The sequence below is a fragment of the Anopheles coustani genome, chromosome 3, assembly GCF_943734705.1.
Source record: "Anopheles coustani chromosome 3, idAnoCousDA_361_x.2, whole genome shotgun sequence".
NCBI lineage: Eukaryota > Metazoa > Arthropoda > Insecta > Diptera > Culicidae > Anopheles > Anopheles coustani.
This window is the reverse complement of record NC_071288.1, coordinates 4,670,467-4,800,133: the sequence shown is the minus strand read 5'-3', so window position 1 is coordinate 4,800,133 and position 129,667 is coordinate 4,670,467. Positions and strand designations below refer to the sequence as shown.

Here is a 129,667-nt window from a genome sequence, read left to right as displayed (position 1 = left end):
AACAGAGCTTTCCGCCATTTTTCGAATAGCAACGTGTAGATGACGCACTAAATACATGAAAGCTTTGCTATCGGAAGCTCCAAGATTTGAATTTCGTAGTACATAACGGTCGTAGAATGCACGAAATATTCAAAACAACTTTAACCGATTTAAATCACACCTTTGGTGTTTCATCAAAGTATGCTTACGGTTTATCCTTTTTTGTTGAGTGCACTTCATGAAGTCACACTACATCTAATAAACAAGCACAAAATTTATGTAACCATTCGGCGCAATCTGACGAATGTAATGAAAGTAATGGTGTCACGGTTCAAAGTAACTTATGTATGAAAATGTAATGTTAGTGAGTGAATTTCTCATAACTCGTTAAATTATTCATTCGGGAAAGTATTTCCCTCGAAATACCATTCCAGGCAACACTACTCAGGTAACAGCCCGGACGGGATAAGTTTACATGAGCCAAGATTGCAGCGGATGATTGACGATCGTGGTCGTGGGAAGGGCTCACCGTTTTCGCATCACGTCCCCAAGGATAGGGAGGAACGAGTTTGCGATTCAATTATAGTCGCAGAATTCTGGCACACGTTCGCTGGAGCTTTGATTGAATGGTTAATTGAGAACTTGCGTCAATTTTCTCGCGAAATCAGGAACCCGGGACTCCCGGCCAGGGGGGTTCCGACTTTCTCCGGTATGAAGCGCATTGCGATTCGCGTAATATGTATCTTTTCCTCCGAAAACTCGTTAGTGCGACGTGCCGGTAGTAGTTCGCGAGGCGGAAACAAGCACGAAACAAGGCCGTCAGCCCGCTGTCACAAGTGTCGCCCGGATAAAGTTCGGAATCGAATTAACGATATTCATGCAATGCGGCCATGTCAGCTCCTGTGTGTGTGTGTGTGTGTCGCAAAGACGTTTGGCCGGAGGTCGAAAACCGCAGCAGGCTCGGGGGTCGCTTTATTGGGAAATTCCTGGCGCTCGTAAGCCCACGCTCGACACCCCCTTTTCGATGGACCGGTGTCACCTGATTACGCACTGCTGGTCGTGGTGGTGGGCAACATTTTCCCCGAGATGGCCGGTACCAACGTCGTCTGCGGATGGAATGTAATTTAATTTATCCAAGAAAACTCACCAAGCCAAAGACTGGAGTACAGCTGGGGCTGGAAGTAAGAGGCGGTGGCTCTATTTTGCATTCGTCGTAGCCTGCTGCGAACGCAATTCCTTTTCTCGAAAGGAAGAATCTTTACCGCCTCGTCGATGCTCGTTTGAAATGTCATTTGACGCAAGCATGAAGTAGTGAAGGCTGTTGGTGATCGGCAAGAAACGTTTGAGAATACATTTCCCTATGCAATTGGTTCCAGTGTCGGTGGATCTCCGATGGATCGATGTGGTTGGATCAGTGGGCATATACGGCTGAATAATAATAATAAATAACCAATCGAGGCGTGGAAGACACAAATAGGAAATAATCATCCATCTCGACACGAAGAGTTGGTGCAAGAGATGCCAAACATCGAATCGAGTGATAGCGATGGCAAGGAGAGAATTTGAATAAACGGACGGCCACTATCGTCCAACTTCATGCAGGGAGAAATATTGAAACAACGGCTCATGTTACTACCTGGTTCCATTTTCACACTTTCAAACATTGACCATGCCGTGTCGAATGCACTGGTCACGTTGCAATGAATGTTGTTGTGGCCGGAAACAAACCTATAAAAAATTGGAATTATGAATCAATATGTAAACGAAACGTATTCCAATCGATACTGATGATTGTTTTATTCCACACCCAACTTTCACACATCTATTTGGTATGGTAATATCTTTATTAAATTCATGCTGGTTTTGTTTTTTCAATTTCTTTAATGGGTAATAATCAAGCTGATGCAATTGAAAAGGAAAACTAATAAAACACCCGAGGCATCCCTTCGATGCAATTAGGTGCCGATTCTGGATGGGGAACGGTCCTCTATGAATTTCACTCCGTTTTCGTATTCGTGGTGTCGAACGGAAATGAATGTTATTAATTTTAAATGCGATAACACTCATCCAAAAACGAGTGGATGAATCAACTGAATGAACAAAGCTCGATTTAATTGAAGTGAATCCCGTCCCTGCTGGGAAGGTCCGGAGACTAGATATCGGACCTAGTGTACCAATTGGACAATCGGAAGTTTGCGTATAATTTCATCTGGAACTTATTAGAATCTTTGCCTGTGAATCTGGGCCGGTTCTCCTGAGAACCTCCCGCGGGGGCTTTCAGCTTTCTTTCCAGGTGTTGGAAATCTCTCTGTGAGTGAAAGACTGTAGCAAGAAATACAGTCAGCCTCAGCCTGTGAAATCTATGATCCCCAGATTCCTAGGGTCGTCTCAGCAGGGGAATGGCAAAGACGATGATGCATTTGTGCATGTTCGGTTGAAAATGAAATCAATAATTATTGTTCATGCAAAAGGTAGGCAGACTCGTGCAGGTGTACGTCTGCGAGATACCGGCCAAGGCCTGCTGCCCAACGTGTTCGCCATTAGTCATTCGTCATTGTCGGGGTCGTTCTTCGGTAGGCAAAACTTCCTCCAGGGTTTCAACATGCCGAAGAATTGGGGATCCAAAAGGCGTGGGAATCCTCTAACGGCAATGCGGAAGTCAGCTTCAGTTTCCGTAATTTCCTTTTCCCTTCATGCACGAGTCTATGCCATTTCTTGGGACTATGTGCTGCAGCATAGACTAGATGCAGTATTCGTGTGGTTGCGGTGCGGGATTCTGTTTGCCAAAGATATTTGTGGCCGAATCCGTCGAAGTCGTAGTCTGTCAGTGGTCTCGGCCCGGAGCAGACATTGGGGGAACTCCTGACGGGAGGGTACTACTGGTGCATCGGTCGGTTCGGCATCGATAACCTCAAAACCCGTACTATACGGGAGGCCCATTATTTATGTTTATTCAATAACCAATTTATTTCCGTTGCCCCGGCACAATCAACACTACAACAGTACGAAAGGGGGATGTTTGGGATGTTTTGCGAAGCCGTAAACACCGAACTAGGAACGTTCCCGAGACCCTCCATCTCCCCCCGGGGAAACGTCGGTCGATAAACATTGGATTTATCCCACCCCATAATCGTCTCCATGATACGTTTGTCAACTCCATCTACGGTTGCATGATGGAGGGAGGGTTGAAGAATTAGTGCACAAGTGCCAGTGTCGTTTGTTGGCCGCGTGGAGTCGGTTTTTCGGGTCAATATTTTTAACCACCGGCGCCGAAACCATTTCTCCCAATAGGCTAGAAGTTACATGTCCCCCATGCTCCACCAACTCCCCATCTACAAACGGTTGCCGTCGCCATAATTTCCCAGGAAAATCCCATAATGGATTGAACATCGCAGGAACTGGTTGTTTATGGTTATAGCCCATGCACTGTCTAGTGTTTCCACTTAGTAGAGCGCGCGTTGGGATAGGTCGAACTAGCTTCCATGTCCTTCTGAATGCGTTCTCGTCCGATGTCGAGGCACAACAAAAAGGATATTCACCGAATTGCCAATAACCTGATAGGGGTTGCTCGGTCGCCTGAACGAGCATTTTTTTACCATGAGGACCAGGTTTACGGTTCGCACTCGTACCATAACTCTCCCAAGAAACATGGCATAACGTCGTCCAGGCAGAAATCTAAAATTTGCTACCCGCTGGCCAAAAGGAAAAACGAAAGCGGCCCGAAGTCGTTGCACAAAAGTGGGAAGGAAATTAAACCATTCACTCGGTCGCTTTTCCACTTTGGCCACATCGATCGAAAATGGCTCACATCGGGCGCTCCATCCAACGGATGGAATGGATGAACGGATGAAAAATGCACCAGATTAATCAGTGGATCACCGTACGCCAATCATCGAGCCGGAATGGGGACAGAGCATGGTCAAAACCGCCATCGGTTGTTGCTTCAGGAAAAGGTTCGCTTAAAGTCTCGGTTTAGGTGGTTTTAAGTGAGGGTTTTCTTCTGTATCGATTTTACGAGCTCATCTATGGCGTGTAATGTAAACTCCTCCATCGATTCTGAACAGATAAAAGATTGAAATAAGTCTTATAAAACCGTTCAGTTAGCTTTTATTTCTTTCTTTTGCATTTTTCTTTTGTTTGAATACTATGTTATCATGGAGAAAATTCATTCAGTTGCGGAACCCTGTTGTTTTAATCGATAAATAATTTAATTGATAAATAATTTCTGATAAAATAATTTCATTCTGATGATGGTTATGTCGGCAGAACTTACGAAAGAACTTTTTCAAGAAAATCGTTTAACACGAGAAGTGCCGGAGATTGGTGATTTTGGAGATGCGAGTTTTGAAGAGCTGGTTTATGTTTTAACAATTTATTTGCATTAAATATCTTAACTCATGTTTGACTACTTTATTGAGTTTTTGAAGAGTTTGATAAGGTCCAATACTGACTGGTTCTAGTGTTAAGAGACAACTTTATTAGAATTAAGTCAACTTGTTTCAGATATGGATATTTTTAAAGCTTTCTACACTATTTTCCTGTTTTTAATTTCACCACAAAACATCCTTTTCCTTTTGAATGTTCTTCACACATCTGCCTTTTTTTAAATGATATTACATCTACGATCGTTCTCCTGGAAAATATTAGATTTAATTTTCTAAGAATCTGCTGAAAATTAATTAAACAACAGCAACAAGCAAAATGAAATCAAAACGTCCAACAAAAGAACACAAGTAGAAAAGTAATTGAATCTAACCGCAAGCAGATTGACAAAGTTTTGACAATTTGTGGAAAAAAACATTACCGTGCCCAAAACACTGTACCAATGAAGAAGGCCAATGGACACCGACTCCCGGATCGGAGCGGAACGGACCGGAGGCCGGGATAATCAGAGACGGGATGGAACGCGCACGGCTTCTGGATTTGTAATGAACAGAAGTTTCATCAAGTCACGCCCGAGCAAGTCGCTTCTGTCCGCTTCCATGTGCCGGTGTGTGCGAATGCCGCCAGATGCGACCAGAATCACGGCCAGTCCGATTTTTCAACTATACGAAAACCATCCCGGAGCCTGCAAGGTCCTGTGCTCTTGTGTTTGCCATACCGATTCGCCGAATCTATTCAACATCCCCGAGGCTCGATTTTGGTGCATCGTCGTCGTCGTCGTCGTCGTCATCCGGCGTTGGTTGATGTTGCTTTGTGAAATAAATTGTCAACTCACGACCAGGGCCGGTGCGGGGACACAGGTAAGGGGGGGATCTTAGGGCATGACAACGTTTCCCGGGACCACCACTTGCCCAAGTCGACTAAGACTAACATCACATGCTGCTGTTTTCATCATGCCTTCGGCCATGGTTCGAACCCATCTTCATCCGGGACGTTCCTGTTTCTTGAAGAATAGCTCCTCACACCCGAGGTATGTCCCTCTCATCGCTCCTTTTCGCTGCCCGAATTCGAATTCGCTTGTCGGAAGCCCCAGCGTCTAATTGTACCGTTTGTCATATACCGCCTTTTGCGTGTCGTCTTCCCTCTCCCTCCCCCTTCCTCCGGGTTGGACACGACATTCTTCTTCCTTTTTCATGCGTGTTCCAGGCACAAACTGTCCATTCTTTCCCAGCACGCTCGTCATCGATCCAGCGCATCCGTCATGGTCCGATGAGAAGTCTTCCAAGAACTCGCCAGGCTCTGGTGGACAAAATGTTTGCCGGCCCGAAACTAATTGGACTCCTTCCACTTCGTCGACAGGACGGCGTGTCCCAGGAAAACGGGTCTTCAACTGAAGACGTGTTCTTGTGAAGGTCGATGACAACTCTCGGGAGCTCACTTCTTTCACACTTCTCGATTTTGAATCTTTTTGAATCAAAGTTTCGATACGAAGTAAGATATGAATATATGACTTAAAACTGACCGCAGCGAAATCCTGAATATTTTCAATCAATATCTTAAAGGTAGAATTTATGCTCTGATTATGAAATACGCGCTCTTCGAATGCATGAGAAAGAATTGTTCATCTACCATCAACCACGTGTACGCCATGGCCAAGACCTTACAGGATGGTGGTGCCGAAAAGGTTCCAATCCCAAAGCAAATGACAGCTTTCAGGAAGTGTTAGGATCTTTCTTAACATTCCCCCCCGACAGGTGCTGTCAATTTCAGAACTCCTACGCAAGCGGATGGTAGAAATGTCCATCATTTGCCGCACGATAAGCTATCAGTGGCTGAAATTAGAACCGACCGATCCCGGTAGTCCTTTCCCTTTCCCACGCGTGAAGGGATCCTGTTATCCATCCAGGAGTAGTTTGTGGACTTCATTGGCTTCATAGAACGTCCCAGGAATTTGCGCACCGGGTGAGGACATTTTTACGCCCTCAAACCCTCCCCTCCCCGGCTCGGCATGCCATTGGAGCCATGCGACGGCGATAAGTCATCGTCGGCCGTCGTCGGTGGTTGCCATGGTCCATGTCCTGTCGACAGCTTCATCTATGAGGATGCCGTCCCCGAGTCGGAACCGGACAATAATACGGACGGATGGAAGTACATAAATAGAGATTTTCTCGCCTGATTTGATTTGGCCTGTGTTTGCCGGCGGGTACCGTTTGTTCCATTATTTCCTCCCCCCCCCCTCCCCCATTCCTTTCCACCACACCCTACGTTTCGTTTTGACTTTTTGGCAGGCTCGTCGATCATTTCGACTCCGGCAAAGTTTTTCGCCATTTGTTCGTTGGCGGGCATTTCTTCTGGCTTCTGTTACTGTCCATTCTTCGACAACCGGTTCCTTCGCTTTGTCCGGTCGACATGAAACGGTTGGTCGGTTCGGTCGGATTTGGATGGGCGGTGTTTGAAGATATTTGGCAGCAAAATTCTATTCCTCTGGCTTCCACATTCCGCGCCGAACTCGAAGGAAGATACATCAGCGCCGACATCCTACCCGGAAAGAACAAATCACACCATCGTCTCCGGAGGCGTTGGATCATCAACCTCCTCCTAACTCGGGAGGTCCTCCTCCCAAAAGCGTCCGGCATTTGATTGGCCGGCAATGGGCAGAGAATGGGCCGAAATTGAATTGGAAAACTTTACGCTTACGCGTTGCGGATCGTTGTTTTGTTCCACTCTGTTTCTTCATTCTTTTGGACAGTGAGTCTTAAAAAATAGTGACATCTTTGTATGCTGGAAAAACAAATGATAAAGAATCCTCCCTAGAGGACGGTTTTGGTGCTCATATTGAGAAAATTGACAGACAATAATTTTATTGCGTTGGTAAATCTGATAACTTTTATTAAAACTACCGATACTCCGGAATACGTCCTATCATAACTTCCCGGAACACAAACCAAACAAAATCTAAAAGTCTGATTGATTATAGACTCTTCAAACGTCTCACATGCTTTCGGCTGTCAATTTTGTAATTAAATTTGGTCGTGAAATCACTGGATAAAATTGTTATGTTGCCCGTTCGGGGGCGTTGCAGAAAACCCGAAATGGAAGTGATATTTCTCTCCAGAGTCCACACACGATCCGGATATGAGCGATGTCTGTTTACCGGCATCATTTCTCGTCCACCGGGAGCAAACTTTGGCCAAGTTTTTACGGTGGAGAAATGTCGGAGAAAAGTGGAATAACCCTATGACGGGTGGAAAATGGAGGCGCCTGGTCGCTGGTGGGAAAATAAAATTCTCCCACACAACACCAAAGCAGGAACTTTCTCACAAACTTCCGATAATGTATGGGTTTGGATTCGAACGGGCTTAGCTCGCCGATCGGCGTGATTCGTTATTTACCGAGAACTGCGGGAGCGCGTGGCAAGTTCAACTCCCTCTTGTGGCCAACGGAACTTTTCCCCAGAATGGTTCAAAGGCGTTTTCTCGTGTGAAGCGGCTAACAGTAAAAGCTAAAGAAAACGGCGAAACTAAATGCCGGTAGGGGATGTGAATTGTATTTCTCACCCTCCTGAAGATGGTTCGAGTGCGGTTTGGGGTGAAGGTGAATGATGCTGAAGTTTGATTAGTTAGGCAATGGGTGAGGAATTGAATTTTTCTCATTATGAAGTCGAGTGGAGTTGTGTGATCGTGTTTGAGGGGTTTCGAGCCCATTGTAAACGATTCCGGGGTTTCGTAGAAAGCTCAGCCAAACTTACCAATGAAATCTAAAAGTATGGCTATAAATAGCTTCTGCGGAGTCAACTTGTAAGAACATGGAACCTGGAAAGGGGTTATTTGTGCTGAATCCTTCCCTATTTCATTATTAACGCGTCACTCGTCAGGACGGGGATGAGTAAGGATTATCGCTTACGTAGTACAACGTCATTCGGAGCCGCTATACACATCGTCGAAGATTGATTACAGCTCATCGGAAAGAAGCTGTAGCACAAAAGAGCAAACGCACCCTCATGTTAGGTGCGTTTGTTTGCCTTTCTGTTGATGTCTCCCGAAGGATAACACCCGCTCGAATTAATACCGTAATGTATGATCACTATTCCGACTGAGCCGGAACAGATGTTGGAGACGAGCACGCGGGAGCAAATAGTTGTTTGCGCACCGGAAAGAAGCCGTACGAAACGACGATGCCGATGTGGTTGGCAGAAACCCTAATCGGGATCGTCGGAAATCTTCCAAGTTCTTGTGGAAGGCGCATCACAACATGCTGCGGTTGTTTGCGGCGGTGGTTTGGGGAAAAGGTGTTTCCCTTTTTTTTCCACACACACCGTGGCAATATTTGTTCAAAGCCCAAGCTTTGATTGCGGCCGCTAGACACATAGTGTCGGCTATGATTAATGTTGTTTTAAAATTTACTTTACGGTAATGATTATTAAGCATCAGTTGTTTTAGAGACCTTGGTGAGTTTCACAAACCAAGCGTTTGTTTACCTTTTCTGGAGCTTAAATTATTCCCAACCGAGAATATTTAAGCGAGCGGTGTGTATTGTTAGTTCACGAGAAAAACGTTGGCAGGTCCGAGACGAAAACTTGTTTCATTATTTATTTACAATCCATGGACTGTGCCGAGATGGACTCGGGATTAAAGGTGGCGAAACAAAGGCGTACTTGGGAAGAAGAAGAAATCCGACGGAGCCGGATCACAAACCGGGCGACAAAATGAATTTTTCCTATTTCCACCATCCACCGTTGCAACCTTTCATCCACGCCGTGGTTTGTGTCCTGTTTGCAGCTGACCAGTGGAACTTCTACATCGGTTCCCAGCCGGCAGCTAGCGCCAGTACCAACATCATCATCATCATTCCCATCAGTGATGAGAACATGGCAACCGCCCCATCCCGGAAGTGGACACCTTTGATGCAATGGAAGGCGATGGATGAGTCTTTGTCTCTATCTAGGGGAGGGAGAAGTGTCGGTAACCACAAAACTGACACCCGTACACCCGTCGTTGTGTGGGATCGGGAAAGCTCGGGGAGAAGATTGGTAAGATTTATGCAGTGGACATAATTCCCAACATGTGTCGTTTGTTACGCTGGCTGCATCGAGCTGGTCTTCGGTGATCTTTGGGGGGGAAGATGGACATTGCCAGCAATGGAAGCATTACAAGATTTTCATGAACAAAGGAAAGAAAAGTACCTTATTCGACGATCCTTTCCAAGTTCCCGATAAAAGCAGTAACCGAGCGGCTCGAGAAAAATTTGACATTGAGCAATTTTTCCTTTTCTCAAACCAAGCAAACACCTGGCATGAACTCTGCATGAATAAATCAATATGTAAACTTACCACATTTATTCATTGCTTAACGAACAAATCGAAAGGAGTTACACGAGTGCGGGTCGGCAGCTTCCCGGAACTGGTTGTTTGACTATTGAGTTTTTCCATTTTCCGCACGTCAGAGGATTTGTCAATTGGAAGGTTTGTATTTGACTTCCCGGCCACTTTATTTCGCTTTTCCGCAACAAACACTCCAGCTTGGAACTTCCACTTAGACTTTCTGACCTTTCGAAATCTGCCGGAAAATGGCGCAAGACCGAAGGATAGGCGAGCAGAAGGCTTCCTGTTCCTTTTGCGGCCAAACGCTGCAAGTTGGCATTTCGTTTGACCGTTTTGATTTATTTCGTGTCGTTTGGCCTGTCGTAAGTTTCGAATCCAATTTCCCGTCGAATGTTGGCCTCCGTGTGCTCCTCGGAGGCATCGGACGGACGCAGCAAATTGATTTTCACGAGCGTTATAAATCATCAGGCCCGTGGCCTGAAGGCGGCGAGATTGTGGCTGGCCTTAGCGTGGTATGTGTCCTGTTGCCGGCAGATGGCACCGAAGGACGTCCGTCAGTTTCTTCGATTGGAGGCAATGTCTTTGGTTTCGGGATTACATTGAAGTTTAGCAATTTCTGATCGTTTAATGATAACTAGTAGCCTGTTTAACCGTAAGAGATTTTTACGGTCTAAACGACGGGTATTATTTTGTCCAAATAAAGCATGACCATAACTAAATTGAACCAAAGAAAGCGCGCTACTGTGGCGCCTCTAGTGGTGTCAGCCGGAAACTAACATTTTTAGTAGTATTAGTAAATGGTAACAATGAAGTTGTGAAAGTTTCAGACCTGTACTATTGTTTTTCGCGAAATGCCGTACAATGGAAATTGAACGACCGAAAATGAATCCGCACAAATAACTGGAAAACCAAGGTAATTGAGCAAATTGAATAAGCCGGGAACCCATAAAAAAAAACAAAAAAAATGAGTATGTTTTATATAGTATTTTTCTTTTGTACAATTATGCATAACGATTGTTATAAAAATAGGTTTTTAGTATTCTAGTGTTCACTGTTCTTATAAATTCACGTATTTTGTGTTTTGGTTCCTGCATTAGCGCTCGTATCGTGGAAAGGGACACCGTTTTCGCAACCTCCGTTAACTTCCTCTTCCCAAGAACATCTGTAACTGTTTCACCACTTTGTCTAAGATGAAGTTTTGTGATTGCACAGATTTTTTCCATGGGTTGAAACGCTGGGAAATTTGGTTTTGGTACCAAGTGATCTTATTGGCCCAGTACCACTCCAAGGCAACCTTGGAATAATGGCAGGTAAACAAATCAGCAAAAAACAGGGAATATGTAAATAGTAAAAACCTATTTTTAAAACAAACCTTATGTATAACAGTACAAATGAAAAATACTTTTAATTTTTCTTTGTTTTATTATGGATTCCAGGCCTTGTCAATCTGTCCACCGACGCTCCAGTTATTTGTGCGGATTCATTTTTGGTCGTTTAATTTCCATTGTACGGCATTTCACGAAAAAAAATAGTACAGGTCTGAAACTTTCACAACTTTATTGTTACCATTTACTAATAGTACTAAAAATATTAGTTTCCGGCTGACGCCACCAGAGGCGCCACAGTAGCGCGCTTTCTTTGGTTCAATTTAGTTATGGTCATGCTTTACCATCGCGTTTTGATGTGCACTATGTTCTTCATGTTTTTTTTTAATTTATCTTATTGCCAAAAAAATCGAATAAAATGGTTCTTTTAGGTACAAATATGTTTATCTGATGCCAATTAGCGACAAATAGTTAAATCATACGCATAAGTTGTTGGCAAAGGCTGTATGATACACAAACTGTCAACTCTTCCAAAGAGAGAAACAGAGGAAGAGAGTGACTATCGCAATTTAAATGTTAATGTAATGTAAATATATCACATCCGTCGTGCAAGTGGCGGCAGATAACCATTAAGCAAACTAAGAACATAAATAAACGGTAAATTCATAATTCATTTGATTTGATTCCATCATCAACGCAGCTCCTGTTCGCGTTTGAACTCGACAGGGCATTAGCGGAGATTAAATTTCCATATGTTTCGCTGATGGCACATTACTTTATACTAATGTATAAAAAAAATAATAAAAAAAAACACTGATAACAATCGTACAATCAAATTGAAAAAGTTTCAGCCGATGGGAAAGAACGAACCCTACCTCCGGTACAAAATTTAAAATACATATATTTCTCTCCCGTTTGCCCGGCTTTCCCAGTTACTTGCACAGTTTTCTGCATCATTTCGTTACGGTTTGGTGTTTAAATAATTGTTCCGCTTTGCTGGTGAAACATGGCCCACTCCTCCACTTCCGCCCTCAGACCAGGCCGAATGTTTCCCGGGCAGCCGGCCGTCATCAGTGGGTGATGCTCATCAATATGGAAAATCGAATGGTAACAAACGAAGTGCGGAAGTTATGCTATTATTTTGCCGTTCCGTTATCACTGCGGCATTGGGGGTGAAAAAAATGTTTTTCTCGCCCACCCATTCCAGCTTTTCTTCTCGCTTGCCTGGAGCCGGAATTTTCCTACCCCAACCCGGCCCCGTGGCGTGCATCATTATCGGAGATTGTTGGGTCAAAATTGAACAGTACGCGCCCTCCCCATTGTTATCCAGTCACTTCGATGAAGTGTGGAGCTGCAGTGACGCTACTAGTGGAATTTTGGACGGCCCTATCCCGATTGGCTACGGCGTGGTGAATGTACCGGGAATTTTCTCACCTTCCCGCCCCCCTGAAGGGTCTGCTTTCCTCGCGAGTTTTTCGTTCGAAACTGGCAGCTTTTTCTCATTAAAATGGTTCATCGAGACGGAAAGATTGCGCAGTTGCGACAGAAATTGTTTGAAAAGTTTCATCTACCGTGTTTTTTTTTTCTCACCGTTGCTGCTGTTGTTGGCCTCAGCCACGTTATGGTACGCCCTTCGTCCTCGAACCGACCATTCGTGTGACACATGTCAACAGATAAATAAACAAAATCGTAATTCCCACTCGTACTCCGGGCGGTTGGGGGAGGGAAAAAATGATAATTTAATTGTATGGCATGTTGTTCCAGCTATCGGAACTTATTTCGGATTTAATTCGTTTCAAAAAGTATACACCCAGTCATTAGCAGTTAGTGCAGAGAAGCTTTTATTCTGCACCGCGCCATGGCGGCTGTGGAATGGATTGAAAATATTTTAACCCACTACCGCTCATTACTTTCTGACGTTCACGGAAAGGGAATGGAAGTGAATGCAAAAATCAGAGAGCAAACGGCTAAACTTTGGCTCGTTATCTCGTGATTCAATTTTCCCAACATTTAACTGCTCCGCAACGTTGGGTTGTCCTTTTTTTTTTTTAACCGGTGTGAGTGCAATTTTGTAAAGTGCAGAGCGAGATTCCGGTTTTCTAATTGCTGCACATTTGCAGTTTGCTAGCCCTCGGTCGTCCAAGACCGGTACTTTTTCGCTCCCAGTTGGACGTTCTTTCTGACGTTTTAGACGAGTTTCCTGGCCGAAAGCAACGAGAATTCCATTCCTTCACGATGAGGCGACCACGGTTGCTCGACCGGAAGGTCACACACAGGGGGCACACAGTCGTTGCGAAATATTGGACCTCCAAAGTTACTGGAAAAGTAACGGCGTTTGTTGTGTGGTTTTCGTTTTATTTTCACCAATCCCAACAATCGTTGAAACTCAAACGCTCGACAGAGGATGCAACAAAACGAATAGCATTAGTGGCCAGGCACAATTGAATCGCCTTTTCCCGGAGCCCGTTTTCCGTTTCTGTCGCTTATCAGATACATTGTCGACATTCGGTTGACTTGGAGACGCCCCAACAGTCGGGCAGCACTTTGTGTACGCTCGAGATAAGTGAAGGGTTTGTGGAATTAAGGAAGAAATTTTCGTTGGAATAATGGTGCCTTTCGGACACAATTTGCTGCAGGCAGAGATTAGCAATCGGTGGGCAAATAAATGATGAAACTGCTGTGTTTTGTTTTTGTTTTTTAGATAATTTCTTTTCCTCAAAGGTTGAACTAATTCACACGATATTTAAGAATGTACAGCTTTGTTTGGTATCAACCAAGTTCATACGCTAGAATCGACTCGTTTTAGGTGCAACATCCTACGGCTCTTCGAACACAAGGGAGTTTATTCGTTCAACATCGAATGTCCTGCGGCAGCCCATATCGATGGTGTTATCAGATGTGTCCGTTGTGGGTCAAAAAAGAAAACAAAATTATCCATCGCAACGAATGCTTGCTACTCGAAAGGGTCTCAATGTTCAGTCGGCCCCGAGTGAATTGTTGCACTTCAGGACCGTTTTCCTCTCGAATGATTTGATCCCGGGAGACTGTTGTGCTATAGTCGATTCAATTTTTCTCTTCGCGCAGTTGTAGAGTTGGTCAGAAAGTTGTCTTTGAACGGGGCTTTAGAAGCCCAATTTAACCCTTGCGGGCGCAAGAATGTTTGTAAATAACCTGTTCTAAACTAAAAAAAAGAAAAACAATTTTAAATCTTTTCTTGAAATAATACTAGCGCAGTCTTAAACACTTTATTTAAAAACAATTACTAATGTATTAAGAAAACTGTATTCCAATCAATACTAAACTTGTCTTTTGTAAAACACAAAAAATATATAATATGAATACAAGTTTCTAAAGTTCAACTCTTCAATGATTATGGTACTCGTAACTTTTAGGGTTTCTGGCAACATTGTAGAATAAATGGTTTTAACTCAAACATTGTTGAGTAGAAATGGCTTAACAATTGCACAAATTCAACGCAAAAAACGTGCTTTTACACAATGGGATGTACCTATCGATCATTTTGCTTCCGTTTTTCACAAGAAACCCAGAAGACTCCGATTGTCAGATCGATCATAATGCTTTACTCCAAGAACTATTCCTTACTGATTGCTCTGACAGTTGACTTCTCTGACCTCGTTCGCAGTCAAAAGGAGATACATTGGCGTAGTATCGCCCCGTTCCCTGGTGTAATGCGTTCGGTCAGCTCGGAAAAGCGGATTCCATCCAGCGAACTTAACGTCTGAGTTCGTTTGGCAGAAATACCCAGCTGACTTGCTGGGTATGTATGTGTGGGCCGTCCAGTGAGTTGTCTATCTCTATCAGTAGGACGTGGGACATGGCAGGAGTGGCGTGTAAGCGTAATGCGACCGACCGAAAGTAGCTCGCAAACGCTTTATCAAACCTCGCATCGTCCACATCGTCGTCGTCTTGTGAAGCGCGATCGAGCAAGGGGAATGGAGCGGTTGTAGGGAATTTCCGCTCCATCGATGCGCTTTTCCGTTTTTCTTTTTTTTTTTGCAACCGGTTTTCGGTGAGTGCATCGGTTCAGTGAGCGTGGAGTACGTGCAGAACGCAAGGTTATCAGACGCTGGAGAGCCTGTTTGTTCGCCCTTTTCGGAGTGATGGTCTGGGTTTGGCCAGGGGCAGGATGGGGCAAGATAAACTGTTCATTCTTGCGCGTGAATGGGTGATAAATGTAATTTAATTTGTCCGAAACCATTCAATTAAGTGTGGCTCCGACCGGGCGAAGAAAGCGGTAGATAGTCGACGTTGGGCTATCGATACGATGTTGGTTTGACGTCGGGATCAGAAGCTGCCCGAAAGATATCATGCACCGGCGCCCCTAACGTTCGCGTTCATATTTGCGAATGGAGAAGTTTCGGGGAGAACTTTTCCGGAATTCTCGAGGGAACCTCGCCGCGCACGAAGGATCCCTTCCAGACAGGGCGGCTTGGCGATTTGGGGCAGGGACTTTTACGCTCGATTACGGACCGGGACTCGTTTACGAGCTTCTCGTTTTGATGGCACCGGGGTTGGGATTTGGGTCATCACCGGAGCGGATTTAACTATCGACGTTGACCGGACCGGGACTCCGTGGTAGATCTTGGCCGGTGGCAATGATGTACCTCGTCCAGGTTGGCAGACTAAGACTATTAGAGGTTACCCGACTTGCGATGGCTAATTTGGAAAATGATAAAATAAGAGATGAAGCCGTTCGAAAGTGCATGCTCGGAAAACGGGAAAGTTTCTATAAGGATGCGGAGGGAGGTATGTTACCGTGGATAATGGACGATGAAAGCCATAAAGAGTCACACAGTCATGATGAAACCGCTGATTGAGGGGCAGAAAGTGCACTCCAGACGGGCTTTATGACCTTTCAGTCATTTCTACATATTTTTAAATAGATAAAAGATGCGCATTTTCTCATCTCAGCTGCTAGGATAGTGGACGCTTTTCATTAGTCTGCCAAATGGTACCGAGAGAAAAAGTGAGCGAATGAAATCTGAAGAACACTTTACGTCTGCTGACAGATTGCAAATGCTGGCTTTTATAGCGCAATGATTGAATAAGTTTTATGGCACAAATTTAGATCATTTCTCTCCGGTTCAACGAAATTCAAGTGAAAAGGATGAGTGCATCAGCTCATCAGCTGTGAGTGGTTTTAATAACAAATGAAATATGAATGCAGGTATACGATATTTCATAATTGATCTTTTCGAGTGAAGAAATAATAGTAAAAACATATGAATTATATAGTTCGTAGTGTTCGCCAGTCGCGTCCACCAAATGGACTGAATGTATGGAAATCTTTCTTGAAATCCAAAGAACACAACGCCCAACATGAAAAACAACTGATTTCAACAATTTTAAATCAATCTTTTTAAGAGGGATCGTTGTGTTGTACAATTGATACCATTTATTATCAACAGCTTTAAGCTAAAACATGCTTTCGACTGTACTCCGCTGTTCCCAAAGTTGTGGTTAACATGGTTTTGACCCTCAATTATCCGCTATACTCTGGTTGACTTCCAAATGAAGCCTCGTTTCAATCTAAAACATCGACAAACACGAGATATATTGAAGTTTATAACAGTTCGGGTTCGAGGAAACGGGTTGAGCCGTTCCGTATGCAACGGATTCATTAAAGCTGGTACTTGAGTGTTTGAAATGAAAGCATTGCGAGACGGTGTGTGTGTGTGTGTGTGTGTGTGGCATTGGTTGCTGGCCGAAAATGTCACAGAATGAATAAATTTAATTAAAACTTTTCAAATTATATGCCGCCACGGTTCGGTGTTTTATGTTTAAGTGGGAAATGCCTGGTTTTCCCGGGAGCGCCCGAGAGTTCACCGAGAGAAGCGGATTTTGGGTGGTGCATATTTTTGAACTGCATTGGCCGAGGACGGGGATCGATGCAATATTTCACGAGTCGACCGAACCGGGCGCCGTTGGCATATTTTTTTCACCCAGTAATTAAAATTGATTGAAAACTGGGGTAATGGCTGACGGCGATTTTGGTGGTTTGCTCGGAAAAGTGACCGCCTGATTATTGCTCAGACACGCCTCCAATTGGGGGGAAGGAAATGGTGAAGAGTTGTGTTGTTTATGGAGATGAAAGAACCGAAATTGGGGGATACCATTCTTCCGGTTCTTTTCCACATTGAATGTTACCGAATTTTCCCTCATCGAAGAGCGTGAAACTTCGAGCAGGGACTCATTTCCATTGTTTATGAGCGTTGTTTATGGCGACTATCGTTCATCTTCCCATTTTTCCACGAACTGTAGCCATCTTTGCAATCGGGGTGTGTGTGTTTTTTTTTCCAACGGTAGTGCTAATGGAGTTGTTTTTCCCACCGGAGCCGGAAAATTTCGCACCGAAACAAATAACTCAATTATGAATTTTGGGTCGCTGTCTTCGAACGGCAACGGGAAACCACATTGCGCTATAAATAGACAGCCGGTGAATATAGCTTTTTGGGCAGCTTTCCGAAAGTATATAACAGCACACGAAGATAAACAACCTTAAACCATTCTTGTGCCAATTTTTTCCACTCGCCAAGACGGCGAGTTATGGAAGAACAATATATTCATAGCTCGAAGTTCCTTGCGAGGGAAAAAAGTTTTCCCCTTAACGATGGCCAACCGGATGCAAAGCCGCTGTGAAGTGCGTCCGTGGTTCAATTAAACCGGCACCCCGCCCGGAACCGGCACCGACCGACGCCAAAGTAGTGAAGTTGTGCAATTAAAGAAATAAATTTTACGGTCCGAAAGTATCTGCGAAACTATCCACCGAAAAACCTCCCCGTTCAGCTGGTGGAAAAGTTATCCCTGGGAAGCTGGTCGGTCAGTTCGCTCCTAAAACTAAGACTGGACTGGGAGGGATGGTTAAATTATGCGTAAGCACTCGGCTGACCGATGATGAGAAACTGTTGGTGGAAGTTGTTTTGAAGTGGGCGAAGAATTTAATTTGGAAAAGTCGAAACTATTCCACAGATCCGTTTTTCCTGGTTAGCTTGGGTTGGCGTTTTGGGTATGTCTAATACAGATCTACTACTTGTACACTAGTGATGGGAATAATAACTATTTTAACGGATTTAAATCAAACTGTTCACTCGTCATGAGCATTCAATTCATCTTTAAAGAACTGTTTTATGGTTCAAAATACATACAATAACGCCATGCAAGGAGTCGAATTCCCGAAAGCAGAGTGACTAAGTGAAAGAGTTGCTAGTTACTACAAACATTTTAATCTCAAGCAGTTCGAAATCTTTCATTTAACTTTAGTAACATTGTGTTCACTCATTCTTTCTGACTGAGTACACAGATTTTAAGACTAGTTTTTCAAAATAAGGATCTATTTTAAATCGTTTTTTATTATGCTAACATAACCCATAAAAATGGTAAAATAAGGTATTACTCAATAAGTCGCAATTGCTGCCTTAATAGGTATTGAAATATTCAATAGTTCCACTGTTGACACACAGTTCATTACTCAGATCTTGCATGGGTTGGAACGTAAAATAAAGAATCTTGATGCTGATTTCGCTTTTCTTCTCTGTTTGCATTGGTCATGGTTTGGAAACTGTACTTCCCCCTGCACCATCTGCACAATGAAAGTGCCGTTATATTGGCGCAGGGATTATTAAATGAAGCCGGCGTTTCCGGTGTGGCAAAAGAAACAAAGTCCAGCATTGGAACCGGGCGTTCCCCAAAAGAAAGAAAAAAGCCAACGTAACGAAAGTAGCGTTCGGAAGCCACCGTATGTATCGGTGAAGTGGCGATGAATAATGCAGCAGAGTGCAGATCCCGGCACGTCGATCCGCTGCGAGATGTGACGACGAGCAGCCGTGAGGTACGTTACACGCCCCGGTTGGGAGATTAGCCTGCCGGGGAAGCTGACCCGCGTCACCTCGTAAGTCCTCGGCCAATCGGGTGAAGTGCGAAGCCGGTGCCGGTTGCCAGAGCGTTGAAAGTGTAACTATTGATTACATCGAAAGCAAAGGCTGCCGGAAGCGTCCATTTATCACGCACGGAAGCGGAAGGTGTTGGCAACCGGTGCACTTGAGGGGGGGGGGGGGGGGGGGGGGAGAGGCTGACATCAGGGCAGTTCACCAGGACAATCGGTCACAATGGACCAGCGTTGGTAGTTCTGCCCTCAGGGGAATCAAGGACGAGAAATAGAAAATGAACGCCGAGAGAGAGAGAGAGGCGTTTGTACCGTGTGGCACTAATTTGATCGTGATGCAGGATAAAAGCCATCCCGGAGTGGTCCCTTCCAGACTGCGACCGAGGGGTTCCAGAATTTGCTGCTGGCTCACGTAGCGCCAGTCGTTGTGCGGAGTGTTTTATTGTTCCCCGGAGAACACCTGGTTCGAGTGTCTTCGTGGTTCTCGTGACGCGTTCCGAAAGACAACTTCCAGAGCCTGTACGAGGAGCACGATCTTTACCAAAACGTTGGATAGTCTTCTTTCCTCTCTCTCTGCACTGTACAGGTAGAAAAGGGGGTTGTGGAACTTTTCCACCCAGTAAGCTCACACATGCACACACTCTCCAACCACCATCTCGGGCAAAGGGGAAGCCATACTTTAATGTCCTTGGGCGAGTGAGGTTTGTAGGTCAAAAGCATCCAAACGAGCGGCTTGGATCAGGGAAATGGTTCGGTCTTGTCGGTCGTACCCTCGGGGAGCCCAAACTCCCCCTCCCCCTACCCATTTCCCTCATTATCTCCAATCCAATCTTTCTGTCACCACTTGTGCGCTGTGGCTCATTCTTGGTGCTTGTCACCTTCTGGAGTCGCCTCCTGCTCCGCCTCCGAAACCGAACCCGGGTTGAAGTTCTGTGTGTGTTTAGGGTCCAGGCGGGTTTCCAGTCCGGTCGGTCACCGTGTCAGTTGTGCAGCGGCGTTCGGTTTTTGCTCTTCGAAACAATATTAGTACGTTTGCTTCCGATGGTCAACATTTATCTTTCATTTACGTGCGGTCCTCCAAACCCCGTTGGACGAACTGGCGATGGATCACTAGCGGGAATGGCAGATAGAACAGAACTCCTCCTTGCGCCCCCCCTGGCGATTTCCACATATCCCTTTGTGTGCCGGTGTGTGTACATTACGAAATACCGGTGCTTTGATGGTCAAGCGTTCAGGTTTTGTTTGTTGTCCTCCCTTGTGGGGCTCAGTCCTCTGTTTCCCGGTTTGGGACTGAGGCGCTTCGAACGCTTTTCCCCATTAGCGGGCGGCCACATTAAAGGTAGTGTACGACCGCGGAAGCAATTATGATGGTGTGAGTCATGGGTGCGTGTATGGGTGGCGGATAGTTGCTGATTCAGCGGCCATTTTACAACGCACGCAAAGCGGTAGGTTAAACGGCATCCCCTGGTAAGTAATTGTTTGAACAGCTCCAAGATGGCGAAATCAAATGTTTTCATCTCGGTGCTCGGTGCATTACGAAGCTTTTAGCTTTCCCAAAGGTGTACGTTACTGCTTGTGTAACGTTGGTTGTGATATGAAGGGAACACACACAAGGGAATAACGAGGCATGCTCGTGAAAATATGTGAAAGAAGTTCCCATAAAGGAACTCTGCAAATGAGCCTATAAGAAGGGGAAGAGAGTCAGTGCCATAGAAGAGAAGAAATCACACCGACTTACCTGAATCGATGCCTTTGGTAGAAATTGATTGAATAAAAGGAGAATATTTTTTCCAGGAAAAGTTATAATTCCACCATTGAAGTTTCCTGCTCCTTTATATCGAACTGAATCGAAAGCTTTTTGCTGAACTCATGAAGAGCGAGCATCATCGATATTTTCCGTGTGCGAAAGACGCCAACCAAAGTGAACAGAGACCCATTTTCATACAATGAGTAAAACGAGGAAAAAGGGTAACTTATTGAAGAAAGAAAAAAAAGTCTTCATTAGCAAACTTTCCGGGTGATGTTGCGGTTCGGGGAGAAAAGCTGGCAAGAATGATCTGGCAAGAAGCCAACGGAAACCCAAGGGACATGACAATGGGCTTGTTTATAAACACCTGCTCATCTCCGTCTCGGGCAAGGATCCACCAGACGATACCGATGCGGGGAAATGTGTGTACCGGGTGGGTGGAAGGTAAAGTCGTTTTCCCAAAAAAAAAATCAAGTTCCGGCTGGATGTATAATTTTTTGTTTTGTTTTAAGTAAACTCTTGCGTATCTAGGTTTAACCCATCACATTATCGAGGAAAAAGCTGGAGTACAGATGCGTAGTTTTTTCCAAGTTGCAAGGGTTTTCACTTTCTTGCCTGGATGGAAAGCTAAAACGATGGTTATCAGATGGCCTAGCAAAGTGTGATGTGATCAGGTGAAACACTGATAGCACGACCCCGGGCTAAAGTGATGAAAAACTGGTCGAAAAGTCAATTTGGTTCGTGCCTTTTCAATTTTCTTTCCTTCTTTCTCTCTACCGTAAGAGGTTGCTCAGTTTTTTTTTTCGTACGTTACCTATATTACTGTTTGATGTTTACATGTTTTGTTTTCCTTTTCTTTCGCTTCAACAAATAAAAACATTCTTCACGAACGAGCGTGCCTTTGCTTCGGGGTAAAATGCTTTTCAACTTTTTGTTCTTTTTGCTCCGGAAAGTGTTACAAAAGAAGGCTTATTTTCGCCTTCATTCGCGCCAAACAAGATGCTAAGAAAACTGGCGAAAAAGCTGGTGAGTTGAAAAAAAATTTCGAAAGCTTTCGGTGCAGAAAACTTGCCCGCGAGCGATAGTTTGTCACGTAAGCAGTTTATGCAAAACAAGGCCTCACGAGAGTGGAGGGGGGGGGGGGGGGAAAAATGGATCAAAGTAGGCAGCGAAAAGTCGGAAAAGTGGGGTAAAAAAGTCAACACAGGCAACCGAACAGGCTGCAGGCGTTACAGGCTTTTTGTGATGGAACATCGTGGCATGAAATGATAATGAACTTTTATTTAGTGTTTATTAGGACATCCAACGGAATTCCTGATTAGGCTGGGAGGAGTTGTGGAGCTCGAAGTGTTTTGGTGCAGCTTGTCGACCCGAAAGCCGATCAGCACAGTCGTAGACAGAATAAGGCAAGAATTTGTAACCAACCCGAGAGTAGGGGCCCGCCGGTGGAGGATTATTTCAATCAACATCAACGCAGGTGCTGGTGAATTCTGATGGAGACTTTTCGGAAGGTTTCGGAATCTATTGGAAGACGTGGTAGAAAGGAGGCGTTTGTCTGCTATTTAGATTCGATTTTCATCAAATACACCGCACGGAAAGCTGATCAATTTCCATCCTACGCACAGCTTTTCGGAAGAGGACGACATCGTCTTCGTTAGGACGGGACCTCCACCGAGACGTAACGTTTGAGGTTCCACGTTTTGGAGGCGTACGGATTCCTGCCGATGAGTGTCGGCAATTTTTCAAGCCAACTATTATCTCATTCCGGGCGAATGCCGGGCAGAGAAGGCAAGATTGGGTCGATCGGATGTCAGGGATAGATCACGGAATTTATCTCATCTAGAAGCTGGGCTTAGCAAACCATTGTATCAGCTCAGCCAGGCGAACCAAGGACGATTGGGCTGTCAGATATGGCGTCTAGTTTTGCCTTCTGCTTGCTCCTTTTGCTAGAATCTATACAGTTCCCTTCGGTTTCGGGATAACAATGCTACTTCTTTTTTTTGCCCTCACCCGTAGGTGTTCTATGATGGCGAGATTAGGATTCACCGTTTGAACGGAGCGTGAGCATCTTGCCGGTGACGGCGACGCTGGCAATATCGTGTAAATGAGGCTGGCAACCATTGAAGATGGCACACAAACGGAAAAAAGCAACAACATGGCGGCATGAAACAGCATCCTCATCGTTCGGCTGCAGCAGCAGGAGTCTGCCATATGTAGGCATTCATAAATCTCACGGTCTCACATGGGCCCAGCCATTGGGTGCCTTTGTAGTTTCCGTTTTCTTTTATCGTTTACTCGTCTCACCGTTTCCCGGGCGCAGAAGGTTTTCCATTTTTCCCACTCACTTTTCGCTCGCTTCCCAACTGTTTCCATTCCATCCGGAGGGTGTCGGTGTGGAATTGCCATATTGGATTCCGCGGGGTGTTGTTTTTCTTTCCTACATTTTTGCTTGCACTCTCCTTCGCTCCTGCTCTCTTTGTCATTCAATCAGCCAACTTTTTTCCCCTTGATCGTCGGCAATTTCTCTTGCGAGTGATATTATTCACACGTCATCGTCGGATGCCGGTATGTTTTCGTGGAAAAATGCTCACAAAAACACACGTACCCATGGTTTTTCCTGACCTTGAACGCCGAAGGAGGTTAGTAGTCGGCTTGCCCGTGGGCGAGGGAACACCCAATTGTGCCATCCTTTGGGGTAGGTTGGTTGTTTTTTCTCGAGTTGTTCTCATTCCAATGTCACACCCCGAAAGGAATATGGTGTGTCTGCATATATATTGAATTTCAAAGTTAATATATGAATGTATTCCGGCTTCGCCACGCACACATCGGTACATGATGAACATCCATATCCTGGGTATATCGTGCCAGGCAAGCCGGAAAATGTAATATTGGTGGCAGAGAAATCAAATCAATGTGCCATTTTAGAACATTTTTCGTCCGGCTTCACACGATGTAGGACGATAGGCATGTGGAATGACAATATTAGGTGCTAGGCAGAAGAGAATACTTAAACATATTCCGAAACAGGAAATGATAACATTCGCAATTGTACTCTGCTCGTTTAAGATGCATTAAAGATTTTATTACAATATTTCTAAGCAGAATAGATAAATTTATTCTTTCGAAGACTTAAATGTAAACCGTGTGTCTTCATTACCCCATACAGTTTGTACTGAAAGTCTAGATTTCGATGTTGCCCTCTGGGAGAACTCTCTGGGAACTTCTGATTGCAACTTTTGATGTTGTTGAACGGCGAATCGGAATTAATAAATAAAGTTAAACATACCGAACGACTTTCAAGGAGTGGTTTAATTTGAATGAAAAATTATTCCAACGAAAACCAATCAGCTGACTCAATAATTTTAATGAAGCCTACATGTTGTTTTCTTGGAATGTTATGAACAACCTCAATGGAAGGCCTCGTGTAAGGTAATAGCAAACTGATAAGGATTCCTTGGAGTGGGTCAATAAGTGTAATCCTCGTCTTTGCAATGCTTATAATTTGTATGACCTGGTTCTTATCACTTTTGACAACTGCAACGCGCATTGAGTAATGTGCAGCTTTCTTGTCTCCTTGCTTTTTTTCATCCTCCACACAGCAATAGATTCTTGCATTAACCAGCAGCCGAAATAGCTCAGTTGGGAGAGCGTTAGACTGAAGATCTAAAGGTCCCCGGTTCAATCCCGGGTTTCGGCAAACAAATTTATATTTTTGCTTGAAGACTCCATTTCAATAAAATGTTATGTGCCGATTCTTTTATATCTAGACATATACTAAGTATTCTATGACTAGCAGTTCGACCAAAATCAGACCCAATACCAAGCGTGCACTCGCATTTGATCGCCGAACCTAGTCGAGCGGTTCTTTCTTTTGCGGAATGCTTATTAGCGTGTTTGTGAAAGATGGAAGAGTTCAGTCTGGAAAACGTTTGACTGAAGATCTTCGCGTTCTCAGATCGATGCCGGGTTGTGTCAAATTAGTTTTTATTTTATATAACAGCATCGAATCACAAATATATCATGAAATTGAATGCACTACTTACACTTTAAATTTTAATCTAACTGGCTCCTGAAAATTCTCAGATATCTTTCCACTCATCGGATGTTGTCGGCAGCAAGAAGGCCAACTAGATACTAATGCTATTCGGCTAGAAGAAACGTCCTGCAAATATCGATTCGAACATTCAAACGAGAAAAATCTAGAAAAAACGAATCCCTATCTCGAAAACCAAAATCTTAAACGAATATGACAGGTTGACGAAAACGGACCGTCCAGATGCAGGGGTTTGCTACTTTTCCGACCCACGAAGGACCCGCCGTCTACTGCCAAGAGTGTGTGTGTGTGCGGATCCTCACGACTTTGGTGAACTCAACCCAACGTTTGGCCCCGATTGATGGAGACGATTAGGATTGAAAATGATTTTTGGGACGGGTTCTGCAAATTGCCTTCCAAGCCGAAAAAGGGGCTCGGCGGAGGAGGTGGTCGGTCGAAGTAGGCTATTCTCAACATATGTCCATCTTGGTCGAACCTGAACGCCCGGAGTCAATGTGCTGGGGATCGAAACGAAAATCTGTTAATATCGAAACTGGAGGGGGTTCTTCTCGAGCCCCTCACACACGAAGGTTCTAGGGACACCACGCGTCCAATTCCTACTTATGATTGGCAGTTATCCAAAAGGAAGGTCTCCAGCAACGGTTTGACTCGTCGGCCAACGTGACGCACACAGACCGACCCGACTGACCGTCGCAGACCTTTCGTGCTCTGATTACCTTCTTTTGCTTCACGGCTGGCCGGAACGGCATCACGGATCGGTAAAACTAACGACAGTCCGGTCCAGCCGTAGCTCGTTTGTCATAATGCGTTAAAAATGGAACCAGACGAAATGTCCCTTTCGTCGTTTGATACAACGAAAAGATTAGGGAAAACAATCTCCAGCAGAATTTATTTCAGGTTGATAAGTAAGTAAGAACTCCAGATAGATGTTGGTCGCTTAGCTCAATAAATAGTTCTCATCGATTGACTGATGTTTTTATTGAAGGTTTTCTCTGCTCTTTTTATTGTTACTGTTTCATCGAAATTGCCAGTTGGGTAGACATATTTATTTACATTTCAAAACATGAAGAAACTACCTTTTTTTCTCGATCGAATGAACAACGAACAAGAAAGCGATAACATCGCACGACAAATGGAAGCGACCGGGCCCGTTTTCGTGGCAGATAGATATCATATAATTTAGAGCAAACTGCCAAATGTGACTCCAGACTCACGTGCATAAACTCGTAAGACGGCATAATCTAGTGCCCTCGCGACTCGCTTTGGGAGTGAGTTCCGGAACAAGTTTGTGTGGATTGCAGAAGTTTTCACGATTTCAAATTTCCATTTCGTTCAAAATGTATCCGTTTTCCTTGGTTTGCTCGTTGCCCGAGGGGAAACAAGGCGGAGGCAACGGACGACCTTGCACCGGTAGATGAGCGGTATTTGTGTAAGTGTGTGTAAAAAGTTGTGTCCCCATCGGGGACTGTGGTCCACCATTTCGGGGGTGGAAGAAATAATGTGGAAAAGTTCGTTCGAGTCGTTTCTCTTGGCGCGGGCACAAGCAAACAAGCACTTTTGTTTTGTTTTTCGGTTCCGTCGTGAAGAAAGGTAACATTGAACCGTGTCCGAAATTTTTATTCGCAAGTCGACAAACCTCTACCGGCGTCCTTGCGTCGTAAGTTTCTGCCGGGTGGCAGTATTTTTGAACACTAGTCGCCGGCTATAAAATGTTGCTATTAAAGCGTAAATACAAATACGAACAGTTTACAACCGTGGGGGGGGGGGGGGGGGGGGGGAAGCGGAAACCAGGGCGAGGAAAACGGACTGGTCCGAAGGAAAACCACTGTTTCGTTGTAGCGGGTATCAAACCGGGACAGGAAATAAATACCAACGCTAAAATGCGACTTGGCACTCGCAAGAATTGCGTTTGAATTAAAAGTTTTGCTATTGCGTTGTATTCCGGTTGGTGGGATAGTTTTTGTTGTAGCTATTTGCTTTCTTTGCTATTCTTGTTCCAAGGAAAAATCAAAAAAGTCCACACTTTGTTCGAAAAGAACAAGCGTTGGCGTGTGAATGAACGTATGAACTTTTGTACAAAACTTGCTTCTGGTTTTGGGCGGCGTAAAGTAAGCAATTTTGTGCTTCTTTCGAGCCTTTCATAAAGTTTTCGCTGCTTCAGCCTAACTTCGAGCCTTCCTAATGGTTGGTGATGCTCCGGAATGGTAATGAATACCGAACAGCCAGTATTTTCAAGGCATATTGTGATGATTTAAATTTCCTTCACCATTGCTTTTGTCGGAGACTTTCGAGGAGACGCCAAAATGTGGAGCATCCTTTACCATCCTTTCAGCGGCGAGCTGGTGTTGGCCAGTCTTTCACGCTCGTATAAGACCAACTTATTTTCCCAACCGTGCTCGAGAGTAATAATTTGAATGGCAATAAACGTGCCATTACCTTAAAAATTATCCCACGAGGCGCGAAATATCCTTTTACAAATTAAGGAAACATACCTTTTTTTGTCACTCGCTTCATATCACGCGGAAGTATAATGCTTCGCAGGGGTTTAAAGTTTTTTGTGATGCTTTCAGAATAACATACAAGCACTCACACACACACACACACACTTACGGTTGCGATTCCGTGAGAGCAGTGCCGGAAATGAGACAAGACTTTTAATTGAATTACTTTATTCCGTCAAAAACTTTCGCCACGCACAAAACGTGGGGGAAAAAAGACGAGCGTACAGAGCTCAATGGAAAAAAAGCTGGCGAAATGTTCCCTGCCCGTTGAGAGGCTTTTCTCGCTCGTTATCCTGCATTTATAGCAGCTGTTCTATTGCATAAAAAAAGTAAAAGGCAGGAAGAGTTACGCCGCAACATTACACACAGTGACGGGTGCATTTTTCGGAAGCGATCCGTTTTTAGAGTAACGTAAAGTAACACGATGTGGGGAGTGAAAAAACTTTCCATTTTTTTTTTTTTTGGAAAACTCACATCCAACTCGACCAAAACCTCGGCTCGGCAGCGAGATGCAGCCATGGAAAGTCATGGTGGGGGTTTGGGTGTATGAGGAGTTTTCATCCCGAGGGGAGGAAGTATTATGTGCCGGTAGAATTTATGAGTTTATGGCCATTCGGTAACCGAGTCGAGCATGTGAAGGTGGCAAAGGATGGAGGAAAAAATAAGATAAATGAAAATCAGCCTCACCCATTTTGGGTGTAAATTTAGCAAAAGCGGTCTTGCCTTGTTTTTCACCACGGGTTAACATCGTAGTTGTTGGCAAAACTTTATCTTGGTGGTGTTAGTTCTATTCGTATTTTGTAACCGGGCTAGGAAAAGATTCCGAAAGGTGTGAAATCCTTAAAGGGCCTATAGTGAACATTTTCGTTCATAATTTGTAATAACATTCCTTTAAACTATAATGTTGTGAATATTTTCTTGTACCAATCTTAAATTCTAGCTGAAAATAGCCTCTTCCCTTGACTACATTTGCTCAGTTGCTTCGTTCGAACAAGAAACTACTTAGTACAGGTAAACATCGCATCGTGGTAGGAGCAAATATTGAACCTGAACAAGCGCTTCATATTTACAACTCAGCACTAACCTCGTAGTGATAAATTTTCCAACCGATGCGCGCGTTACCGGAAAAATACCGATCCGTTCCGGAAAGCTACCGCTTTTGCGGTTGAAAATGTACAGGATTCCGGGTTACGTTTCCAGGTTTGCAGGTATGAACATACCCTATATTCCGCTTAACGCTACCATCCTCCTTTGGAATGAAGAATCGTGACAATGAACAGCTCTAAAGTTAGGTAAACCTTGGATCCGGAAGCCATATTCAGCAGCCAGACTTTACACGAACAAAATATGGATTCTTTTTTTCCACCATCGGGCACGTTCCCTGGAGGCAAGGGTTCTGGCAGATATTGTGTTCAAAATATGGCTTAATAGAAAATATCACACAGGAAAACACTGCCGACAAGGGAAGCTCAAACAACTTCGAAGGAGGATAGTTAAATTGAAAAAAAATAAGCAAAGTAGTAATAAACATCAGCCAATATATTTCTCGTAATGGGATGATAGGTAAATACCAGAACAGCTAGGGATGAATTTATCAAAACTCATGGTTAGTTATAGGTGGTTTATTAGATTTTTCACATAATGGGCTTAGTACACATCAGTGTCTGTTAATAATCTTAAAAGCAACACGTTGTGGGAACTATAAGACATGCATATTTAAATACGCTTATTGGAAAATTGATTAATGGAACAAAGCCATGTTCGTTCTTTAATGCTCTAGAACGTCAGGCATGCATACACACCACCTTGAAAATAATAACGCTACTTTGGACGTGCTCGTTGGCTTACTAAGCTGCTACATTCGGAGAAAGGCAGGTTTATTAATCACCGCCTTTTCACTGACCTCTTGGTCGACCGTCTTGGTTGGTATCAGCTTGCGGTTAATTGCTTGGTTTGCTCGGTAGGTAACAGTATGGTGATTAGACATAAGCCCTCCTTCACTTCCGCTTATTTTCTGCTCTTCTCGTACACTTTCCGATGGTTTGTAAAACACTTTCCAGGCTGGCGAAGCGATAGCGAGGCGCACTCTGATGCGGAATGCTTATCAGCTGTTTGGGGGGAAGCTGCAAATGCAAAATGCGACGCAAACGTTGTGCAACAGGTGCAGATTATCGGAGCCGAAATAGCTCAGTTGGGAGAGCGTTAGACTGAAGATCTAAAGGTCCCCGGTTCAATCCCGGGTTTCGGCAAGAAGTTTGATTTTTTTTCTCTTTTAATTTATATTGTTTCCGTAGACGTAAAGAAATAATATTATGTGAAAGGATTATCATACATAGATTTAATTTTAAATTTCATAGAAGACACACATCGCTTGAAGGAGGCATTTAGTTCTACGAAATCCGTACGCTTTTAACGGTCCGGAATTAGTTTCGAACAAACCCACCGATATACACTTCCTCTACTCTCGAACCAATTAAAAAGGGATTATCAAAAACCGGCACCTAATCGCAGTTTAATACTATCGAACGGATCAAACGTCGTACCAGTTGCCATGACAAACATCCATCATGTTCCTGTTGCCACTAGATCACTGAACCTGTGCGAGTTCTGACCCGCCCGGACTGGAATCGCTCCTCTTCGTATTGATTCAAATCAAACTCCTGACCAACCCCAATATCGTTCGCCCTCCCCTATCATCATAATGCTCTTACTCGCTAGAACTCGCACCGATAAATGTTCACACCCTTGTCGAGGGCGACACGACATTAAACAACGTGTAGGTTCACGGGCCGTCAGAACGCCGAGAACGTCGTGGTTTGGCCAAATGAAAATTGAATTGTCATCTGCAGCGTGTTTTCTAGGGTTTTGAGGTCCCCGAGGCCCGACACATTGTTGCTGTCACGCGCAGCTTAGTGACACCACGTAGGGGGGTTGTGTTGTGTTTTTGTCAGTTGACTGATTCGACCTTATCCGGTTATGATGCATTGAAAAGAGCTTAAAAAATTTTGGAAAAATTCACAACACCTCTGGACTGTAAATATGATTAACCAACAATTATTTTAGAAACAATTTACACAATCCAAAAGCATTACAGAGATCGGTTTTGCAAATGATTCCAATTCTGACATTGTGCTCACATGTGCTTATCATGCAAATATCATCCTGAAAGATGCTTTTTCCTAACCTCATCATTGGGCCTCGTTCAACCATCTATCTTTTTCTCCCCTTAACTGTTTCATTTCGCGGGAAAAACTCACGCTCGGATGACTTTGCACCGTTTTTGATTGGAAAGTGGTTCGCCATTCGCCGCTGCAGGCGTTTGCAAATTGTGCTGAACGGGATACGAGGCAATTGCTTGGCATTTGATGTATCCGGTCACCCAACGCAATAGGAAGCAACCCGTTGCTCGAGCCCTCCGGTGGGGTGGAGGAGAGGGTATGTGCTTTTTTGCATTTTACACTTTTTCCCGAATTCACGGCTGGCAAGAGCATGCTTCCGTTGCGATTCTTCGGCAAACATTTCGAACCACTGAGCGTCAATTCGTTCCCGTCATTCGGTTCACCTTGGCTTCTGCGAAAATAAACGCTGAAACACAGAGTCAAATGCGCATGAAGGATTGGGTATTTCTCCCGCAGTCATCTTTGTGTTTGCACTGAGCGCAACGTTTTGTGGCAGCCGAAACTTCCGGGTGGTTTTTGTTCTACGTAGCTTCTTTTAGGGTTTTGATCCTGTTTGGTTCTGTCTTGTAAAAACAAAAAACTTCAGTTTGAAAACAGCAGGTCATCAACCATCACTGCCACATTTTTTACCCATCTTTTTGGTAAAAGACGTTCAAAAGGAATTTATATTTTTTTGTTAAATGCAAAAGGCTACATCGAAAAGGAATTTGAAATGTGGAAAATAGGGACATATTTGCTCATATTTATATAAATCCTTTGTCTACTGGGTTTGCAAGTGCGATGAGTAGAGTACTTTACCATTCTTTATAGAATTGTAATCATTTTATCTATCCGATTACTTGCACGCTACGATTCCATCGTTTGGTTTAACATATTTGTTATTCTACATTGGTCATTTAATTTTTTGAGTTTATTAAATATCTTCCTGAAAAAAACGCAATTTAGTTGCAGTTAAAAAAGAAACAAAATTTAGCATTCAACTAGTATCCAATTTCATACGGTCAAACAATATATCCACGCTGCACGGCCCTAATAGGGGTAGGAAGTAATCAACTCCCAAACCTTGACCAACGATGCGCTGGAAGTTCGAGCGGCTGATTGTCCAATCAGTTTCCCTGGAGTGCGGGAGGAAATTAAAAATTTCCCACACATTCATGGTCCTTTTTTTTCCTCTTTTCACAAATTGATGATGATGCCTGCGTCGGACAGCGTAAAGGAAAACCTTTGCCCGAACCTCGACCCAACCAGAAAGGAGTCGAGCGAGAAACTGCATTCCTCGAATCATCACTGGGCTGGCCGATAGGCTTATATCTGGCGTGCAAAGGGAGCGTTTTTTTTTATGTAGCGAAAACGATAAAATTTAAAGCGCTAATCGAAATGTCGGACACGTTCATCCATCATTTTTTTTTCCCCGGAGGTGTGTTTTTGATGGGAGTTGATGAGAGACTTGCTTTTCACATGCGGCATGTATGTTAAAAAATTCTTGGAATACTTATTTCGCCAACGAACGTAGGAATATTTGATACTGTTTAGGTGAATGTTAAAACTCAAACTGAAACATTATAAAACGGATTTCTTGGAATTTGTTGTAGCTGCCAAATAATTCCAGAATGTTCTTTTTTCTGCTAATTTTACGTAAGGACGATTCGGATAAAACATGAGGCAGGCAAAAACGAGTCCTCGATCCTAAACAAAGAACCCTGGCCCTTGGAGCGATTCGTCAACGTTTGTGTTCCAGACCGATACGAAACCATCGGAAGCTGCGAAGGTTCAGCCGAAGGGATAACGGATGTTGCTGCCAAAGCAGCCCCGTTTTTATTCTGTCCATCACGACCAAACCGTTCGATAAAGCCATTCAACCGGCAACGCACCACTAATAAAGGATGAGCTTGTTCCGAGCTTGGGTTGATGAAAAAGTGGTCGAACCTTCAAAGCGAACCAAAAGTTCCACCATGATGAAGAAATACGGGAGTGTTTTTCACAATCAGGTGCCACGATGGCTTTGTTCCATCGCGAAATGACAACGGGCTCGAAACGACCGGTAGGACTAACACGAATTTAGCGAGCGTTGGCTCTTTCGACCCTCACCTCAGGGTACGTATCCCAGTGTTTCGAGTCCGGCTGAAACATCCCTGCTGGAGGGCTCGCTGGCGTCAAAGTGAACAAATGTCCGGGGTATCTATCTAGGTTCGGAGTCAGCCAAAAGATGCGCCTGCTTATGTCATTTTACAGTACGGTCGTTTTGGTTATCTTGTGCCGCTCAATATTGTTGTACTGAAGCTCCAAACTAGGTCGTCCAAGGGAACAGCGACTATGTGTTTAACCGACATCGAAGTCGAAGGTCCGTTGTGCGCTATTGGCGCCACCATTTTGCAACGGGAAACTGTACAAGGTATGTTTTTCTCCATTTCTGTACCCGGTTTAATCCGTCGTTTTCGAGTTTTGTTAGCAAGCAAACTTACCGTTTTGGCAGCGAATGCGAAAAGAACGCACATCGGCCGCTTGGTGAGAATTGATTTATGCTTTCTCCAGCCGCGAGAGCTAACCAGCGTACGTTTTTGTCTTTCAAACACGTCGTGAAGGGCCAGTAAAATACACTTCCGTCGACGTTTTACTCGGTGTAATATTTTGACTAGGATGGTTTCGTGCCATCCTGGCGTTATTTTTCCGACGCAACGGTTACTTTCGGTTCAGCGATGCGTTCACAGCTTGGTTTAAAGTTCGCTCGAAAATGTCCGCTACGTTTGTTCATGGTTTCCTGAATTGCTCACTAATATTTTCCGTAGACGTGCAACACACTCATATAGGCTGATGTTTTCAAACTCATAAAATGTAGTTTTTAGTAAAAGAAGCTTAAAAATGGTTCTGTACATTTCCATCGCAACAACCAAGCAACAGATCCGATTTCCTTACAAACAACCAGGCGTCTCCACCAATATTCGAATATTCGAAATTTACAAACGACCATGCGTCTCCATCCACCAACCAGCTAACTTATACAGTATTCAAACAACAGATTCCAGGGGAAAAAGAAATCAAATCGCCCTCGCCGGGTAGGTTGCGAATCGGTGTTTCGATTGTTTCGAATCCGGTGCTGAAATGTATAAATTATGAAATAATGTATCGAAATATGCATGAGGTATAAGAAAATAAAAGGGGGTTTTCAATATGATTCAATCGAATTCCGCATCGGAAAATCGCACCGGTGTGGTGTGTGTGTGTGTGTGTGTGTGTTTGCACAAGCTATAGGTTAGTCGAAGCAGGTGAGACAATTCGGTGTTCGTTTTTGGAAATTCTTCAATGGCCCCCGCAACTGAAGGATGCGCCGCGCTCGGTATAGGGTCGGATGTGCAAATGCACCATTGGAAATAAAGCCAGTGCTACTGATTTGCAGGTGGTGCAGGTGGTGGTTTGAAGAACAAGCGGGGGAACATAAGAGGGTTTCAAAACTTAAAACGTGGCGCACAAGTTTTGCACGGGTTTACTCAAGCATTCCCTCTCTTGAAGCCGGAGGTTAGGAGGCGTTGGCGACCGGGTGACGCTAACCCTGGCGTATTGGAAAAGATTGGGTGCATCGGGAGACTGCGTATGAAATTGGTTTCAACATGCGAAGCCGAATCGAATGCCTGCATGAATAGTTATGTGTTGCGGTGCCGACCCGAAACCTGGTTTCGTGCATTGTTTGTTGAATAAATTAAACAAAATGAAAGCACTCACCTAGGGCCCGACCCGGTTTGCTTGCGTACAGAGCCCGTACACTAGTTTTTGCCCGCCACTGCAGCATTGAAACCGTTTTAAATACTCGCCAATAATCGGGAACAATGGCCAAGGGCAGGCCGTTGCATTTCGAACGATTTGATTTTCCAAGTTTCAATTACCGTTTGGAAGTTTAAACAGGAGAAACGTGCCATCGAAAGGGTGGAAGTGGGTTTCCAAACTGGTTCAAAAGATGGTTTTCAAATGGTGGAAAACTAGTTTCTTTAGGATTTGGAATTGAACTGAGCAGGTTCCTTCTGCTAGGGTTATTTGTTAAGAGGATTCATTTACCTTGTGGAGGTCTGGGAAGGGAAGGAATGAAAAAATGATTTTAGGATAGAGCTGTTCATCGCCTTATATTTCATTTCTTTGAAATACAGTGTGGGCTCACACTGAAATGGCCAACTTTCCTACATTTGGAGCTCCGGAAAAGAACGCACCGAATGCCGAATGCAAGCATGTGAATTAAAAATTAACAAAATATTTCCCAGCCATTTCCTTTCGGGTGAATGTAGGTCATAAAAGAGAATATTTTTCTTTCGAAAAGCAATCAAATTTTGAATAGAAACGATAACCGCTCAGAGGTATAGCATGAATATAGTTTCTGGTTGCAAGCGAAAGTTGGAAGTGAAGAGAGCAAATCGATGAGTTGTAGGGGCCAAGTTTTGCGATCAGTAAATAGTGCTGCGTTCATCGAAGTGTTTGCCATCTTTCAGTTGGACATTTGGGAAAATCGTTCTTTGGCGAAAAAAAGACACACACACACTGTGAATTTATATCGCATGGACACCACTGGACAAACTCTGCCATCGCCGCAGGCAATCGAGTTTTCCGAGCGTCCCGTTAGGAACAGTCCCGACTCAAGAAACGTGTGTCCCCCGGTTTTATTTCACCCGCTTGCATCCTCCCTTCTGCGGTGGTTGCTTTAGAAAATGAGAAAACTTTTCGACGTTTGCCGGCAAACTAGTTTTTCGCAGACGGCGAGAAATTATGAGCCCTAGCGCCAAACCATCTGTCGGTGGAGTATTTAGGGAGCGATTTTCGGTAATCGGTTTGCTCCACGGCACGGGTGGAAAGTTGGTCCGGTTGGGTTTTCTTCCCGGGCCTCCGGGCGGGAGATGCATTCAAGTGACTTTGACTTATTAAATCGGGTGCTCCGGAAGGACGCGTGGTAAGTGAAAAATTCGGTCGTTAACAGTTGCCGGCGTTTAGTTTCCCAAAGGGTGTGTGGTTTTTTTTTTGTTTTTGGTCTCCTTTTCCGTACCTTGTGGGGGGAGATTTTTCCGCAGTAAAACTTTTCCTTAGTACACACTTGTACAGTGCTGATTACGGGAAGGGAATATTACCACCTGAAATGGAAATGGTTTATGACTCTGTTTTCTGCAAACAAGCAATGATGCCGACTTAAACATATTTTTTCCAACTCTAGAAAGATTATACAAAGTATAAAAATGTGTTCTCCACTCTCCATCAGGGCAGGAAAATTCCTTCCCAAAAGTTTGCCGTTTTCTGTAACGGAACATCCCGGGGAACACGTTGACGGTTTTATTGCAGCGAGATTTTTATCTCCTTCCTTCTCGGCCTGAAACCTAAACTATTCGAACACTCCGTTCCACTTCCGGAACTCTCCCGGAAGCTCGGTGGAAGTTATCCGCTGCGTGATCATTCTCTCGGAAGCGACCAAACGCGGGCTGAGGACTCGGGATAACGTGGTCGTTGTCGTTGTCGTTGGCATCATTATTATCTCGTTGGCATAGCAATTAACTGGCGCTCCACGGTTCATTTGAAGTTTGGCGAGTTTTGCGTAAGATTGGAGACGTATCGAATGTGCCAGCGTGGTAGAAGGGACGGCTAAGTGAGCTGTTTGGTTGGGGATGCTAATTATTGGACGATATTTTCTCTCATCAAATAACGGTTCGAACGGTACGCGGTAAGTTGATTTACTTGGAATGGAAATAATCCTGAAAGCCATGGATCTTATGACGGTTATGGAGAAAATCAATACTTAACAACACTAATACCGGGGAAAACATGACTAATTCGAGAATATTTTGTTTTTCAGATTATGTATATAACTATTCCTGACACAAACTTAATCTTGTCTATTGCAATCACCAAAACACTAAGACATCAGAATTCCATCCCGGCTCGTATCGATTTTAAAATCAAGCTAATGTGCGCTCCATTCCATCTGGGGTGCTAATTAAATTGCAATTAACTAACAACTTTCGACCGCCCCGGATAGGCCTTGAAGGTTTCGAAATTAGAAAAGCGACTTTTCGTCCAACCAGTTGAAACCTTCGTCAACCCAGTTTTCCCCGGAAACGCCTGCTCGAGGTAAAGTAAATGGACGTAAAATGGAAAACGTCCCAACGTCCCAGGGCCGAACCAGTTTCACGGTGATCATCGTACCTTTCCGAACCTTGTTTTACCTTGTTTCGCAAATGATTCGCCGGGTTTTTCGGAAACCGTGTTTGCGGAAAAGGACAACTCGGAAGTCGTCACTTAAAAAGCAAACTGTGGTTATCGTGCACCGAAAAGAGATCCTTAATGAACATTTGTGCTTAATTTCCCTTTCGGTTTGTTGTGTGCCGTGTATTGTAAGAGGTTATTTTTTTCGGAATCTTCTGTCGACGAAACATAAAAGATAAAATAAATATAGATATTCCCAGCGGGCAAATGGAGGGTACGAGTCGGGCTAGGAGCTGAAATCAAATAATCATAAGAAGCGTGCTGAGCGAAGAAGGGAGCTAAAGAACTCCGTACATTGGACGAGCGGCGACTACAATCTTGTTCTTCTTAAATGGATTCAACCGTGTAGTGAAAAGTGAAGCTTTTTTTCCGCTCGCACCCGAACAAGCTCTCAGGAAGGGACAAAACTTGTTGAAAATCCGGTCCGTGCTTCCGATTTCCGTCCGGTCGTTAGTTTTGTTTGCGCTCGAAGCTGCGGTAGAGTGGAGGAAAAAGGGAAAAAAAGCCGCCCCAAAGAAACTTCCATTATGGTGGAGAGAAAACTGTGGAAAGGGTGTTGGTGTTCCATTATGGTGGAGAGAAAAGCTGTATGAAGGCGCAGCATTGCGATATGTCCACCCTATCGTGTTGAGAGTGGAGAACTTTTATTTCCAAACCGGGAAACGCTGCAGAGCATATTTTCCGGCGAGCGAGGGAAACAAAAACGAAACCTCAACGGTGGGTTCAAGGGTATATTTAGTTGCTGCCATAACGAAGTTCAAAAGTAGCCGCGTCATTGAGAAAATCGTTCCCAGTGCCATGGAAAAGCGCGCTCTACACGAACCCGATTGGTATTGAGGCGCTTTTTTTCCACAGTGAACGTAAAATTATGTACCTCATCGAAGTTATGATACCGTAAATTAACGAGAAGTAGCTCCGAAAATCGATGCACATTGGGTGAATGTTTGTAGATGCTTTTCGAGCCAACCCCGGTCCGATTTATAGTGGAAAAATAGTGCCAACACGAACGCCAGCATGACTCGGCATGGAATATGATTGAGGAAAATGAAGGGTCATTATTTCCCGATTTTTTGCCTCATCATGTTAATGTATAAAAAGAAGCATGGAAGGACAAATCATTGGGGTTTGTGAAATGGGTCAGTGTCTGTATGTGTAACATTACCTTAAATGGGGAAAGCATAGTGAACTTTTCTTATGTGAAATAAATAAAGCGGTTAGTATGTACTTAAATCAATCTAGTTATAATGACTTCATTGGACATTAGGTTGTGGGACAACTGTGTCAAAGTGTCGTGTGTTTTTTGTTCTATTTCAAATATTGATAGTCATTGGAGTGATATAACAAATCAAACACACACAATCAGAAACACACGTAAGAGTTTTTTCATCGTTTTATTCGTTCTGTTATAAAAGAAAAGAAACGAACTTTCATAACGAATCCTTTCATCCCTGCACAATGTTTCTCTGTTCTGCTCTTTTCTGCTCACTCACACACCCCTCCTGCTTGCTTTCAACCGTTTTGTATGCTTTCGTATTTTGTTGGCTTCTGTTTTAACACTTGCTGCCTCATCATTCTTCACCCCCTTTGCTATCGACACTTAAAACATTTATACACTGAAAGAAGATCTCTGTCGCGTTCCATTTGTTTGCATTGGTGGTTTTCGATTTGGTGGTTATTGTATGTTTGTGATTTATTTTTGATGTTTGTTATACACTGTGTCGTTGTTTCTTTCAGCTTAAATCTTGCTTTAGTATTGATGTTTCAGTTGAGACTTCTTTTCATACAATGTTTGTCTTTCCACTAGAATATAGTTTTCTCGATTTTTTGATCTTCATTTTACACATCCAGTTCGTTTTCTAGCCTTTTTTTTGTAACCATGCGCCGTTGGTTACACTTCTATCACCTGGTTTCAATAATTGAAAATAATTTGCATAACCTACATCTCTTATCGGTATGCTACTCGATTTGTTCACAAATGTTTGTATTGACTTACACTGCGTTTACAGAGACCCGCTGCTTCGAGTTTCTTTTCCGTATCCGTCCTTCTAGATATGTACATCTGTTATATACAAACGTTACGTAGCTTCTTCGACCTACATATGTCGTTACACTTCTCGGGCCCTTGCTTTATTGTCCCTTACATCTTGTTTTTTTGTTTTTGTTTCGATTTGTTTCACACTTGCTTCGTTCGTTTTACACTGCCGTTATGTTACAACACGTAGTTTGTTTGTTTTTTTCCTATCAATTTTCTATTCGGTTTTCTATCTTGCCACCTTTCTTATGCACCGTTACAAAGTGCAATATAAATAAACTCTGAACATGGTAGGGTAAAATGTAACTAAACAATATAATACTTCTGAATTGTTTTTTGTGTCCTTTTTTGCGTGGCAAGGTGGTTACTTGTGCCGGAGCTGCTGTCACTATTAAATATCATCTCCGCGAAGCTTTAAACCGATTTAACAACTCCCAATTAAAGATGCGTCTACATTTTACAAATTGAATTAATTGGATCGTAACGTCCATCGGAGGCACCGAGGGTAGAATGGGTAGCAACAATCGATATGCATAAATTTGACTACTGAGCGATTTTCAAAACATATCGGAGATTAAACGGCCAATGGTAAAATTACCAGGGGGCGGTTTTTCCAAACCAACTCTTCCAAACCATTCGGGGAATGTTAGTTTGTAGCTAACAGTCGCTACCATGTACCAACACCAACGAGCTCGAAAAGATCGCCGATTGACATCGCTTCCATTCACGTGATTTTCCACCCGACACGGGGAAAAATTTCCATATCCGGTCGTTTGCGATTTTCACGATAGCACCATTGTGTCGGGTTGCGTCAGTCGATTGTGTTGCGATAAATTGTCACCAGCCCCATTCCGAAGCTCGGAACCGGGAGGGAAAACACGGATAAGCAACCAACAATTGAACGAACACTTGCACGCTCCCGCTTTCTCTTTCTCTCTCTTTCTACCTCTTTGACCTTTCCATCGCCGTTCGTTCGAGAGTGAAAATGTTCCCCAACAGTTGACAGCCCGTCGCCTGCTTTGGTGGATGGTGTTTGATAAAGCATTTTGTTTTTTCCTTCTACCGACCGCATGCACCGGATGCGTTTGTTATCGTTGTTTGATTTTCGAATTTATGCAATTACGCGACACACCCCCCCCGCGACGTAGACATGGATTGACACCATGTGGCCGGCCGGAGGGAGTATCACATCCTAACCGCATGTTGCGCGTGAGCATTTGGCAATGTTACATAGATTGCATGTCCTGCGGTAACTAATATTTTTCCGATTTAAAGTTTTGATTCGACCGTGAAGGAAACACGGTAACAAAATATTGATAATTAACCGGGGGGCGCAAATATTGGGACATCAAACGGTTTGTTTGTTTGGTTCAACCAGTGATTACCAGCAGTTTGAAACATGGTGGTAAAATGGTTCATGGTTTTACAGTTACATTTAAGTAAGTGGTATTTTAAATTTATATGTGTATACAAAATAAATGTAGTAGAGAGAAATAAGTAAACTTGTGCCAAGGAACGATAAAAAAAAAAGTTAAATGTGTCAATGTGATTAGGAGTCGTGTGGATGGCAACCGATGTTTTCCTCTACAGAATATATATTCTATCTACATTCATTGACTTGGTACACTTGGTCTCGTGTGTGGCGTTGACCACTCGCTCATCAGGGACTCCGCAAATGGCACATTGTAGTTTACTAAGCTAAGTAGTACGTACATGACACTATTCCATTCCGCAATTGGGATTCGCGAATCAATTCCTGCCTTCTTCTTGTTGTTGGCGTTAAGGAAGCGCTTGAGACCTGGAGTGGAACTTGCACTGGGTCGCTTTACGATCGATTGTGGTTTATGACCTTGTTGTCCCCCTGTAATCTACCGAACGGAGGCTGAATGTTAAACTATTTTCAACGGTTTATGACAAATAACAAAAACAAACCAACGTTCTTTGTTGATGCACCACAGTGAGAGAGAGTCCTTGGAGGACCCTGCGACTGTCCCACGACTGTGCGTTGGCCACCTTTGCTACATTCTAGCTACCAAGTTTATAGAAGCTCACCCTCGGGGTTCGGCCTCATCCGCTCCGGTCGGACGAGGGAAAGTCTTGTGGTGGTGATGCTGGTAAGTTCGCTCGCTCGCCCCGCCTCACGCTTTTCACTATCAACACTTGTCCACGGCCAACCCGCCCGGTCCCACCGTGCTGTCCAGCGTGCTATAGTTGGTCGTCAGCAGTGGCATCTTGGCGGTGTAGATTTGCGTCGCGCCGTAGCCCCCGTTCGACGACGACGAGCAGGAGGTGGTCTGCGAGGTGCTGAGCATGCTGTCGTAGCTGTTCGGCGTGAAGTCCCGCAGGGGCAGTCTTGTGTAGATGTTGGGCGAGGTGCGCGTCGGCAGGACGCCACCGACGCCGGAGCTCGGCGAGGTGGCGCTCGGAGGGCACGTGGAGCTGAGCAGGAGCCCGCCGCCCGCCGTCGCCGAGGTGGTCGTCGTCCCTTGCGGGCCCGCCGTCGACAGCAGCAGCGAGCCGAGCTGCGGACCCGCGCTCGGCTTGGCGTAACTTCGCACCGGCGAGCTGTATATCGCGTAGCCCGGATTGGTCGTTAGCGAAAGCTCTCCAAACTGCGGAAAGGATAACAACGGTGTGTTTGGACGTTTGGTACCGTGTGAGGGTATCTGCTAGGACGTACCTTCTTGAACCCGTTCCCGGTCGGTGACATGAGGTGATGGTGCGTCGGCGAGTAGGCCGCCCCGGTCGAGGCCGGCGTCGTGAACTTTAAGCTCTCGGTGTTCAGCGCGAGCCGCTCGAACTGCTTCTCGTCGTCGTCCTCGCTATTCTCGTGCGGTATCACGTCCGGGTTCTTGTCGTCGATGCTGGAGTGGCTGCCGATGTTGCGGCTCAGCGGCTCGGCGCTACCCTTATCCTGCTCGGTGTTTGCCGTCTGATGGTGCTTCTTCTGCAACAAGGCAAGAGAAGGTTTCAATCCTCCTGCAGGAAGTCCAACCACCCGCGTGGTGGAGCACTCTTTCATAAATCAAACTTTAAAAACACACATCTTTAAAGGTACAAGAGTCTGGCGCGGTGGTCCCAGTACAACATGGAGCATCGGGTTTCAAAGCATCTTCCCGGAAAACGTTATGCTGCCGGGAGGCAGCTGTAAGGCCCCATAAGTGTCGCATATTTTTGCCAACACTTTTACCCTCCCCGCGGTGCGACACCTTCATCTGCTCGGGGTTGTTTTTTTTTTGGTGACTGTGTGTGTGTGTGCGGGAGAGTGTCTTCCCCTCAGCAGACTTACCTTCGTTTTGAACTTTACGAAAACAATGATGCAAAGGGCCACCAGGCAAAGCGTTACGGCAGCCCCGACGAGAGCACCGAGCAGAGGCGTTAGCTGCACGAGGACGGCCTTCGATGGTGCTGCAAAAAAAAAAAGAGGGGAAAAGTGTAACGAATGCACATGGATGGTGTGAGTATGGGTGGGGCGGGGGTTTTGTTTGTTACCGGGCGCAAGGAAACGATGTAAAAATAGAGCATAATTTATGAAACAAAAAGAAAACCCCTTAAAGCACCATAATGGTCTAGGTTTCATCCCCCTTCCGAGTAGTGTGGGATTTTATTTTCTTCTTTCAAATGGGGCACCTTCGTTCACCGTCCCGTGGGGGACCATTCTCGCCCCCCCCCGCTCCCATCTTCACGGCGCTCGTTATCGAATATGGACCAACAAAACTTATTGCGCCCGCTCGCTCCCTTGGAAGGGTTTGACCTTCCTTGCACAGGTTTCCTTCGAAGCGGTTCCTTGTGTCGCTCGCCATTGGAGCACCGGGAGAAGGTACAAATGGAGGCAAAATTTGTTTGCCCTTTGGTGGGGCGGGTTTCGTTGCTTGCTGTATATAGGTTACCTCGGGGATGATGATTAGGCTGGCGGGAGCTTCCACCAAGTACCCATAAAAGGCTACATTACGAACCGTTACCGTTACCGTTTTTGTGTCTTAAATGGTGAAAAATGGCGATCATTTTTTGAGGAGGAGGAGGACACGGCGAGGGGGACAAAAGTTTTGTAATTTAGTGGACCTGTATGTTACGTTTTTTGGGTATTGCTTTATGCTGGTGAATATGTTGAGGCAGGGAAAATTTGAATGTAAAGATTTTGGTAAATAACAGTCCGTATGTTCCATTCCTTACCCGTCCTTAGCAGGGGCGCCGGAAGCGTCTGTGCCTTCACCCGGTAGCTCGTTGGGGCCGTTCCCTGTAGGTTGTACGGCGTGATCTGTTTGTCGCGTTGTTGGAGGTATCAAAAAATGGTAACAAAAAAAGATACAGCAGAAAGGTTAATGGGTAGTGAAATGACAAATTAAAAAGAAAATTGTTCGTGCAGTTGAAAAACGTTATGTCGCTCAATTCCGAGCCGGCGGCAAGCGCGTCGACGAGAGCGCTAGGGATGACGGATGATATCCGACCACCGTGGCGACATTTAGCTCGACGCAAACCGTGGCGTACCTTAATGATAAACTTCGTGTCGCTCGGCAGCTTCTTCAGCAGCATTTCCGCACTCTGGTAACTGATGCTTTGCAGTAGCTTCCGTTTCGACTCCTCAAACACCTGCAGATGGAAAGGATACCGGTAGAAAAAGAAAAACAGGTAAGCAAAACATGTTAAATGTCACAGTCGACTACGGGCAGCCGGACGGACGGACGGACACTGCAACGTCGTCCGGTGATTATTCCCCTCCCCTTGTAGCGCGCTCGTAACAACCAGCGTGGATAAACTCCTGCTAGGCCCCCTCTAGGAAACGGATATCACGTTTTAAACACTCCGTTAGGCGGTGTCCGTATCCTGATGCACTTTTGTGGCGAAAGGGATCAGCGCGAAGACGGAACCGGGCGGTCCATTTGCTGTGTTTCGCCATTGCGCAAACATCGTCCGGGAATGTTTTCCGGAACGCGAGTGTATCCTTCTGGCGATGGGATCGCAAAAGTGATCCCTTCCGTCCGTGCGGGGCTCTTTTCGTGTCGTTTTTTTTTTCGTCCTAGTTTCAAGAGCTTGTTCACATTGGAGATGATTATTTCGTTTTTGCGCCCATTTTTCTGCTGGTTGCTGCTGTTTTTTTTTGTTGTTTATCCCTCTACACGTTTGCCGCATCTTGGGGTGATTGTGGGGTGTTTTCATTTTTTTTTCCTCTAAAGGACAGTCCTTGTTCATCCTTGGGCGAACATTTGACGGGTGCACCCTCTTTCTATCTGTTCTGTTTTTTTTTTTAATGTGCACGCTAACGTCCATTCAGGCAGTTTCCTTCGTCGTGAAACTTCCCGATGCTGCTGATTGGGACAAGGGTTGCCTTTTTTACCGCGAGGAAAAGTAAAAAGTACTCAACATCGCAACAGTAGTTGCATCAAAATGCCCAACGAGAGCAAACGAGGGAGAACGTACATAAGAGGATACCGGAACGTTCGGGCAACAGGAGAACGTAAATGGCGTTCCCCTTTTTAATGGACAACCCGTGCTTCCTTGCCCGGCATGCGGCTTAGTTTGTTATTGTAACGATGCAACTTTTTAATAAGCGCGAATGCAGTTCTAACCCCCCTCCGCCCCCCCACCGGTAATAGCCACACCCCTTTTCGCGTGGCCAAGGGTGAGGGTCGTCTAACAGGATTTTTGACGGTCGTGCATCGGAATGAACAGCCGTGGGATAGTTTGCCATAGTGATTATGCACTTTCCCGCCTTTTTTCGCGCTTATAGCGATGTTGAGTCAGAGTTGGAAACAAAAGGATTTTATATCATTACGCCAGGTACGTCGGTTTGTACCGTACCGACCCTGGGAAATGCTTGTTTTTCCCAGCTTCTTGTAGTGAATCATCATCCTCTAGTATGTTCTATAAGTGCAATATGTGCTTAGCAGGTTTTCTTTTCAAACCTAGCTCTTTCATAAATGTATTCAGAACGTTTCCCACAGTTTTCTTTGAGTGTCGATGCATTTTCAAGAGTTACATTTCTTTATAACGTGCTAGTATGTGCTTTTAGTGGAGTAGTGCTCCTTTATCATACCTCTAGGTATCTCTTTATTTTATTAAAACCTCCAACAAACCAACATGCCAACCTGGGAGTGCTTTTAGTTGGATCTAAACGCCATGTTCTAATACGTTCTCTGGTGCAGCGCGAAGTGCAGAGTTTTGCGCGGAATGGTTTTCTTTGCAAGAGCAGGTCTTTCATAATCAAATGCATTCAGAACAGTTTCCCACAGAGCCACAAATTTTTCTCCGAGTGTCTGTTCATTTTAAAGTATTATTTCTCATTTTAACCTTTTAGTATGTACTTCTTTACGGATTGTCTGTAATTTTCTATGCACTTTGAAGCACTCTTACTGAAAAGAGGGAACATTGCGAACAAGAATCTAGCTTGTAGTTTGTAGAAATAATTTTTCACTCACGTCGATATGGAACTGCTGCGGTATGCCACCGTCTTTTCCGGCGATACAGGAAATGTGCACTGTGTACGCGGTTACATTCGAGACGGTGCAGCTCTTGATGGGGTCAGGTACATCTACGTGAAGAGCCAGACAAAAGAAGAAACACATACAATTAGTTGTTGAACTTGTGATGTCATCCATCGAGACTCGTTAGTGACGCGATTAAACCGTGTACCGGTATATTGTCACATCCGGTGAAAATTATCCCGGTGAACTGAAGCTCCCGGTGTTTGTTGGAGGTGATTTACTATCCACACCTTATCGGGGCAGTGCTAATACTACTCACCTGCCACGAGTATGTGATAGGCGCAGTGGCCACTCTGTCCGTACGAGTTCGTCGCGGTGCATGTGATCGTGCCGAAGCTGTTGAACGTATCCACCCGGTACATGTACAGCTGGCCGTCCACCAGAGGCACCGACTCGTCCTTGTACGATCCCGAGTGAAGATGCAGGTGTTGCTGCTGCTGCTGCTGCTGCTGTTGCTGCCGGACGGAGTGCTCGAGCCGTTCCAGCTTCCGCCGGACCATCTCCTCCAGGCTGGGACCCATGTGGTTCGTCTCCAGGTCGATTTCGGCCAGCGCCAGGTTGGCCGCCTCCGACTCGACGTTCGTGTACGGCGGCAGCTCGAGCATGCTCTCGAGCGAGTTGTTAAACTGCCACCGGAACAGTAGATTTGGCTACCAGGGACGGGGGTACGATGGGAAATAATTGCATTATTAAAACAACAGCATGATGACGCGAGCAAAACGGGGAGGGTGAAATAAATTACCATCGGATTGGCGTCGATATCGCAGGTTATGTTCACCGTTTGCTTCACCGCCGCCCGTATTATTTGCGCTTCCGATTTGCACACCGGTGGATCTGATCGGCCGCCGAGCAACGAGATCGATCGTGGAAGAAGAGATAGATTCGGGAACGGTATGGGAAACGAGAAAGCGAGAAATGTGTGCGTTAGTTTTGAGCAGAACATAAAACCGCGAACCTCAAGCGTAGGTCGGGATGATAGATGCAAGAACCGCGATGGTTGAACTGTTCGTTTTCGGACATTACCATCCTGAAACCGGGGAATAACCCACGGTTGAAGTTTTGAAACCGAAAGGATGGCGCAGTAAAGCCTATTGCCTACATTCCGGCGCAAACACGTGTAAAGGATGTTATGAAGGAGAGAATATCGATCGATTACCATTCCAGTGTTCTCATGTTTCAACGTTTAGTAAAACAGTTTAAATATGAGTTTGATGAGATTAATGCTGATGTTCAAAGCGTAACCGAACCGGAAACATAATATGTGCGACTCTAATGAAAAATTTAATACAATCTATTCAGCTCAGTATCGTTCAAATGCCTACTCCGTTTGGAATGCACTAAATGGCAGTTGCATTGGTTATTCGTAATCAGATAAACGTTTTTCACGATAGAAGTATTTTGAACCACTGTTGGACCAAATAGCAAAAGGCAAAGAAAGGGGAGCAACGGCCGGGGGGAAAACGGTATGCTACAATATGCAAATTACTGCCACGATGGCTCCTCACCAACACGCGTGCACGACACCGAGGTTCTGTCGGTGATGCGATAATGAGCTAGCAATTTCGATTCGATTCGATCCCGTTTGCGTACGGGAGGAAGTCAACCGGTGATGGTGGCCGCGATGGGTGGTTGAGGCATTTTGTATCACCATTAAATATTTCAAGCATTTCAACCAATTTCACATTTTCCAATCTACCCGCATTCGGGTGCCGGTAACGGCGCACGAGAGGTAAGAGGAAATTGCCGCTTCCATTTCACCGCTTCGAATCTCCCCATCGTCCATCCCGGCATGCTCTACCGTTTAGTAGCGTTGAAATAGAACCTTAGTATGTCCGTTTCCGACTCGACGAATCCGTACAAATGAGGCGCAAAGTTTCAAAGGTTACCCACAGCCATAAAAACACCACGTAGGGCGTAACGAAGTTCGCTGGGTTTTTGCCGATCGAGGCAAACTGTTTCGATTTCGATGCATAGATAAAAATGGCCGAAATTTGAGCGTCCACTTCTAGCCGTTTGAAATCGGGTCCGGTTTCCGCAGTTAAATGTGCCTGAACATCGGTAAAGTGGTATTACTATTAGCGGTTACCGGTTGATTGGGCGCAACTGGCTGGTTTGTTTATTTGTACTGTAGTCACAAGGATTATTTGAAATTATTAAAAACGAAAACTCTATTATGTGTTCGAAACTTATTTGCAACATCGTTCGTTCGGTTACCTACATTTGTGCTTATTTGGCAAAAAGGATATTCATCCCAAAGCTCAAAATATACACGCCATGATTTCAATCTTTTAGTTGGGAAATGTGACGAAAAAACGTGTATGTAACAGCCTTGAAACATATGATGGTAATAAATTAAAAACCCCTCTCATGAAAAACGATCCTGATGAAGTGAAACTCGGTCGAAAATGCAATCGTGCATCGCATATCGTTGGAAAAGAATTGAAAATAAAAACAACAGATAAAAACGGCTGCACATCAGGGGAGCAACAAATTAAGCAGTTGAAAAATGTGTATGCATCACACACACACACAATCGAATGAGACAAGAATCTGATCGCGGTCATTGTGGCAAACGTTGGTGTAAACATAATTAATTACATTTGATGTCCAAATAAAGTTGATTGCTGTTGACGGTGCCCTCGCTGTTCGACGCCCGGCACATGTACTCGCCGTGGGTTGACTTCGTGATGCTCTGCAGGACGAGCGTCTGATTGGAGACGATGATCCCACGGGCCGATTGTAGTAATTTATTCTGGAAATAATAATTTTAAAAAACAAAAGAGAATCACTACGGCGCTTGATTGAGGTGAAATAAAGGATATCGAGTTCGCATCGGTTTCAGTGGCACGTGACGCACACACGTTTTAAATTTTTCGATATAAATTAAATCAACACAACTCACTCCTGTTTGATCAATCAATTTTGACATTTTTTCAAAATAATGTTATAAAGTTGTAAAGGACAAATACAGGATGCTCTGCTTCCAACATAAAGACGGATAAATTCCAAGGAACACAATTAAACTCAACAGTCTAGTCTGAGATCCTTACGACAGGATGGTTCATTTACAGGTGCATACTTACGTTGTGAAACCACTCGATTTTCTTCACCGGCGGGTTCGCCTTGATATCGCACTCGAGGTACACGTCCGAGCCCTCCATCAGGTTTTGCGAGTTCAGTGGCGCACCGAGCGCCAGCGATATCACCGGAACGTCTGCCAAGAGCACGGGACCGAGAAACAAATCGAATCGAAAGGTAAGTAAGAGCAAAAGTCTCCAAGTGGTGCGAGAGTGCCACTTTCAAAAGCTCGCCGAGACAAAAAAAAAGGCGTCCTCGAGTTCTTGTGGAGTCCACTTTTCACACCACGTCCTTCCAACGGTCTTTCCCAAACGGCAGTAAATTGGTGGTGGTAAATTTGACTAATTTACGCTAAAGCCATTAGAGTTGTGTCGCTTGCGCTGGCGGGCGGGACTACTTACGCTTCACATTCAGCACGTGGGTATCCTTCAGCGAGACGGTCGGTCCGTCGCCTTCGCTGTAGCTAATTGAGCATGTAATTGATTTTTCATTATCCTCCGGACCGGGCACGAACACCAGCTCCGATACGGTGACATTTCCGTCGTTGGACGTCTGCAAAGGTAAGCCGGCCAAGGGGGAAGGGCGGCAGATGCGGCGAGAATTAGAAGAAACGGAATTTATGGAAGGACATCACGACACACTCCACCGGCCCGTTGCGTACCACCGGTGGAACTTTGTCGGTAAAGTTTGTGCCAGGATAAAGGGGAAGGAACAAGTTTTTGGCAAATGTGTGTGTAATCGATTCCTTCCTTTCGTTTTCCTCAGTTTTCACCACCGTCAGCGCCTCATGGAAGGTTGAGTTCACCTCGCTCACCTTCACACGCATGGGGAACGGGGTTGGTTGTGTTTTTTCGTTGGTGACAAGGAAACGCTGTCAAGTCTTTGAACAATGTCACAGTGAGGGGTTTTAAGAAGAAAATCTTATTCGATTAATTAATTTCAGATTTTCCCGACAAACTGGCTGACGGGGAAGAAAGGATGCCCGACTCAAGAAAGCAGGCAACTTGAAGGAACTTGGAACAAAAAAAAAAAAGCTGTATGTGCGGATTAGTTGCGACGTTTCTACCAGCATGTTTTTGGCTTAAAAGTACAACCTTCGGAGCATGGGATCGATCTCCGGGCTTCCCGATCCGACAGAATGTTGCTTCAAGCTTGGAAACTTTGGGTGATGGAAATCGACGATTAAGGATGTGGGTCATACAAGATGGTTGGGAGAGGGTGGCACAAAAACGATGGCGCTCACGGGACGTTGGGAAGTTTGTGCTACACAAAGGATGAAGGACGAAAAAAAAAACGAGCAAGGAGGTAACGAACCGTTTGTGATGAACCACGGATGACGGATGATCCCTTCGTCCAGACGACGCTCGGGGCGGGGCGACTTCCGGCCGTGATGCAGGAGACCTGCGTCTTGACGCCCGCCGTCAGCGTTTCCCGTAGGCCCTGCATCCGCACGTACAACGGTGGCACTGGAAAGACGCGAAAGGGGCATGAAAGCCGAAGGTCAGCAAAAAACGAACTCTTGTTGTACTTTCGAGGAAAATCATCAATACGCAGGAATTCGGGGCACGAAAGACACGACGGTATTCAAGCGAACAAACGGCCCCACCGGATACGGCATGAAGGAAGGGCGGTTCGGGCGAATGGGCGGGGGGAAATGAATGTTGTTTTGTAACTAATTGGATCGAAACTGACAGTGATTGAAGCGAGATGTTGTTGTGAGATGCGTTGGCGGAGAAGATGTGCGCTTTTCCCGGGCGGGCGCGCGGGGACGGAAAGGATGTGGATGGAAATTGGTTGTTATTGGAACAACAGTGGTGGGTGTGGGACGGGTTCGCTTTGATAATGAAGGCTGCGTGTTTGCCTGGGAGAAAAACAGCCTCTTCATCGATCGAACGATTCGAAGATCAGGGCGAAGGAGAGCGGGTATTCCTAACGTTGCCACGTTGACGAGGATAACTTAGGAGCACGGTGTGATGGGCGGGGGGAACGTACGGACAACGAAGGTTAATCTAATTTTTCAAGTTGTACGATTTTCGATACGATCGATTGAAGGCGGAACACGGGAGGTGTTGAGTGAAAGATTGAAGCATAAATTAATTATGCTTCCAAACTGGTACAAACTGGTTGCGTCGAATGGTTTTAATAAGCACTGATTGGATGCGCCCGACGCCAGTCAGGTGTAATATTGATCAATCCTTCAATGTAATGTGGGAAAATGTTGTATAGAAAAGTTTAACCATATCCAGGTTATTTCTACATTCCTAGTCGAAGCTAAATATCTTTGTTTATTTCGACGAACTTGATTATCGTGGCTGTTACATAGAGTTGGGTAATTCGGAATCGGATTCATAAATCTGAACGACTCTTTATACTTAATGAATTTATCTAAATCTTTTTAGAATGGGTTTGATAAATCTTTGAATATTCATACTGATTCGCCTCAAAAAACCTTACTCTTTTTGTTAATGAATCTTTGAATAACCATAAATTAACACTCGCAGATAAACTTATGAATGGAAATTCATGTTATTGAAACGATTCATATGAATGAATTTCGCCACAATATGCAGAAAACACTTTTCCCACAACCGAAAAGTGGCTACCTCATAGAGCTTAAGGCTCATAAACAGATAGTTGTCATTGGTTTAATGTCGTTTAATCTCGCAACGACGGTTTGTGGTGACATAAGCATGAAAAAGAACCCATTTAATTTACTTACAAATGGATACACTTAAGTGCTGATATGTTTAAGTGCTAAAAGGGTTAGCATTTCAAAAGATCGATGAATGCGATACGCGAATGCGTCGGGGGAAGGCCAAACTTTAAACCGTCCTAATTCTTAGCTGAATATTTAATTAGCTTAGATAGGGGGGTCCCCGGTGGGACCATGATCCGGTAAGCCGCCTATCCGGTAGCATCGGTAGGTCGTCGGTGGTCGAGAACGGAATAAAATTTGGTAACCGTCTTGGCATCAGTCCGTACGTAACGGTGGGTAACAGCACAGATCGTCTTGCTAAAGGCAAACGACCCCGAGAGGTACGCCCTAAGACGTATCGTTTTCGGATGCCCCAAATCTAAACAGATCCGAACGAGGCAATCCGGAACTCGAGCCACCGTAATCACTCACTTTGCTCCGAGGGAGGTTTCGAGTGACAATCTTGCGGCAACCACAGGGTTGGGGTTTACCGCTCCACTTCCTCTTCTACGGCCACTTCGATGTCCGGTGTGGTGTGAGAGACAAATGTTTGAATGTTTGGTTTTAAATGTTTATGTTATTCCGCAACCGAACAAACCGAACAAGTCCCCCCGGTGTTGGCTCTGAGCGGTCTAAGAGCTAGCGAGTGGTCTATCGTCATACAAATATAGATTAGACTCACTCCTCTCCCTCCCCCCCAACTCCACGGTGGTGAGTTATGACATTGTACGGCCTCTGATTTTGTGCGAGTTGGCACAAGACATGGGCCCCCTCTGTGATGGTGGACGAGATCGGCTTCGAAAGTCCATAAAGGGCACGTTCCGGGCCCCAGTGTTGCCACCGCGGGTGTAAAGGCGGCACTCGTAAATTCTTCTATCGTCTCGTAAAACCGCACCTCTCCGGCATCGGCGAACAGCTTGTGCTTTCTCGACCTCGAGTCGCACCGATTCAATTATGATGCGTTTTTCGGCCGGTGCATGTTCGGGGCGTCGTTCGTTTTATCGTCCCCGTCAGGCCCCCATCATAATCGTCGCCATCGTCTTGGCAAGCCATTAGCCATCGTAGGCCGGCGTATCGTAGTATCAGGTCGTAAAACTCCGTCCATCGCGAGTGCATTTTATCGAACGAGTTTCCTGAACCGGCTCCTCTCAGCGGTTGACGGCTCAGCGAGTTTCCCGGGCCGGGCCGTAAGTGCAACACGGTGAGGTTATGGGCTCGTAAAATGGCATCATTATCCCGGAACCTATCCGGGGGCACGAAGCTGTCGTTTCCTCCACCTCTTTTGCTTCGGGAAAACGGTGGCAATGATAGCTAGTTCCGCCCATTCGCTTGGAAGGGAAAATGTCGACCACTTTTCCCCCGCACTCAACGAAAAAGGGTTGATGGTGGTTGAGTGGTGATGACTATTTTAAAAACTTCCTCCGCTCAACTCATCGCACGCCTGTCAACCTTGTCGCTCGGGACATTGGATACGAACATTAGTTTGTTTGTTTTTCTTCGCACGCGATCGTTGATTTTAGTTACGGTGGTTTCGATTCGATCGCTGTGTTTGTCATAGCTGACATCGGAAACAGGGAAACTATGGCACTTTCCATTATTAGCACCCGCGTGTCGTAACTTCCTCCACCTCTCCCGGGGGAGGTCGCACGGGAGAGTGTCTCTTTCGGCGACTTGCGTAAAACCATCATTTCATTCCGGCTCCCAACCGTCATTGTGGTCGAAGAAAAAAGCTGATCCGAATCGAACCATGGCGATGGGACAGTCCTTCGGGAAATGGATTTGGATCAAGCTGGCGCCCGGGATAAATCTTGCCACTGGGCGAACGATGTTACGATGGGTTACAGCTACACGGAAAATGCCGACCACAGAGTGATCCATCCATCGACGGTGGTTTCGCTTCGGGGAATCGGCTCGTTAGATAGGGTTCCGATAATTTTCATCGCTCCGGGGCTTTCAATCAGCTAGAAGGGTGTTAGGTTAGCCAAGAGAAGCCTGGTTGTGCTGGTGGTTTCCCACATTGTCGCATCGAAAGCGCAAATTTATTTTCATGAATCCTTTAATGGAAAGCAACGCACTTATCGATTTTTTTCTAATGCAAAAATCAAAATAGCGTTTTGTTGTCAACAAGAGGGGTTTTTAATTTTAAAATCGAAGTCACAAACAATCACTTGGAACCCTTTTTGAGCTGTAATTAAAGCCGTTTCATGCAATATAAATGCCAGAGTAATAAAAAGGCATCAGGGTGTTATGCATGCAACCTACAAACGCACTAATACTCTCCTAGGGACACCGAGAGAAGAAAGAGACGTTCTCCACACAGTCAAGTATTTCAATTTCCAACGGTACCAGGCACTTGACAGCTCATAAAACATTGTGAGCAGTCGTTTGAAGTCCGCACGCGAACGGAGTGCAGCAGCAGCAGCACTCGACACAGAGAACAGGGAAAATCACATTTTCGTTCCATTTTCACCCTTAAACAACGGCAAAAAACTCGACGCCATGTGATTTTTTTTGTTCCCAGGTTTGTCCCGTTTGTTCCAGTTCCCGGGTCTAAATTGGCTTCGCTGGGTCGGAGGTCGTGGGGTTGCGAAAACTCTCCTAACAACACACGACCTCCGAGAAGGATCGGATCGGAATCACAAGCAGCAATCTCGCAAAGGCTGCACCACGAGCAGTGTTCGGAGGTCCACTCCCGGGAAGTTGGATCAAGTCTTCCGATTGCAGTTGTGAATGCCTTCCAGCCAGAGCATGTCGGTGCGTCGAGTTCCAATTTGTTCCGTTTGCTGCCTCTCGTAGCGTGGCGGATATTTGTTTTTCGTACCAGTTTGCGCTGATTCCACTTTTTTTCCCTCCCCTTCCCGATTGTGATGCTCCCTTTTCGCACACGAGCTACACGAGCCTTCGATGCATCGATGTTTGAACCTCATGTATGATATGTTTGTGAACGAGGCGGACAAGTTTCACTTTAGACGGGAGAGAGAGAGAGAGGACGGACCCATGTCTTCCATGCCGAAGCACGATCATCTCTGGCGATAAAAAAAAGCGGAAAAGGAGGTAGATGTGTGCCTGTTGGGTAGATCGTTGCGATTCAATTTCCACCGGAAAAAGCAACCAGCAAACAGCCGTCCGAAACGAAACCAATCGCCTGGCACCATGGAGCTTTGGCATTTGGCTCGGTTGGAAAGGACGGGGGGGGAAGTTGTGTTGAGCACAAATCGTATGCTTCTTCAAGAGGATAGTCAAGCTCGTTGGCAAAAGCACACAACTAACAGCAACAGAAAACAGTACGCTGCAGGGAAATTGTTCGTCTTTTGCGCAACGCATGCACATTTATCGACGAAATCAGCACGGTTGTTTGCATTTTCGTTTCTTTAACTTAGACATTCACAGAGGTTGATGCTAAATGTAGGTGGAGATATTTTGATGTCTTATGCAAGGTTAATTCCCAACGATTTTGAGATCGTAAAATGCGTTGTCCCATTGATTTACCATCATAAAACCCTTCCCGGTGTTTAATGCTATCCTGTTTGTGGCGGGATACAACCTAACCTCAACATTCACCCCAGGGTTGTTCATTTCAGTGTAACTTTTAAAACACACTCATTAGACAGATGGCATACCAATTCGTGCTCGATTCGGCAAAAGTTGATCACGATGGAAAATGTTTCAATTTTTAATTAACACTCTCCTGCGGGCATATTTTTTTGTCCGAATGCCTCCACCGTTCGCTGCGGGGTCTTGGAAAGGGACAGCGTGCATATCACCACCACGTCTCCTCAGGCTCTGGTAGTAAAAGTTTTCGCTCCGATGCCGCCAACAATGGAGCAACAGTCGACGCTTTCACAGGTCTGAAAAAGACACCAAAGGGGTGCACAAGAAGACGAACGAAAGAAGGGGTTAGGTTTTCCCAATTGGGAAAGGAACCCGGTTCACACAATTTTAAAGGCCTCGCCAGGACTCGCCTAACGCAGCACGGGGTGGTTGGGGTTTGAACTTTGTGTTTTTCCCCTGTACCGGGGCCACTCTTCTTGCGGGATCTAATACGAACGCTAATGATTGGAAAAGTTTTCCACCATCGGGGGTGTAGTGTTTCGGGCGTGTTTCGTCGGTCGGTCGGTCGGTCGGGTCCCACATTTCCGACGACAACAACAACGCGGAGTTCTGCTCTCGCAAGCCGTCCAACGGCTTCATCCTTTTGGCTACTTACGCTTCATGTCCAACTTGACGGCGCTGGAAAGTGGCGGCACGACGTGCCCGTTGCTGGCTTGGCACGTATAGACCTGGCAGCGGGAGAGGGAAGAAGAAAAGAAGCGAAAAAGTGAGTGAGACATGGAAACGATAAACATTTGTCCATAATTAAAACTTTTCCGTTCGCGCCGCGCATCGATACCGGTGCGAAAATAAGATGTTTCATTTATGGGTGTAAATTTGTATCGGGATTTGGAAGAGTTTTGAACGCGTTTCAGCTCAGATCCATCCGGACAAAGATGCAGTATTTGTCTTCAGTGTAAATATTTCTGTGATGTTTGAACGATTTTTGGGGAGGGTTAAAGCGGTCAATGGAGCCGCCTGGTGTTTGTGTGAAAAGGGCAACGGTTTTTGTTTTTCAGGCGAGTTATTACGAATTGCATAAATAGAAATAAAATTCTCTTGGACTCCCCAAAGAAATCAAATTTGAAAGTCCGTTTAATTACAGTAGCTTAATGGTCTTCCTAAAATGCGTAATTGTAATGTGTTAGCAACAAATTAATGTTGATGAAGGTAAATGTTGTAAAGTGATAGGATCTTTAATGTTTGTTTTCTAATGGTAAAACTTGGGTTGTTTGGAGTATGTTATAATATCCATCACAATTGCAGCAATGTAGTAAACTTATCCATTTCAAACCCTTCTTCATCGGTATTTGAAACGATGCCTTTGAATAAAGTTTGTGCTTGTGTTGTTCCACGCAATTGCATTCGCTGTAAAACGATGCCTCATTACGATGCACTCGTAGGAATAAACCAAAACCGTTTGATTCCCTCCGTGCGACGGGCGAAGGGGTGAAAAGAGCGTGATTTATCTGCACTTCACTCGCTCTTATCGCCCGAGACGTAGTTCCTGCTCGAGTAAAGTGATCGATCATCGGGTTTTCGTTTATTGCTGGCTATCTTTTATTTTTAGTTCGATCCAGCAGGGGGTTGGAAATGTGTGTGAAATAGAAGATAATAATAATATACATCATCCCAGCGTCAGCGGATCGAATGGGATGGTTTTTACACCCACCGCCGACGGCGAACACGACGATAAACGACTTCCATCGTGCATTGATTGAAATTTGATGACTCTTCGGTAACACATCCCAGCAAACCCGCCCCGTTGTTGTTTTTTTTTTCATTCCAAACCCGGGAAAACCATCGATCGCGGGCGCGGCCACCATAATGGGGTGGATTCGCAACAACAACATCAACACCATTATGCTCATCATCATGATCATCATTATCGTTATTTCGAAGTTACGATTCCGTAAATCGAATTTCTTCACCTTCCCCCCTTCCGTCCCGTTCCAAGCCGTTTGGATCGAAAACAAACGATGGATGTGTGGTATGGGAAAAGCAGGAAATCCGTCATGTTAGGAATCGTGCGAGAAGGAGGAAAAAAAGACACAATAATGCGTAGAGTGGACTGTAATGGTAAGCGTAAAATAAACACCAACAACCGGTAGCCGGTACGAGGTGGTTTCTACATTTCCTTCCGCACCCCGCCCCACCCGTGTTGTTGCACAATCCCGTACGTCCTTGCGCCCGGGAAAAACCCACTCCGGATGTGGTTATACAATTCAGATTCTTGGAAAATGGCCCCGAAAAACACGGACCACCCCAGATACGCCATTCAAAGTCGATCGAAAATGTAATCTTCGGGTTCTCCCGAAGGAAAGCACCCGTCCGGATTGTGGTTGTTCGTTAAGGCACCGGCAAATGGAAGGGTTCCTTGGCTAATCAATCAACCGTTGTTAACCCGAAAAGGGCACTTTACGTCATTGAGGTTGAATTTTTCGATTAGTCTTTCCCTGCTTTGGTTGCCACCGGTTGGCAATGGTTTGCGGAACACCTGGTTGGGATCATGAGGAGGCAGGTTATCGAAGGTGGCCGTCCAGGTTAATCGCTTCCGGGATCCTTTGAACCGTAGTGTGAACACGCGCACATTTCCCAAATAAACGTGACTCAAACAACTTGAATACAATCTCGCGTTGGCAAGCACGGTGTTTCACCGCTCTAATTGGTATGACTTTTCGTGGCTATTTTCCTTGAATGAATTATCGTCCTATGATCTGTGGCCTAGTTTATTTTCCTCCTGGGAACCTGGGAAGAAGGTATGGAAATTCGATCGGCTCGAAGGCTAAAGGTGCGTGGCCTGGCCGATCATTACCTGTATGACTTTGTGGTAAATATGTTACACCGAACATAAATAGTGGCCCTTCTTGCTCCCTCCCTGCTTAGAAAGCAAACCTAAGGAACTCTGGCCGTTGAACAAAACACTAGTCAGCCATCGTCTTCGGCCGCGCAAAAGCGGACACATCTTAATCCAATTGTAAAGGTCATCGGGCATCGTACGTTAAGTAGAAGTCGGAGTCTTACCGGCCAACCCCGGTTCGGACACGGACTAACCGTAGGCTTAAGGCATAGGTCAGCAGAGGGTCAGCAAAAAAGCGATGTCCTAACAAGCATTCTAAGCGACAAGCGTCAGTAGAGTGTGAGCTTTCACAGGAATTTTGTATTCCTTTGGAGAAATTGATACCTTGCTTGACTTCACTTATCCGTGTTTTTAAGAACGCGGAAATGGTTTTTACTAGCGGTTACTTCAAGGAGTGAACAGTTACGTCAATATTGACGACTAAATGAAAGTAATTCAAAGGAAAATATAATTGGCTTTAGCCACGACCTAAATCATTCCTCTTCAAGAGAAATGTTTATCTACATTTGCAGGGTTGATGTTTATGTTTATCTACATCTACGAATGCTGGGAATTACGTGAAACATTTATCAATTCAGCACATTTAGGAACCAATTATGCTTTGGCATATATTCACAGCACCGTACCTTCCTGCTTCTGCTGTTTGTAAATATGGATGTTAAATTGTGCTGCATATTTAAAGGCACATTGGCTGGGAAAACCTGTCACGATACGACACTCTGGATCCACTCCCACGATCCAACCGGGGATCACACATCGCGCAAATTGATACAATTCACTTAGTGATAACTCGGGCTCGGGCTTGCTGCTCCGGATCGGACCAAACATTATCAATCATTCGTGCACGAGCCCGAGCGGGGGGGTGGGAGGTTACGGGTGACCCATCTTTTTTCCCGTTTGCGAAGGATCAGGGAAATCGCACGGTACGACGCACGGATCGCATTAGCATAATGCAGAAATAAAACTCATACCATCTCGGGCACGAAAACGAGATCACCGAAGAAAAGAAAAAAAAAAGGGAAACGCAATTGGTAAAGGAAAAGCAAAGAGAAAATGATATTGCACGTCGCGCACGTGCACACACACACGCATCAAACTTACCGAGTGTAGGTCGTGGCGCGACAGCTTCTCCAGATAGAGAACGTTCTTGACGGTGCCATCGGGCAGCACGAGGAAGGAGTCGTCCAGCAGGGCGTGCTCGCGCCACCAGGTCACCTTTGGCGTCGGCAGGCCCCCGCTGGAGATGCAGGTCAGATTAACGTCCGCGCTTTCCCGGTACGGACCGACGACGTTGTTCGCGACCGCCGCCCCTTTCTCATCCAGGATCGTTATCTTCGTCGGTGGCACTGGAAAAGAAAAAGACAGCGTGGGGCGAGGCGTTAAATCAGAATGGAAATTGTCGTACGCTCGTATGTGTACAGCGTTCTGTGTGTAGGTGTGTATGTATAAGCGAAAAAGATAAGTGCTGATAACCCGGGTAAAATGTAGCTCACGTGATGGGAGAAGATGTGTGTCCGTACGGTGGCTTAGGATGTTTTTCTTTTGCCAACATCAAACCAGACCAGAACCAGAAAGCAAAGGAATGGAATTTCCCAGAACGATTTAAGGTAAGGAAGGTGGATGGGAAAAAGACAGCGATGGGAAAACACAATTTCCGGACATTTTTCCTTTGCCCCCTGACAAAGGCATACACACACATACACACGTACACCTGAAACTTACACACATGCAATTTACACACATGCACATACTTACCCAGCACGTCGAGAAGGATCCGACAGTTTTTCGTGGGCGATTTGTGAAAATCCACTCGGCATCTGCATTTGCATGTGATTCGACGGCGTGAGCGTTGGAAAGTGAGAAAAAATTAATACAATAGGTTTAGTGGACGGTGAGGTGAGATTCTAATAAAATGCTCAAACAAGATACGGATATCAAGAGCGAAAGATTAGGAATTAAATAGTACAAGAATCCTGGCGAATCTGAATATCTTGGAATACTGTTCCAAAATGAGAATAAAGAATATAGCAGGTAATCGAAAAAAGTCAAGTTCAAAAGTTTCTTTTTTGTACTTTAAATTCGATTCGTATTTTCGTTACTGTTCAAAGGCAGTGGAATTGATTTAAATGTTTCAATACTCATTGAAAATATGTTTCTATTAGCATAACGTATGCCATTTCGACTCGCATATTATTTTCGTGTATGAAAAAACAATTTAAATAATATTCCACCCTCCTCTCTTTTATCTTATGGATTTTTCTCCTTTTTTGTTCCACCGTCAAGGCTTCACTTTTGCCGAAAAATCCTTGACTTGCCCGTACGTCCCTTGTTTTCTAGCGAACCCCCAAAAACACGAGATCTAACTACGAACAGCATTGATCATCCTTGTCGTTCGAGGGTTGCGCTTGTTAGGATCAATTTGCATATTTCGATTCAATTCCGATTCGTCCGAATTTTGTTTTCACCCGACCAAAAAGAAAGGGGTATTGCTCGAGGCGAAACGAACGTGTCCTTCCCGTGCTGTCCGTTATTTTATTTCCTTTCCTCGTCGAGTAATGCTTTTCGCATAAAACTTTTCCGTATGATTTCCCAACCTGCGCCGCCGGCTCCCCGATCTGCAATGTTTGCGACGTTTCGGAAGGTTGTTTTCCTTCGGGATACTTTCATGTGGCAAAAGCAAGACAAGTCTATGAAGATTCGATGGCCCAGATTTTCCTTGGCCCGTGTCGTCGTGCTTGCTTCGCTTGTTGTCAAAAATTTACGATCTCGGTCTTGAGAAGGAAATTGGATTTGAATATTTGCGAAGGCCGAAAAGGAAGCCTCCAGAAAATAAAAAAAATAAAACCCAAGTCTAGAGTCGACTACTGTGAGTGGCAATAAGGACAAAACGAGATCTTGAACTAACAGTTTTTGGGGGGAGGTATGGGGCAGCTGAAAAGGAAACCTAGTCCCCTCGTTGGGTTCGATGGCAGCCTAATAGTGCCCATCGGAAGGTGACTTTTTTTCGAACGGGGCGAGGAAAAACCGATCGCTACTCCAGGATGAGCACTTGACGACGACAACAACAACAACAAGTGTGCCAGGGATGAAGATTTGTTGATAGAATAGAAGCTATCCTTTTCTGGGTGTTGTGGCAACCCGAATGAAACTCGGCTCGATAAGTGGTCAAAGTGGTATTTGAAAGGATTCGACTGAACGAAGGAAGTAGAAATGGGATGGAGTTGTGGAGGCATGCAGCAAGCGTATTGTGAGCATTATTATGATGGCGGTTAATATGACGAAATGTAAGGAATATCGACTAAGAATTCAATTGAGCTTTGAGCTATCAAAGAATTGATCGGATAGAAAAGGAAAAGATTGTTGAGTGTCGGATGCGAAATTTTGAAAGGTTGTCTTGACTGCTTTAGCCTTCGTATGGGCCCATTCAAATGTTTTATTGATATTGAGTTCATGTAACGAATGTATTTGAACCACAACGTTTCCATTGCAGAAATTCCATTTTGAATTGAAATTGATGTTGATCAACTTTTCTTATCGCACGCCAACATGAAAACAAAGAAGCAAAAAGTTTCTTTAGGAACCAACCAAAAAACGTTAGAAAATGTAATCAAATATAAACTTGTAAGTATTTATATTTGGAATCCGTAACCATCGCAAGGTAGAAGGAAAAAGTAAAAAAAACTAAACACCAAACACAACAGAAGATCAAAATTGGATGCACTTCAATGGCCAGGTATTGACGTCAACAATCTATACAGCGTAGGTGGGTGATTGAAGTTACACTCTTTTTATCGAATACCATTTCCGCATTTCCTACTCTCCCGATGACGGTGTAAATTCCAATCATTTCTTTTCGCAAAATCATCACCACCACCACCACCTCACGGCGCCAGGTGGGACGCGTTCGGGTGCGAATGCGTAAAGTCGTAAAATCTTATGAAACGCTGCCATATTTGTATTTCACACCTCGACCCCGACGTGCAAACCCCAAAAGTGATTGGGAAAAAAAATGTGACACGTGGTACACACTCGGTGGCATGGCGAGTACATATCGAAGGGTGGGAAAGTGTGCGCCAAAGGATTGACCTGGTGTGGCGGGACGGGTTGGTGAAAAGTGTGGTTATATCCTTCAACATTATGTCCGCAGTAGTCCTCCCACGTGTTTTGGGAAATACGGAAACTGGGTTTGGGCCGTGGGTGAGAGGGGCTGCCGGAAAGTAATCGGCGTTACGCTGTAAGACTCGTGCAAGTTTAGTGTTATGTGCTCGTGGAACTACGCCCCACAAACTTGTGCGAAGAAGAGCTGGGCCGCATTCAGCATTCGGCAATTGAAACCATCCAGTGGCAGTGCCTAGTGGAACAGTCCGATGTGGCGAAGGGTGAAATGTTGCGGTACCAGGATTCTTTCCTCGGATAACAAGAACAAACCAAAAAAAAGGAGAAAGAAAGAAATCGCCAACACCCCCTATCGAAAGCATCATTTCGGGGGAAAGGATGGCTTCGCTTCGATTGAGATCTCGAAGGGAATTCTTAGCGTTCCAGAGGCTACACCCGGATTTGGCCCCCGGGGTGCCTTCCGAACCCGGGAAGGTCGAAAAATAGCGAGCAAACAAATCGAAGCCACGTTCGTCGATTTAATCGTTTCGGTCGAAAGCGCAAACTTTTGATTTCGCCCTGGCGTTGGTGCGCTTTTTTTAGTGCCCTGTTTGCGTTTGCGAGTGTCGGACGGACTCGGAAGGATTTCTTATATTTCCACCCCCCCGAGGGTGTATTACTTTCGAACGGAATGCTGGACGCGTGAGGAAACTGCGGCAGCAGTGCCCCCCCCCCCCCACTCTTTCCATGGCGATGGAAAATTCGCCAAAAATGATACCATTCGTTTGAGCATCTTCGCCATTTTCCTGCTGATGGTGGCAACTTTTCGGCTGCTCGGCGCAAACAGTGCTGAATATTTCACCACCGGCCCGGGAAAACAAGCGAAACGAAATGAACACCATCGTCGGGGGGCACGGAAGGACTGGCCTTGCGTGGCCATTTTTCGCCATTTAACGGTTACACGTTGGGTGCGTCGTTGTGTACCCTTTTTACCAACTGGAGGATAACATTTCAGGCGCAAAGCTATTCAGGCGGGTGGTAGGTTGATTTTTATTTTCATTTTCCCTCCCTCCGATAGTCTAAGCAATTGAAACACATTCAACAAAGGATGTCTGAGCGTGTGTGTGTGTGCGGGGAAAGAATTGTTTTTCACCCGGTTTTTGGGCTCCACTTGACTTCCTTTCAACCTTTTTCCCGACCATCACCATGACCAACCATACGGTCATTAGGAACAATTTTAACTCAATCCAGCACAAGTTAATCCACCCATATTCTCTACCCGGACCATTAGGTTTGAACGGAGCACCGGTTGAGAAGCATAAAGTGTGCATGTTTTGTAGGAAACAAAATACAACTATAACCTCGCTTCATTTCCAGATTGTATGCTGGTATGATTGTAGGATAATAAAATAACAAGTTGATAGCTTGGAAAATACTTGCGCGCTAGAGTTTGTCCGAAATTTGTTGGATAAATAGTTACTGACAGATGAAGTTCAAATCAACCCTTTTTACATCAAAGTGGGCCGACGTACGCTGTTTACATTGTTGTCAAAATACCATTTCGTAACAGAAGTTTTTAGAAGTTAAAGTTACTTTTTTTTTGTTTATTTTTGTTCTTTTCTGTTATGGAATTAGTAAGAGTGGTGAAATTGCCAGTGAAAATAATTTCCATTTTAACACGATTTAGATCTCATCTTGCCAGCACATTTCTCGGCACAAGCTCCAACCCTCAAATTTATTGCTGCACTACCACCGGAAAACCTGAGTGCAGTTCTAACCAGGAAGGGATTCATACCTCACTGGATAAGCTTCGAAGGGCAACTTCCTCCCAATACCGATACACATTTCTGCAATTCCGCATCGGTTTCCGATACGCGTATTTGATTGATATTATGGCTTATTTTATGGTTTTGATAAATTCCTTTCTGATTGCAAACTGCGGCCTTCATCTTCAACACATTCCGAGCCGGGCGCAGTGTGATGGAAGGCCATATAATGTGGGTTTATCTCTGGCCTGTACGGGAAAACTAACGTAACACTCGGAAGGATTTGCAGACGAAACTAGATTTCGGTATCCTTTTTCCTCCCCCGTCTTTGTTGGTCGTTCCTTTTGTCCACTTGAAGGTAAAATTCCTTTCGCGAGAAAAACTCAATTCGCAACACTATCACGTGCGGAGTGAGCACTTTGTCAGGCTTAGCCTTGGGTTTATAGATGTTTCGAATGGCGGGTTTCGGGAGGAGCTTCCTGCCTCCGAGTTTTCTACCAGTGCGGCCAACCAGGTATCCGTGGGGAATAAGTTTTATTCCACCCGTTTCCACGTTTTCCCTCCCATAGTTTCCCGACGTGAGACGGTGTTTTCCGGCATTCAGTGAAATCTTCGTGATCAATCCGGGCGGATCGGCACGGGCGGGACTGAGAACAGATAATCGAGGTGAAACAGTGAAGGCACAACCCGGCACACATACCTGTACAGTCCGGCATCCTCCTGCTTGACGCCCTTGAGCCGAAGGGCCGGTGGACTGGTGTCGTAGTAGAAGTACGCCTTCGATTTGAGCACCGCCTCGTCCGACCAGTGGATGGCCTGCTGGAGGCTCTTACCCCGCGCGTCGAACCTTGAGATGGGAGGAAGAAGAAAAAAGAAGGGAAAATGAAAGAAATGGCAAAATGTGTTCGTGAAAGGCAATGAAAACCTCATGCTATGGCCAACGAGGAAGAACCCGGCCTCCACCGGGCTGATTCGTTAGAGTTTTACGAACGTGCGGGACACGCGAGATGACTTCGATCGAGAGCCACCGTCGAGGAGCTGGCCGGGGCAAATAAGCTGTCGAAACGTGTCGAATTGCGAACGAGTGAAGCGAACCCAAACGGACCGACAACTGGAGAACTGCTGCCGGAATCGTTGGCGGACACGAACCGAGAGGCTGTTTGGCCACCTACAAAGTGGGCGTCGACGGCGGGGCCGGGACGCAACCTCTGGACGCAGGGGCCAATAAAATCCAAGTGTTGATCACTTACGTAAACATAAGGAATTGATAGCGAAGGGTAATTTTCCGAGACGCTGGCAGCTAATGAAAGTGACACACTTGGCAACCACCCTGCAGGGGATGTTGTGGGCCATCGTTAGGGGGACTGGGTGGCAGGGTTTGCGGATCGTAGTTACACTTTCGCTTCAACGATCCGGTGCGGAATAGAGGCCAGTAGGGATATGGTCCATTAGGTACAGTGATGAGTTGCACAGTTCAGGCAACTACCACCGCACTGGCTTTGGCCTTTTGCGTTAGGACTCGATAGAAGTCTCTCGTGTACGTGTGGTCTTTTCGTGTGACTCCAGCGGGGCGATAAGATAAGCCAGCCAGGGGTAACGAACTTCGGGCTGAACTTCTTGAAGGGGCTTATGCCGAGTCGGAGGATACTACTACGCACCACGGAGTCCGTTGGCGAGATTTACTCGTTTGAGCTCACTTAATGCACGATAGTTCTCGCTTTGAGGGGCCAACTTAACCCGGGCCTTGCGAGGGACGGTGCTTCTGGGACCGAAAGCCGCCGTTGGTAAACCTTTTTGAAGTACCAACGCAAAGCTGAAGGCAATGACTTTACTGCAATAAAAATTATCTTTTACACCACCACCACCACCGCCACCAGTTTTGCGGTATCGAGGGAGGAAAGTTGTTATCGTTATAGGTTCGGTGAGCGCGCACAAGGAAAGGATTATCGACTCATAAGACTTTATTTTATAGCGTCCATAATGGGAGTCAAATTGAGGCTTAAGCTTCGCATGGAAATGTCTTCCATAAGTGGAAAGAGGTAAAACAAATCGACCTCAAACACGATCGAATAGAAACATTAATTCATTTTAATGAGTGTTTCAGGTGCGTATGTGAGAAGCACCGACAATTGGTGTGATTGCTGGGAAAATATCATCGGCTATCGGTGCGTTGAGGGGTGTTATTTTTAGCGCCACCTCATACGAAGTTGGCAATCAACCACCCAGCAAAGGGTGGCACAATGCCGAAACAACACAATTTCCGGTACTTCCATATTTCACTCGGTGCGACGCGCATGTAACATTGTTTGCTTTCGGGTGTTTACGCCGTGCAGCTTAATGCCGCCGTGTTGCTCCCGTGTGACCGTGTTCATCCCGTGCAAACGTCCCCGGGCGCTCGTTCGCATGTTTATGCTCGCACGCACACCTTGTGGGTTCGGTCCAGACCCGGGTATTGTTTGTGTATACATCCCTGATGCACGTACACGCCCCGTGCCCGCCCCGGGCACTGTGGTGTGATCGATTGATGAGCGAAGTTTACAAATATCATTCTCCTGCAAGTATAAACATTGTGAGTGAGTTCGAAGCCGTTGGGCATTGGGGCACTATTGAGCACAATCGAATTGGAAGCTCTGACGGCTACTTTAACAACGTGCTTAGTTGATGGATGATTTGAACATAATTATAAAAAAACGACATCCTATATTTGAATGCGAAATACAAACTAGATTAAGAAGACAAGATTCAAACCTAAAACTGTCCGGAGAGTTTCCCGTGGTGTAGCTCCCAGAACATTAAATCCTTTTAGCAATGGAAAGTCCTCTAGTCGGATGAAAATTCAAACAGGAAATAAATATGGCATCCATCAAAATATAAACGTGACCAAAATGAAGGTAAGGAAAAAATCTATAAAAATACAGAAAAAGCATCCGGTTTGAAAATGTCAAATCAAACACTCCAAACACCGGAGCTGCATCGGCCGGAGGGTTTAGATATCGCGATTTTGTCCGCTGAGCTGGCCTTCCAAATCTCCACCGGATGACATCACACCTGGCCGAGCCCAGGAATCAACGGCAAATCCTTTCAAACAGGAACACACAAAAAAAAAGAAGCTATTTATACTAAAGCCAAAAAGTCGGTAATCCGATTAAAACAGATGTCAGTGCCCAATGTATCAGAAAGAAAGAAAAAGGTTGGGCTTCCGTCCATCCGACTGTCTGCATGTTGATTTTTATGTCTCTCTATTGATGTATATTTTGTAGAGTTGTGTAAATCGGATTCAGATTCATGAATCTGAATGAATCTCTGCCTTATAAGGGATTCATGAATCTTTCGCCGCGAGATTCATGAATCCCAAAGACACACCAAATGATGTAAAGTCACCAACCAAAAGTCGGTTGAGGGACCACCTTTTTTTTTTTTTTTTTTTGGTCTCATTGTCCACGCCTATGACAGAATCGGGGAGATTCATGACAGAACCATGAAAGATTCATGAAGATTCATTAAGGTTTCGAAAAATTCATTAAGCTTTGAATATTCGAATCCGCTAAGATTCATGAATCCATCTGAATGAATCTTAGGTAAAAGATTCATATGAATGAATCTCGCCAAAAGATTCATTAAGCACAACACTAATATTTTGAGGGAGGACAGGCTCGTTTTTTAAACTCTTTTTCCCGCCTTCTGCATTCAATCAACATCGATCCGTCGGAGTGCGCTTCTATGCGGGTGTGGTACAGGCGACATACGTGAGCGTCCGGGTGAGTTTTAGATCAGTGGGTTAATCCCATCCCGAAAAGCGGAATGTGTTACGTGGGAAGCAGAAGGGAAGACAAATCACGTGATAATGTTTTAACCCTTTTGACGAGGGACAATGCGTTGCCGTGCGGTTGGTAAACGATATTTGATGTGCCGGTTATTTTAATCTTTCAAGCATTTAAACAGTTTTGACTCGTGTCCCGGGAATTCAAAGGACGCGTTCGACAGCTATGGGAAATACTCACTCCAAAGTGTTTCCGAATGAAAAAAAAAACACGAACCGGAAGGATTCGAAATGGAAATATGATTCCATTCCTATATGGAACACCTTGAAATATTTGTTTGCCGGCCAACGACCTCCTGTATTCAATGACGAATAATCCAACAAATCATGGTACCGCATGGTACTCTAGGCACTGTTTAATATTGAAGAGACACGCAACCGTCCAATTTAAGGAACATCTAATCTGCGCCATCGGTTTTCGTGGCAGCCTTGCTATTTGTTGATCGAGCGGAGGCTTCGGAGGGCAGCTATTGACAGATGGCGAGAGGGCGAAGAAAGCTACGCTGGGGTTGAGTGGGTGTAACGATAAGAAACCATCGGCAAACTCGTTCGGCTAAATATACATCAGCTTCCTTCGGGTATGATAAAGCCCGGGCGGTAGGAGTTAACGGTGGAGACATTGAACGATCGAAACGAATACTTAACGAGGAACGATATTTGCTTCACAAACATAGGGCGCAGGGTTTTTCTGGCTTTATCAATCGAGGCGTTTTCGGGGTTTTGATGTGGGTCTATTTGATCGGGGATTTTTGTCACTTCCCGTGCGACCATGTACCGGGGCAAGGCAGGATGCTCCAGCGTTAAAGGTCAAATAGTCTTCCGAAGTCAAGATGGATTGGAACTTCGGGGGTTTTCTTTTGGGTTCACACTTCTTCGCTTCAAGTAAACGCCGGTGGGTGTTCTGTTTTTTTTCCATGCGTGCGTATGTGCTTATGATGATTTAAGATATGAACTTTTTTCAACTGTGGTCTTTGCACAGGTGGCCTAGAAGCAAGGGAAGAAAAATATACAACGTCAAAGTAGAAACATGATAGAAGATGTTGCGTAAATTCCGTTCTATAAAACCGTACCGCTTGCGCCTTCTTGACTTGATGAGGAGAGATTGATTTTGATGGTTCCGTGGCGCACACGACCATCATTAGCCATTTAATGTCCCCTGGTGTACATATTTTTTACAACCGAGTCAAATCGGGGCCGGGACAAAAATGTCAAGCGCTTCGATCGCTGATTTATGGCCGGTTAAGAAGCTTAACTGTGCATCCATCGGGTTTCGGTGTGGCTCAGACCGTTTGGTGGGAGGGTGGAATTTAATGAGGTTTTTCAGAAAGGCTATCAAAACGTCCAAATCCGGAACCCGAAGGGAAGTTATCAAGATCATGTGCCACTCCGGAGGGTGCTCAGAATCGGCGAAAAGACGTTAAACGGCAAGCCTGGCTCCGCGGGAGACTAAAATCGAACATCAGCTCGAACGACCTGTAGTGCATTTTAATGCAATTGTAAGACTGACAAACACTGGCCTTTGCCGAGTGCTGGGTAGAGCATTATTCATACTCAACATTACTCTACATACTGACAAAATGTCAGTTATGGCCGATACGCATGGCAGCTACAATTACAGTGGACGCGCCGCATAACCGAACAGGACGCTTCCGACGAATTTATTTGATTACGATAACGACCTACCGGTCGACCGTCCGGTGACATCCCATCGCTCCCCGTGGGTCATGTTTTGTGCGTCGTTGATCAGCCTGAAATAAACCTAAACCATGATCTTGACGCAACGAGGTTGAGGAATTTCTGTTTGCTTACTCATTCGTTTGCTTGCGCTGGTCCGGGAGTCGCCACACTGCATTAGCATTCCGATGTTTATCGTTTGTGATTGCTCTTTGGAGCTTACAACGTGCAAGTCCGTGCCGTCTCCGGGGGAGCCTGCTCGAAAACTCCCGAGTCCTCGCCGTAAGGATTTTGCCGTGGCGAAAGAATGCGCAGGAAAACGGGAACGGTAAAGTGGTTCCAGCAACCCGGAACTCTCCACCGGGCTCTCTGTCCGGGAAGGCGAAGGTAAACAAAACGCACAACGAATCGACCCCGGCGATGGTATCTTGGGCAAATTTCGTCTCATTTTCCCCGTCACCGCCGCCTGTGCACTTCATATCTTTGGTTTAATTTATTTACTTTGCTCTTGAAAACTGTCACCGGTGCTGTCAGTCTGTGTTACTTTTGTTTGACAACAACTACCTCGTGGATCTGAGCAGTAAAGAGCAGTTTGTCGTTCAGTTTTATTGCGTGCGGGGTCCGGGTTTTGTGTGATGTGAGGTTTGCAAAAAAACTCCAGAATATGCTCAAGTGTTTGCTCCCGTTTTGTGCAATCAAAGATTTCTTTTTCAACCAGCATCTCGTGGAGGGAGTGTGTTTTCAGAGTGAGTGTTTGTGAAAAATGAATGGTTCGTGTGGTTGATCTGCTGAAAAATGTTGCAATACCTACGTGCCAATACGGTAAGTAGGATATTCCCATTGCTGTGAAGTTGCTGTGTCTATAGACAAACTGGTATAGATTGAGGATATACCGAAATCACTTAACGAATGTACGACAAGTGCAGGTTCCTGCAGGTAGATGATACTAGGTGAATCGAGGTTTGGAGTTTTAAGGTAAGCAACATTATTCAAAGTTCAAAATTAGATTCCATATTCTCTATCTTCTTAATTTTCATAATGCATGCTGCACATGTCAGTCAAGTCATGTTAATTGATGCATAAGTGAGGCGGATGGCGCAACGATTCGTTCGGTCCATTAGACACCGGAGACTTTTCAACGACAATGCGAAAACCCGTCTACGCGAAATGATGCCCCTTTCTACCGCTGGCAACGTTAGTGAAAGTCCCCGGCTTGCTAGTCCCGTGCATGATGTGAGGGTCAGTCGAATGGAAACTACTTACGAGTAAATTGGCTTTGTGTTGCCCTCCTTGTACCAGATGACCAAGTAGACCTTGTCCGTCATCATGGTCATTGTAGTTGGCAGCAGATCGCACGGCAAGGACACGTCCAGCCCGACCGCCGTTTGGACGTCTATCAGTGGGCCTGTGCGGGAAGAAGCGAACATGGAAATAACGGGTTAGAATGACTGGAAAAATATGACAATTTGTGGCATGTTTAGCATCACACGACGATGGCCCAGCTGGAGCGAACTCGAATTCTGTGTGCTCCATTTGAGCCATTGTTTCGGTTGGGCGGTCGACAGACAGGAGGATTACACGCCAATTTAGTCCCTCAGTGATTGCAATCGTGGATAAATGGAAGTTACATGGTGGAATGGCAGTGCAAAGCACAAGTTCTATGGATAACCATTGGCTTATGGTTTAAATAATTGGTGAACTTGACCGGCAAGACAGCATTACCCGGTTGATGGGCTTCTAACTTTCTAATGGATGAAAACACACAATGTGCCCCATGGTTCGATAATTCGTCGCTTTCGTCGCATACAATGATTCAAGAATCCGCTTCCATCTCTCGGGTCTTTGGCCTAATGCGACTTTTCCCTCTTCGACAAACACCAATAGTTGAGGTTTTCCTCCCCCCCGTTCCCTCGCTGTCCCGAACATTGGGGTCATTGGTATTCATAAAAGTCACCAGAGTGCCGGCAACCGGCTAGCCGAGCAAATGTCAACCGTTTTCGACACCTCCCCTGATGGCGGTTGAGGTTGAGGTTCGCCAGCCGCCGGCCGGGACCAAGTCCAAGAACTGCCGAGAATAGTCAATTCCTGCGGTCGGAAGCGTCTTCGGCCCACAGCGCCATAAGTCAGCTCGTCAGATGTGTAATCCCCAACTAATCCACACGAGCGACGCTGCACCCACTCGTCGCGTGGATGGCCCTTATGCCCTAGGCGTTCTTCTTCATCTTCCCCGAGCACTGAACGGACCCATTCCGAGCTGGTGCTGTATCACTTTCCATTTTCCGAGCATCAATCTCACCGAGCGTCTGTGTGAATGGCCGTAGAGGACGGGGGGGTAGGACACGCGATGCTGACACAGATTCGTTTCTTTGAAGAAGGATTTGTACGTCTTAAGGAGACCTGATTTTTCTTCCCGAGCTGTCACTGAGCTGAAAGGTGGAAAAGGCGACCGTTGCCTTAGGTAGGGAGGTGGAGCCGACCGTTCTACGAGTTCTCGGATGCTTTTTGCTTCCTCATTTTCATAGCACCTTCTAGGGTTCCCCGAGCAGCAGTCAGTCAATGTAAATTCTTTCGCATATCTTACTCAAGCGGCCGCCGGGAGGAAACATGCGGACGGATGGCAATATGCTTCCCATGTCATTCGGAAAATGTTTCCCCTCCTCCCCCACCGGACGGAGTACTGAGAGGTGGTAAGTTTCTGTTCGTCGCAACTCCTACTCGGCTTCATTACCTTACGTGGAAGAGGCGAGTTTCGTCGTCGTCGCCGGCAAACCGTTAGCAATTTGTCTTTTATCATTTATGCACGCCGACTCTCGACGACGGTAGTGCCATTTTTGGGATAGCGTTAGCACTTTGAACGTCCTTATGCAGCTTTATTTTACTGCGCCAGGACATCCGTTCCGTGCTCAACGGTCGCGCTCTGTCTCATCAAATCTTCTCGGTACAGAGGAAAAGCTTGCGCAATCCCGGGCGGACAAGCAGGTTAGGTATTACCGTTTTAATCTTCTTAAGATGTCGCACGGTGGCATCGTGCCAAAGTGGGATTTCGCCGTCCTAATTGTCTGCTGTGCTGAGGAATGTCTATGATCTGCTCGTGGGTAATCTTTCTCTTTTGAGATCAATAGAGAGATTGCGTTGTTTGCGTGCTAGCTTTTAGCATTTCTTTTATCAAATTGTGTATAAGGTTTTACTCAAAATAAACTTATGTTATTGAAAGAAATGAATGGTTTATATCGAAGTATCACTCAAGTATGCAATTTATTTCCAGAGCACCGCTTTGGGCACATTAGCTTATGTCAGCAAATAGTCTACGATGAAACTGAGAAGTTTGAAGAACATTTCTGGATGCATGTCGCATCGTCAATTTCCGATGTTAATGCCATAACGTTCTCTGCAGCAAAAGTCTCTCTACGAGCGCGGTTTTTTTTTACGTTTGCAAAAGTGCAGATCGTTTCGTTTTTTTCGTTCCCTTCAGGAGGGAAATGTTATTTAGACGACACAGTTTTTCCTCCACGAGCTCGGCTCTGGAGAGTATCGAGTGGCGTGAAAAAGTTTCCCATTTTTCATAGGTGCACTGTCAGTTTTCTTTCCGAAAGGTGCTTGACGCTTATGCTCGGCAAGCCTTGGAGTCGAGAAATGATGCCTCAAGGTTCGCGCCGGTAAAACGTCCCGCTCGATAGTTTGCTACCGACAGTAAATAAACTTCCTGCACCAACGATACCCGACGCGGGCCCGTTGGTTGCTTGAGTTGTTCCAGCTGGGACACGCGCGCTATATTATGACACTTGGACACACGGTGGAAGCAGCAGCAGCAGCAGCAGAGCAAACACCGACTGGCAACTTTTACGTGCCTCACTATTCACCAGGCCAAATGGTTTGCGTCTTCGACATTCGGTCGTTTTTTACTTTTGCCGCTCGCTGCCTGTTCGATACTATTCGAAGGGTGTTCTCCAAGTGTTCGATAGCTGCGAGGCGTAACTTTTGCGTGGCGTGGCAGGTTCTAGTAGAAAGCCACTCAGGTTGGTATCGGCTTGGGAAGAAGAAGTTGCTCTCCGCTTGCAGCTTGTACTTATTTCGAATGCAAAGGCGCAAAGGAAAGCACCATGGAAACGTAAAATGACTAGAAGTGTGGCTACTGCTCACCATAATTCTTCGCCTAAAGAAAGACACACCGCGTTGCCATGGACACGCCTCTGCGATATGCCTCCCGCGTGTGTGCGTTGGCTGTAGTTGGAACCGCTCCGAGGTGTTGAAAACCCGGCGAATGACGTTCCATCCAGGTGGAGTGTGTAGGAGAGCGGCGAATGGTCGCGCACGCCTCAGGAGATATAAATTACATCATATTTCAACGCCTGCCTATTGAGTGGTTCCATCGGATCCGGGTTGGCTGGGAAATCGTCAAAGGTCACGGGGCGAGAGAGGCCACCGGGCGGGAAGGTCAGAACACAAATATCGAAGATTTCCCTCGGGACACCGGGTGGCTGGAAAGTTTTTCCACCACCGCAACGCAGAGTGGGGGAAAAAAACTACCCCTCCTAGGAACAATGTGTGTGCTTGTGTGTGTGTGTGTGCGTAGCAAACAAATGAACTAACTGTTGTTCCGCAACGATGATGATCAACGGGGGGGAGAGTGGTCTCCTCGGAGGAAGCGTGACTTGCCATGGAGAAAATTTCTGAATGTCCCCCCCACCCGTGGTCGTGGTGCGGAAATGGACCATCAGAGGGACGTGCTTTCAGAAACGTCGTGGGTAGCCGCAGGGGGAGTGCACTTCTTTCCTTTCTCCATTTGTTTGCTTTCCTCCGCCATCAACCGGAAGTAGGCGGGGGATCGAATGCCCCCGAGAGGGTGGCAGGGGGTGGGGGTCTGTTGGGAGCTCTTCATTTACAGCGTGGAAAACCGCTGGTGTGCCGCAGTCGAGGCGTGAAGATTTTTACGGTTAATTGAAATATTTTTCTCGATTTTTCCGCGCCCAATAAAATGTCAGCCGAAGGAGGATACTTTTTTAATCTCGCATTTAAGACGTCGATCCGGAAACGCTTCGTTTCTTTTTTCCGGTTTGTTTTTTTTGTTTTCTCTGCGACACTTTTCCCCTACCCTAATGGAGAAATTGAAACAACGGCGGCAATGCGAACCGCCGATGGGGTGCCATTTCCCCCCAGGTGACTATTTATTGATTGAAGGGAAGAGAAAATGGGGAAACGATGCTGCCATTTCCTTTGTTTGTCGCCTTTGAATAGCGAAGGGAAGTTTTCCATAGCAGGTAGCACGTTTTTCTTCCATTCGAAGTGATGCTCAAATATGCGGAAAGTCACTTATTAATTATTTTGTCCAACATTTTTGAATGTTGAAAGTTGGTAACATATGAGACCTTTTGAATAGCCTATCAATAACCTTTCTTTCAGTTTTGGTAAGGGCGTTCAGTACAATTCTATATTGGGGTTTTTTTTTAAATTTCAATTTCGCCGATGAAAAGAAGAGCTTATTTCGAAATTGCTTTCCAGTAAGTAAAATATTCTTGTGTGTTAAAACGGTCGCTTTTTGATTGGAGCAGTTTGAATGATGGCTGTACGCTAGTTTATGAAATGTTTTCGTTTCCCCTTTTGATTTGATTGAGTATGGCAGACATCCATCTTTATTTCCAGATTGTTTTTGAATGCCAGCCATATTCCCATGACGTGTAAGCTTCAACTGAGCTTGTCAGCTACCCGTTTCATGACCGGTACATGCATGATGACGGTATCGATTGCAATTAATTTAATGGATTAGTCGACGAGCTTGGGTGACGGTTGTAAACCCGCTCGAGAAGTAGGACTCCATAGAAGCGAAGGAGGGAAGCATTGCAGTGGAAACATAAATTGAAGAGGCCTAAAGTTCCACGTACGGATGTGTGAGTGTATGCGGCATCGACGAGTAGTGTTTTATGGGTGTCGGTTTTTATCACGATTAATTGCTCTAATTCCGTCGATTCGCCGGCCCCGGACTCCGAGTTCGGAGTGGTGCCCCCCTTTTGCTGCATAATTAATTACGCCATCGGGTCAATAAAACACACCTCAAGCGGGACGCCGGACCGGACCGAAGTGGGGTTTGACAAGCGCTTCGGTTTTGTCACTTCGATGACCCGCGGCCATTACCTTCTCGATGGGCCACTTAATTAACGAAAATATGATTGTGTGGATCATCTCCAATTACCGGGAGTGGGCGCACGCCGCCCCCTCCCCCCGTGCCGTTAGTCCTGTGTCAACCCGCAAAAAGGGAGCGACGGGACTGAGGGAAAAACTAGCCCATCAACCATTATCAGCCTACATCAACAAGGGGCACGATTGTTCACACCGGTGATTGTTGATCGCACGTGTGAAGAGGCTTTTCTGGGTGCGTTGCGCCAAGCCTGTTTCCCGTTTTCCCAATCTATTTGCCCTCCCCCCCGCTATAACGATCACCCTTTGGTGCGGAAATACAATGCGGCCCCTTGGATGAAGAGGCGAGCTACTGTTGGAAACTGCTGCTGCTGGCGAGTGGCCACTTGAAAATATGCTCACGTATACATGAATTGCGCGAAAATCATAGTTGAGTTGCACTTCAGCCGTTCGCACTTGATGCCTTCGCACTGCGTTAGTGAATTTTTCCGGGTTCGAGGCCTTCGTTTTGGTTTTCACCTGCTGTTTTACATGGCCCCCGTTGTGTGACCGTACAAATGTACACTGTTTGAGCTAACACTCGAAAGTGCCGAAGCGCGTTCAAATTGGCCGTAGTTAATTAGATTTTGTTTCAACAATTTGAACAGGCCTTTTCTGAACTACAAATGATGCAAAACAGTACCAGCTTTTGATTGATGTGGTTGTAACTTAAAGTAATTGGTTTACACTTAAATTACATTTATCGGGATTAATGACTCACATCCTGTTTTAGGTCTCACTAATTAACTTTTTGGGGTCTGGATCGTCTCTGAAGTATTCGCCTCCAAATTAACCCTTACTGAACCTCATTCTCGAACAGTATCCGAACGCGACCACCGCCTTCGCAACGGGTTTGGTCGGGCAAATTTGGAATCAATTTAACGTGCAGAGGAAACCCCTTCTTCATAGGGTCAAATTTATCGATTTATTGGAGGTTTTCACATGCTGAAATGTGTGCTAAAACCACATACCACGGCAACAGAAAAAAAGGGGACGGAAACATATCAGCGCTCGTCGTCGTGACGCCGCCAAATATTCAACAGATGGACGAACTGGAGGAAGCTCATGTTATTGATTTTTAATTCGTTCCGTTGCTGGCCTACAAATATTCAGCCGCGTTCGGAAACATGTGTTCCATTGCAAATGGGTTCATCGGCGTGCCTCCTTCTGTCCGTTCGTCTGTATGCCATCCCTTTTCCAGCTGTGCAGTTTGATGTAGTGAGGGAGATGCAATTTTGCATGCCGTCCAAACAACAAATGCCCTTTTCAGCACGCTTTATTGTAAAGTTTGCCCATTCGTATGCGCTTGAGAACTTTTTGCTTTGAACGTTTTGTAGAACAGGTAGGCGCACAAGCGATAGAATTTTATTTGTATCGATTCGAAATTGATTTTTGACATAATGCACATTTGAAAGCGTCAAGGCTAATCGGCTCGTTGGCAATACGTTACATAAAAGCATGAAAGGTTGATTGTTAAATCCAAAAGTACTTTAATGTGACGGCACCCTAGGGGCATGTTTATTGAATGTAAATTCGAAACGAATGCAAAGCGTAAAAAAAATAAATCTGAAAACAATGTGGCCAGTTTATGATCATCGCTCAATGAAATGCACAGAAAAGTAGGATTTTTATCGCACGCGATCCTCAACCGAAACAAGTATTTGAATAATGTTTGAACATGTTTTATACCTCACCATTTTCATTACTTTCCAAGGGCTTCCGAAATCCCGTTTAAATCGTCTTTGGATCATGATATCAGTTTTCGAGTTACTTTTAATGTTGATCATTCAGATGCTTGCTTTCAAATCAGTGATTTTTGTTACAATTTGTTTTGTTCGATGCGATCTTTTTATTACTCTTCAATTGTTATCGTGTTTATTTATCTGACAAAGTGCTATAAGATAAACACACCGCCAAACAATGCAGAACGATGAAAACATGTTTGGTCACGCACAATGTGATAGAAAAACCAACGAACGATTTTTGGTACCCTTTTTTTGCAAATCCTTCCTCGACTTTACTTACCGCAATATTTGGGTAAAAAAATAAGTTTTTCTCTGCAGAAAACATTTGAAAAGGAGGACACGAGGAAGTTTATACTACCTTGTTTTTCTTGAATATAATATGAATAGATGATATCGATCAGCTTAAGCCGTTGGAAAAAAAATTCTTTGCTTGTACAAGGTGAAAGGCTTAGGAGTTCCCTTTCGTTCGAAGCCGATCGATTCGACGGTTGGAGAAAATAAAAGCAAAGAGCAAAAACGCTCGGTAAGCTGCACGGAAAACCCCGAAGTGTTTGCGGGGTGGTGGTGCGTGGAAACTGTTTTTATTTTCCTCGATCGTCTTTCGCCGTCGAACCTGCACACTCCACCTGACTGTTCTGGCAGTTTCGTTTGAGCTTCTTCCGTTCATTGGCATCGGGAAGGCACTAATGGCCACCTGCCACTTGGTCGTATTGGTGCATGAAACGACTCGCCGGAGTCGGTCCTTTTTCCTTGCACAGGCTTTTCCCACTTCGTCCCTTTTCTTCGACAGCAGCCTGCCCATCCGGTTCAGGTATTTGAATTGGAAACGAGGTATTAATGTTTTTCTATGCTAATGCTGGGAAAACATATGGAAAGTTATCACAATATGGCGCCCGTTTGGGGTCGGGCAGGATGGATTGGTATATCTGGTTCTTACTGAGAGCGGGAAGGAGTAGTGTAAAAGCGCGTGTACGTGCAGAGGAACGTGGTGAACCTTATCTGCAAATATTCTGGTTCATGGTGTTTTGATCAAAGGACTTTCGAATTCTTTCCTGAACCGCAACTACTTAACCGGTCATTAGTTTCTGCGCAAAGTTTTCGAAGAATCCTAGTGCCTTTTATGATTTATTCCATCTGTCATTCGGTGATGGCTTTCGAAGATGATTGAGTATTCCTTTTCAAATATTTAAATTGTAAGTTGAAGTAATGGTGAAATATTCCCCTATGCCTTCCTTTCAATATTTGGCAAAGGTTGTAACTGAACGTGCACTGTCAACCAACAGTAAAGATGAATGTACCCAACTGGCGGTCGTATGTTTACCTTCAGAAACCATATTTCAAACCAGCACTTCCTTCCGAACCGACAAAGATTAATAACGATTCATTTCAAGCTGTGAACCCCCCTCCCGGGTACGGCAGAAGTCGGTAGCAATATTTCGATGAGTTATAAGCACTCCACCCACACCGGCATAACATGTTTTGCACGCAACGACTGTCAAATATTGACATCGTTAGGCTGGCGAGGGTGGAATGTATCATCTGGCTTATATGACGAATCGTAGGCCGAACCCACGGGAGAGAGATATATAGCCGTATGATTTCCATTCCAGCTGCAGCTTTTGAGCTGGAGGCTCATTTGGTTTTGTGTGTGTGTGTAGAGGAGCCATTTTGGGGGGGTGGTAAAATATTGCCCTTCATTTGAAGGCGCCCTTAAAGGGTGAAGAAAGCTTCTCATGCGGCTTCCTTGTCAGTTTGTGATGGATAATGTCCTACCAGCATCACATATATTTCCTTAGCTGTTCTTACGTAAAAAGAGTTCCTCTTGAGATTCGACGACTTCGGCTGGCTCATAACAGCCCGACCAGGTTTTGTGCACGCTTCAGGTACATTGCTTTCCTTCCGGATTCATAGTCAAGAAGGCTCACCTCCACCTTTGGAGTTGGTTCAAAGGGCCAAAGGGTTGCAAGCTCGGAACCGGAACAGGCGCGAGTGTGCACTTGCCGGAAGTCGGCTGGAACGCTAGTGGTTACGCCTATTTAAAGACACAGCCTTGTGGACATAGGGAAGGTTGGAAGAAGGGAAGGCGGGCAACATGGCTGCCTTCTGGAGGAAGTTTTCTTCGCCGGGGCATTGCGTTTTGCGCGTGTCACACACGAGCTGCTGCCGTCGTTGTCGGCGGAAAACCGGCTCTGAAAAGGAGTTTCCGGAAAACGCACCTACGTTGGCACACAGAAATGCCCATCCAAAACCCGACCTACCTATTCGTTTGACGCTTCGTTGCCGCTTTGGGTTTTAGCAATTCATCATTTTGGGAAGAAGGTACGAGCGGGTTCACCTTTTCAGGACCGGCTCCGAATTGGGTTCTCCTTTTGGCAAAGAACGGAAGTTGTTGCCATTGCCTCTTCGCATCGCTGCAAAAAACGACGCTTGCTGTAGCGAAACGAGCGCACAAAACTCGTTCTGTGAGAGGTGTTCGCCGAAGGGAGAGGTGTTGGTAGCTGCACACAGAAAACGGAATCCACTAATCAAAATCAACCAGAAACAATAGAAACAAACGAACGGCACGAAACAAAAGATGGCGGACCAAAGGCAAAGGGAATGCCTTTTCCTAACGTAACCATCAAAGTGAAGGTAAATAGATGAAGAAACTGAATTTGTACGCTGGCCTTTTTTTGTTGCTTTCATCGTTTGGAATGCTGTGTTTTTCTTAGGCAGACCCATTCGGAACCCAAATGGGTTGACTATGCGGAAAAGGCCATAAATTTTCCGACCCACAGTTGCTCTCCCCATTACCTCGCGAGGTCCGGGTGTGGATCGGTTTCAGTTTCATCGTTTCATGCCCCGAAGGGGGGAAAGTGTGCGGGGGGAGGATTCTATTTTTTACACCTAGTTTTTCTACACAGATATAAAACACGGCACCAAATCTAGCTTGAAGTGAGAAACGTGATAGTACTCCTTTCGCATCACACCTTAAATGTGAAATGAATGAGGGAAATGAAAATTCTTTTTGAATGATTGAAATCACTCGGCACTGGCGCGAAGGAATGGCGCACGGGGTATCGCATTTGTTTCACTACTTTCGTCTCACCAGCCTCGTGCTTTCTCCGAAAAGGTGTCTTACACTTGACAAGACGAAGTGCAGCGAAAATGCGCCCCAGCGAAAGTGATACACTCTGGCCGTCGGTTAGTTGATGGGTTTTCCGAGCACAATGGATGTTTATGGATGGGCAGGCGTGAAACTGTGGATGGGGCTATATTTTCCAAGCAGATGAAGCTCCTTTAAAGCATCTTCTCAGTGTAAACGGGGCGCAGGTGCGGTTTGCTGTGAGCAGGTGGAAGGCATTGAAAGGATCTTCATTTCCCATCTCATAAAAGCTTTACATGAAACAGTGTCTATTAGTTTCGTGAAATATGAAACATTTTGAAAATGGGATGAACTTTCCTTTCGTCGAAATTTAGCTGCGACTATAACATTGCTTTGTCTACTTATTTAAATTTCGTCTACGGAAAGAAACACTTATATAATCTTGCAAATCAATTAAAAATGTATTTCTTCAAACTTGTTCAAAAACTTAATCCGTCAAAACAACACTGTTTGAAGAAAATTTGAAGCAAGCTCGATGGGTTTTCAAAACAAACAAACCTATTTTTGCAAAGTTTCTCGTTCGTTTGTTTCACCCAACATCAATATAACAATGAGCTAGCTTGTTGGTTTTACCGAGGTCTACGTGAAAGTATCGTCCCGACGCGGCCCAACTGTATTAAAAATGCATTCAAACACAATAATTAGGCAGGGGTTTGCGCTATGTGATCCCCGAACGGGGGGTGGAAAAACCCACCCGGCCCCGATGGAATACAGCAAAACATTTAATTAATTTCTTCTAACTTCTGGGTGGAAAACAAAACCAAAAAAAAAGCTACAAATTACGCATTTTCTACCTCCACGACAACGGAGCAGCTTCCACTGAAGGTGTGTACTTTAATTAGATGTATTAGTCTGTGCTCTTTCCGCCGTTACCTTTTCGGCCGCGCTCTCTGCCTCACATTCCACGGATCGCTTATTAATATGTAATAAAGCATCGGTTGGGTAACGTTTGGTCGGCGTTTTTTTTTTTTGTAGCCGCCATTTTTTCGCCCCTTTTTGCTCGCATTAGGGACTAATTTGACAATTTTCCAGCAAAATTTTTTGGTGGGGCCCGCTGTCGGTGAAAACTTTCATCTCCTTTTGCGCCGACGGTGCTGGTAAATATTAGATTGGTGAAATGTATTGCCAACCATGTTTCCGAAGATTTAGGCTTTAGGAGTTTGGTTTTTTGAGGTAGGCTTTTTTCGGGTTTGTTCTTAAACAAAACGACATCGAAAAGGTGAAATACTTCATTGTCGTGATCTCCACTAATCATTTTCTCTATATATTTTTAGAAATCCAAATTCGACTATATTTTCCTCGCGTCTTTTCTTTATCCAATCGCTCAAGTGAACTTTAATGGTTCAATCCATTTTGTTTTCCAATGTCTACTTTGTTCCGTCTTTTTCAATATGCAGATCCATCTCGGTTCAGTAGTAGGCCATCGCCCTTCCATTTTTCGTTGCCAACTAGCTTGCGAATAATTTCATCACTATTCATCCGTTCGTTTCGTTCAATTATTTTATTTCTATCTACTCGGCTCAATCCCTACATTCATGTCGAACAAAAATTCTTTCTTTCAAATTCTTGGAATTTATAAGTTGAATCATTTGCGCATTTCTAAATTAAACGTGAACTATCACAAACGTCGCTGTTCGTTGTTCGATCTACTATAATTATCCCCAACTTTGATCTGAACAATGAATAAGCAGATGGAACAGGATATGTTTTTATTTGCTTATACACTCCATAACACTTTCGAGATGCAGATGGATGCCAAATGTAAAAGAAAATCATTTATAAGATATCTGTTTCTCAGGCTAGTTTGAATAAATTACGATAACACAATGTTGGAACGAAATTTTCCGTGTAGAAGCGACAAAAGGAGATCCTGGCGACCAGCCTAAGTTAGTAGATGGCATTAATTGAGTCCAGTGGTTCCAGGGCATAACCGCATTGCAGCTGCATCAGATTTAACACAGCATACACCCCAAAGCTGGACAAAGGCGCTGGATAGTATTTTTTATTTAATTTGAAGCTGCTCCTTCAAAGCGGGGAAGCATTAAATAGAACAAGACGTCCCACTCGCTTCACTCCACCAACGAGCGGAAAAACGGAGGTCAAACATGATCCATAAAGCATTACCATCGGTGGTCGTTACCGACACCGTAATGGTCTCGCGGGTGGGATGGCAAACGAATGAGCATAATTATTTCTGGTGTTTTATTTATGCTGATGTTTTACTGATGTTTGCCCACACCGTGCGCTCTTTGTTCTCGTTCGAGTGGGCGTAGAACATTTCGGCAACGGGGAAAGATGTTTATCAAATAGAAAAATAAAATAACCCACGGTTCCGATGTATGGTTGTAATGGGTTTGCCGAATGAGATCCTTTCTTTCGTGCCCGAAAAAAAAAACGGCTCATTTAAAAAGGCGAGCGCGTGCCCCGAACGTATGTAAAAAGGGTTCCGCAGCCGTCCTTCCAGATGGACGGGCTGTTATTAGCTGGCGGCACCATAAAGGCACCACAATTAGCCGTTATTTGCCCCACGAATCGCGGAATGCTTTATCACACTGTTCGGGGTTTTCCACCGTACAACGAATAATTTCCAAGAACGTTTTTCAGAGGAGAAGGATTCAAAAAAGATTATTATACGACGAAAAATGGGAGTACCTTTTTCACGAAAACATGCTTCGAAAAGTCAGAGCTGCATGATTGTAAATTTCATAAAATATTCATCACCAACGGGGTAACGGTGGCGTTCGGTAGAGTTTGCAAATTTCGTAAATAATTTCATTTTCATATTCGGCAAACTGCACATGCGGGGAGATGTTCTATCGTTGTTCATAATTCCTAGAAAACAGAACAAGCAATAAATGAAAAATATGCAACAAACTTCCACGAACGTTGTAATATTTTAAGCTCGCGGGCTGCGCAACTCATCACATAATCCGCATTCAGCATCCGGATACTGAAAAGCACGCTCATGTAGTACGGGTTTGTTTGTTCTCGCGTTCTTTCCCGAGCAATGCTTGAACATTGGTTAGCAATTAGCATTTCTTTGGGTGTATAATTATTGTGGCGTTTACGATGTGTCGTAAGTTGCCGAACTCGGTGTGTTTATCTCGTCGTTTTTCACTTTACGGTACCATTACAAAACGGGAGTGAAAATGTAGTATCGTATAATGAGGAAAACTCTCTACGTAACACAAAGCAAGCTGTGAAGGCTCTTTCCCAGTAGGCTGCGATTTCTTTTACCCTCTTATCTCAAACTGTGGACGTAACAGGTTATATTTGGGAGTTGGAAATTTGGTTTGAAGTTCCCTCAAATTTATTTCCTGTTGCATGCGGCAACACGGTTGGAAAGACAGTAAAGTGTATCTTAAAAATGGTTCGAGCCTTAAACATGTGACATCATACACTTGTGGAACGCATATTTAAGAAGTTCAACAATAATCGATAGCAGAGAAGACAAAAAATGGACTTTTTACTAAGAAAACCCGCATCAAATAATGTTTGATTTTTAACTCAACGAGAGCTTCCAATCCAATTGTTCAACCCGGCGGAGGTTCTACGGATCAGCAAATTTACAAATAACGCAAAACGAAAGGAAGCAAGCATAAAAGGCCGGAAAAGCCATTTTAGAAAATTCCTCCGAACAATGATAATAATACACCGGAACAAAAAGCATTCACCGTTTCGCGCTTCCATTGTTCCAATCAATGGAATGGGGATCCCTTCGCCCGGGGGCTAACTCCATTTGTCGGGTATAATAAAATCCAAAATTAATTTAACCCCTTTTTAATCGTTTCCCTTCCAGATCGCAGGGGCAGGAAAAAAGGAACAAACGTGTCTGCATTTAGTGGAAATTCTAATTTTCCCGGCTCGCAGTTCGGCGAACGAGAAAGCGAAACACAAGCGTCAGTTAAAATGGGTCCGAAAGTCACAGAACCAGATTGCGAGAAAGGATTTCAGGAATTCAGCATCGTTCAGGTTCGTTCGTGGCAGGAAAGGCAGAGAGTTAATAAAAAATTAACTCGCCCATCGTAAATTCATCCAATTTGATCCTCGATTGCTCGTCAAAGGTGTGTCCAGTCTGGGCAAGGGATGGTAATTGTAATGGAAGACGACGATGGGTATCTGAAGAAACCTGAACGAACGTTAGCGGACGTCCGCCTCGAGACGCAATTATTAACTCGATCTCACTCTCCCTTCAGTGTGTCCGCTGCTGGCTAATGTTTCATTCATTTTCTTCAAGCACCCCGGGAAAACCCAGGGCCCCGACTCCAGATTTGGAGGGGAAAACCGAAACGCCCCCGAAAGGGATGCGAAAAGTAGTCAAAAAGCTTCTCCGAAAGACGACTAACTTTCTCGAGTTTTCCCCGGGTCGTATTTCCTTACCTGAGGACCGACTGCCGAGGCAGCCTCTCGGAGCCGTGTGCTAAGTGCGTAATGTGAGCATTTTCGCGAGGAATCGTCCGGCGGAAAATGTGATCCTAGGGTGTGCCGGGAACGGGGAGCGAAGCGGACGGAGAGGGAAAGCGGCTGAATACGGTAAATGATGGAATGAAAATGGAGAAGAAAATGGGCCCTTTTCGGACGATCTCCGGGGTTCTTTCGTTACGCACCGCCCGAGATGTACGCGCGGCCCCGGGACCGAACCGGAGCTGGTATTAGAAAATGGACCCACTCCGTGTCTCGGGAGTGATTGCATGCGGGAAAGACACAGAGGAAAAGCTACTAAGACGAAAGCGCTGAGTGTAACAAAAAATCACTTCCTTCACATACACTCTCGGCCGGTTTCGGTGAACTGGGTACTGGAAAGGGGTCGGGGAAAGTATCCCATTTTGTTTTATTAAGCTTTCCACCACATCCTGCCTCTTTCCCTTTTGGGGCTTCCTTTTTTTTTTATTTCCTCCTATCAAGTAGATCTTTGTTGGGCCAGGATAAAAAGTAATGCGCTGCCCTGACGGTTCCAACCGGCGTGGCTTTTAGGGTTACTGATGAGTTACTAACAGGTATAGAGTGTTATTCAGTGCTTTCTTCATCTTCTTCCGAGTGAGTGAGCAATCGATTTCAATTCAAGGATTCAAGGAAAAGCACAGAGTGAGAGAGAGAGAGTGCTTCGGATTGGGTTAATTGAAAAGTTATCGAGGAGCAGACGAGACGCAAAACGATAGTGTTATCTTCATATGCAAATAGAAATCAAATGCCGGAAAATTAAATATTTACTCGTGCGGAATGGGAAATCTGCAGATGGAAGCCTTTTTTTACACAAGTTGTTAGTTTGATCCATTATAAAACTCAAACTGTTAGCAATGTTTTGAAAATGATGAAATTGGTTTGGTTTTGAGTTGATTCAGCGTTTGGGGAATAGTTTAATGCTCAACAAACCGTGTGTTTGAAGGTAGAACTTCAAATATATTTGCTAATAAATGTGAATTGGGAACAATCAAGTAGATATTGAAATATTATAGAGGAGGATATTAAAAGGAATGATGAGCAGCAGCAGTAGAGTGGAATTCAGAGAGTGAAAGGATAAGGTTGTATATTATAGGAAGTATCTAGAGAAGAACTAATATACAGTAAACCTTACATAAATTTCTAGACTTATCAAGTAAACGTTCCATCAACTTTTCTATCATGCGTAACTTACATTTTGTATTTTTCAAATGGGGTTTTTTGGTGTCTATATTTTTTCAATTTTCTTTCTATTCTTTTATATGGCCCTTAAGTAAAGTTCACACTTTGGAAACATAAATAAATACCTTGTCCCCTCGACTTCTTCCCTTTCTGTACTTAGCCTACCCCGAAAAGCTCTGATGTCCAGACATATAACTAAGACGATTTGCTTGGTACAAAGGAAAATGTTCTTGCGAACGTTGTAATGCCAGCAGATTGTAGTTCGGTTGCCAAAAACTGGAAACATTTTCCGATCACCTGCAAAAGTGTGGCTCCGCTGGGAAATGAAAAGATAAGTCTCCCGGACTGCTTCTCTGTCTGTGGCGCGGGGGTTCATGATGTTTACACCAGGGGACACTAATGCTGCTGTCAGCATCAGCACCGGAGAGCTGGCCCGGGCTTATGGCATTAAAGCCGGCATCGAAGTGAAATCAATCGAACCAACGCCTAACTTTCTCCGGCAGGATCTTGGAGGCCTGCTCCAGGGAACTGTTATGGACGCTGTCTGGTCCCAATATTCAACGGTTCAGTAAACACCGAAGCTCTTGCCGGTACCGGTCAGCATTGTCTTGGATGGTTGGAAAATTTTCCTTTTCCTTTTCTTTACCTCTGGCTCCGAAGGACGGATGATCGTTTGTTCCGCCGGAAAGAAAGGATCCTTTGGGGGCCAATAATATTTCGCACGCGCACGAAGACGCTTACAACGGAAGGAGACGGACGGAAGAAGCGAAAAGAGATTTTAATGGTCCATTTGGTGCGGTGTCCGTGATTCGGCCGGGCTGATCGGGCGTCATCGGCGAACCGGCGAGGGAAAATTACTTTCCCGTTTTGCTCCGATTACAGCTTTTTTATTGCCCCCCTCGGAGGGCGTTGTATCTCGACCGGAAACGCGCTGGAGCCATCTCGCGCTCGCTCGGGGCCCGGGGATTTGTGTCTGGCAGTGACGGTCGGTTAATGAGAATGATTTGTATTTAGTGTCGGATTTGGCAAAGTCAGAAATCTTTGTATTTCTTTTTGCAGCACATCGTTTCATTCCATTCATGAGGAGTCGCTCAGGAAGGCAAAAACGAACGATGAAAAATTCATTCCAATTTGCTTTGCTCCACAGGTATCACGTTGTTCAATTCGATAACTTTTTCTTCTGGTAAATGAAATGTGCTCAACAAACATTTTGAACTTTGGCAAACCATTTCAAAATCAGAAAAATTATTTTAAATTCGAAAAGTTCATCTGCACTATGTTCATTCCAATGGAATGCACCCAAAATCAGTCCCGGCGATCATTCCAGCTCGTGGAGCATTTTCCAGGAATTTTAAAAGATCCCTCTATTAGATTGGATTCGATTTTCAAATCAAATTGAATGATCGATCTGAGCCGAGTGGGTTTGGAATACGAACGACATTCAAGCAATGTTTCACTGCATGAGATTATTCTTTGCCCAGCTTCGTACGACGGTGTTTCTGTGAGCGAAACCGTCCAATTCCACATCTTTTCTTTCGATTGAAGCTGAAGGTTGCTCGGATTACACCAACGACAAAGACGTCAACAGTGTTGTAACTCGACACCTTCGCGCTGCCGCCTTCGATCCTAGAAAAAGGAGAACGGTTTATACAGCGGACTATGCGCTCGGTTTGTTTTGCTTTTGTTTTTCGTGTGACGACGAGTTTCAGAACTTGTTTTGGTGAAGAAAAGTTCTCCAGACGTACTCAATCCGCACGGGGAAGATTGTTTTCTTCCGCCAGTAAATAAACTCACATCGTACCGACGACGAACCACTTGAACCGACGTAGGGACAATTTTTGAAGAGGTCTTCAAGACGACGAGTTACTTTTCGCGCGCTCCTCTCAGTTGGTATGTGTGTGTTTATATTTGTTCTCGTGTGCATTTACCCTTCCCGAAAGAAAAAGCAGAAAAATACCATTTCACGATGTATCATCGAGTAAAACGGGTGTAGGACGGGTTCTGTCGTTGAAGTGCGCAGTCCTTTTTCCGGAGCCACACACACACGAACGGTTTTTGACGGGATGATGGCAGAACGCTTTACCCACGATCCCACGTTAACATCCGTGATTTATGAGGACCATGCCGAATGCAGTTTTGAGCACCGTCTTCTCTCGTCTCCGGTGGCCTCCAGGCACCATCTTCTCGGAGGTTTCAAGAATTCGTCGAAAAACGGAACACTACGTGACTGCGCTGTTGAGGGAATAATTAGAATCCGCAGTGCCATCGTTGCCTGTCATTGATTTGTTGTTGTTCGTGAAACGCTAGGACGATTCCGGCCACCAACCTGGAATACAAATTTTCTTCTAGCTTGGGAAACAACGAAAGGAATGTTTACTTTAATCAGGTTTCATTAGGACGCATTTCTCAGGGCCCGAGTAAATATGGTTCGGCATGGAAAGGAGGGAAACATCGCTCGATGGGTCTTATGGTCGGGAAAGCGTGTCGTTTTTGTGATGAAAAATGTTCACTCCTTTTTCCGCAAGAAGTTCATCATGGAATGTTGTTTCCTGTGGGATGAAATTGTTCCCGGTTTTGCTTCAGTTTAATTAAAACCCTGATTGAAACAAAAGGAAAAGGGCTTTATGAAAACTATTCAACGTATGCTGTACGTTTTTCATCTCCGATTGCTTATGCACTTATTTGTCCCCACTCTGGAAAAGGGTCATTGCGAAACGAATTGAAATGCCAGTCTTGGAACGGGACCAGGGTTTTCCGGTAGTACAACTAGACTGGGAAAAAATGTGTCCACAATCCCGGAAGGGAATTGTTTCCCGTTGTACTTTTGTAAAATTTTCCACTTCTCCCCCCATCGGCTTTTTTTTTTTGTTTTGTGTTCTAATTCTACTATTCCAACGCGGTTTTAACTCCTTCCGGCTTCGACGTAGTTGGAGTGATGGAAAACCCTCTTCCCCCGGTGGAGCGACTGATCCCCGGAGCGTGGCTTGTGACATAAGGTCGGAATGTTTATTTACCGGAAACGAATTAAGCATCATTTTCTGTCGCTTTTCCCGTGTTTTTCCCCCCCACCGGCTCCATGTTCGCACCTCAGAGTGGCTTGGGTTAGAAAAATAACCTCGTGTGCGCCTGCTGTTCGCCGACATGTGTTAGAGTGTGTAAACGTGGGTGTTCAGTAGTGGCGCCCTTTCCAAAACGCGACGTCACGTGTATGTGTGTGTGTGTGTGCCTGTGTATGTCCCAGAGGAAAACAAACGTTCGCTGAGCGCGAACAAATAACAAAAAACTAAGGGTTTTCCCCAACGGAGGTTTAGCGAGGGACCGGCGCGGTATGGATGATGGCCATTAATACCAACCATGCTCTGAAATAGAAACGCGCACCTTTCCGGTCCACCTCCCTCCCTCCCTCTAATCGCCTACCGCGGGTGTTTTCCCGACGAATTCCGGTACGGTTGATTTATTGACTCGTTATGACTCGTCCAACGCACGTCGGCTGTCGGGTTTGTGTGTGGGTGTATGCTTTTAGGGTGTCCTGTGTGTTTGGACGACGCCGACGACGATGATGATGATGATGACGAACTGTCCTGTTCTCTTCCACTCCCCACAAAAAAAAAAAAAACAAAATAAAGGCAAAAAGGATAACCCGGACGAAACCGAAAGCCCCGCTCGGTGGGGCAAAAAAGGAAACAAAACGGAGTTTTCCACTTTCCCCGTGGCGTGATGGGTATTGTTTAGATAGCGCCGGAAAAACCGAGGGTCCCGCCGTGGACCCAGACCCGACCACCCCGTGTGCCGTGTCTCGTGGGTATTTTCATTTCGCTGGAGCAATTTGTTTTTATTATCAATTTTAATGTTGCTCATTTTCCTGCCACCCCACCGTTCCCCTGGGAGGTGAAGGTGTTCGCTATGGAACGCGGGGTTGGGGATGGTGGGATAATGGTCTTCAATTTTCCCGCAAGTCTCTCACGAAAAGCCTAAATAAAAAAGAAAACACACACACACACACTCTTCAATGCATCCCAAAGATCGAGAGAGCTGCGTTCTGTTGAGTTGTGACGTGTTCCAAAAATACAAAAGTACCATTGAGGGGGTGTTGCATGCCGAAGGAGGGATCCCTTTCGAAGGCGACAACACATTTCGACCCGAGCGGGGGGGGGGCTTTGTCAGGGTCCGAAGGGGCGCGGCCACTTGAGCAACCGGATGAGGTGATACCAGATGGAGCTTCTATCTCGACCAGACGTCGCAAAAGGGCACGCTCTCGATGGAACGCTGCTCTTTGCAGTCGACAGATGTTGTGGTAGCAACTGATGGACACAGAAAACGCTGATAATTTTGGACCTTGATGGCCTCTAGAAGACACGAAAAAGGAAAACGTTGGAGGGAGGAAAAATAAAGTCGAAAAGTTCCACACACCACGAGACACCATCGGAACATGAAAGGGAAACTAGAACGAGAACCAACGCCGACCAAAGGGAAAGTTACGATGCAGTCAATATCAATAATTCTTTTCCCGGCTGGTGTGTACATTTCCCTCCCCACTCCACTATTTGGCGCATCCAAAAGAATCCAAATAAATTCCCTCGAAATTTCGGCTGAGCGCATTATTTGGGTCTTGTTATTTCAGCATCCAACCTGCGGTGAAAAGTCAAGCAAATAATAAAACAAACAACGGCAGCCAAAACATAAATAAAAATAAAAACTGTCCCTTCATGACGCCACCCCCGAGGGGGAGGGGGTAGATGGACGCACATTTTCTGCGTGTAGCGATGGGTAAAATTAACGGCCATCATTAAAAATGATTATAAATAGGGCGATTGCTCTCATAACTTGCATTGCTCGAGGCACGAGGAAGAAAGAAAGCAGGAAAAAATCACCCCGCGAACGAATGCATCCAACGTGGTCCACGTGGGATCGATGGGAAAAAGTTTAGAATTTTTTTAAAAGCATTTTTAAGGCTGATTTCACTCCTCTTCCACCCAATTATGGCCTCCGAGGCCGTGCGCGAGTTCGAATGTTTTACAGTTGAACAAATAAAGTGCAACTTTTATTGTGTACTTTGCGAAGGAATTTTACGGGCCGACTGTCGTTTCGAACTCAAATCGGATGTTTTGTTGCCCCGTTGTGTTTGGGTGGTTTTTATGCACATCGTAATCATAACAGTCTGATTCGATGTTGTTTGATTTTTATAAAAGAAAGTGATCTCTTAAGCTATACCCAGAATGAATGTTTTGTATTGAGGAAAAGTGTCACAAAACTAGCTGTAGCGAGATAGTTTTTGTACTATTCTGTGCATTTTGATTTGAATTCGTCAAGATTTATCAACCCTTGCGTAAATCCTGGATTTTTCAAATCAGATAGAGCTCTTGTGTGTGACTGGTTCCAATTGGGAATGGGATTCGTGCTTGCGGGAAACTATTCACAACCTCTTGAATCGTGCCGGAAAAGCGGAATCGCACTAATTTCCCCCCACCATCGGAGCTGCATTTACAATGCGCTTAAGCCACATAAAATCAATGGAAACCCATCCCATCGGAGCGCCGTAAAATGCGATCCAAGGTAAGCGTTCCGGCGAACAAATGACGGTCTTCTGTTGGAATCCTCCATCCATCTCGCCACATCGGCGTACTGCTGCGTACTGCGTATCGATATAAATTGTAATTATGGGCGACATAAATTGTGCAACGACGCGCCTCGCACCTCGTACGGTCTGTGGTCCCGCCCGAGAGCCACCCCAAACCAAATGGGACCGAAATGGAAACGAACGTGTCGTTTTCTCCCCCCAAGCGAAAAGCACTCGCGCCCGTTTGTCGTCCGGAGTGCATTCGATGCACCACGTAGTCCTGCACTTTGTGGCTGCATTTACAAAGGGGATAAGGGCAAAGGAATCGGGGAGCAAATTGTATCGTTGTTCGAATTTTGTTTTCCTATCGTTCCGCTTCGGACGCCACGGCGCAAGGCGATGGAACGTTACAAATCCCGGAAAGCTGTCGGTGAAGGGTGTGTACGGGGGTTTTATTATTATGTTATGTTCTTTTGCACGGTGCAAGTGACGTTCCGTTCCGGCTGGTGCAACGTTGCATGGCACGGGGCACGAATCAATCGTTCGGTCTGGTTCGAAGGGAGTCATCACTAAACCGGTGGCGTCGTTATGGTCACGAAAAATTAGTCTTTTTGTTGTAGAACAAATCTGCCGGCTTGAATGAAAATGCACACGCCGAAGAAGGGCCGGTTTCGTGAGAAAATGCCGGCCGGAAGGTGGCCTTCGAGTTGCTGGACGCAGTCGCCGCAACAAATGAAACACTATGATTTATCGCCGGATTTGGTGGGCTTATCGATTTGTCTGCCAATCTGCATCGGATCGCGTCCGGAAGCTGGGAAATTAAAACCCTCTCCCAGCGCATACCACCATTAAATTCTGGCAGGGTGTAATCGATTCCGATTGGTGGGTCATCGATTATTCCCCCGTTTTTTGGTTCCGTGGTTTTTTTTTTCTTTGAAAAGTTACAAAATAATCCATTAAAATGTCACCCGATAAATAAATCACTGTTAAGCGACTTCCACGCATTTTACGATTTCTTCTCGACAAAAAAGAAATGGCGGGAGAAAAACGGGTGAACGATAAAGGGCACCACGGAGACGTTAACGCCCTCGGAGAGCCCACCAGAGGATCGATAAATTTTACGTTGGCATTCGGCCTTCGAGTGTTATTTTGCGATATGATTTAATTGAACGGAAATGACGAGAAGAGTGATGGTACGAGAGTCGGCCATTTAATTGGCACCGGTCGAACGGACCATCCTCGAACCGGTGCCAATTCTACCATTCTTTCCACTGCGCAAACCGGGTACACCAAGAACTTTGTGCTGGTTGTTTTGTGTATATCTGGTTTCGATTTACGTTTCCACTGTCTTTTTTTCCGCCGTCGCCGGTGACGCTGGGGAAGCTTTTAATTAAATTGAACAGAGAAAACAGGATCAAGTGTCGCTACGCTCCCGAGTCAGCATTAGTAGCGGCTCGAGAAGATGGTTGGCTAATTATGGAGTAGGCTCGCTCGTCGTGGGCCGCACGGCTAATAAATGAGGCGTTTAATGTTTGGTTTGGGCCACCGGCTAATTGATGAAGCCCCCCCTGGGACTTTGCCGCAAAAAAAGGGGGGAAAACTCGTTGCGAGTTGCGGCAGTGAATTAATATTAATTTGCACCGCGAGCACCGATGAAAAATCGCGAAATCTTTAGCTGTGGGAGCTTCCGTTTAGGAATAACAAGGATAATTAGAATCGTTTAGGGGCCATTTTGGAGTTTTAGGCTCCTACACCTTCTTCCGAAGCGGAGAATACTATTTAGTTAGAAAAATTTGAATCTAATCTTGATAGATAAATGTACGAAACCAGAAAAGAAAGTCAAATGATATTGGATTGGACATTAGTCATTGCCGAACGATTATGAATAGTTATCGGATTTCTGGGAATAATTGAGGATGAAAATAAAACTACCGATAAAACATTCTCATTCAAACTATTCTCTACTGATAAGCTAGTAGTGATGTGGAAATCCGATCCAAGCTGGGATTCGATCCAGCAGATTCGGAGCTGACTTGGAATCGATCTTTTTGATACAAACCGAACGATGTATAGTTAATCCAGATGTTAGTGAATTGCAATGCAATTTCGAATGTGGTAGATCAGAGCCATGAGAATTTGAATCCGAATGCTTGAGGTGAATTTCCAGCGATTTTACTCCGGTCTCTGGGTCTGGATTGATTCCTAAACAAATAAAGGTGTACAGCCTTAGGCAATTTGCAAACAAATCCGGATTAATCCGTCTAGAGATCGATTCCTCCAATCCTATCCGGACCTCATTTCCCAACACCGCACAAGCCAACTGCTGTGGGAAAACCATGCATTTTCCCTGCGTTGCTGTAATTTATCACCTGTTACAGCAGGGTGCAATTTAATCTATTCCATACATTCGAAGCTGTCGGTACGAAATCTGCGTTAAATAAACAAAAAAATGGTAGAATAGTCTGCCGCACAAGAATTGAAAAATTGCAAATGAAAGCTATCGTATCGCAAAAGTGTCCCGCCATCAAATCCGCTCGAGCCGAGCAGCTTGCAAATGGACGGCAAAGCAATGGGAAAATAATTAATTTCAAGCCGGAATAATTTTATCACTCAAGTGCCGCTGACACTTGATGAAGTTTTACGCCAGCCGGCGTGCACACTCGGTTTCAACGCTCCACCGGCTCAAATGGCGCTGGACGCTGGGATGTCGTTTAAAATACATATTCGTTATTTAATTGTGCAGCGCAGGATAGGGTCACTCGAGTGGAGAGGGCTTTCGAAAAACCACTGAAAAGGACAAACAAAAAAGAAAGAAATGATCGGAGCAAAACCCCAATCACATCCGCCGCACTACGGCGGGAATTTATTTCGAAACTGATCATTGCGCTGCAATCTGGTGGTGTGGCATTTTTCGGGGCCGGTTTCCCCCACTTGCAGTCAGCTTGGGCACGGAAACGAGGAACATTTTTTCCTTCACTTTCCCGCTCGCGCTGATTATCGAATGTTTCGAGGTCGTATTTATGTTTTCCGCGTCCCACAAGAACGAGTCCCGGTGCAATGGGAGGCTGCGTTTGAAAGGGTGAGAGTTGGAAAAAAGAATGGAAAGTAAACCAGCGTAATACGTAGTAGGCAACGAGGGAGAGATAGAGAGAGATAGAGAACATGACAATGAAAAGACCCAACGATAAGTGCAATTGCACCGAATAACCGGCACATCAGGCGAGAAGAACGCAACCAAAATAAAACTGAGTTGGTAGATTAAACCCTTTTCGGAGCCGCGGACGAGGCGCACGGCTTCTTGTTGAGTTAATTGAGACGTCTGGTTTGAAATTATGTGCCTCGGTTTAATTGATTTTCTTCACCACATCGACATGCCATGTGTGTCTGCGAGTGGTGGCAATTGAATATTACCGAAGTCGATAATCTTAAGCCCGAAGCTGGTTTAATGTTTTATTTCGAAACTTCTCCGCCCTACCGCGAGAACTGGTCGTGCCGGCCAAAGGGTTGGAATGTGAAGGTCGTTAAATTTCCCTATTTTCAGCCTCCGTTGTCTGGTGAGAGTTTTCGTATAATTAAAAACGCTCATAGTGTCGTCTCTTAACGGGGAAAATTTTCAAAAATAGTTCATCGGAACGAATTTGGTTCCTTCGACAAGGGGGAGCGGCTGGAGAATACGTCTAGACGACTTAAGTTTTCCCATACATCTCCTGTACGCCGATGAGCGAGGGGTTTCCATTTTCCCTAGGGAATCCTTTCCCGTCCGATAAGCGAGATTGGAAGACCAATCTTCACGGGAAATCGCTCAAAGAGTCAATTAGAAGCTCAACTCAACTTTTATTGTGAAAATGGAGAAGGAGATCAAACAAGGAACTCATAGAATAAGGTTAGACGTTTACGTAAGCGGAAATAAATTAACGATAAGCTTAAAATAAACTGTTTGTACAGAGAAAAATAAAAGCTACTCCGGAGAGGCAAACTATCAAAGTATCGAAAAGTCAACTTGCGCTCAAGAAAGTTTCTGAAGAAAATTGCAAAAGTTAAAAAGAAACTTTAACCACAAAACCGCCTCCTCTCATGGACGCCCAAGCGGAATGGAATGGGGACACGTTGGGCATAAAATATGAATGCTAATAAGACGAGAGCACGCAAGCACTCCATCCTCGTGCAGGGAAGGCTTTTTTTCCCGTTTTGTTCTCTCTGTTGATTTTGCCCCATTTCCCTTTTCACTCATGTTTTCGCCTCGAGTGCGATGATCCACTTGACTAAGAATGATATTTTTTTTCAACGGAGGAACGGGTGTTTTGTGAAGTGGAAAATGGGTAAGATGGTGGACGGGTAACGGTGGAAAGGATTAACTTTGTCCTTCGGGCCCGGTGGAAGCAATATGGTAAAACCGTATCGATTATTTCGTGCATGCCGGCAACGGCCGTGAAAAGCTTGGCACCAAGCGGTCGAGCGGTGCAATGGTGAGCGGATGGAAAATTAATTCCGGAGGAAAAGGAAAATATTTGCCCAGCAAAACTAACATGGATGGGCTAGGCCGATGGCGCGGAGGGGGGCGGCGAAGAAACAAGCTACTAGCGCCATTGGACAAAAGTCCATCGAAACTTGCTCACCGCAGCACGAACACACACGCACGAACCGGAACGATGGTGTAGTTTTGCCGGAAAGTTTCATCCGCAGCTGGAAGCTTTGAAACAACTGTTTATCGTAATTTATGTGGAAGTCAACATGCCGAAGGGTAAGCCTTCTCTACGGCGCCCCACTCGGGAAAGTTCAAGCCACCGGCCGAGGTGAAAATGATTGATGATGAACCGGTCGGAACGGATAGGAGGAAATTAATTAGCACCCGGCACAAGAAGAAGAGCCACCGTTCGACTTGTGCCGGGAAAAGATGTTTCGCGCCGTGATAACGCGAGGAAAGCCGGACTGGCGGATGTTGGATTAAGAACGCAGCGAAAACGCGAACGGAACGTGCCCCGGCGCTGGAAGGCGTACGCTGTAATGTAGTGAATTTTATTGCATTTCAAAGCGAAAAGGTTTCGTGAACCGCGCGGATTGATGGCTAAATTAGTGCCGATAAACCGACGAGAACGCTAATCAGATCGTGTTCGCAATTATCTACGAAAATGTACAACTCTATCTGATATCCTTTGAATCTGTAAGTTCAAGGATTGACCTTTCAATGCGGGTTGTGCTAAAGAATTTGATGGTGCATGTATTGCTTCGGATGGATGTTAAGAGTTGTTTGTTGGCTCTTTTGAATATGAATTGAAACAAGAAGAACTTGTCGTTTACAGTAAGATTTAAATAATAAAATGACTGAAGATAGTCGCGAAAAATTATTACCAAAAAGAAAGATCGGTGAAGCCATGGTCAAATTGAAAAATGTACGATCAGAGAATCAGTATTCATCATTCGGAATACGCAAACAAAACTGAACTCGACTTGAAAAATTTAGTTTTTAAGAGTAAATTTATGAATGTTTGTCATTGTTATATCTTGATTATTTTTTCTCGTTTTACACTGCTTTTAATTGATTCTTAATGAAAATTTGAAAATACTTCAGATGGGAGTATGTTTTGGATTTTGTTGTTTCAGTATTACAGTTTTCTTTTAACAAAGAAGAGCATAAATGCATATCAATTATTAAAAAAAAAAATTGCGAAAGAAAGCTACTCTCCTTCATTTGGATGCATAAATCACCAAAAGATCACTTCATAATAAACTATCTTCCATATCATTGTAAATAAACTACCCTCTCAATGGAGTGCTGGTGTCGAAGGCATAGAATGTTCCCCCCTACGGTAATGAATTTCAATGACTTCCCGGTCACCCCCGTTCCTTGGTCTTCCGGGGTGGTGCGCTTCAATAGGCGAAACCCAGCTGTCGGCCTCAGGATCAACGAGCTCAAGTGGCCACCACCATCCAACCAACGACCTCAGCTCGGCATCCAAGCAAGCGATGGGAAAACAATGACAATTGCTTCACTCCCACCGACTGCTTCAAGTGGGGGGAAAACCCCATTCACTCGGTTTTCCCATTCTTTCCATCGTCCTGGCGTAAGTACTACCCGTTTCCCGGCACCTGGGACACACGTAGAAAGATTCCTTCCACGATAGGCCGCCCAGGGCATGCTCGAGAGGCGGAGGTCATTTTCGAGCGCACCGACCGGCCCGTGTCGACGTGTTCATCTTTTTCGCCCTTTTTCCCGCGAAGCAGCAAGGCGTGTCCTTGATGGCACCATTATCGTTGCCGCAGCCGGGTCGAGCCTTTACATTATTCATCGCCACCCCGTCGTTGACATTTCGATCTCCCTTCCCTGAACCCTTTTCGACGTCAAGAGGATGTGTGTAGGGAGTGTTGGGGGCAATTTTCCAACCATCCCACGGATGTTTTCCGTTGCTACTCTTTTGTTTCGCACTTGAGGATAGAAGATAACGATGCACCAAACAGTGTCTGTGACTAGTTTTTAGCGAAATCCAATGTATATCCCCTTCATCTTTGTATGAAGTGTGCGAAAACCACTCTCATTCGATAACACGCGAAACAAACTGAATGCAAATGTCACTGAAAACTGAATTCAAAAGATATAGCATCTTTTTAATTCAGCTGCGCATACATTCGACAAACCCATACAACATCCCAGGGAGTAATTATTAATGCTAGAACGTTTTTATAGGTTAACGAATTTGCCACATGTTCCAAGTCGTCCGGTGCCTTCCTGACACTCGCCTCAAGAGGCTAGCAGCGGGCACTTGTGCAAGCAATAAAAACAGCTATATGAAATGAATCTTTGTTAACTGCCACCCGACCGTTTAACGCCTAGCATAATGTGGGAGTGGATTGCATTTGCAAGCGTTTTGAAAAAGCATTCTCGGTTGCTAGAGGAACTCGAATTTGAAAGGAACCAAATTAGAGCAGTCTTATTCCGCCACGGTGCCCTATCTGTCGCGAACGACGATCCATGCAACGTTTTGAATGTTCATTGTGGTGTATGTTTTGAAAGAATTCAGGCTCACCGGTGCTTGTCATAAGCCAAGAGTCAAGTATGTACAGATGCATAGTTTTAATTACCATTCAGCGTTAGTCTGTATTCGCCAAGTCGTCGAACAGCGGCCTCAAGAAAGGAATCGGCACACTCACTCCGTCGGTTACGATCGTCCGCCGGGAAATAATGGTAAGTCCTCGGCGAGTCCTGTAATGCATCTGCAGTCAAACGTGCCAACCAACACGAGTCTTCCCACGAGCAACGCGGGCGAACGTGATTTACATTTCTCTTGTTGTTGCACACGGTTGGTGTAATTTGAAACCACGCTCCAAGAACACAAACTCCAGCGAACAAAGAACGACCACTTGTGAGTAAAGCAACTGCATCTCGAACGGCGGTAGCGGCCATGGCGACCCTTGGAGGAACTACTTGAGTAACATACTTTTATGGGCCGAGGCATGACTCTGGTGCGCTTTTATGGAAGGTCAACGAGTTGTGTTTGCGTGGGCGCGAATCTGCGATGGTGTTACCGGAACGTGATGCTACCTTTTCCTGGAATCCAAGTAGTCGAGAGTTGCATACTCAGATCTTGACGGTGCGATATAGTTAAGCTATTCCTCCTTAGTTGCTTCCTCGTTATGAATCGATTTTATTTTGTGTTATAGACTATTGCAAATATATGTGATATGATGTTGGTGTTAAAAAGATCTTGTTTCACGTTGACTGCCATGTCACCCAAAAGTGGGTGACAGCAGAAATCAGTTCTAAAAAAGTTTTTGACCCATAAATAACTGAAAATGCAACATAAATACCATAGTAAGATACATAATAAGTTCTTTGGGATGTTAACTCTTTGCTTGGCCTTCAAAAAAAAAAATATTGTACTAAAAGTGTGTGCCAAAAACGCTTGATAGTCAACGTGTTAAATTTCTATTTTTAGAGGGCTGCTTTGATTTCCAGGTGTTTGTGGTTTTCTGGTCTGCGATTGGCAATTAAAGCAGCGCTCTTACCCCTACTAAGAAACACACAAACCTTGGTCAGCGCTGTTGGTTGGTGAACTGTAACTCGACTCCACTTAAGCTCTTCAGACCTCTAACGGTGCGCGGGGGTGTTTCCCTCTCGGAAGTGTTTCCGGTGACTTGCCCCGGAAGTGGGCTACCATTCGCTCCAAGCGAGACGAAAGCGACGCCGTGAAAAGCTGGGAAGTGCGGAAAGAGTTAAAGTCTCGGAAGAACTCACTCACTGCCACGAGCGCAAACCCGACCGCCTTCTGGAAGAGGCACATTCAGGAGTTTGGAATGTACAACACGAAGAAGGCGTTTCAAGTGTAATGATACGGGAAGCCTTTTCTCGTTCCCTTTCCTTAGCCAGCATCGAGGCAGTTTCCTTCCACGCCCCACCTTTCCTTGCCGAAGTTGGCTCAAGGATTTAAGGATTCCTCCGCACCGAATTCTGTTCCGGGTTTACGCTAATGGTCGGCACGAAGCGCAGTTTCGTGAGTCGAGTGGAAAATCGAGTAAGTTTAAAAAATAAAACAATGCAAGCACAACGAGTAACGAACGGAAGAAATCGCGTACATTCTCCCTCTTTTTCTTTTAAGGCCTGGAAAAGGAGCTCGAAGACCGGCAGAAGCGCAAACAGCTCGATGCAATTCAAATTAGTTGCGCTTGCGTTGGCAGGGAGGCAGGCACCGGAAGGGGCGAATGGAAGAAAGCGACGGCCTTGCCAGGGTGCTTTTGGGAAGGATTTCCCCAATGTCCTCCAAGGCGTGGAGTACGATTGCGGCGTCCGTCGTTTGGAGACTGAACACGAACAACAAACATCTTTCGGGCGGGTTTTGGATTTATGGGCAGCATTAAATTACTGCGCGCCCCTGAAATGCAGCCTGCGAAACGTGTAGCCTCCCACTCCAGAGCGATATCGTTTCAATTATCCAGTTAAGTTTAACTGGCGTATTATGTGATTAGTTGGATGGGAAATACATGTTCGACATTGCACAAAATCCTTTTGTTAAAAATAGTAACAGCCGATGTTAAAGCGTACACTTCGGAGCATTTTGTAAAGTTCAATTCGAATGTTATAACTTTGTTAAAGAGATTTAAGATTCAATTTGTTCCATTTCACAAGCCACATTACTGTTGATTGAAAATCGATGTAAAATGGATCGTTTCATTAACATTCCCGTAATGAATTTTCCGCGACTGAATGCGACGCCGTAAATTAATCATAGAAAAGATTGATCGACTTTCTTCATCCACCAATTTGGTGCAAATCAATTAGGGGTTTTCTCCAAGGTTTTCCCTCCTCGGTGTTTGCGTCGCCCGATGTAAGGGCGACCGAAACCGGATGGTTCAAAGTTTTCAATCAGCATGACATCGGGCCGCGGGATAGAACCGTTCCCCCCCCGGGGCACGGACGGGTTTCGGTCCAAACGAGCTTTGGGAAAACTTTTCCCAACCGCAACAGAATCGGCTCATTCATTTCCGTGCGGTTCGTGGGGACAGGGGGGAGAAACGAAGACAAGCGGTTTTCCCCGAAAGTAATCATCGATTCGTACCGGCGAGAGAGAGTTTTGCATCACGTGAATGATTGATGAGCGGTATTCACAGTCGGCGAAAACTTTGTTATTTTGGACTTTGTTTCGCGGTCACCAATCGGACCGATTTTCCGTGGTGCCATCTCGAAGAATTTTCCGCCGGAGCGTGCCAGAAAGGCGGGATAGAATTCCGATACGTTTCGAAATCGGGGAGAAATTGTACCCGTTGGCGCAACGAGATCGATAAAATCAATTCAGAATTCCCCGCACCCTCCCCCAAAAGGAACCCCAGCAGGCACGTTTATTTGGGTCATTCGGAAGGGTTTTCGGTAGCTTGCGTACGCACGAAATAAATAAGTACCATTGCGCGTGTCGGAGAACCCATGAGATTGATAATGGTTTGGTAAAGCACTCGGAAATTGTTCCTTCTATTATGCATGGTGCAAATGGGGCCCACCACGACCAAGGCACTGCAGGGAACGATTTTCGTGTGCTTGTGTGTTTTGAGTTTTCCGTTTGATGACATAATCATCCGTTTATGTGTACTAGTTTTAGCCGAGAATATTTATCTTAATTTTTCTTCTAACTCTAGTGTTTATGTTCGAGTCTTGCTTTGGTAAAAAGTATTGTAGTATAAACATTTACTCATTCTGTGGATTGTATTCTGAACTCTGAATAACTAGTATAAACATTAACTTATTCTGCGTATTCTGAACCCTTTGTTTTTTTCTCTTCGACTTTACGAACTTCTTGAAAATATGTTACGAGTAGTTAACTCTGTTTCGTTTTGTTGTAACCATTCCTGTTATTCTCTACTTGGCTCGATCACCATGATTAGTTTCAGGATTTTGTTAATAATCGTTGATAAACATATTTTCCTGTTATCAGTTACACGACGAAAAAAATATGGCTGACGAATTCAATCGTTCGTCACGTATCATGCCGAAAGAATGAAGCCAAACGTCGGGAAGCCCATGCAAATGGACGCCTAAGCCGTCCATTAAAATCACATTCATATTATTCACCGTTTGGAGCATTTTTATTGCCGAAAACGTCTTTCAAACGTCGCTCTGCAAACGGGGCCACCCAGAAGCGGGGACCAGTCAATGGGACAGGAAAAAAAATGCAATATTTCCAATCCCTCAAACCGAAAGTAGCCAAAAACCCCGACCGGACATTCTGCGGGATTTGTGAGACGAAGAGGCTGTCGGGTTGGGGCGGTAGAAACGGTGGAATATAAATTACCGACGTAAAGCCCCAACATAATTTATGTTCGACAGACACACACACACACACGCATATTTGGGGTTGGGCATCCCGTCCTATTCGTCTTTGGTGCGTGCCCCGGCGAGTTCTAGGGTATTGATCTTCCCAACGAGACGATATTGTCGAAGGTCGTTGTGGGCAGTTGCCCAAGAAAGCTCCATATTGCTCGAGGTCGGAAGAAGAAAAGATACCCGCAAACGTCAATCGATAAGTCTTTGGCAAAGGATTTGGCATAAAATGTGCCGTCGGTTGATCCTTTTTCTATGATGTTTTTTTTTGCGAATGAGGACACATTAAAATATCCGTTGATCGCATCTTCGTACCAGAGCGACCCTTTTCTTCGTGATTTGGTTTTATTGATTCGAACGGGATGGGAAAATATTTCTACGAGATTGGGCCGCTAGGGAAAAAAACGATTCTCGAGGATGTGGCGTATTAAACACGTTTTTATAAAATCTCACTGGAAAAGCCACACAAAGTTTGCCTCAAGAAGAAATCAGAACTTTCCTTTTTTATTAACTACTATCAACTACACTCCGACGGCTTAAAAAGCGCTTGAGAACTTGTTTTATGGAGGTCTCCAAAAAATCCCACTCCTTCCAGGAATTGAGACCAATTGGGGTTGGGTTTATAAAATTAATAAAAAAAGGAATATGTTCCGCCCGAAAGGAGCCACAATGAAGAAACATATTTTTGTTACCCTTCTCTAGATCCTCTCCCAACAAGTTTCCGTTTGTTCCTTTAATGTTGCTGTGGTCTGTTTCCTCGTTTCATGGAAAAATCAATAAAAATCACAAAAGGCTGTTGATTAAATTTTCCTTTCCACGCCACGTTTCGTTGGCGTTCGCGTGTCCGTGTCTGTTCTCGAATGATAAAAAGGGGACTAAAAACTTGATCCGGCCAATACGGGATGATGAAACCCTTTCCAATGGACCCGGGACGGAAGGGACGACGAAACGCAGACACAAACGATGGAGAATGGGTGCGACGATGACGATCGGGATGATGATGATTTGTTGACACGTTCGAAAGGGCCGTCTGTGAGGATGGCCCGGCCGACTCCGATGGAAGGCCAATTGGTCGATAATATCCCAGCGACCCGCGCGAGACTCGCTTTCGATGGGGAAAAGAAACGTGAAGTTTTTTCCTTCCTTTTTTGTACATATCAAACGGTTATAAACGAGCCGAAAGTCGTATCCCTTTTCCAGCGCCTGCTGCGCGTTGCAGTAAGAGACTGCTTTGATCTCGAGTCAGCTCCCGAGAAAAAACCCGATGTGACGCAACGTCATCCGAACAAAGTTCTCACAAAAATTATTCCATTCCATTTCCTGCGCCTTTCAACTGCCGCTACCTTTCGTTCTGGTAGCGAATCGTCTTTACCTCACAGTTATGCATTTTCACAGGCCTCTCACGACCGCCGTACGTCTTCACCTGACATTTGGGAGTGGGAGAGGAAAAAAAAAAAGCAGTCTGACATACCAACCATGAAGATGATGACGGTCGCCGCGTGGAAACCCCTTTCTCCGGGAGGCTGTCTTCGCCCCCGGGTGAGGACGGGACTTTCTTCCGCGGGGGGCGAATGTTTACGAGCGGCATCTTTTCTTCATCTTTCGATACCGACCGAAATTTATGCTACTTCAATCCGACAGGCAGGTGGCTTCGGTGGTCACCTTCTGGTGGAGCGGAGCACCTGACCAAGGCGCGGATCGATAGAAATGGATCCATCGGTGTTTGGTTTAAAGCAGATCTTTGCCGAGACTTCACCGGAGATCCAAGACCGTTTTGTTCTAATCAATTATGGGGCGATGGTGTTGAGGTGGTTCTGTAGAACCCCTTATCGGAGTCCATTATTGGCTTACAATATTTTAATTGGCTCCTTTGGGTTGCCTTTCCTCTCCGTCGGGGTGGGAATTGGGAAAGGTCTTTTGTTTTATTGGAATTAATTTGTTTCGGAAATGGGATACACGATAGTCGGGGCCATAATAAATAGGGATCGTTCGAAGATTGATAATGTCATGATGCGGTCCTCATGAGTTCTTTTTTTATTCTACTAAGGGAATTCACATAATCAACCTGTTGACAACAACATTAAAAAGCAATTCTGAATCGAAAAACAGTGAGTAAAACTAACCTAAACATCTAAAATAGAGACTAACGATGAAGACAAGAGCGAACACGATGGGTAAAACGCAACAATCGAAAGGACACATGACAGACGGATTGCTCGTTGAATGGCACTATCTTCCGGTCGATCGATGAACGGCTTTAAAGAAAATCCTCTCCGTCAGGTTCGGATCCGAGCCGTTCGAATTGACTCACTTCTTCCGGAACACGAACATTGTATGCTCGGAGCGTCCCAGTTCCACAGGATAAGCCCAGGGAGTCTTACCCCCGAATCGGGAGTTGCTTCTTGTATCGATTCCAATAGATTTTCCGTACTTCCTTCCGCAGCAGCGGCAGCAGAAGTGAGCAATCTTGTCTGTTGCCTCCGCCATTTGTCGATTTCAAAGGTTCGTTTCCGAAAATCGAACCGAACTGAACGGAACGGGCCCGAAATGGGATTAATTTTCCTTCCAGGGACTTTGTTGTACGTGGCCTGGAGAGCTAACGCTGGCGAAAACCCACTGGCCAACGGGGGGCCCGAAGGGATAAATCCAGTAAAGGGTATTATCTTTCGATTACGTTGCCATCGATCTTAATGGCTCGCCGAAAAGCGGAGCTCCATGTGCATCTATTGAAAACTATCGTTTGTATCCCGAATTTCGTGAGTGAAAGTCACACGGGAGTTTGTTTGCGACCGGACTTAAACGGCCTAAAGTGACTGCTGGATCCTGCATTCGTGGAAAGCTATTTCTGAAGACTTCCCCTCAAAATACGCCAATCAACGTTTGCAAAACATTAAAAAAATGCGGCAAACCCGCGTCGGGCTTGGATTCCCGTTTTGAACGACGGGATTTAAATCCTGTCTCTAGCTTTCCACGAAACGATATGTTTGTGTTCCTCCTTCGCCAGTATCGTTTGTTGTTACATTTTGTTTTCGTTCCTCGGGGATGTTTTGGCGTCGTTAGACGGTATCACGTTTCGTGACCCATTCATTTCCGTTGTCTTCAGCAACCTTTCATCCAATGGTTTGTTTTTTTCCCACTTATTTTGTTTTATTCTTAGCATCCAGTTCCAGGATACGGATTGTTTTGCTCGATAATGTTACATGCATGGTAGCAATCTTTCGTCGGTTGAGCATTAGACCTTTTTTTTCTTGTTTCTGTACTGGAGTAAACATTTTTACTTTCTTTTATGTCAGTTTCTTTGTTTTGTTTTTCTTTCTGGTGAGGCGATTTTGATAAACAAAATTAAATACTACCTTCAAATAATAATGCCCCAAACCCTGACCTACAATTCGTCGGGGATTGCTTGCTGCCTTGCTGGCACGAGTGTGGTTAAGGAAAAGATTGTTTTCAGATTTCCCCTGATTGTGTGTTGGCATGCACCCGGACCCGGGTGTATCGGTCGGTTTGGAATAATTCGACCGTGGGTCACGATGATGGATTGGTGTTGGATATCCAGTTTTGTTTTCCAACGGGCCACCGGGATTGCGTGCGGCGTTGTAATTAAAACTGTTGGCGGAAGAGGACGAAAGTCCGTTCGTTGAAGGTGGCAAAACCGTCGAAAGGGGCTCATTGGAATAAATTCTTGACTTGAAAATGAAAAGCTTCTGAGCTTTTCGGCACACTTTCAACGAGTTAAAACAACGTCAATCGTTCGCAAAACGGTAGCAAACGAAGGATGTTTGGACGTGAATCAACACAAAACTTTGCCCCAAAATCACTTACCATTTTCGTCCCCGATAACGGAACTGGCCGACGTGTTGGGAATCCTTCCGGCGGATGTGAACCAACACATCAACAACAGGAGCAGCACGGCGTGTGGTTTCATCCGGCGTAACTTTGTCGTTCGCCCCGCTCGGAGGCTTATTCCTGTCACGTTTTTCGGTATGATTTTTTCCATTTTCTATTTTAATCTAACAAACGCTCTCTTACTCCCTGCTTTTGCCAGCCTTTCCTCCAGCCAGCACACACACACACACCGAATTTTCCCGGCCACTCACATGCGGTAACTAAACTAAAGCGCACAACACTACGGTGAAACTTTCAATTCGCTTAGATTCAGTGAATTCTACAATCACTAGATGGATTTTCCCTTTACACCATTACGCTTCGGGAACTTTTTTCTCACTTTGTTTTACATTGCATTGATTTATTTTACCTTTTTTCTTTCATCCAAAACTCTCACAACCTCACTCGTAAGCTAGTTTTCGATCCTGCAAAAAGCAAAACAGAAGTAAGGAAACATTTTAAGGTGGGAAAGATGGGAACAACAACGGTTTCGTCAGGAGGTACACGGGAAACACTTTTCTTTTCCGAAAACATTCGCACGCAGCGGACGAACGCCTTTCGAAAGCAGAAGGTCGAACCGCAAAACTATCATCGACAGCTGACCACACAGCACGTGGGTGTCACGAACCGGAACCGGAACCGGATGCGGAAACACTATCGAACGATCACTACTACGGCACTGCGGGTTCGGTGGTCCGTCACGCATCGATTCGTGTTGCTTTTGACGGCTTCGAGCGGTTATTCGACATTCGTCGCATTGGGTTATCCTTAAGGAGAGGTTGCGGTGTTTGCGGAGTGAAATTCGACCACGGGAGTAGCACTGACCGCATTCGGAAGGGTCTTAGGTACTCCTGGACACTTCCTGCTGTAGAACGGGATAGGTACCGATGCTTTGCTATTACGTCTAAAAACCTGTAATTGTCGAATTTTGGGGCGTAATCAACTGACCTAGTACTTTCACCCTTCTCGGAACAACTGTACGATAATCTGATATCATAAAGTTGCCGACAAGTTTTACTGTTGATTATCGGACGTTTCTGCTGGAATACTTTGTATCCATCTTTCCATTCGGTCACTCGGTACTTATTTTTCCACTTGCCGCAAACGCGCACACTGATATCCTTTTTTTTATTTATTCCTCCATTGTGCTTATTATTCCATTCCGGCGCTGCGGGAGGTTTAAGCGCAAGGAATTCATATCCGCAGCCTGCGGAAAACTTCGGCGACAGCACGACACGACGCCATATTTGCCCCGTCGACGATGACGTGGGGGGAAATGGGGTGGGATTTTTTTCTTCTTTCTTTTCGCTTCCTGTTTTTCGGGGGAAAAGTTTTATTCGACGAAAATATTTATCCACGCGACGAGGACGCGTTACTGCCGGGATGGGTAAGGAGGTTAGTTGCTTAACTTTATCTATTTTTGCACCCCCCCTTCAGCCGCGTCCACCTTGGGTCCTTGGGCAGGAATTTCCTCGCCCGGTGTGGCGAGTGTTTTCTCTTTCGACTGAATAAATTCCGACCGGACGGGTCGGCATGGTTTGGGGAGACGGAGGGACGGTGAGCGAAATTTATTAATTCACTTCCAGTTGATTATTAGAATAATCCGCTGTCCACGCGGCACGAAAAACGTTCACTTTGCGCCAAACCGGTGGTAGTTGTTCGTCCGAAAAAATACGCCCATCAGCACCGTGTTTGGGGGAATGGCTTACACTGTGAAGAGAGAGAGAGAGGGGAAAGAATAACTTTCGGTGAAAATGAAGGAAATCATTGGCGAAACTTGGACATTTGCAAAGAGAAGTAAAAAAAGTATATAAATGTGTTAAATCAGTAACGTTCCGGATGGACAGTGAAAGGTTGAAATTAGTTTTTCGCAACCTTAGTGGTATGCGTTTCATCATCCCTTTTCCGAGGATTAACGAAACGGAAACTTTTTCCCTGGCCGTTTTGGAGTTGGAAAAACTTTTCGTTTCGCTGCGCAGTTGGAATGCGAAATGCACACCTATTGGCCCGTAATTGATTAATCTAATATATAAAAGTCACCGTTGTCTGTATATATATATATATGTATGTATGTGATCGCATCACACAAAATCTACCAGGCCGATTTCCACCAAACTTGGCAGGAAGGTAGCTAATTTTCCAAGGTTGAATGATCTGAACTTCGTTTGTTGATATCCCCATACCTCCCTGCCCCTCCCGAACACCTACCCTCTAAAATTAATGAAAAACAATTATAACTCAACGATTATTGAATGGATTTTCACAAAAATTGGTACACATACTGTTCACACAGGAACATAGCATGAATAAAAATTTCATCTTTCTAAAAGAAGGGGAAAGGGGGGCTCTCATACTACCCCATACCACGAAAATGGTATAAATGCAATATGGGTATTAATTTCGAGTTATTTTTGGTCTCTAAAACGAATGGTCTTACTCTTAATGTTCAATCTTACCTCAGACTCCCTCTACCCTCCTCCTCTTCAGCAAAATAATAGCAATGCTCAAAATATAAAGCGTTAATTCTTATCACATGTATGCTACGCAAAATCTACCAAGTCTATCGGAACAAAACTTGGCTGGAATGTAGCTAATTTTTTATTCTTTTTAATGCCCTCCTTCCCTACTCCCCCCCCCCCCCTCCCCCTTTCGAACACCCATCAATTACAATTATGAAAAATAATAATAATTCGTTAATTATGGAATGGGTTCTTACAAAAATTGCTCCACATACTATTTTAACATATAGCCAACAAGTGAGAATATTTCATCCATTTGGCGGAAGGGGTAAGATCCTATATCTTTGCTAAACAATGGTTACAATTCAATATGGGTATCATTTTCGTACAATTTGGGGTCACTAAATCGAATGGTCACAGTTTGGGTGGTCAATCTCATCTCTCCTACGAAACAAATATTCTCAATCATACAAAATCGGTCTAATCAATTCAACCAGCTATAATTATAAGAAAGCCAATTTTTCAAGAGTGAACTGTACAACATTCTTATGCTTCCTTCCTGCCTATAATTTTCTATCATTTGAACGATAGAAAATATCTAAAAAAATATGATGCCACCTTATGACAGATGCGACGGATTTAAATAAAGACACTATTTTACACCGTAAATATCGTGGGGTGATGGTAGAAGTGCTCTTAAATAATCGTCGATTATCTGTTGTCCTGGTCCAACTGATACTGAATGCAAACACTCTTCAGTTGGGAATTTATTTCTACCCGGATGAAATCGGGTTAATCAGCTAGTTAATTATAATTGATGCGGTGAATGGTGATGATTTACCCGGCTTGTAAGTAGGCCGTTGTTTCGTTGTGGTTTTTCGACCCTTTTTTCGTCGTTTAAACGTTGTGGTTGGTCAAATTGTTTCTTCTCCAAACTACATTTGCTTAATGAATTATCGATCATCGGCCGAAACAGATTTTATCCGCCGGGAAATAGATTTCTTTCGCTTGAGTTAGATTCCGTTTGTTCTGGTCCGCTTGTTTGTTCTCTTTTTCCGTTTCGTAACTTCAAGATTTGCGAGATAAGAATCCGAAATGAGATTCCATTGCGAGATTAATTTGCTTTGTTCGTTTGTTGCTTCTTTCGGTGGAGATTTTTCCGAGAAAAAGTAAATAGAATGAAATGGCCATACCTCGGTGGGGCTAAAGCTTCTTCGGAGGTGGATTAAAAAATATGAACATCCTTCAGCGAAAGTGATTCCGTTTCGACTAATGTACTTAATCGCCGTCGCGGCCCTGGTTTTTTGCCAGCATTTTCACCCCGGCCCCGCGCGAAACTGGTAAGTGGGCGGATTTTCCACTGTCGTTTACACGGCCCTGTGTCGAGTGGCTGTGGTTGGAATTATTTAAAGCTTTCGCAGCCAGCTGCGCACGGTGTATCGGGCATGTTTGTTTCTTGTTTTATTTTGTTTTATTTCACCCCTAGGTTGGTGGTTTTCCTTATGTCCTTTCAGCACTGACCTAGTCGTGGTGGTGGTCAATGCGAAGGAGAATCCTCCGCAAGAAGCCGCCTCTTCTTGTGCGAAGGTACGTTTTTGCATGGATTAAGCGCTCAGCCGACCCTTTCGAGGGGAGAATGGTTTTTTTGCTTGTTTGTTTACTTTATGTTTTGCGTCGAGACCGACCATGGTCAAGTTATGTTGGCTGAAATAAATACCGTGGCTCTGCGTTAAGCTGCTCGCTTAACCGCAGCAGAAGAGTGGTTTTGTTTTGGAGGTAGATTTTAGCATAATCCTATGAAATTTTGCAGCGTCCAGTGGTTTTTGGTTTTTATTCCAACCAAGGGGACTTCCGATAAGCTTTGCATCAGCAATAGTTGAAATTGTTTTTAATTATTTTGATTGAAACATCGACCGAGCTTGGATACTAATTCAATCGAAATCATATATTCGAAATTGCAATGTACACTGTTCGCATAGAATTGGCAAAGCAAACGAGTAAATAAAATATTGCAATATACATTGTTCGTAGAGCATTGAAACAAACAAACGAGCAAATAAAATAACCTCAATTGAGGGATAGAAAATCAAATAAAATGTTTTTAAAATGGCACGTGACTAGAGAAAACATTTCTAAATTGGCGTGAGAGGAAAACGAGAAAGAAAAGAAAAATGTTTATTGTTCAATTTTGCACCTCTTGTGTTCTTCTGCTCGCCACGGAATGCCGCGTGCGCTCCAAATTTGCCTTCATTTTTATTATTCAATGCCGGGAAAACATATCTTTTTCATTTAGCATGTTTTCTCGCTTGTCAATTGTTGGTTTTGGTAGAGAGAAGGAACAACCCGGGTTGAAATAAAAGGTATAAAAACTAAATCATCAAATAAATGTGGCCACGTGCGGCAGGCGAAATGGGAAATCTTCCGGAAAAGACGAAGAAACCGTTTCGTTTGGTCTGTGTGTGTTGCCAAAGGAGGTGCTGCGGTTAAAATGTCCGCTATTCAAAACTGTTGCAAGGTGAACCTTGGGTTTCTTCCTCCCTCCTTTGAAGCTAAATAGAATCTTCAAGGGACTAAACAACAACCTGGGATCAGGTAGATGTCGTTTAGAGTTGTCCGCACTGGGGTTTTGGAATGAAAAAGCCCCCACCCTCCATCCCAGGGGGGGATCCTTTGGCGTCCCTTCTGTTGACAATTGCGACCGTCGGTCGAAGAATTGTCGATTCACACAACGCTCCGGGGTTTCTCGGAGGGAGCGGGGGTCGGTAACTAATCTGCCGTGACCCGGTTCGAAATGTCGGGTGCTGCCCTTATACGTTTCGCTTGCGGTTTTCATTTTCATTTACCATTCCCGTCGTCCACCGATCCAAACGATCCGAGTTTTCCACCTTCAGGTTCGGGGGTTTTGCCGTGGAAAAATAAAAGGCTACCCTTCTTCGCGCGACCTTCATTTGTGGTCCGCCATTTCGCTTTCCCGGCGCGTAAAGGATATGTTCTTTTTCTTGCCCTTCTTGTTTCACCTCCCCCCGGTTTCCCGGGCCCCTCCTTTCGAACCCTTCGTTAGTGGTTTATGGCTGCGGTAAAGGAAGTTGTTTCCACAAATTTTACAACTTCCCCCTTACGACAAATGAAATCGATGCCAGCGACCTCGAGATGAACCGCCCAGGGAAACAACTTAAAGCACCAGGTTCGGCAGCCGGGTGAATTATTGAAAATACTTTGGGCAGGCGAGCAAAGTTGGGCGCTTTGAGAAAACTTGTACCTTGTGCGGGGGGAAAATGTTATGGTAAAGTACACAAGTGTTTCTATTGGAGTTGAAACCGGAAGGAAAATATATACCAGTTGGTTTATAGTTGCTTATGGGTTTTTAACGTACACCTAACAAGAAAAGTTTACCCTGTTTCACTTTAACAAATTGATATCTTTTATTCACTTATAAACATCTTTAAATCAAACCGATTCTGTGTGGAAACATAAAAGATCATACTTTAGGAAAACAAAAACCCATGCCAATCCCTACCTGCAAATCACCCTTCCAGCAATTCATTTGCATAAATTATGCGTCGTCCACTTACCACCAGAAAAAAAGAACTCCCTCAAAAGCAGGCACCACATACCGATTGCCGGGACGATAAAAACCGTTCGGTCCGGTAAACGCTTTCCGAACGCACGATCGCTTCCGGCTCCGGCCGCCGGAGCGCTTTGGATGTGCTCCAACTAGGCCAAATAACTATCGCACAACTTTGGGTTGGCGCAACGAACGGGCAGCTTGGGACTTTTCCCCGGAGTCAGCCTCGCGGAAAGTCAACAGGCGCGCACCAACTTTTCTGTATTGGTGGAAAAAAGAAAAAGGAAAAACCTTTTGCTCGCGCAAAAGTTTAGCGGTGCGTAAAATCGCATCGAGGCGCACAAAATGTTCATAAATCTTATCATAATCTCGTTAAAAGCTTTTTGCTTCATCGTCATTGCCCTCGTTTTGCGCCTCCCTCACTCCACCTCTTCGGCTAATATCGCTCGCGCGGGCAGGAATTGTTGATTGTAGGGAAAATTGTTGACGATGTACGGTTTTATCGGATTTTAGTGGGCTTTTTTCTTTCCGTTTGCTTTCGTACAGCTTTTGAGTTCATAAGTGAACTAGCAAAGCACCATGTTCGTTTCAGGACGTGCACACGCCATGCATGCAAACTATTCCGCGTTGGTAAGTAAAAGAACGCGACCGTATTGAGTCGCGAGAAGAGGACCAACGCTGGTAAATCCCATTTCCAGTGTTCACTCGATAAGAAACAAAGCATGCAAACAAAACCGTCAAACATGTAATCGAGAAAGGAGGCCAAGTGCAGGGCAATGGAAACGGGGGGTTGCTTTGCTAATCTCCCACAACTCCTCGACCCCGGTGTCCTCTTGACCCTCGGCTTTCGGGAGAAATTCCATAGGCGCACAGGAAGCACACAATTTATGTATTCCGCGAGCGCTTCCGTGCGGCTTCGGCGAACCCGAATGGACTTTCTTACGGCCGATCGACGTGGTTTGCTGTTCCCTTTTTTTTTCATTCCTCCCTAGCTCCCCTTTTCCTTCCCAATTCCTTTGGTTCGGAATTTGCATACATGGCCATGCACCTTTAGCACCCACACCCCATTCACGCCCCGTGGAAGGATCGAGATTCCTTAACCAGCGTGCGATAGAATCCATCCATTCTGGTTCGACCCGATACGGCGCGTTTTCCCCCACCCCCGCCTCACGTTTTTCCCTCCCACGACGGAGGCCGAACACTTTAACAATGGCAAGATGTGGGTTTTTTTCCCTTTTCTCACCCTCGGTGGAAAACCGACCCCACACTCTCGCTCTCGGTTGTCGGATTGGAAAATGGTCTGATTAAGACATTCTTTTGCGGCACGGATTTCGAGGGTTTTCCCAATTGGGGGCGGGGGGACCTCTTTGGTTTGCCGGTAATGATTTATGGTAGGTAGGAGGTGGGTTTTCCGCCGGCATGCGCTGCATGCGAGCGCACCGGGACGAATACCTGCTCGGTTGAGATGTTTAAACAAACCCCTTCGGAAAATGGGGATTAAAGCAGTGGCAAAATCGAGATCGAACCACCGTCGACGTCGGTTGGATAATTTAGCAATTCCTCAAATGAACATCGGCAATAACCGCTAAGCATTGGGAAACTCGACAAAAAGAGCGTAAAACGGTAGCGGCCGGTTTTCGATTCCCTTTTTATCGGCCTATGTTATTGGCCTATCCTGCATGAAAGCCTGCATTAGGAGATTAAAATTAGTTTCAACCGTAATCACATTTGGAGGCATAACACGATGAAACCATAATGAGAGGTTGCTGTTAAAATCAAATCCATTTCCATTGAAGTAGGCATTGGTTAACCAAGACTGGGATTGATTATTTGACGACATACAAAAGAGGCAAATCTTTTGGGATAAAATCTAGTCCGTAATTAAAGTTAATCAATTTCAATTTTCAATATAATGTTAGTTAAAAGCATTAAATACCCTCATCATATAAAACAATAAAGTTGTTTGCTTTTCAACGAACACTCGACATTTCCAGGAACATTTGATAGAACGCACGTGGTGGGAATAACACACTATAATTGCCGTCAGAACGAATCATCCCGGAATCATTATTCTTCATCACTCGATCGACCGCACATAAACACACTTTTTAATCATCATTGGTACCGACCATTTAAAATATGACAATAAAATATGCTGCATTTATAAATGACCACCACCACAACCACCACCACTACTGGGTGCAATTTCCTCCCGGGGTAGCGTTTTTCACAAGCATTGCACCACTGGGAACTACTCCAGCTGGTTTTGCTACAAACGGTGCATCACTAATTTATCATTTTACGCCTGAGCGGATTAATTCACACCGCTTATCGCTGGGAAGCACTTGTTGGGGAGGGGGTAAAAAGGATAATTAACTTCCGGTTCGGAAAACACGTTATCATGCTCTATTATCATCCGTGACACACTGCCGCACAATTGCACACTGTCGGAGTGTTTCTAATCGCAAAACATCGCCATACCACCGGTTTGTTGAAATATTAACACACCACATAATGCGCTTCCGGTTTGTTTCCATTTTTTTTTCTTCTTTTTGCGTCAGGTTTTTACTCTCCGCTTCCGGCCTTTCGGGATTCTGGTTCGAACATTTCAACATTTAAGGATGTTTTGTACATTAATTCAATATAACTAATAATTCGCTGGAAGTCGGGCTTCCCCGACGTTCACTGTCAATTAAACTTCCCGCTGCTTCCAGCACTGTCACATCACATTAAGGATTCGTCCGCCACCGCGCTCGTTGGAAGTTATCCACCGTTTTTTCACTCGTGGCCACTCGCCGGAAAAATGAATCAATCATGCAAAAGGCGTTCGACGGCGACGAAGGCAGGAAAACTCGAGGAAAACCAAATACGCTTGTGCTGGTATTTTAAAGGAGCACATTTTTGAAAGCAGCTTACCTTTATTTTGGACAGCGGAATCGTTCTTTAGAAAGTTTTCCTTTCAGTTCACTGTTGAACGCTGGATGAAATCCGTTTATCCTTCGCGTTTGAAGGTTTGATTTGTATAATCACAGTTCAAAAAATATGTTTAATAGCAAACATGTTCACCGAATTATGAATTATTGGTGGTTGAATGTGGGACGTTGGTTTTATTACATTGCATGAACTTGTTTAAATACTTTTAACACGTTTTAAAAGGAGCTATGTAGATCTAAAAACCGTTCACAAATACACTTTCACTTAGCTGCACGCAACTTGTTTCTCTCGTGCATCGCATGCGGCTCGCAAATGTTGAGCCCTCCGAAGGCTCAAAAAAGGATGTTGAGATAATGGGCATACGGAAGGCGAAATTCCGATCCATCTTCCGGCCTTGACACAAACTTACCATGTCGGTATGATTGATTTTCGGCTTTCCCGCAGTACCGCCCCTAGACGAATAAATCCATTTCCGTTTGATGCCCCGCGTGGCCCCGGATAATCCTTCAGTTGCTACGCACTTCGGATGCGCACCACCGCAATGTTCGACGTGTACGCGCAGCCGTTTCGCGTGTGGCAACTTCACTTATCCGTTTCATCGAGCGAGGAAAGTGGGACCCACCTCCACCTTAATTATGCCTCGTCCACCCAAGGCCTATATGGGCAGCGGTTAACACTAAATCAGGTTCAGAGGACGATACACGCGCGCGTCTTCCACGGCGTGGCGCCAGCCCATGAGAATCCGCACGACATCATCCGTGATGACACGTCGGAAAATGCGTCGAAAATCTCGATGCACAACACACGACGCGAAATTCCCGTACCGAAACGCGTGAATGTTCGACTAGCACTGAATGGTGGCGTCGCGGCTTCAGCGGTTTGAAGCGCCACTGCTGTCCTGCAACGAGATGGTGCGGGTGTTCGGCTTTAAAGAGAGAGAGAGAGAGAGAAAGTTTGTGACCAAGAGAGAGCTGAAGGACTATTTTTTCGAGCACGCCTCCTCTGGAGAACCAGAATCTTCATCAGTGATTCCCAAAAAAGGTCCACAAAGAGCCACAGGAATATTGAGGGTTTGGATAAAAGTGATAGTTTGTACTGATCATGTTAATATAAATTCATACTAATTTAAACCTTGGGGTGGATAAATTAGTATGGAATGTGTTTAGGTAACTAAAACATAATACGTTTCATAATTGTTTTTTGCTAGTATTTTTTTGGAAGGATGGTTTTTGAGCTTACAATAAAACAAACTGGAAAACTTGTAAACCAACGAACAACTTATTTCTATTTTGTGTTGATAATTTACTGACCGAATGTTAAAGACGTCTGTGACAGTAAGATGCTTCTAACAATTAAAGTGTCTCTTTTGCAATTTGTCAAAAATGGTTCACATTCAAAACAAAATGAAACAAAAGATTCGGGCTTTTGTTTTTCTGGTCGGAGGATAGTCCATAAAACACATGAGGCTTATTAATAGGGAAAGGTTTTAGAATCACTGAAACATAATAGATGCACGAGCAATCTCAATCTGTCAAATTCGGCTCTCTCATTTTTCCCTCTCTCTGACACTTTTTACTCTTTAGAACAGAAATTGCATTTCAATGCAGAAAATGCAACAGAATGTTGAACATTCGGATACTTCGTACTAAAAGATGCCATAAAATCGCTCTTGTGTTCTCTTCTCTCAAAGAAGTGTTAACATTGAGCGCGAGAGGCACAAACGAAACATATTGCGAGAGAGTTATGTTCGATGCACCAAATTTATGTTGGGTTAGCATGGGACAATCGACGGTTGGACGAATAAAACGAAAACTTGACATTGAAGCTGTTCATTGATTATCATAAAAAAATCCTGTGAATGGAGGTTGATGATTCGGGGTAAAAAGTCGATGGAACCTTAACCTCGATTAGACGTAAATTAAGGTACCCATCCGGTATCGGAATTTTTATTTACGTAAATTATGGAAAGCTTGAAATATAAGAACACATTTGGTTGCTTCAACGTAGTCAATTATTTTAATCCTATTATATTGGCCAAGCCACCAGCATCCCCACTTGAACTGACCTTATCTATGCACCGGGCAATTGAGTAGCGCCATAAACTGTTGTTGTTAATTTCAATCTTCCATTAAACTGTGCAATCGGCGGATGATAGTCGGGGCTTCAAAAGCAAAACAAACACGTGGAGCGTTATCTGCCCGCAACACTTTTGCCCGGAGCGAAAGATCAAAACAGTTGACACGTAAATGTTTTGTAGCTTCATTGGTCGTCGCCCATGCAGACGATCGTTTTATTTTTTTGCGCCGCCGACACGCGTTGTTAATGCTTCTAGGTAATCTTAATTCGGTCTAATTTAGGTGGCCAATAAAATCATAATGTTTATGCTGATGGACACTCTGCACTGAACCGGCAGGACACGCACTTTCGGTCACCGGAACCACCCTTGCGGTGGTGTGAGCTTTTCGATTATGTTTAGGAGCGTTTCTAGGTGGTCAGTTCGAGACTTCTGAGAAGCCAAAGCAACCGGTCTCCGTGTGACCCCTTGTTGCTTGTCTAATGGCAGAATCTCCCATTTGCTTATCGCTCGGAACATATCTCCTATCTGGTGACAAGTAATTTGGTTGTGAAACTTCCCTGCCCCAAACCTTCCGGGTTTTACCAGCAAACTCCGATCGCTTGACCCACCCGAATGTGTGTGTGTGTGAGAGAGAATACATCGTTTTGATTAAATCTCGCACCGTATCGAAGACGAAAAAAAGGGCTCAAACAGAAATTATTAATCTTAAACCAGGGCAGCAGCCAGCAAGGCTAACCTAATCGAAAATGCTTGATATACCCTCGTCCAACCATTGGGGCATGGAGGGAATCTCCTTCTTCTAATTAATTAAATCAAAACAAATCGTCGTTCGAACGCTCTGCCGGAACGCTTTTACCAACGTGGTGGACCAACGTGTCAGATTGGCCGGCTAACTGACCGTTTCGGATTAAATATTTTAAGCCATTTAAACCTTCGCTGTATTCCGTGGGCTGGAGATAAATTTTTGGGCTGAAGTGGATTTTTGGGATTTTTCTAAAAGATATTCGAAGCCGCAAAGATCGACCGCGGAAGTTGCATCGTAATGGGTTGGTTTCGCTTTGAATTTATAACACGATTTTTAATTTCGTTGTCGGGTGAAAAATGTTGTCAATGTTGGGAAATGGAGCATAGTTTTAGTGAAACAACGCCCGAAAAAGCGTTGGACTACTGAAACTCCGATTTTTGGTGGCTATAAATTTTGTCTAAATGTAGGAAAACAAAACCTTTCAGTGTTCCTTGGCCGTGGTGAGAGGGGTCGGGAAATATCGGCAACAATTTATGAGGCGATCGATACGACGCTGGAAGAAATAGAAACGCACAAAGCGAACGGGAAAGAAAACAAAATAAACAACGTAGAAAGGTAGCCGAGCTGCTACTTCTCTACAGACGACCACTCGACTGGAAGCTGCACACCCGAAAGTGGACGTTGACAGTAGCGGTGACTCGCCGGAATGACATTCACGACTCCACGCTGGCTTCCCAAGTTCGGGTGGGAAGCTTCTCCGATTTCAAAGTCGACGAAACATTGCCGTACATCTTAATTATCTCACAGACGGCGCTATCGGGGCGGACTGCCCGGTCCACGTCATTTGGTGCGCTGTTGAATAATTTATTCACTTTTTATACTAATTTGCTCACTAACGAGAAGCGACGCCCCGACAGGATGTGGAGTGGCAATGCTGCGAAGAGCACGATATGATCACGGTTGTGAAGCATATTCGTTTTGGCCTAAGTTCCCCACCAAAAACTGGACGAGTCACAGATGGGCAGAGTTCCATTAAATTTAATTTTCTTACCAGTTCATTGAAGGATTTAACAAAAAATCGAAACTTTTTTTATTTTCATTGGTCAATTTTTGAGGGCTTTACCTGAGATTCAATTTGCAATCCAACTCGACCCGGAAGAGTTACGACTGATCTTTTTTCACCTAATCTTGCAATCCTGTTGATTTATTTAGATCACATTTTTTCCGCTCCAGAGCACAATGAGCCATCGAAGTAAGCCAATGTGGACGATAAAATATTTTCATCGAAATCGAAGAAGCAAAATTAAATAAAATAGGATTAAAGGAACAACCAAGAGGAGCAATCTTAGTTGCTTAATATTTTATTTCTCAATAAACAAAAAATAAAACGTTTAAAAAGATTTTTTATCCAATGTTGGCAACCTTTCTAGCCGTTTGTGATGTTTTCGAAACGATCGCGAAGTGAAAAGGCGCCAATGGATTGGCCAAAAATTGAGAGAGACCTACGAAAAAAAGGGTCCATTTCAATCCCTCCACAGAACACGTGCCGAAATATAGCGACACCGGAGTCGGCTTTCCGCAAAATCTGCCTTATGTGATGGCTGTGGTTTTGTCCGTTTTATTTATAATCGTGCCTTCCCCACTCGCCGTTCTCCCAGAACACCGTGATCAAAGTGGTGTGAACTGTGGAAAAAAAAGGTGATCAAGTATGCGGTAACAAATCTCTGCCCGACCGAGGCAACTGAAAATGATACAAGTCCTTCGAAGAGGTCCGACGAAAGAGTCCGACGAAAGGGAGATGTTTGCGGGCGCATAAATAAGGGACGAAAAAGAAAAATAAAGCGTTCTGTTCATATGTCACTTGCTCGTACTTTTATGCCACGCCGGGGAGAACTTACTTTCGGGCTCGGGCGCTCGAAATTTATGAGCTCATTGTTGTCCAGACGCCAGCGACTGAAGAGGCGACGAGCAAGGGTGTCGGCGTAATGTGGCGCACAGGACATTGTTGGCGATCGCGGTGAAGATCGCCGATAGCCGCCCGGCGTTCCTTTAAAGGGCGCCATCAAACTTTAAAGTATGCGCTTTGGAGGGAACATTCCCAAAATCAGGTAAAATCGGGTGATAAAATCTTCGAACTTTACTCATTTTTCGATCCACGCTTTGAACCCCTTTTTGAGATCGTATTTTATCTTCCACATTTTGCTGAAGAACTCGAACTCGATCGCGATGAAATTGAATCTTATCTTAACGCTACACAACGTCATTAAGCAAATATTTGCTAATCCACATCATAGCTCGCGCTAGAGGGGTTCATTAAATTGAAAAGAACCATTTAGGATGCGTTATTTGGAGAATCGACCAAAAAGGACTCAATTTATTTCAGATAAAACGGAGATCCAATCGAACGGTCCTCTGGACGGCCCAGAAAAGATCCCGATCGTGAGACCTGCCTGGTTTTATTATCTCCTATTTCTTCGTCTCGTTAACACTGTGGTTGTGCGTGTGTGTTTGTGTATATTTTCTTTTTGATTTCTTTCCTACGTCCTTCCCGTTTAACAACTCCTCATATCCTTCGCTTTTGTTACGCTTCGATCCAATGTGCAGCGACTGGAGACTCATTATGAAATTCCTTGTAAACAAATCACCAACTATTTGTGGAAGGTGTGTTTCTTCCCGTTTTCTTCCAAAAAGGGTTCATTCTTTAAATGTTCGTCCCCTTTACAGTTCCCTGAAGTGGTTATGCCATGTTTTTTCACACCTTCCTTGCCCTTTCTGGTCAGTTTATCGGAGTCGTGCTCGGTTCTTGGTCCACTGCTTTTCCTTGAGACTATTTTATCTGTTTTTCGCTGGGATATTTTCTTTCTGAATGCATCTTTCCGCTCGTTCGCTTCGGCGCTTCGACCCGTGTCCGATTCAATTGTGAAATTTATGCGTTTCATAAAAAAAAGAGCGCAAGGAAAGCACACGCTTCCATTGCGATTTCATGCTGCGCTCTGCGGTGCGACATACGTTGATCACGCGCTGGAATTGCGTGGTGTGGAAGTATGCAAGGCACGCACATAATATGCATAAAAGAGGGGGAACCAAGAACCCTTCAGTGCATTCGATCTGGTGTTAGCTTTGCTTTGGCTGTTTCATCGTGGTAGCTACACAATTCTTCACTCTCCTGCCTTACCAGGTCTTGTCAAACATCGTTATCCAATTCGTTTTCGCTTTTTTCTTTCGATTTTTCGTGTTTATTTTTTCCTCGATCCCAAGAAGTCCTAACCCTCATCTTCTAACAACCGCAGGACGAGGGCATGAAATAAACCACCGTTCAAAGCAGTTATCAACACGTAATTTTTGATTGCTGTAATTTTTTCAGCCTCCGACACACTGGCGTGATGTTGGCAGCCACCGGACCTGGTTTAATATTTTTTATTCCACTCCAAAGCGTTGAAGAACGAGAAAACGAGGATGGACAAAAGAAACATCCGACAAAAACGACCCAAACCAGCCGAGAAATGATCGGTTCGTGGCACTCTGGCCACCGCTGCACGATCGAGCGAAGAATAAACCCTCAGGAGATTGCGTGATTGAGAAAGCTTCTGAAACGAAACGAAAACGGAACAAAAATCAATTCCATTAAATGTGAACGAAACCAATCCCGAAACATAATGTTGCAGCATCTAAAGGCGGCATCTACACTGTACCATACTGTTCGGTGTGTTTATTTGTTGTCGTCGATCTTCCCGGGGCTCGTTTTGACAACTTTGACAGATCTCGATTGATCGTGAAGTGATCCGTTCTTGAGACTGGATTTAGATTGAGGGTTTTCCCCCTCATTTCATGTGGATTTTTATATTCAACGCGGCGTGCGAGAGAAAAAAAAATGGTTTGCCCAGTAATTAAACCAACAACTCATGTGATGCTTAAAAAGTATGAAACTCGAACGAGTTCTCGAGTGTTTGGGGTTTGTTTGAGCTCCGTACGGCAGTAATTTGAACCGGGTGAGGTAAAAGAATTTCGCTCCCTCTTGCCTTGTGGCCGGCATTAATGAAGCCTTCAAACGGTATGTAAGAGATCTCCCCCGAAAGCGCGGGACGAAATGAAAGACGGCCGATGACGGACGAGAACATTATTGGTGTATTTATTACGGCCCCATCTCGGGCCCGGGGCCGAGGATCGATCGACCGGCGAGACGCTAGACTTAAACTTTACACCAGCTGCAGCCAGGTTGTTGGCTGTTGGACCGTCATCCCGGCCGTGCTTTAACGACCGGGTCTTAAACCCATAACGATATAATTTGAGAAACACCGAGCCCGCACCGCTCGTCGAACCATAAACGGCACGCCAACCCGAGCGCGCCCCTGTGGAGATTCGTTCGATCCACACGTTTCGCTTCTGAGACCATCTTTCTGTAGTTCGGAAAAGAATCATCTTACTCTCCGCGGTGGCAACCGGTTGCCGGGCGGGAATCGATCATAAAAAAGGATGAAAATAAATGATGGTCGCGCATTATCGCAGAACCGGCCGGCGGGTAATAACAATAATAACCGTGCATGATAATCGTCCATTTTTTTGTGGCCGCTGTTCGTTTTATTAAATCGAATCTCAAATTTCACAGCCATTTCGTTGAACGTTCAGTCTCTTCGGGATCGTTGGGACAATTGCATTCCTGATCACACGGCCGCTTCGATGGCTTCATAAAGGGAAAAGGGCAACCTGTTGTCGGTTGACAGCTGAGACGATGCACCATCCTTAAACCCCGATCGCGAACGCGATCACGCGATAAGCGTTTCATTTTCATCTTCCTTCCAGCGTCTCGCGGCTTCCGGCTTGCTTTTCGGTCCGGTAGTTACACTGTATGCCCGGGAGCCACGATTAAGTCAAATAAATCAGCGGCGCAAAGATTTTGCAACGACGCGAGACTTTTCCTCGTTTGTTGATCTCCGGGCGACCGATCCGATCGACACCCCGGGGATCTTTATGGTATGTTATTACGGCAGTCTGCGAAGGATGGTTCGTTTTGTGTTCCTTGTTGTGTCGGTCACCTGCTGGTCAGCTGCAGCCTTCGACTGGCAGGTCATTCATCAAAATTGTTTATTGATCCGGATTGCACACTGGACGTGTTCTCACGCGAGTGCGTGCGAGTGTATTTAGAACGGTGACATTTTCTGGGGATGTTTGAATGTTGCTCAAGGGTATAGCGGAAAGGGCAGCGGAGTTGCGATTTACTCTTGATAACACAAGCTTGGTTTTAAATCATTTTATTTTGTATTTTTGCTTCAACTGAGAGATAACACCGTAAACCTGTCAGTAATGTAATTAACTTCTTCCTGAGGCGTTCTTCAGCTCTTGTGTCGACATGTTTGTGATGGATTTATAGCGTAAATAGTATGTTCGGTGGATCTCTAGTGGGAGATTCAAAAAAAGAAATATTCTCCCCGACGGGGAATCGAACCCCGGTCTCCCGCGTGACAGGCGGGGATACTGACCACTATACTATCGAGGACTTGTATGATGCTGCATATAAATAAAATGAGTATATCTGTAAATGTTCTGTACTTTTGTGAGAAAAGTAAGATAGTGGTTTTTCTTTCTCCATTCGCAAACTAGCGAACAAAATCCATTTATTATACTGATGTACTGATTAATACCAACATTAAATTAAATCATTAAAATATAAAAGCACCAGTAAAAACTCGTTAAAACCAATACAAACTGTGTTTGTACACCAATAGAACCAGTTGGTTCGAAAGTCAAGGTGTTAACATGTCTTACCTAACAAAAGCGTTACGAGCGCAGTGAGAACATATTATAACTATAACCACACAATTTCTTCCGACGCGCAATAACATCATGACCTCCTTCGGGATATCCTTTACCATTCTCGCACGTGTGAACGCGGCCGCACAAAACATTTTTGTTCACACACAGTACTCCGTGACACTCCACCTTCGGGGAGTTGATCTATTCCGCCAATATGCTAACGATCGCCGCTTCGTAGTTCGCGGTTCGCCGCGCAAATCAACAACAACTCAGTCGGTGTCCTTGTTGTCGAGGCATAATCGACCGACCTCACCAACGGCGGCTTGTTGACAAGCGTTTTTCGATAAGAAATATCAATAAACTCGTCGATGTTATGTCGATCTACCGGTTTCGGCGGGGGATTTGGAGGATGGTCTCGCTCTCCCAACCGTCACCATTTGGCTGTTCCAATACCGTGAAGGATACCCACCTCATGGAGTAATATTTGCCTACACACAATATGTTGCAATATTAGACTCGTTCTGGTCGTGTCATCACCGGGGTGGAAAAAGGATGAAAACAAAAGCGGGGGCAAAACAGTGATCGTACCTCCACTTGTTGTTCCCATCTCCTTCAAGATTCGTCTATCCTTCGATATTTACTGACATCAGAAAACAAGACAAACCAGCACACGGTACTATTGAGGCAAAGAAACCGCCGGTGAAAATGAAAAATCCATGTGTACATTCAAAGACAGAATGGATAATAGAGCATTCCATAAACTCACCGAACGAACCGCGAACAAATCCCGCCGCAATACCGTCGACTGATGGAAAACAATAATTCGCTTCACATACTTGAACGATTCACCGGAGCGGTGTGTTGTGGGCTACCCGTTTTTCCACCCATTTTCCCACCCACCTATCAATCCCGTTTGGGTTTCCTCTCGTGGGTGGAATACAAACGCTTCCGCAGCCCGCAACCACCTGACGATTACGGTACAGCATCTGCCCGTGCGCTTTCCACCAGATGGAACCGAGATCCGTTCGGTTGTATGTTGAGCGATTTTCCAGCTCCGGAAGGATTATGCCACAGGCATGGCGGGAAAAGCAATGTTACCGCATGGTGCCTCGGATCATCAGTGGCGGTTTGGCGGCTTATAAACGTAAAAAAATAATACTCTCGCGTGTAGGAAATGAACATGTTTCTTTCAGCTATCTTTCAAGCCGTCGATTTCGCGTTATTCGTTGAGGTTTCACCCGTCCCAGCCACCATCCTGTGGGGAGTTCCGAGATTTTTCCCCCACACACTGGCGTTCGCACTCGCCATCCGGCCATCTCGGGTCGTTTTCCTACATGATATTCCTAGCAGAAATGGGAACGGAAAATTGACAATCGCGTGGAAAATAAATCCGTCATATCGTCTTTCTTTTTTTATTTTCCGGTGTAGTACCGCAAGTCAGCGAAATTTGTTCCACTTTGAAACGTCGTGACGTGAATTCAGTTGGAAAAATCGTACTCCTCGACAACATCTCTATCGTCGAGTTCCATCGGGAAATCGCGTGGAAGTGTTCGAATGCGAGGGAAGTGGTCTGTTACGACATTTTCAATGCATTCAATCGATTGTGGAGTGTTTTGCAAGCCATGCAAGATCTCGGATAAATTCCACAAAACTATCCAACATGATGTAGTCAAGGCAAAAATTGCAGTGTAAATATTGGGTCCGTTGGGAGTTTTCCCGCGCGTTGAGCGGGATCTTCAGAGCGTTCAGAGGGACTTTAGAAAGCTGATGCAAAATGACAGATTCCTTACCAATATGATTATTTTAAACTGCGCAAGCGATACATATGAACTCTCTCCAAGTTGATTCAATCAGAAGGTGAAAAATAAGCATGAATGAGTTCATCATCCGCCTGGTAAACGATAAACATCGACCGGGATCGATTTTCGTTACAGTTTTTTTAACTCCATTTGTTCTCTCCGTATTCGTTACACCCGCACCACTCGGCTTCACAAACATCAATCTACCTCACCTGTCCTTAAAACCCGTCTCGAAGTTGTAGTTGGTATGACGTGGTTTCTTTTGGAGAAAGCCACCCAATCCCAAAGTCGATATTTCATGCCCCTTTGCTTAACCATATTCGTCCTCCACCCGATCACTCCCCCCGCTCTCTGCCCCTTGAAAGCCCTTTGATGCGATGAATTATTGGAGCCCATTTGTTGTTGCACGTTAATACACGCTGCACGGCTCAATTGGTGGAAAACGCCGACCGAATGATCGGGCTTGGAGTGTTGTTTTCCCGGGGCTACAGATTCCGATCCGTGTGTGTGTGTGTGTTTCTGTATGTCGGTGTCGGATTGATCTCTGGTCTGGGACAAAAAGATAGGAGCCACAACGGAACGATTTTTCACCACAAACGTTAGCTGATAAATGATTTCAGTTCATTTGACAGCGGATACACCTACGGAAGGGGAGGTACGTGAAGGTGAGAAATGTCAACACATCAACATACAACCGTTGGTCGCATTGTGCCTATTGTTGCTAGGGTTTTTTGGACCATTTTCTCGTGCCGTCCAAAGACCAAAAGAAAAAACTTTCGCTTTGGAGGAAAGGTATTTAAATTCGGTTTCCTTGCCTACTTTTCCCTTTCTAGATAACAGCCTTAATAAGGTCTTTAATGTTGTGACAAGCTTGTTAAAAATTAGTCAATTTGCTACCTTCCACCACCGCAGGCCTAGGAATGAATGATCGATATCCCCGACAGACGGTAGTTCCAACACCACTCCAGGCCCAACCTCGACCTGGAACCAATAAAACAGATATAGCGCCTACCCGGCGACGATAGCGTTAAACTATTCCTCATACTATCAGGTTCGGGGTCCGGGCTGTAAAAAAATCCTCCCATCGGCATATGCCGCCATCACCGGGGTAAGCTCGAGTTTGCAAACTGGAACGGCGAAAAAGGAGCGACTATCAACAACCGCACTAATAGGCGATAAATAAAATGAAACCAACTCACACCGGAGCACCCAGTGGGGGGTCTCCACGGTTTGGAGCAGAAATTTATGACCTCCGCCTGCGAAACACCCCCGGCGGCGAGGGGGGGAAAGCAGAACCTGTGAGCACACAGCTAGCTGGCGGCCACAGCGTCAACACCCACGCGCCCTGCGGTGCGAAGTCTTGAGGCCTGCGAGTCGTAAAACCTAGTGCTGTGTGTCCAAATGACTAATAACTTGGAAATTATTAAAAGCGACGCCGCGTGAGGCTCATCCCACCGAGCTGCGGCCGGGGTTTCCGAGAAATCGGGGCCCCGGGGCCGTCGGGGTGAGGGGAAAATAATAATTATTGTACAAACCAGCTTGCAGCCCGCGTCATCTCCCGGGTCCCGTTCGTCCCGTTTATTGTTGGAATTGTTTTAGGGCCTGGTATGCGGTCCCCAGAAATGTTCAATTACTTGTGCGTACGGAACGAGGGCTCTGGACCTCCGGAAGCATTACAGGCTATTAATCTGCACTGGGGGTGGTAGCGCCCTGCCTGGCACAACCCAGATGATGTTGACCTACATAAACTCCGGGAGACGCTAAAGAACATGTGGTTGAGTCAAACATTTGACGAGACCGAACAAAAAGACAATGGAGAAGTAGAGAATGACGCGTTGCCTAACCATTAAGTCAAGGGTAGGGTACTCTAAACTCTAGGTCAAGTGAACATGTTGTCTCAATTGTTTAATATGCGTTTTTATTGAAACAAGAATTGACCAACATGAACTGAACATGAGACATTGAAGCACTGCTTGAGGCTTGATTTTAGATTAACAATATCTCTCGCAGTAAGAGATAAACCAGCTCTAGACAAACTTTCCTAAAGCTGGACTGACCGGACCTATAATCCAAAACTGCCCATAGGGGAAAAGCCGCCCATCCTCTGCGATATCTTTAAATTCATCAGTGGGTAGGGCTTTGGGCTTTATCGGCTTACGGTTTGGCCCTAATTGCACTAAATCTCTTGTTTTTCTTATCGATGTCAGTACTCCCTGTTGGAAGAATCGTTCGACTCGGGTACATCATACCCTTATCTGTTTGCCGGCATTAATCCCGTTTAGCGCCATGGTATTTGACTAATTGCTGGCGCGATGGGCGTTCAAGCTGGAAACCTTCGTTGGAGAAGCCCAAATCCCTTCATTCGGGGTTACTCGATATCGGAAATGTCGATTCCTCAGTCCGTATCAGACCAACCAGTTGATCCAACGTAAGCCGACGACATGGGGGATTTTAATAGTTCCTGCGTGTGTCGTACATTTTTATCGGATTAAAAAGAACACATTATAAGAATCAACTACGCCACAGCGCAGTATTGATGGGTGCTTTTGGGATCCACACCCCCCGCCCAAGTCCACCGACAAAAGCACCCATCAGAGCTCCCTCCCTTGTTTCTCGATCGGATTAAACGTGACATTCTGTTGATTTAATTTGTTCAAACAATTTGTCGACAGATGAGATCCACCGCCTCCTCTGATCCGAGCCAGTAGTTTCAACACATCATTGCAGGTCGCGTTAAGTGGTTGGTTTATTTTTATCCATTATTATCCGCCCGCGTGTGCGTTTTTTTCCTCCGCCGATGTTTGCGTTAGTTGTTATCGCCCCCCGTCCTTACCCAATTCGTTGTCCCCTTCAATTCCCTTCACATTCCCAGGGTGGAAAAATTCTGCGTGCGTTGTTTGCCATCAAAATTATCCAAACCGCAGCTAAAATGACACGTTCCAGTGCTGTCAGCCCGCAAATGGTTTTCGTCACGTGAAAATCACGGTGGACATACGAGGTCCGACGTGGAGGGAGCCGGCCACAAGGACCTGCATGGTACCATGGGGAGGCGGAAGTGCATATTAAATCACGCGTATCATCAACAGGTTGACTGGATTGTAAAACACATCGTCGAGGGCCAGTTGGTAGCGGGGAACACGGAGCAGCTGTCAGTTCGGGTCGAGCGGCAATGGTTTCCTTCCGGAACGCCGGATAGGCAGATCGACGCGACACCACGCGGGGAGAGTGTCCGGTTAGAGCGAGGTCGGACGTGTCCTGTCGCGTTTGTCCAGCTTCACGTCCGCCCCGGGGACGCGGGGATAATGGCATAAATGGTGGAATAATCGTAAACAAACAAACGTCACCCCGAGCCCTTCCGGAAGTCCCCTTCGGTTTTTTCGGTTAGATTGTCTTTTTTTTTGCCTCTCTAGTCCTGATTGTTGTTTCCCAAGGTCGTTGGATGTAAAATCCGGCCGGAGCAACGTGCAGATGGTGGAGGCATTGTTTGTGTTCCGTGTGCGTGTGGTTTGTGGGTAAGATAACGCGCGTTTGTGGGTAGTTTTTCCACGCTGTAGTGCAGCAACGCAGCAACCCGTACGAAAATGAAGGCTCGGGATCGAATGTGACATGGATGAATGATGGAAAACATTCTCTACAATTTTTTTTAAATCACTTCTATCTATATATATAAACTTCTTGTGTCACGGTGTTAGTGTTTGAACTCCTCCTATACGGGTGAACCAATTTTGATGAAACTTTGCACACATGTTTTTTAACCATGAGAATAGGATTTTAACTGTATCAAACGGCTACGAACTACAAACTTTTTTAATTATTTACGATTTTCTATCGTCATATGTTATTTTGTTTGTTTGCATTCAGTAATGACAAGTGTAATCTCAACGCGCAAGTATAAACGGTCACAGCAGCATGCCTTTTCACAGAGCGTGGTGAATTGATTTCGTACAAATCGATTCTTTGCAATTGGAAGAAAAATAATCTTCGTTATTTGTCGGTAATAATAAAAAGTTTGGTTAATTTAGGTATCTATTACATATGTGGGCGGCGGGAGGGAATGCAAAAGTTAAATGTTAAAATACAAAACTAAGGCTGGATTTGATATCACATATTTTCAACGATCTAATTTACAACTCCCACCAAGATATAAGTTTTACGACAGCGTTTTTTAAACTCTTTAATTTTTACAGAGCATGGCCACCAACTTTAGAATGAACACTTGACATTGGTAGATAAAAACCAAATATATTCAACTATTGTATGACGATCAAAAATGTTATAACCGAGCCAGCAAGTATATGTATGAAAATCGAATTGTTTCATTTTTGACAAATTACGTGATATTTCCTTGTTTACTTCGTACAATTCTCTTCCTTATTCAAATGTTTCTTTTCTCATTTTTGCTTTTGAGAAAATTATCTTCAAATGGTTCCTTTCTTTCATTTTTCATTGTATGGAAACAGTGAGCCGTTTTTCTTATATTCTACCACTTCTAACCTATTAAGATAAATAGGTGATTATCGAGCGAAGCGTTTTTGCTAATAGATTACTTTAAACTCCTCTTACTATCGCCTTCGCTAACGAATGAGTCATTTGCATTCGCAGTTCCTTCTGCCACTCGCTGGCAATGATTAATTTTATCTTTCATTGCTACTAAATTGGTTTCTAACTGCAATCCATTTGTAAGTCGTTCGCTTACCCG

General features: G+C 45.0%; 1 protein-coding gene and 3 non-coding genes across 4 annotated transcripts; 2 read left to right on the top strand and 2 right to left on the bottom strand.

Annotated features, from left to right (window-relative positions):
• Positions 1 to 24,281: 24,281 nt before the first annotated feature.
• On the top strand, positions 24,282 to 24,354 carry Trnaf-gaa (transfer RNA phenylalanine (anticodon GAA)). Its single transcript has one exon. It is a non-coding gene; the product is annotated as a tRNA-Phe (tRNA).
• A 5,034-nt stretch (positions 24,355 to 29,388) lies between these two features.
• Trnaf-gaa (transfer RNA phenylalanine (anticodon GAA)) lies at positions 29,389 to 29,461 on the top strand. The gene has a single exon. It is a non-coding gene; the product is annotated as a tRNA-Phe (tRNA).
• Positions 29,462 to 40,804: 11,343 nt separating this feature from the next.
• LOC131260345 (nephrin) lies at positions 40,805 to 105,702 on the bottom strand. Its single transcript, XM_058262044.1, has 18 exons — positions 105,576 to 105,702; positions 69,976 to 70,117; positions 63,919 to 64,065; positions 59,113 to 59,174; positions 58,459 to 58,703; positions 55,114 to 55,186; positions 49,526 to 49,677; positions 48,613 to 48,763; positions 48,217 to 48,347; positions 47,732 to 47,885; positions 45,876 to 45,967; positions 45,393 to 45,783; positions 45,068 to 45,180; positions 43,140 to 43,241; positions 42,825 to 42,909; positions 41,941 to 42,059; positions 41,332 to 41,598; positions 40,805 to 41,263 (listed from the first exon to the last, which is right to left on the bottom strand). Exons 1-18 carry the CDS (start codon positions 105,676 to 105,678, stop codon positions 40,805 to 40,807), a joined length of 2,988 nt encoding a protein of 995 aa, XP_058118027.1. The 5' UTR covers positions 105,679 to 105,702.
• Positions 105,703 to 122,840: 17,138 nt separating this feature from the next.
• Trnad-guc (transfer RNA aspartic acid (anticodon GUC)) lies at positions 122,841 to 122,912 on the bottom strand. Its single transcript has one exon. It is a non-coding gene; the product is annotated as a tRNA-Asp (tRNA).
• Positions 122,913 to 129,667: the final 6,755 nt, after the last annotated feature.

What these genes read in the sequence shown, in the direction of transcription:
- LOC131260345 (XM_058262044.1), bottom strand. Translation starts at nt 105,678, where the DNA reads ATGAAACCACACGCCGTGCTGCTCCTGTTGTTGATGTGTTGGTTCACA. An exon ending in CCACGTGCTGAATGTGAAGC is followed by an intron (nt 48,348 to 48,612) that starts GTAAGTAGTCCC and finishes TGCTCTTGGCAG; the next exon opens with ACGTTCCGGTGATATCGCTG. An exon ending in TCGTAAAGTTCAAAACGAAG is followed by an intron (nt 41,599 to 41,940) that starts GTAAGTCTGCTG and finishes GCCTTGTTGCAG; the next exon opens with AAGAAGCACCATCAGACGGC.